Here is a 144,179-nt window from a genome sequence, read left to right as displayed (position 1 = left end):
TAATATACAAGTTTCACTTTTTGAATGGAATTAGTGAAATAAATCAACTTTTTGATGATATTCTAATTATATGACCAGCACCTGTATGTGGGGAAACAACAACAACAACACTATATAACAATTCCCTGATGGCAGTAATTGATTTGTTGAAAATAAAATTTTCAAAATTAAAAAAAAAAAAAAGTTTAAGATTATGGTGCCTAAAATGTGAGTTTAGAAACTAAGATTTCCCAGCAATGCTGTGTCTGTAGGAAACTCACTAAGTTTTAATGACGTAAAAGTTTTGAGACCATGATGCCAAAAATGCAATCTACTGAAGGCTTCTCACTGAGTCATAAGACTATAATGCTCAGAAATGTTGTTTATGTAGGAAACTCACAAGTTTTGAGACTGACACCTGAACGAAATGTAGGCAACGTCTTGATTCTATGTTCAGAAATGCTTTCTATATAGACAACTCTCCAGGTTTTAAGACTAAAAATGCTGTCTATAGGAAATTAATTGGTTTTAAGACTATCACCTATGTTATATATGTATGTACCGTAGGCAACACACTTGGTTTTGAGACTGACACCCAGAAATGTTGTTTATGTAGGCAACTTATCTAGGTTTTGAGAAAATGATACAGACGTTGTTTAGGAAACTCACTTGAAATGCCTCAGAATGTCATCTATGTAGGGAACTCACTAGGTTTTGAGTATGATGCCCAGTAATGCAGTCTGGTGCTCACCAGCTTCAGATCTGCGCTAAGTTGTTGTCAAGTGAGTGAGCGCAGTAGTCTATGTATTGACACAGACGCAGTAGCGGTTTTGAGAAAGTAAAGCAGGAAAAGAGGCGCTTCCTCCTCCCTCAGAGCGCGTTCTTCATGAACATTTCCTGTCGAGTTTGTGACTCACGTCCATCTCCGCGTTTCCTCTCAGATGAGGGAGGAGAATGAGGCTCGAGCCGATATAAGAGCATCGATCCGGGGTCAGACGCGATGGAGCATGTAATGGAGCGTTTCGGTTCTGTCGGTTTTGGATCGGTTCTTCTCGTGTATCTGGTGTCTGGTGAGTTTCCGGTTCTGTCTCGTTACTGCGACGCGACGCTCTGATTCTGACGCCGGTAAGATCAGTGAACGGGGGCGCATCAGCGAGTTGCGTCGCGTCAAACTCAGTGTTTATGGGGTGTAAATAGATTAATTATTAGTTCCTCTTTCAGTGTTTGAAACTGTCAGACAACACGAGCCTGACACACGTTTCCTCGTGTGTGTGTGTGTGTGTGTGCGCGCGCGTGTGTGGGTCTGCGCGCGCGCGTGTGTATTTGAAACTCTCCAATTCTGTCCCTGTTGTCTAATTTGTTCATTCTGTTTTTACTTACTAAATGTACTGACATTTGTCATGATTCTAAAGTCGTGTAAAATATGCTTTACAAATATCGTGTTTTGAGTTGTTACTAAATCTGTATTGCATTACTATGGTGGGATCTCGTTCAAATATTTACCACAGTTTAACTAGTGTGGTGTTACCGTGATAAAGTATTAAATATTATAATTAACTATAAGTAAAACCGTTTAAAAAAGATTTAATTGAAAATATCTGAATATTTTCAGATATTATAATAACTGAGATAGCCTAAATATAACCTATAATATTACATAAAACGGTTTTTTTTTTCCATTTAGTTTAACTTGATGTAGCCTACTAAAATAACTAAAACTAAAAATGAAATAAAAATGAAGACATAATTAATAGGCTATAGACATGTTACACAATAATAATAAAAAAAAAAAAACTAAAAAAAAAATCTGGAAATATAAAAATAAAAGCATTTCAAATTTTAATACAAGCTGATAATGCGTCTGCAGAATGGCTACCATATTTATCATGATGTCAGATAGATAGATAGATAGATAGATAGATAGATAGATAGATAGATATGCAAATTACATTATGAAAACTAGTTAGTAAGAATCTTGGTTACTTGGTTAAGTAATGCATTCTAATTGATTTCTTTTTAGATTTCTTTTTACTCAACTTATTTTAAACGTACCATTAAAGGTTCTGTATTGATATAAAAAAGCAAAGAAAAAAGAAAATATATTCCATTTTGTGATATTAACATCATAAAGTGCCTTAAACATTACATTACACCAGGGTTTCCCAAACTGAGCTTAATGTAAGAACTGCAGTGGGTTTATGCGTTGGTAAATAATTAATAATGAATTAGATCATAATACAAGTTGCATTAAATTGATAAAGACCTTTTGGAGTTTTATGTATTTAGATTAAATAAAAATGAATTCTTCTTAAATGAGGTTGCAGGCGTTTTGTCTTGTATCTTCATCACTGTCCATCACTAAAGTAAAACACAGCATCCGTCCACACAGATGTTTCTGCAGTTTAGCGTGAAACAACATAAACCTGCGGTTGCATTTAAGAGATTCTGAAGATCCAGATATAATGTTTCCCAAAGCTCCGTGTCCATTTACCACAGCTAACAGTGATGCAGCATGTGTTTGTGTTTATTTTCCTGGCAGACGCAGATACTGAAGCAACGTCCAGCTGAATGTTGAGACGATTACGTCATCAGATCCTGAGATGCTTGTTGCTTTAGAAAATGTTTTATTTATGTTTTATTTTTTTTAATGAACACGTGTTAGGGGTCTAAACGAACGTCAGTTTGCAGAATGTCTGTGAATCAGCTGGTCTTTGGGTGATTTTCAGCGGATTTATGAAGTCAGTTTTTGACCAATCATATTAATTATAAACATCATCCACTAACTAACTACAAACAAGAACATTACCTTTGGTTGATCCAAGGTTAGTTAATTAAAAAAAAAAAAAAAAAAAAAGTTACTTAAAATAAAAACATTAACTGAAATTAAATTATATATATAATATATTTCAACTATTTTATTTCTCATTTTTATATAGTTTAACTTGATCTGCTAAAATAACTAAAACAAAACAAAAAAAAAATATTAAAAACTATGAAGACATTTTAAAAAATAAATAAAAATGACAAAACATAAAATTACTAAAGCTTTAACTGAAATTAAAATAAAAACAAAAACATAAAAATTAAAATTAATGAAAGCTATAACAGTATCTCAATGCGCTTCTGATCTAGCCTCTGTTTGTGTTTCTCAGGTGCATCAGCTCTGCTTCACACAGCCAATCCACACAGTGTGTGTAAGTCATGTGACCCTCAGCCGGCGAGCTGCAAGTCGAGTCAGTGCATCGCCAACTGCAGTGTATCAAAGGTCTGCCCAAGTCCAGATGACGTCTGCGCCGCCGTCTGGTATGATGCACTCGTGAGCATGAATCATGCAGCTGCAATGGGGTCTGTTCCAACACGCTCGCAGTCGTGATGCAGCATTCTTCGCTTAAAGAAGTAGTTCACCTATAGTGAACATATGCTGAAAATGTGCTCACCCTCAGGCCATCCAAGATGTAGATGAGTTTGTTTCTTTATCAGATTTGTAGAAATGTAGCATTGCATCACTGTTTCACCAATGGATGCTCTGCAGTGAATGGGTGCCGTCGGAATGAGAGTCCAAACAGATGATAAAAACATCACAAGTAATCCACACCACTCCAATCCATCAATTAATGTCTTTGTAATTAAGCTGTGTGATTGTAAGAAACAAATCCATTATTAAGACGTTTTTAACTTTAAACTGTTGCTTCTGGCTAAAATACAAGTCCATAATCCATAATAACGCTTCCTCCAGTGTAAAAGTAATCTGGTCTGAATCAGGAGAGAAATCTGCACAGATCAAGCACCGTTTACAAGCCAAAACAGTCCAAAACAGCTTTGAATGCTTAATGCGTGGATTTTGATGTGAGAGACAACAGGAGATTGACTTATTCACTGGAGGAAGTGTTATTATGGATTATTTTAGCCTGAAGCAATGGTTTGAAGTTAAAAATGCCTTAACGATGGATTTGTTTCTTACAAACATGCAGCTTTTGTCTTCTCAAGACATTAACTGATGGACTGGAGTGGTGTGGATTATTGTGATGTTTTTATCAGCTGTTTGGACTCTTGTTCTGACGGCACCCATTCACTGCGGAGGATCCAATGGTGAGCAAGTGATGCAATGCTGCATTTCTACAAATCTTCTGAAGAAACAAACTCCTCTACATCTTGGATGGCCTGAGGGTGAGGACATTTTCAGCTAATTTTCATTTTTGGCTGAGCTATTCCTTTAACAAATGACAATAAAGCGAGCGTCTTGAAGCAAAGAAGCCTTTTTCATTATTCTTATAGTGCACCTAAAAATTGATCATTTACTCTCCCTTATTTAAATTTTTTTTGGGTGAATGATCCATCATAGTAAGTTCTTTGCAGATACACGAAGGTTCTTTAAGGCACCAGAATATAGTTGGATAAAAAGAACCAGAGAACTTTAAAAGTTTCTCCTGTGACGTTAAATGACAAAACACTTTTTCTAAACCATCTTTGATATAGCTGTAGATGTGTAATAGATGCAAACTAACCTGTACACTGCTGCATTATGGGTTTTGTAATTTGGTTTGTTGTGATTATTAGAAAATGGAAAGTGAAATAAGCTCATGTTGTGTTTTCCATGCAGCAGGAACATCAACCCAAAATACACACACACTGGTGTAAATCAGCTGACTGGACATAACTGACTTACTGTTTCTCTTACTATTACTAAACTACTGTTTACTGGACACATTACGCAACTGTTAAAAGAGTAGTATACACCGCTAACTTGATACTATGTTTTTAAATAATGTGAAAGTGAAAGCACATTTTAATGATGAACATTTCATAATTCACTGTAGCATCCATTAATCATCTTACATATAAATATTTGACATTTATAAATATTTGAACACAGTTAACACACTGGCCCCGCCCCAAGACCTGTAGCCTGCGTCATCTTATATTTTAGCATAATTGAGATACTAATTATTAAATTCATTTTATATTTGTAATTTTCATTTAAATGAAAAAAAAAAAAAATTATAATAATCATTTTGTGTTTTTGTAATTTAATTTTTAATTTTTTTTATTTTTTTTGTATCCACCTTTTTCTTCAATGTGGAAGTAAGTCTATGGGCGAGACTTCCGGGTCATTAGCCGCTGTAGGTAAATAAAGAGAATAGAATAACAATGTGCAGTAAACGATAAAACTGTTTGCACTACAAACCAGTGTGTTCATAATTAATATAATGCATTAAAATAATATGGTAAGACACACCAATTTTCAATATCAAGCAGCAAAACTAACTGTTTCGTACAGCTAAAAACAGCTGGACACAGATGAGACCAGAAGCCAGACCCATAGAATTTACAAATGGCAAATGTAACACATTTACGGCAAGGAAAAGGTGGATATTGTAAATGTCTATATAGTAGGGGTGTAGTGGTACACAGATATGATGGTTCGGTACGTACCTCGGTTTTGACGTGACGGTTTGATATGATTTCGGTACAGAAGGGGGAAAACTAAACATAATTTAATTATTTTGTAATTAAACAGTGATTTACTGGAAAAGTTGCTCTTTCTTTAAATAAATTAAATTACAATTAAAATGTATTTTTATAGGAATAAAAATCTACCTCAGCTTATACTCTAAAATAGAGAGCACTTTTACATTACTATAAGCTTACAATCAGTGTTGGGTAAGTTACTCTAAAAAAGTTCATTACTAGTTACTAATTACATCTTCAACAGTGTAATTACTGTACAAATTACTCTTTCCAAAAAGTATTTAATTACTTATTACTAATTACTTTCTAAATCCTACATCAGCCTCAACGAGTAAATGATACAAGGATAGACATGAAATGGTTCTTTTCATTATTTCAAATAAATAATAGATAACTACATAAATTATTCTGATCACACTTTAGATTGGGGTCTTATTTTCAATATTAACTATAACTTTTGCCTCAGTATACTCCTAATTACTGCTTATTAAGACTTAGTAAAGTAGTTGTTAAGTTTAAGAATTGGGTGGGACTAAGGATTTAGAATAAGGTCTTGCAAAATAAGACATTAATATGTGCTTTTTAAGTAATAATAAACAGCCCAGTAATATTCATGCTAATAACCAGCTAGTTAATAGTGGGAATTGGACACTAAAGTGTTACCTATATTCTGGTAGCACTTTATTTTACAGTCCTGTTCCTCATGTACATACTTTGTACTTATTACAGTAATTACAGTAACTAGGTAATAACAAGGTACTAACCCTGAACCTATCCCTAAATCTAACCATACCCCATGTAGTTACCGGGTATTACCAGAACTTATTAACTCACCAAAGTATTTAAAGTGAGAAGTTATAATACTGCACATTTTGACAAATGTAGTAGAGCATCAGGATATTGACTCGTGCAGAAAAGCGGCATACTGTGCAGACATAATGCACAGTGCAGAATAAGTATGATTAGTATGCTAGTGATTGCATGAACTTTATTTCTGTCTTTCAGGTGGAGGAATAATGGAGTTGTGACGGTGGAGACGAAGTGTCATGACTCGACACAGCCGCTGAACGGCGTGATGCTGGACAACTACAACAGCTCGGACTGTGTGCTGTCGGTCAGAAACATGAACGCTCCTAGCCTCCGTCTGTGCGCCTGTACGGGACGAGAGTGCAACGAACGCATGCTGCTGAACAAACCTGATGACCAGAACGTTAAATGTGAGTGCAGTTGTGGTGTGTGTGTGTGCGTGTGTGTGTGTGTGTTTGTTTGTGCGTGAGAGTATGTGTGTGGTTTCCTACTATTTGCCATATCAGCAGCACTGAATAGGTGTGTGTTTGTGGTTTTCATAGTGTTTGTTTGAGGTCTCCTTCAGATGTGTGTCTGGTTTTCAGTGCATAATTTATTTCACATATCATCAGCATTGAGCTAAATCTGAAAAATGGCATATTTGCATTCATATTGTTCTAGTTATGAATGTAAAATTGATTCATAAAGTGTCTGTAGTAATTGTGTTGGTTTTACATAAAGCAAGACAGTCAAGATAAACTTTTCTTATAACAAGTGTCATATAAAGTTGGGTTACAAACGCTCTGAACTGCCTCTAAAGAGAGAACACTCATTTGTCAACATTAGCTAATGCATTAGCTAACATGAACTGACTGTATATATATTAGAAATGATATGCGCACACACACACACACAGATATATGTAAATATAAATATATAATTATTTTGATATATATAATTAAAGATAAATGTAAAATATATAATGTAAAATACAATATGTAATGAAAATATATATAATTTATAAAAAATATAAAAATGCATAAATAAAATGAATGTAAATAAAATAATGTAGAAACTAAAAATAAAAATAATACAAATACTACACAGCATATAAAATACAAAAAATAACTTGCGATACAACTCTTTTGTGTGTTTTTTCATGTATTCATGTAACATGTATTTGTAAATGTTGAAATAAACATAAAAATACAAAAAAAATAAAATGCTAAATACGAGTAAATAATTTTTTTCCTTTGAAATGACTGTAACAGGCAGAATGAATGAATCCAGATATGTGACCCTGGAGCACAAAACCAGCCTTAAGTGGTTTTTATCCATTATTATCCATTTTTCTTTTATGCCAAAAATCATTAGGATATTTAGTAAAGATCATGTTCCATGAAGATATTTAGTGAATTTCCTACCATAAATATATCAAAACTTAATTTTTAATCAATAATATGCATAGCTAAGAACTTCATTTGGACAAATTTAAAGGAGATTTTCTCAGTATTTAGATTTTTTTGCACCCTCAGATTCCAGATTTTCAGATAGTTGTATCTCAACCAAATATTGTCCGATCCTAACAAACCCTACATCAATGGAAAGCTTATTTATAAGAAATCTCAATTTTGAAAAATTGACACTTATGACTGGTTTTGTGGTCCAGGGTCACATATTATTAATACTGTATATATTTCTCTGTTTCTCTCTGTGTGTGTATTTTTGCAGTGCCTACATCAGAAACTAATGGAGCGTTCAGACTCGCTCAGATATGTAGGTTCTGTGATATTGAATCTACGGCGTGTAACGCTACCGGCGTCTGCGAATCCTTGTGCAACCTCTCCTCCATCTGCGAGAATCCCGACGAGGTCTGCGTCAGCGCCTGGTATGTGTCACTTTTCTATGTTCTACATCTATGTTTTTGTTTACAGACTCAGTCTGCAAATCTGAATCTCATTGATTCTCAAATACCGCTGTTTAGAAGCAGAATCTGCATTTGCTCTGCATTCAGTATTACTGCTGTCTAGACATTCGTATTTCCGATATCAGTCGCAATGTCAACTCTCTGTGTTTGTTCAGTGTGAATGACCGTATGTCGACCACGACTGTGTTAATCAGGAAATGGCTTCACTGTGATACAGGAAATCCTGTCTTGACTTCCAGACAATCCCGCAGGAAATAGTTCAGTTCAGTTCGGAGATAAACTCTGACAGTGAAAACACACACAGTCAGAGTGAATGTTTAAAGGAGTAGTTCAGCCGAAAATGAACACTTGGCGAGTTTGTTTCTTCATCAGATTTGGAGAAATGTAGCATTGCATCAGTGTCTCAGCAATGGATGCTCTGCAGTGAATGGGTGCCGTCAGAATGAGAGTCCAAACAGCTGATAAAAACATCACAATAATCCACACCACTCCAGTCCATCAGTTAATGACTTGAGAAGAGAAAAGGAACAAATCCATCATTAAGATTTGCTTCAAACTATTGCTTCTGGCTAGAATACAAGCCTATAATCCATAATAATGCAAAAAGAAAATATGGAGTAACTCAATTTCCTAACATATGTTACAGAACAACATATTATTTACTGCTGTTCAACAGTTTGGGAGTTTTTAATGTATTTGAAAGTAGTCTCTTCTGCTCACCAAGGCTGCGTTTATTTGATCAAAAATACAGTAAAAATAGTGAAATATTATAGAATTTAAAATAGCTGTTTTCTAAGTGAATATATGTTCAAATGTAATTTATTTCTGTGATGCGGAGCTGAATTTTCAGCATCATACTGCAGTCTTCAGTGTCACGTGATCCTTCAGAAATCATTCTAATATGCTGATTTGCTGCTCAAGAAACATTTCTGATTATTATCAGTGTTGAAAACAGTTGTGCTGCTTCATATTTTTATGGAAACTGTGATACATTTTATTTTTCAGGATTCACAGATGAATAGAAAGTTCAAAAGAACAGCATTTAGTTGAAATAGAAATCGTTTGTAACTTTATAAATGTCTTTGCTGTCACTTTTGATCAATATAATGTGTCCTTGTTGAATTAAAATATGAATTTCTTTCAGAAAATCCCTTCTAAAACTTCTAAAGTGGTAAATATTTGGTGGATTTTTAAAGAGGACACACTTCTGGTCTTCTCAGATTGACTGAATAAAAGCAAATCAACTCATAATGTGCATGTTGTGTTTCAGGAGGAGAAATAAAGGGAACCCCATCATCGAGACGGTGTGTCACAATCCTGCGCGCCCGTTTCACGGTCAGTATCTGACGGACTACAACAACACCGTCTGTCTGATGAAGCAGGTGAAGGGGATGGAGGACAATTTCTACATCTGCTCCTGCAATGAGGAAGAGTGCAACGATCGGCTCATCTTCGCTGACGGTGAGTGAGATGTGAATGAGAGGAGCTTATTTTTGAAAGAAATTAATACTTTTATTCAGCAAGGATGCATTAAATCAATCAAAAGTGACAGTAAAGACATTTATAATGTTACAATAGATTTCTATTTCTAATAAATGCTGTTCTTTTGAATGTTCTATTCATCTGTGAATCCTGAAAATAAATATCCATCACAGTTTCCACCAAAATATGAAGCAGCACACCTGTTTTCAACATTGATAATAAGATTTATATTAAGAGTTTAATAAGAGATATTAGTTTCAATTGATGCACTAATATAACTAAAATAGAAATTAAAAAATATATATAAAAATATGTACATATTAAAAAAATAAATAAATACTAAATTACTAAAACTTAAACTAAAATTAAAATTAAAATGGAAAATCTAATAATAATTCAAAATATTAATAAAAAATATAACAGGATCTGCCTGAATACACAGAACATAAAATAATTCATATTATGTTTAGTTTCCCCTCTCGAGATTGACAGTCAATATTTTCTGAAGCTCAAGCACCTCCTTTCACTGACTAACTATGTTTACATAAACTTTTTTTTTTTTTTTAAGTTTGTACCATATTCTTCATGTAAAGGCCCAGGAAATGTAAAAGTTTGTGGTCTTTTGAAGAAAAAAAAAAAAAAAACTTTTATTGATCAAATTGATCAAATGTGCCAGTAAAGACATTTATAATGTAACAAAAGATTTCTATTTCAAATAAATGCTGTTCTTCTGAACTTTCTATACATCTGTTAATCCTGAAGAATAAAAATGTATCACAGTTTCCATAAAAATATTGGGCAGCACAACTGTCTTCAACATTGATAATAATCAGAAATGTTTCATGAGCAGTAAATCAGCATATTAGAATGATTTCTGAAGGATCATGTGACTCTGAAGACTGGCGTAATGATGCTGAAAATTCAGCTGTCCATCACAGAAATAAATTACATTTTACAATATATTCACTTAGAAAACAGCTAGTCCAAATTGTAATAATATTTCACAATTTTACAGTGTTTTTACTGTATTTTTTATTTAAATAAATGCAGGCTTGGTGAGTAGAAGAGACTTCTTTCAAAAACATAAAAAAATCTTTTAAGCTTTTAAACAGTGATGTATCAGTCAGATGTTCACTTCCTGTCTGAGTGGGCAGTTCTCGGTCAGAATAAGAATATTAAGACTCATATATCACAGTTTTGACTCTGTTACAATGTGTGTAGGTCAGTCTAAAAGCATTCTTGGGGTAAACTGCGAGCCGTTTTCTATAATGTCTCAGTGGAGCTGCTGAAGCGTTCAGACGTGTGGTTTCCTGTCTGTGTCTATAGATCATCGCATGCAGATGTTGTTTTTATATCCGTGTGTTATTTCTGTGCGTCTGCGTGTGCACGTGTGCGGTTTGTGTTTGGTTGCACATCACTATGTTTACTGTAACGTGTATCATTAGGGAGTTTTGTGCAAGGAAAGGACCACTAACGTTTATTTCTGCTTCTGACTAGAATCTAGTTTTAGATGAATTAAACAGGAAGCTGCATCATGTGATTCTAAGAGGAAACTTTTGGTGCAGAAAATGTCCGTCTGTTCAAATGTAAAAACTGCAAAGTGACGTTCAGCCTCTGTATTTTTGTCTTGTTTTCCAGTATTTAAATGTTTCTGAATTACATTTACATAAGTTTTCTGAGAAGTTGTGAAGTGTCAGAAAAAAGAAAAAAAAAAGACTGATGAATAGTATCACTTTCTGCATTCTCAAACACATGAATTCACAGACTATGCCATACAATTGCATAATATTGAGAATTAAGCAGAATGTTAATTTTTGTTTGTGAATATCTAGTTTAGTTGCTTCTAAGCAACTCAAACTAAATCCTGACTCTGTTTCAAAGGTTTAATGGCAGTAATTTGATTAGTTTAGTGATTAGTTAGCACTTTCTCAGAAGTGCTCATAAAGCTTTTATTTTGTTTCCTGTGTGCTATTACTCCAGGAAGTTGTGTCAAGTCAGACAATCAGATTGGAAATGAAGATTTCAACAGATCTTTACAGTACTGTGTGCAATAAAAATGTATGACATTTTAGATGGACAGTACATCCTTAAAAACGACCTTCTAACACTAGCTTTCTCTATTCTTTTTCTATTCGTTTGACTTGTTTTATTTTTAATTAAAAAGTCCCTCTAACACTAGTGTTCCCTATTCTTGTTCTATTCTATCTGTTCATTTATTTAAAAAAAAACCTGGGCTAGTCTAACCCTGACTTGTCATAGCACTTGAATATCGTTGCTCTTTTGTTGGTTTTGATTGCTTCTATTGTCCTCATTTTATAAGTTGATTTGAATGTGACCATGGAGCACAAAAGCAGTCTTAAGTCGCTGGGGTATGAGCAACAGTCAAAAATACATTGTGTGGGTCAAAATTATGGATTTTTCTTTTATGCCAATAATCATTATGATATTAAGCAAAGATCATGTTCCATGAAGATATTTTGTAAATTTCCTACCGTAAATATATATAAACTTAATTTTTGATTAGTGATATGCATTGATAAGAACTTAATTTGGACAACTTTAAAGGAGATTTTGTCAATATTTAGATTTTTTTTGCACCCTCAGATTCCAGATTTTCAAATAGTTGTATCTCAGCCAAATATTGTCCGATCCTAACAAACCATACATCAATGGAAAGCTTATTCTTTCAGCTTATTTGATGTATAAATCTCCATTTCAAGAAACTGACCCTTATGACTGGTTTTGTGGTCCAGGGTCACAAGCAACACAAAGAAAAGGGTGCACGTGAGTTAGACAAGATGTTTTGGCAGAATAGCAGCAATGAAAAGAAACAAACAGCATGGGGGGCTGGCGAGTGATCTGGTGCTCTTTTATCTGGGGTGGTCTTTTCGGATTGGTGATAAAGGGATGGATGATGTCAGTTGCTGATGTTGAGTGACCGGTGACAGGAACAATGACCAGTATCTAAGAGAGTGAAAGTGACAAGAAAAGCAAAGACAGAGAGAAACACAGCACTGCACATACACGTTTTCATTTTATTTATTAGTTTAATTTTTCATAATTTTATGCGCTTTCGTTGTTTTCATTAGGCTGTTTATATATTACTATTTAGGTTGAATTTTTATTTTTTATTTCAGTTTTAGTTCCTTTTTTATTTATTTATTTTAAGTTGGTAATTTAAGTACTTTAGTTTAAAGGGGTCAACGGATGCCCATTTTCCACAAGTTGATATGATTCTTTAGGGTCTTAATGAAAAGTCTATAACATACTTTGGATACAATTTCTCAATGGTAGTAAACAACACCCATTTTAAAACAGCTCTGTTCACAGCAAGCCATTTCGTTGCATGCTCCTTTAAATGCTAATGAGCATTCAACCATCGTGGGAGGGGCCTGTGCAGAACTACATCACTCTGCCAAGAATCTGAGAACGGCTTGATCTGAGAAAGGGGTTATCATTTATCGGGATTTTAAAAAGCACTGAGTGGATTTTGATTATTATAGGGTGGTTGTGTACACACACTGCCAACAAACATTTATGTTCAAACAACAAGTAAAAGTGAATTTCAGCTAGTTGCCAAGTTCATAAGTTTTCATTTAATATTTATATTTTATTTTGGGTAACAGAAATGTTTCTAATAGTTCTGTTTTGAGTAAACTGGTAGTAATTTTCCTCTGGTGTTTCTGTGCAGTGTCAGCTCCTCCAGGAGGCGTTAAGGTCAATTTTCCGCCAGTGCTGTTGGTCAGTGTGGTTTCTGCATTGATCGCTGTCGTCGTTCTCATCTCGTCCTTGTACTGCTATCGCGTGCTTCGCCAGCAGAACCTCAAAGCGCCCAAAACCAAAGGCATCGACAGTGAAACCTGTGCGATTATCATGAGTGATGACGACCGATCCGACAGCAGCTCGGCCAACGCCAACAGCCTAAACCACAACACCGAGCTGCTGCCCATCCAGCTGGACGTTATAGTCGGGAAAGGCCGCTTCGCTGAAGTCCACAGAGCCAAACTCAAGCAGGGAGCGACAGACGAATCCTTCCAGATGGTAGCAGTCAAAATATTTCCCTACGAAGAGTACGCCTCGTGGAAAACCGAGTGGGAGATTTTCTCCGACGCCGAGCTTCGGCACGAAAACGTGCTTCATTTTCTGACTGCCGAGGACCGGAAGGCCGAGCGATGCTATTGGCTGATAACAGCCTATCACGAGCGAGGGAACCTGCAGGAGTTCCTGACGCAGCACATGATTGGCTGGGACGAGCTGTGCCGATTGGGTGGGTCTCTGGCGAGGGGTGTGGCTCATCTCCATGCCGACCAGACGTCATGCGGACGCGCTAAAGTGGCCATCGTGCACCGCGACCTGAAGAGCGTGAATGTCCTGGTGAAGTCGGACCTCAGCTGCTGCCTGTGTGACTTCGGTCTCAGTCTGAGACTCGATAACTCCATGTCTCCTGAAGAACTGGCCAACAGCGGACAGGTGAGAGTGTGGCATCATTACTGACTGAAACCCTGGGTCATTTTCAGGAAACTTCCATATCCTATCAGTTATTAATATATTATATTATTTATATGTATTATATTAATAATTAATTATTTTAATTATATGCTAATACTATAAACTAAATAATTTATTTTAAATATATGTATGTGTGTGTGTGAATAAGTATTCTATATTTAAAATAATCTATTTTTAATTAGTATATAGTATTTAATTATAATAATTAATTATGAATAAAACATTAATTAATCATATGTAATGAATGATATAATCATATGTAATAAATAATATATTAATAAAATGAATAAATTATATTAGATATATTGAGTATATTTTTATAAATAAATGCATTTACTTATTTACATATTTATTTAATATTACTATTTCATTGCATTTTTCTTTCAAACTGTTTGTCTTAAAAATCAAATATCTGTATCTATCTGTCTGTCTATCTATCTATCTATCTATCTATCTATCTATCTATCTATCTATCTATCTATCTATCTATCTATCTATCTAGTTCTTTTATAAACTGTTTTACTGTAACTGTTTTAATATTATTCTTATAAATAAATGCATTTATTTATTTAATTAATATTACTGTTTCATTGCATTTTCCTTTCAAAATGTTCATGTTTTAAAAATGACTAGTATCTATCTATCTCTCTATCTGTCCGTCTATCTATCTATCTATCTATCTATCTATCTATCTATCTATCTATCTATCTATCTATCTATCTATCTATCTATCTATCTATCTATCTATCTATCTATCTATCTATCTGTCCGTCTATCACTCTGTCTATCGTTCTATCTATCATTCTTTCGACCAGATCCATTTCATTTCTCTATCCAAATGTTCATGTTTTAAAATGGTTAAATCATAATAATTAGCAGATACCACATATTTTATACATTATTAACAATGTTTGTTTCATGCCATAGTTTTTGTTTGTTTGTTTTTTGTTAAAAAAGAATCCCTTTTTTTTTTTTTTTTGTCCGTTAACAGTTTGGTTTACAGTTGGTTAACAGAGTTATTGAGTGTGATGAGATCAATGTAAGTGTAAAAATAATGAAATAACATTAAACACTCTAAGAGAGAAAGTGACGTCTGTGTGAACTACATGCTCAAAAATAATGATGATAGAACGATAAAAGCATTGTATTTAAAGAGGAAACGGCACGGTGCAATGCTGAACTGAAAGTGTAGAACAAACACTTATGAAAATGAAAATGAAAGCATTATATAGGCACAATATTTATTTATTTATTTATTTATTTTTAAATTCTGTGTAACATCTGATATAACAGTGATATTTAGCAGGAAAACAAGCATTTCAAAATAAAGGGCTGTAGTATGTTTTATATTAAAAATGTAATCGCCTTAAACACCAGTTAAATCTGTCAGATAATGTGAGTTTAAGTTCATTATATGAGCTCACAAAAGCTCTGCTGGTCTTTCTCAGGTGGGAACGGCGAGATATATGGCCCCTGAGGTGCTGGAGTCCAGGCTGGACCTGGAGAACATCGAGTCCTTCAAACAGGCCGACGTTTACTCCATGGCTCTGGTTCTGTGGGAAATCACGTCCAGATGCAACGCTATCGGAGGTAAGAAATGTCTGTCAGTGCTTACACTCACCATATTACACACACACGCGCACGCACACACACACACTCACACGCTCTCACACACACACACACACACATGTTCATTTTTGTGAAAGGTGAGGACATCCCATAGGCGTAATGGTTTTTATAGTGTACTTACTGTATGTGCTATTGCCCTACACCAACCCTACACCTAAACCTACCCCTTACAGGAGACTGTGCATTTCAACTTTCCCCAAAAAAACCTCACTCTGTGTGATACCTTTGTCATTATACACATCTATGTCCTGACGTTTCACAAAAACGCGCGCACACACACACACACACACACACACACACTCGCTCACGCTCACACACACACACAGAAAGAGGAGAGTCCGTCTCACCTGATCCCAGTCCACAGACACAGCAGATCCTCTTCACGATCTCCAAACATAATTTGTTGTAGAAATGATGTGTAAAGACCCAGTCTGATTTAAATATAAATATGTAAAACATATATAATTAAAAATGAAGATAAATGCCCAAAAAGATGTAGTTATTTTTTAATAACAATTTGTGTTTAACTATATATATTAAATATAAAATACAAATATTATATTATATTCGAAACGCGTAGATCTACTTTTAACTATTTGTAATGATTTAAGCCCAGCACATTAAAGGCTTTTTATCTTACCACATGAGTGCCTTGGAAGTATTCCGTCTACATAATTATATTATACAGCATTAAATATAATATTTCATTATAAAATATGTTAGAAAATGTTTAGATGGATAGATGGATGGATGGATAGATAGAAAGAAAACATATGTAGTATTGATTGTTCTAAGTGTTAATTTCACCAAAAATTAAATGTAAATATTGACTATTACATTTAATACCATTTATATGTATACAATCTTTAAATAATCTTTAAATCTTTAAAAATAGACACCCCTCCCCAGTTTCATTGAAATATAAAAATATTTAAAAATGTATTGTTGAAAATAAAGATAAATACCCAAAAGATGTAGTTAAAATATTTTATATGTATTAATTATATATAAAATATATATAAAAATAGTATAAATCATTAATATATTATATTTAACAAATGTATTAAATATTAGATTTTATAAATATATTTATATATGTACATAATTGTATTACACTTATATTATATACAATATTATAACATTTAGATATTATAATATTTATATATATTTGATTGATTATTTGAAAAAAAATATAATAATACTATATATATATATATATATATATGTGTGTGTGTGTGTGTGTGTGTGCAGTGGCGTGCACAAGGGGGGGGGCTCGAGCCCCTGCCCCTTTGAGGTCCGACGGTAAAGTGCCCTTGCGGTCCGGTGCCCCTATTCTGCTAGGGGTGTTCGATATGACGATTTTTGATCGTGGACTATAAAAATGTCTCCACGATTTGCTTTTTTGAAGAAATATCGTTGTATCGTGCCACAGCACACATTCTATCAGCTGCCGTTCTGGCGCCGCCGTCTCTATGTAACGTATACTGTACAACGCCACATACATTCAGATCAGTGTTAACTCAGCGGTAGAGTTACTCTCACGGGACACTGCACTTATTCGCAGTCACCAAAAGTACATTATCTGCATCTGCATCTGCATCTGCTTCGTTTCATTCAGTGTGCTGTTCTGACGAGCGCCTTTTCTGAGCACATTCACCCAAAGCGCGTGCTCTAAAAAGCCCGTCAAACAGCGCCTGATTACTGAACTAAGCTATGTTTTGTGCTAATACTGTAAAAACACACAAGTTTTATGTATAGACTCAGTTGGTTATGTCTAAAATGAAGGTAAACAGCTGAGAGAAACGCATGCGTGCCTGTATATTAGATGCGTGCAGGTCTTAAAGGGGCAGTACTGAACATGCTGCCGACTGTAATTAAAGGGATAGTTCACCCTAAAATTGTAATTCTGCCATTATTTACTCACTCACATGTTGTCCCAAACCTGTATTAATTTCTTTCTTGTGCTGAACACAAAAGAATATATTTTGAAGAATGTGGGTAACCAAACAGTTGCTGGTTCACATTGACTTTAACAGTAGGAAAAGAAAAAAAAATACTATAGAAGTCACTGTAGACCAGCAACCGTTTGGTTTTCCACATTCTTCAAAATAGCATTTATTTTCAGCAGAAGAAACTTGTTCAGGTTTTGAGTGAGTAAATGAAGGTATAAAAATCAAACACTAGCCTATTTTAATTTTGGGGTGAATTATTCCTTTAATGTTAATAAAACACCAAACACAAAGAGAAAAATCACTCACTACTCTTGACTGAAAAACTTTAATACAGTTGCTTTAATAGGAATCAATCCATATAGTGTTTTATTTTTATATTTGTTCATTCAATTTCTTGAATGCTCCTGCTAAATACACCTATTGTAGACTACCTGAAAATAAAACACTGTTTATTTTATTTGTATATTATGGGTATTTGTAATGTGTATCTTTGCTCTCATTTTTTAATAACAAAGATAAAATAATGACAACGATTTTTATCTTCACCCACTTTGGCCTAAATATCCGCCATACTTTTTTATATTTTGTTACCTTGAAAGGCTTTGTCTTTATAATAGGGAAATTAGTTACTGCTCAGACAGCTTGCAAAATAGAAAATCCAACATGACAAAGAATTGTGATAATATTGTGAATCGTGATATTTAAATTTGTTTTTTTTTTAAATCGTAATATTTTTGCCATATCGCCCACCCCTAGCTGAGGGGGACCAAACCCATACCCCCCCCCCCCCCCATTTTGCCCCTGCCCGTCCGGAGGTCTGTGCACGCCACTGTGTGTGTGTGTAATTGTAGAAAAGCATCATTAAATCTCTGTTCTGAAGTTCCCAGGAAATGTATGTGTCAAAAACAGGAAGCATCGCTGTCGTGAACTCAGCTGTGACACGTGTCATGTCACACAGCCCACTTCCTGTCCCTGCACCATGCACTTCCTCTATGGCATTGTTGTTGTTGTTGCTATTTAAGGGTCTTTATTTCAGATTCAAGAGTATTCGTGGCAGAAAGCAGCCAGATTTGTGTCGCTTGTTGTGAATGGCTGCACTGTAAAAAAAAATCTGTTAAATTTACGAAAAAATACCGGCAGCTGTGGTTGCCAGAATTTTACCGTGAAAAAGACGGTAGCAACATTTTAGGATTTACAGAACTGTTTAAATTTACAGTGAAAAACCGTATCTCATTAACTGATACAATGTTAATACACAAACCTTTCAGTTAAGTCATTTTATTTGCAGAAATCGACTACGCTTAAATTATCCAACTGCCATTTGTTTATAAACTAATATTTATAATGTTTATGTAACGTGAGCATAAGAGTAGTGAGAACTATTTTGTTTATGTCCATGACGAAAATTTTACTGATTTATGCAAAGTCATCAATTCAACTCAAAACTCTTGCAAATAACAGCAGCACACATACATGTGTGATTAAAATTAATAAAGAGATTCTCTTTACATCAGTAACTACACAGTTACTGCTTTTAAATAAAGCAACATGAAGCATAACATCAGTGTCTCTCTGTCCGTCCTTGACTTAAGCACAGGCTCTACTCTCCAGCACAATGGTGACCCACGAAACACAACAGGAAGTTGACTGTTAGGTTTTACAGTATTTTGCTGTTTTTTTGTCTTGATTTTATGGTGAAATACCGGCAGCTGTGGTTGCCAGTAATCTACTGTTTTTTACAGTTTGTTCCGTAAATTAAATTTACGGTATATTTCTGTTAAAATTACGTTCCACAGAATGTTTTGTCATCTCACAAATTTAACCCCTTTAATCCCACAGCAAAATCCTCAGTTTTAAAGAGCACTTCTATGTGTCCACACTACAGAGTGTTGAAGTAACACTGAAGCAGTGATGAATTAATGAGAGAATTAAGTGACTAATTAAATTAGGATTGAGTTTATTGATGAACACCTGCTGTTAACAAGTAGAATCATTGAAGGAACGAGAAACAAGAGCAGAGAAACAAAACTTACAGCTAAAGCCAAGATGAAATCAACTGAAATAAAACATGAAATCTCTCAAGATTTCAGAAGAGGATGATTAAACAACTCCACAAACAGCATCTCCAGCTTCTTATTACTAACCACTTTTACTTTATTTCTGTCATGTGTACAAAAGCTCTTATTGAGATTTTAGTTGTTGTACTTTCATTTGAAGTCACCATATTGGCGATCAGTGGTTGCTTTAGTTGGGATCTTGAATCGTGACTCTTTAACATTGGTTTTTGTTTGGTTGCTTTTAATTAGCTGTGTTTATTAAGCACAGTTTTTAAAGCAAAAACACCAAATTAATCTATCATCATAGGAGACTGATGTCAAAACCATCATGATGTAGTTTAATTCACTGATTATCCCATGTTAAGTCTCTTGTTAAACATGTGATATGCACCATTAATTACTACAGTAATCAAATGTTGTGAAACAGTTCTAACCAGAATATGCACAAATAAATATATTGAACTACGGCAGAAATTAAACACACACAGACATCAACAATCAGCGTATGAATCTCAAAATTGGTGACTATCAAAAACGATATTAAAAAATTTAAAAAACGGTTCAACTCTGAACATCACAAAACAGTTTACTGAAAAGTAACAACAAAAACAACACCAAAATAAAAGCAAATAAAGAAAATATTAAGAACATTCAGCTGCATAATTTATTCATGCTGCAGTGCATGCTGGGAGTTTTGTACTGGCACCCAGCATGCTTTGCAGCATGAATTGTTTTATTATTAATAGTCACCATTGTTGAGGTTCATGTGCTGATTCCTGATGTCTGTGTGTTTCTAGGTGGTGCTGTAACTCTGAAGGTTTTGTGCATAAAAGGTGTTTAAATTCTTTCATAATGATTTGTCAGCTTAACGTATGGAGTAATATTACTACTATAGCCAATATGAAATTAATTACAAATCACCCACATTGTTTGACACGAACTGAGATCAGTGATCCAGGTCATTAGAAGATGATCACCACTTTTAAGTCTTAAACAAAACTACAAACTCTCTTGGCTTTTCTTGTCATAACTAATGTGCTCTACAAACACAGTCATAACAGCCAAAGTAAAACTAATCTTAAAGAGTCAAGGGTCAAGAGCATAACTAAAGCAACCACTGATCGCCAAAATGGTGAGATAAAACAAAACATTTGAAATAAAATATAAACCTCTGTTAATTCGTAGATATATGACAGAAATGAAGTCAAACTGGTTAGTAATAAGTGGAGCTGGTGATGCTGTTTGTGGAGTTGTTTAATCATCCTCTGCTGTTTTATTTCAGTTGATTTCATTTAAGGCTGTGGCTGTATGTCAGTTGTAGTTTTGTTTCTTGTTCTTTCCTTCAGTGATTGTGTTTTTAACAGCAGGTGTTCATCAGTGTCTGAATTCACTCATATGTTCTCAATCACTCTGTCTAGTGGACTATATAGTGCAGTAATGTAGGACTAGTGAATGAGGGTGTAGAGAGTGGTTTCAGACACAGTCTATGAATGTCGACTCTGAGGCTACTTTCTCGAAAACAAAGGTTAGATCTATTACAGTTATTCACTGTATATAGTAAGGAAACTTACTCTTAATCATTTAACAGGTTATTACTGTGGTATTTTACAGTTTTTTACTGTTAAAATCACAATCATTTTTTACAGTGTGGTTAAAACCTTGATGATGCACTTCCCACAATGCCGTTCTCCGGTGATTCCGCACAGAGCTGTCAGTCAAACTCATTCTGATGTGTGTGTGTGTGTGTGTGTGTGTGTGTGTGTGTGTGTGTGTGTGTGTGTGTGTGTGTGTGTGTGTGTGTGTGTGTGTGTGTGTGTGTGTGTGTGTGTGTGTGTGTGTGTGTGTGTGTGTGTGTGTGTGTGTGTGTGTGTGTGTGTGTGTGTGTGTGTGTGTGTGTGTGTGTGTGTGTGTGTGTGTGTGTGTGTGTGCAGAGGTGCGGAATACGAGCCTCCATTCGGGAAGCTGAAGGATCATCTGTGTGTGGAGAGCATGAAGGACGACGTCATCAGAGACCGACTGAGACCCGAGATACCGACCAGCTGGACTAACCACGCGGTAACTACCTAAACTAGTCTCACAGAGCCTGACGTTCACTAAACCAGCACCTCTTAACCGTCACAGACCCCGAGATACTTCTGGTGTTTCTGTAATGATAATGGAGCTGAAGCTGCTCATATTTCAACTTTTTTATTTATTTACAGCAGGTTTATTAGAGTTAACTAAAACTAAAATCATAACTTTTTTACTTGAAATAAAATGAATGTTAACTGAAATGACATATAAAAATCTTAAATTTATTTAATCTAGTTTTGAAGTTTGTTTTTATTTTAAACTTAAAGAAAAAAATTAAACTATAGACAAAACTCACTAAAATCAACATGAAAGCAAAAATATAAAAATTAAATCTAATTTAAAATAAAAAACTATAACATTTAACTATAATATTTAAGTATCTACTCACTATAGTACTGTGCTGGTATATGTAATGTTAATCTATTTAATTTTTTGAGAAAAATTGTATTTATTTGAATATATTTTCATTTATTTTAAGAATTTATTTTAATCAAATTTATATTGTTGATTTTGTTATTTGATATTGATTTCATTATTTATTTTAATCAAACGTTTTATTTGTTTTAATATTTTTATACTCCATTTTATACTATACTTGTAGATGTATTTACTTATTAATCTATTTAATTATTTAAATATAATTAGTGTTATTTATGTGAACCTATTGTTTTTATTTATTTTAATTATTTATTTAAATCTATTTTATTTATTTATTTATTTATTATAATCATTCATTTAAATGATTAATATATTTAATTTAATCTTATTTTTATTTACTTTTCTTTTTATTATTTAAGTCTGTTTTAACTCTTTTTTATTATGTTGTCTGTTGTTGTTATTGTGTTTTAATTATGTATTTATTTTAATATAATTTTATTTTTTAAATCTTTATTATTTAATAATTCATTTATTTATTTGAATCATGTATTTATGTATTTAGTTTAATCTTATTTATTTATTTTTTTTAGATTTTTTTTTTTCGCACTGTTTTCTCTAAACTTCCTCGTATCATCATGCGGTCTCTCTCTCTCAGGGCGTTCATCTGCTGAGCTCCACTATCGAGGAGTGCTGGGATCACGACCCCGAGGCGCGTCTGACGGCGCAGTGCGTCGTGGAGCGATTCGGTGAAATCAGCAGCGCCGTGATCTCGCCCGTCAGCGCCGACACCAAGAGCGAACAGGATTCTGGGAACGATGAGAAGGAGATCTGAATCGCAGACACCCGTCTTTCCAATCAGCTGATAAAGGCCGTTTAAGACAGACATGTGACATTCGCACTTTACAGGATCAACTAAGCACGCCAAACACACGCATGCGTACAGCACAGGTGATGTTTATTTAGCTATGAACTCATATTCCATATCCAGAGCGCGTGTATGATGCCAGTCGCTCCTTAGCAATCATTATAAGCTTCAGGGAAAATCTGCTTCGCTGACGTGAAACAGTCAAACACAGATGAACAAGAGTACTGATGCAAAGGATTCTGGGACATGTGAACTCACACCAAGAAAATCCAAGAGACCCTTGTGAACTTGCAGTATTATAAAGCCACAAGATGATTATGAGCGAAAAGTTGATTTAAGTGTTTATTAAAGAAAAATATATAAAATAACTAGTGCTGTCAAACAATTAATTGCAATTAATCGCATCCAAAATAAATGTTTTTGTTTACATAATGTGTGTGTATATTGTGTATATTTTGTGTATATATAAATACAAACACATGCATGTATATATTTAAGAAAAAAATTATGTTTATATATTAAATATATTTATATATAAGAATATAAATGTATATAAATGTAAATATTTTCAAAATATATACTGTATGTGTGTGTATTTATATATACATAATAAATATACACAGGACACACACACACATATGTATTATGTAAACAAAAACTTTTATTTTGGATGCGATTAATCGTTTGACAGCACTAAAAATTACCAAAGAGAACTGTGAGCCAAAGATGATCAGGATTCTAGAGATGAAATATGAAATCGCTGTATTTGAGACTCTCGGGTGAAGCTGTTTGTTTATTAATGTGAAAATCTAAACTTCTTTTACACATGTGCCTTACAGAGCAGAGATTCATTCAGATCAATGTTGATGATCGGTTCATGAGGATCTGATCCTTCAGCAGATGAAATATCAACATTCAGGTTCAGCATCTGAAAGCAACAGTTATAAAAGCAGAGAAAATGAGCACTTTTGCATATATGCATATATAATCATTGTGTATATTTGTTTAAAAACTTTATAAAACATCATAAAATCATTGTTTGTGAATGTTTTTTTTATTTTATGGACAGCTAAAACACTGCAGCTGAATATGGTGCTTTAAAACAACATGAAATCAAGTTTAACTCCATTTAGTCTCTTAATTCATTTTTCTGGTTTTATTGTGTATCCGTTTAAGTTGGGGAAAAGTAAAATTAGTTGCAGGCATTGTTTCATATCAATTTTTAATATTTTTTCACACAGAGTTCAACAAGCACATTCATAGGAGGTTAAATCAATCAAAGATATACTCTTCTGATTGTTTCCTTCTTTCTGGTCTTCTGATATTAAAGCGCTTTTATGCCAGCAATATAATAAAATATCTAAATAAACCACGGATTTTGTGAGGATGATTTGAGGCTCAGGTTCAGATTAAATCACATACTGCCTCCTGCTGGAGAGAGTCAATATCACACAAATACGAAATAAGATTTTGTGTTTGTTAGGAAGCTCACAGATTTTCACTGTTTTGTCTTTTTCAAATGACTTTTAGGTGGAAAAAGCAATTGTTTTACTTTTGTCTGAAACCCAGACTTTTACACGATAAAATTGTTTGTTTCACTCTTGGTTTTAGATCACCATCGTTTCAAACATGTAATAATTCATTTGTTTTATGGTGGTTTTTCATATTTTAAGTTTGAAAGTCTGGGTTTCGGACGAGAATAAAATAGTGATTTTTTTTTTCTAAAATATGAAAATATAAAAAAATACCATACAAATATGAATTATTACATGTTTGAAATGATGGTAATCTAAACTAAAGAGCCTTACACAGTGAGTCTGAAATTTTTGTATGCGTTTTTTCGTTTTTTTTTTCCCCTATTTGTCCTCCTTTTCTATCAAAATGCTAGCTACGGATGTGAAAACGCAGAAAAGTTTTTTTTATTGACGGACGAAACTTTCGGAGGCAGTGTGTAAACATTATTGACACAACATGAGGTCGTATTTATTTTTTAACGTGCGAAAATTCTCACGACTCAGTGTGCAATGACCTTCAGAGTGAAACAAACATAATTGTAATAATTATTGCATAAATATCAACATGCTATTTCAAACATTGTTGGCCCTGATATTTTTGTTTGTTTGTTTATCAGGAGAGGAGTGAAGAAAACAAAGAAAAATCAAGGTAAATGACACTTGTGAACAGAACATTTTGTGTAATTTCAAATTATTTCTAATTTTAAAAAAGAATGCAAAATGTGTAAACATATTATGTAATTATGCATATTTAGGATATAAAATGCAACCTATGAAAGTAGCATTAGTGAGAAAAATGTAGGCTATGTCTTTTAAATGGTAATTTACAGTGATAGCTTTATTTAGTTTTTCAGGATTCTTTGATGAAGAGAACGTTGAAAAGAAAAGCATTTATTAGAAAATAGAAATTGTATACATTTTTATAAGAAACATTATAAATTGCTATAAGTAAAATAAATATAAATATTTAATAAAAGAAAATATTTAATTAAAAAAATAAATAAATCTGTGGATCTATCATACTGGATCCCATATAATTTTAAATAATTTCAGGGCTCTCAAATCTCACGCAATCGGAGTGAGACTCACGCATTTCAACCAGTTCACACGCTCTCACGCCACACATTGTATTTCTCACGCTGAGAAGGGATAACTTGTCCCGCTGCAATTACTATACAATTAATATACAATTAATAGATGTGGGAATACTGAGGTAAGTTTTCTGCCGAGTTCATAGCTCTCTCGACTCTCGAGTTATAGAGTTAAATGCCACCTACCAGCCAATCAGAAATTAGGATGTTGTTGTTTCCGTTTAAATTACGCGATTCTGCCTCAAGCTGGTTCGTTACTAAGCAACATGGATGCGCGCGCACATGGAGTGTAAATTGGAAGAGAAAGATCCGATGAATGCTGTAGGTAACCCCTTCATTTATTTTTTCGATTTTAAGATTCCTCTACGAAATCACATGCCTGTGAAAAGATAGTGAGAGCTGATGATGGGGAATATAGCCAAATTCATGCTAAAGTATTATTGATGCAGTCAAACAAAAAAAAAAAAAAAAAAACTCCAACTGCTTTGCAACCAGAAGCTTTAACTTAGCTTTGGCTTCCTGAAAGGAAAGTACTAGAGATGTTATAACAGTTGGTGAATCTGAGAAAAGACAAATTCATCCACATAAAATAAATTGTTTTACATATTTAAAAAAGGATCAAAAATACAAAGAAATTTGGCCCCAAACATGCCAACTGAACAGCAGTGCTCAATCTATATACTGTACACACACAGTAGGATTACAGAACTTGTCCTGAACATGTATGTCAAGCTCTCTCTCTCTCTCTCTGTGTGTGTGAGAAAGAGAGAGAGAGAGGGAGAGAGAGAGATGTTGCTCCAGATAAACAGCAGTACTACTTAACCTATCATATAAAAATGTAAAATATCAGCTTTTGGAATATTCAGGGTTTGTGCTCTAAAACATTTGGATCAAAAAGCACAAACACAGATATTTTAAATACCATCACAAATGTTAACATCGTAATTCTAACAGAAACATGGTGTAGATCAGATGTGTCCACTCAGTGTCCTGCAAGTTACTCTGAAATCATAGTGTCCTCCTGGAAACTCAGCTCAATACATCGTGGTAGAGATTCTGGAGGTTTAGTCATTTGGATAAAACATGACCTTGCCCCTTTTACATCACCAGTACAGCAAGGCAAAAACCACATTTGGTTAAAATTGGATAAAAGCTTTGGAATTCTAGAAAAAGACCTTTTTATTTGTGGAATTTATATTCCTCCATCAGATTCCTCATACTACGACGACGAAGTGTTTTACACTTTACAGGAAGAAATTAATCAATATCAAACTCTGGGGGAAATTTTGCTATGTGGAGATCTAAATGTTCAAACTGGTTTAGAATTGGACTATATTGATAACTCGGGAGATAAACATCTGCTCACACAATTACCCCAAGATCTCTTCAGTACTCTACCTAGAAGAAACAACCAGGATACTGGAGTCAATAGGCATGGGAAAGAGGTAGCCCACCTTTGTCAAACTTTAGGTCTTTATATCCTCAATGGTAGAATCAAAGGAGATTCCTGTGGACAATTTACCTATAGCTCAAGTCTCAGCAACAGTGTTGTGGATTATGCCATATCAAATATAAGCCCCTCCCATTTCAGTGCACTTACCGTCAAAGCCCAGTCACCCCTGTCTGATCACAACCAGATCAATCTCTGCATTAAAGGTGAAAATATCAAATCAAGAGAAATTCATAAAAAGCCAATTCATCTACATAAGCTCAAAACACCATATAGATGGACTCATAATGCTGCTGAAACATTTACATTTATGCATTTAGCAGACACTTTTATCCAAAGCAACTTACATTGCATTCAAGTTACAGTTTTTTTTTTTACATTTTATCAGCTCTTGCTTTCCCTGGGAATCGAACCCATGATCTTAGCGTTGCTAGCGCCATGCTCTACTATTTGAGCTACAGGAAAGCTATCCTGTAACATATATTAAAGTATTGAAGTCTAATGAAATAGTCAATTCCATAACACTGTTTAATAATTCAGCATATGATAATAATTGGATAGGAATAAATTTAGCAATTAAACATATTAATGACATTTTTGAAAATATAGCAAAAAAAGGCTAATTTAAATAAAACTACCACATATAAACACAAAAACAGAGCTAAACAAAAACCTTCTGAAAAGTGGTTTGACCATGACTGTAAAACAATAAGACAAGAGCTACGATTAATTTCAAATCAAAAACACAAAGATCCAGTCAACTCAGAATTACGCTTAAAGCACTCAGAACTTCTGAAATACAAAAACACACTGAGACAGAAGAAACTGGATTATTATAACAACACACTTCAGAAGATTGAAAACACAATTGATCAGTTCTGGAGCACTTGGAACAGTCTAAACAATACAAAGCCACAAGAACTAGCCATACAAGATGGTCAAATTTGGAAAGATTATTTTGAGAAGCTCTATACACATCAAATTGACTCTCTGAATAATCCCAACCAGTTAAAAGTCCTTGAAAAATTGAATGCTCTTGAATCATGTATCAAAAACAACCAAAATCCACTAGATTATCCAATAACCCAACAAGAACTTAATGGAAAACTGAAATCCCTCAAATGTAAGAAATCCTGTGGCCCTGACAACATAAAAAATGAGATGCTTAAAAACAGCTCTCCTGAACTTCAGAGTTCACTACTCAAACTTTTTAACTTGACTTTGAGTTCAGGCGTTTTTCTTGAGGTCTGGAACACAGGACTCATCTGTCCTATCTTTAAAAGTGGAGACAAAACAGATCCTAATAACTACAGAGGGATATGTGTAACCAGTAATTTGGCAAAAGTATTTTGCTCTATAATCAACTCTCGGATTTCATCTTTCTTAAAGCAGCACAATTTCATCAGCAAATCTCAAATTGGCTTCCTCCCTAAACATCGAGCGACTGACCATATTCACACACTACACACATTAATAAATGAACATGTACACCAAAAGAAAGAGGGAAAAATATTTGCATGCTTCATAGATTTTAAGAAGGCTTTTGACTCCATTTGGCATAATTAATTATTTTATAAAATCCTTCAAAGTGGCATAGGGGGTAAAATATATGACTTAATTAAAAACATGTATAACCAAAATAAATGTGCAGTAAAAATTGGACAGCAAAGGACAGACTATTTTTCTCAACAGCGAGGAGTGAGACAGGGCCTCAGCCCGACTTTATTTAACATATATATCAATGAATTGGCAGATCTACTGGACCAATCAGACAGCCCGGGACTACAATTATTCAACACAGAAGTCAAATATTTACTGTATGCAGATGACTTGCTAATTCTATCTAAAACACCAGAAGGTCTCCAGAACAACCTTGACATTTTAACTAAATACTGCCACGATTGGAACTTAGAAATCAACATCCAACAAACTAAGATTATGATATTTCAGAAAAAAAACCCCAGAAATCTAGAACATAAACATATATTTACTTTAAACACCACCACACTTCAACGTGCTTTACAATATAATTATCTTGGTCTGGTTTTAACTCCCACTGGGAATTTCAATATAGCAATAAAAACATTACTTGTAAAAGCCTGCAGGACACTGCACGCCATACGAACAAAATTATTCAAAATAAACATCCCCATCAGAATCTGGACAAAGATTTTGGATAGTGTCATACTGCCTATTGCCCTGTATGGAAGCGAGATCTGGGGCCCAACGAGTAACTACAGACATAAAGACTGGCACAAACACCCTTCAGAAGCTCTGCATGTAGAGTTCTGCAGAAGCATCCTTCATGTGCACAGAAACACACCTAATAACGCCGTCTCCCTCTGAATCTAATCATTAAAACAAGAGTTTTAAACTTCTGGATCCACTTACACTCTAGTTCTGAAGACTCTCTTCATTTTAAAGCACTAAAAACACAAAAAATGAGTGCTCAAAAAAGTCATCTTTGTGTAATGGTGTCAGATCTGACTAACCAAGCACTCAATATCACTGACCCTGAAAAACCTGGAAAATCAAAGAAATGATGAATGAAGAGAAGGAGACATATATACAGCATTGGAAAGAACAAACCAAAGACCAAAGTCGTCTCCAATGTTATCTGAAACTCAACAGAGAGTACAGTCTGGCTGACTATCTGGTCTCAGTCAGGAATATAACTCACAGACATTTACTGACGAAGTACAGACTGAGTGACCACCAGCTGGCCATAGAAAGAGGACGACATAAAAAGACGTGGTCACCTAAAGAAGAGCGAATCTGTAACGAATGTAGATCAGGATCAGTTAAGACGGAGGGACACTTCCCCCTCTACTGTGACAAATACACGTCCTTAAGAGACGCACTGTACAGACAAATACAGCAGATTATTCCTGAGTTCCAGTTGCTCCATGAACATGACAAACTAGGAATATTACTTTGTGAAGGACCTATTTCCTCTTTGGTTGCACAACATATTTATAAATGCCATAAGAAGTAAAGAGTGAACACATCTGCATTAGTAGTGCCATTAATGTTTATATAAATATATATGGATGTATTTTGTTTTGTTTATTTATGGATGTATATTTGTTTTTTATTCTGTTATGTACAATGCTTTGGCAATATGTATCCAAGTATGTCATGCCAAAGCAATTTGAATTGAATTGAAATTGAGAGAGAGAGAACACATTTCAGCTTATGATTTTATTTTTCTTCTGTTGTGTTTGTTGCACATCTTGATGGCAGGGGAAGGGGCTCCCATATAAAGCACTGAGGCTTCCCCAAATTCAAATTCAGATGCAGTGTGTTTTTCATGGTGGGTTTGAACAAAACCAAAACTAGAAACAGTTTGGCTCTGGATGGAACACTATTATCATGACAGTGCTTTATGTGGGAGTCCTCTACCTGTCATCAGGCATCAAAATGTGCAACAAACATTTACAACAGAAAAAAAGAAACATAAGCTGAAATGTGTTCTCTCTCTCTCTCTCTCTCTCTCTCTCACACACACACACAGTTTGACATACATGCTCAGGGTAAGTACTGTAATGTATATGTGTACAGTATGTACATTGAGTACTTCTGTTCAGTTGGCTCGTTTGAGGCAAAATTTATTTTTATTTTTGATACATTTGTATTTTTAAATACATAAATCTTTTTATTTTATTAGAATGAATTTGTCTTTCATCAGATTTACCAAATGTTATAACTTCTATTTGTGCTGGTCAATTATGAACAATAGGTCAAATTGAACTGCTAGCAAAAACTTGGGTGCTGCAAATATTTGAGTTGCTCCTCCCCTTTGCGTGACTCCTCCCCTTACGGCAAAGATGCCTACATATAATAACAACATACAGTTAATACGGTAATATGTAATGTCTATATTTGTTACTGAGCCATGAACTGCTCAAGCTCAAAACTGCTCAAGCTCTAAGAATCGAAAGATGAACTACTTAGCAAATGTTGTTGCAAGATTGGCAGCTTTTCAGACTACCTTTTAAAAAACCACCAATTCTACCCAATGACATCAACGTCATTTAGCAGTAAATCAACCTGCCTTTGCCAGGCAAATTTGGCGGTTAATTCAGTGTGTGTGACTTCCAGTTTCATCCACCTTCAGCTATTTTTAGCTATATAGAGCAGTTTGTTTTGTTGCTTGATGTTGCAGACTGATGTTTCTTACCATAGTTCTTACCAGCCGTCTTGAATACAAATTCATCTCTGCAGCGAGACTTGCGTCAGCTTCCATTTTCTCGCATAGACGAACGGGGTTCTCATCCTAAATATTCAAGATCAAAAATGGCTGACAGACTCTCGTTTAAAACATTTTCTAAAGACAAAAGAATGGTCTTGTTCATTTTTTTGTCATATTCTTTTCTAAGCTGCGCGAGGCAAGGTAAGAACAAAGTTTATTCATTTCTGTACAGCACTTCCACACTGTAAAAAATTGTGCCGTTAAATAACAGTAATGTACTGGCAGCAGAGTTGCCAGTAATGTACTGTTAATTTACAGCCCTCTACTGTTAATTTACAGCTTTTCATTTTTACAGCCTGTTACTGTTATTCTACCATGGAAATGAACTCTGCTCCAATTGGTTCAAACAGTTCGAGTTTAAAATATTAGTATTCATATGGCGTTAGTAATGTGAACTCATATCATTTGAGTCCACTGAGAAAATATATTTCTTAGTATAAAACTGCAAACACTTTAATTAACTAAAAACATGTCTTTAACTCAAATTGTTTCAGTTCATCATCAGCTACAGCACATGCGCTGGAGCACTTAACAAAAAGATCATTGCTGCTTAAGCAAATGCACAGTTACTGTCTTTAAATAAAGCAGCAGAACATCAGTGTTTGTGGCTCATCATTGACTGAAGCACAGGCTCTACTCTCCAGCACAACGGTGACCCACAAAACTACATTAAACTAACAGATCTCTCTTGTACAAAAACACATTAATACAGTTCAGATTAATATTTACTCTCCTGATCAATTCATGACTTTGCATAACTGTTTTCTGTGGACCTTCATTAATAGTTCAGTAAAAATAACTTTTTTCGTTTGGTTAATCTGACTGTTACGTTTTACAGTAAATTGCTGTTTTTCTTTGAATTAACGGTAATCTACTGGCAGCACGGTTGCCAGTAAAGTACTGTTTTTCTACAGTTTGTTGCCGTAAATTAATTACAGTTTATTGCTGTTAAATTACATTTCATGCTGTTTTTTTCTCTTCTTACATCTTTAACCCTTTAAACCCCACAACAAAATCCTCGGTTTTAAATGAACACTTATAATGTGTGCACACTACAGAGTGTTAGAGTAACACTGAATCAGTGCTGAAGTTAATGAGATAATTCTGTGATTAATTAAGTGATGATTGAGCATTAGTGATGCACAGCTGCTGTTAACAAGCAGAATCACTGAATGAAAGAGAAACACAAGAACTACAACTGACTTCAGCCACAGCTTAGATGAAATCAGCTGAAATAAAGAAGACATTAAATCTCTCAATATCTGATTAAACAACTCCTAAAACAGCATTACTTCACACATTACTAACCAGACTGATGCTATTTCTGTCAGAAGTTCACAGAAATGCAAGTTGTTTTTTAACTACCACGATGGAGATCAGTGTTAGCTTTAGTTGGGCTCTTGAACCTTGACTTTTTAACATTAACTTTTCTTTGGTTGTTGTAAACACGTGTTTTAAAACACGTGTTATGGCACAAAAAAAAAGAAAGAAACAAAATCTGTAATATTGTTAGTTATGTTATGCTAATGACATAATCATCATTAAACGTTATGTTCATAAATATATATTCACTGACAATTTTTTTCACCAGTGTCTCCTCTGTTAACGAAGTGATGTAATAACAGTCTGCTCATTATCTTGCTCTAGTTTATGTAAGATTGTTAAAAACATTACTGACAATTTAAAAAAAAAAAAAGCTCTAAAGTGCTATGAAACACACACCTCAAGAATCAGCGTATGAATCTCAACAGTGGTGACAATCAACCAAAATAAATAAACAGATCAACATCACAAAACCCGCTACTAAAACTCAACACAAAAACAAAAGCAATAATAAAAGCAAATAGAAAGAATTAGAGAAAATAAGAGGACAATTCAGTGGCATAATTTATTCATGTCGCAATGCATGCTGGGAGTCATAGATGAGTTTTGTACTGTGCTGGTACCCAGCATGCATTGCAGCATGAAGATTTTGACTCACCATTGTTGAGATTCATATGCTGATTCTTGATGTCTGTATGTGTCTTAGTTATGCCGTAGTATTGAAGGTTTTGTGCATAAGATGTTTTACAATTTTTCATAATAGATTGCTTTGTAGTATCGTAGTACACATCAGAACATGAAACTAATTTAAAAAAAAAACCACACCACTTCATTAAAGACAGAATAGGGTCAGAGAAATATGTCGCTTCATGATGATTACAACCCAAAAACATTTACCTACAATTTTTTTTTTTGTTTTTTTTGTTTTTTGTTGTTATAACATATGCTTTTTACTAACACAACTACAACAACCAAAACAAATCTAACATTAAATGTGCAAGGGTCAAGAGCCCAAATAAAGCAAACGCTGATCGCCATAATGGTGAGGTCACACAAATCATTTTCAATAAAGCATCTAAATGTCTATTAATTCTCAAGTAATTTTATTGATATGTGGCAGAAATAAAGTCAAACTGTAATGCTGTTTGTGGAGTTGTTTAATCATCCTCTGCTGTTTTATTTCAGTTGATTTCATCTAAGGCTGTGTCTGAAGTCAGTTGTAGTTTCATTTCTCTCTTTTCTCCAGTGATTCTGCTTGTTCACAGCAGCTGTTCATCATTGGCTGAATTCACTCATTAGTGTTCATTCTCTCTGTCAGGTGGACTATATTAGTAAACTCATAGGGAATAGTGAATGAGGGTGTAGGGTGTGATTTGAAACACAGCCTCTGAGTGTCGACTCTGAGCGCTGTTACTTCACAGGCCTGCAGAAGGATACTTTCTCGAAAACAACAAATATTACCCAGAATTCATTATTTTTTTACGGAATTTTACTGTTGTAATGAAAAAACAGGATGTTACTGTCAGAATATGGCCGTTTTTTTACAGCAATTTTTTACAGTGCACCTGAACAATGACAGCTACATTGAAACTGTTATAAACAGTTTAAGTTTATATTTAAGATGTTTTTAGCAAATATAATTTCGGCAGTCATTTTACATTGTGTGTCATGTTTTTGTTCTTGTTTGTGTTTTCTGTGTTGCTGTGTTTGACTGTCACAGATTGCATGTCAGCTTACTAAATTATTAGATATCTACTTACTATACTGATTATGAGCCTTTGAATGAGCACAGAAAGCACAGAGACAAAACCAAGGTCTTTATAAATATTTGTTAGTTAATTGCATTATTATTTTCTTCTCCAGCTCCACCAGATGTTCATGTCTTTGTGCCAAAAGTGTCCGATGATCACAGTAAGCTGGTTCTGAGCTGTCTGGCCACTGGTTTCTACCCCAGAGATATTGAGATGAACATTACATTGGACGGAACCGTTCTTGGGAACCAAAGATCATCTGGAATCAGACCAAATACTGATGGATCCTTTCAGATGAGAACCAGTGTGGAGATTGATGTAAATCACAAAGGGTTTTATGACTGTCTGGTCATTCACAGCAGTCTGACTCTGACACGACCGATTTTAACAGTGTGGACCATATATCAACAAAACTTTAGTGGTGAGTGAATATTATTAGAATATCCATCATACACTAATGCTGCTTTTGCAATTATAATGTGAAGATTTAATACAAATCACTAACTGTAGAAGGAGGAGTAGTGTTGATGTTTTTAATGTAATTAAAGGGGTCATGAAATGTATTTTCAGATGTTCATATTATGTTTCTGGAGTTTAGCTTATGAAGTTTTGAACACTTTTAATAGTTTGATCTTTTGCATCGATATTCTGCTGTTTCAGAAGTATATAAACTGAAGAGACAGTTTTGAGATTTTATTGTAAAGTATGTGTAAATATCAAGGACATTTTGATTCTCCATTTCATGAGCCCTTTAAATAATGTAGTGTAATTGGCACAAACAATTAAGGTTAAACTCTGTTTTTATCATGCATTCTTTTTTCTTTTTTTTCTATTTAGTGTCTATTACAGCAGGAATAGCAGCAGCTGTAGTTATATTTCTCTCTCTAATTGGTTACTACCAATTGAAAAGGTCCAAAGGTAAGTTCTAAATATTCAATGATCATTGCTGCATTAAATCTCTTTTTAAATATATGTATGAACAGTTTGACAGTATATGATGGTAGAACTATGTGAACACGGTGAGGTGATTATGATGGTGAGATTCTGATTATTTTGATTATTTGAATTTCATTTAATGACAGACTACAAGTAAGATTTAATATTTACCAAACAAATGTGAAGTGTGGCATCATTGCAGCTTGACATAAACATAGAACATGCATGGTATTTATGCACTCAAGATAAGTTTTTATATTCTTTATAATCTTTCCCAGCTCAGATGAGACGTTACCCAAATAAGTTGAAGTGATTGTACAGATCCTCAGTCCAGCGAGTGAGAGATTCTTGAAACGTTTCAAAGCATCCAGATCACATCGGTGGCATGATCAAAAGTGCTCTTTTAAATGCATGTTAATGTCAGGTGCACGTAGAACCTAAAAGATCAATGCTACAGTGTTACATGTCAGTTTGAAAACAGACAGTAAAGGAGTTCATAACCTAACTTAGTCTAGTAATCAGGCATTTTTTTTAGTGTGTGGTCTGCACGCGCTTCATGTGTATATGCTCAGAAAAAATGCATGTCAGAACAGCATGTGAATTAAATGTTTAAGCAGATGCAAATAATGTACTTTTGTGATTGCACATAAGTGCAGTGTCCTGTGAGTGTAACGCTACTGCAGAGTTAACATCTGATGTGAATGTATGTCGCATTATACCCCTTACCAAAAAGTAGTATACTTAAGTAAAGTTCAAGTATATTTTTAAGTATACTTTATGTAGCAAGTTTACAAATACAGCTTAGCATTCAACACAATAATCCCACAACAGCTCATAAATAAACTCAACCTGCTGGGCCTTAACAATTCCCTCTGTAATTGGATCCTGGACTTTCTAACCGGAAGACCTCAGTCAGTCCGTGTCGGCCACAACACCTCGAGCACTACCACACTGAACACAGGTGCCCCACAAGGCTGTGTGCTCAGCCCGCTGCTCTTCACGCTGCTGACCCACGACTGCACTGCCAAGTCCAGCTCCAACCACATCATCAAGTTTGCTGACGACACAACAGTGGTAGGTCTCATCAGCAACAATGATGAAACACACTACAGAGAGGAAGTGGCACAGCTGGCTGAATGGTGTGGCACTAACAACCTGTCCCTCAATGTGAGTAAGACAAAGGAGCTTGTGATGGACTTCAGGAGAAACTCCGTTGATCACCCCCCACTGACCATCGACAGCTCGACTGTGGAGAGAGTCAGCAGCACTAAATTCCTGGGGGTGCACATCACAGAGGATCTCACCTGGTCCACCAACACCATGTCACTCTCCAAGAAGGCACAACAGCGCCTACACTTCCTCCGCCGGCTGAAAAGAGCAAGTCTCCCTCCACGTGATACAGGGATACTGTAACTTGCATAATCATGATCACGGTGCTTGCAATCCAAAGGTCATGAGTTTTATTTCCAGGGATCAGATATATAGATTTGAATGCAGTGTTAAGTGTTATTGATAAAAGTGTCTGACTCATGCAAAATGTACCTGCTTTGACAATGTGTTGTGTTCAGTGTGCGTTTCATATAAGAAATAAATGTCTTAAGTGTGTTAAAAAAAATAAGTGTGAGTGTGTGTTTGTGTATTGGCCATGGTGCAACAAGATGTCTGAAGGTCTGAAGATCTTCACTGATATCGGACATTTCTCTCAGCTCAACTTAATGCAGTGTCTGTAATCAGAGAAAAACAAAATATAAGTGTAAATAAAATGACAATTAAAACATTTCTCATCTAATTGTCTTGGAACAAATAGAAGTAGAGCTGAACCGTGTAGTGGAGAAGTCTTGCAAAATATATTCAGTTTCCAGAGGACAAAATTGGACTTTATTGGAGGAGAGAAAAGGCTGAGATGCCTGCTGAACATCTGGCCATCTCACTCACAGCTCACATTTTTATATAGTTTTCAACCAATGATCGTATTACAGGTGTTCTCCTCCCAACACTCCCTAACTCCTTTCCCATGGTCTTCTCATTAACTGGTTACGTTGTTCTGTCTTGTAAGTGTGGCAGACTAGCATGTGTCCAAACATAATCACAAAAGTGATTATTCAGTGTGTTTCCTCAATATTGTTTATCATAGGACCATGTTTGAAGGCCATGTGGCCTAGAAGAGCAACTTAGTATCAATACAGATGCCAACCACAAGCAACTTAAGCTAAAATCTCATTCTTTCCTGTGTGACTTCCTTCACAGTCATGTAGGACATAAGGCCTTCAAAAAATGTCTGGTGTTTATAATAATCCAACTATTTCTACAATTGTTTTATGTGGGATACATAAACTATTTCATCATTCCCCTTTGGGACTTTATCAAGTCCCACGCTTATTGCCCTTAGTGCAATCCCACAAGTCCTCCTCTCTCATCCTTCCATCTGTGGACCAAGATTGGTCCCTTTTTCTCTATGACAAATGACAGCCTAAACTAATTCCAGGTATGGGCAAAAAATTTAATTTATTATTAAGCAAAAATCTCCAGTCATCGCATTGGTGCATTTATACAAGTGCATTTATAGGCTTATTTTTTATTTTATTTTTTTTACTCTTAGTGTCACTTTCAATAAAAATAAAAAAGTCATTAAAAACATGAAAAAAAAAATAAGGTTTAATATAGACTTCATTTGTCAAAGAAACAAGTGCACAGTCATCTTTGGTTCTTGCCATTCTGACTTTTTTTTCAGAATTGTGTGATATAAACTTGTTATTCTTACATACTGAGAGTTTATATCTCACAATTATGACTGTTTTTTTCTCAGAATTGTGAGATCTAAACTCACAATTGCAAGTTATCAAGTCCAATTCTGAGGGGAAAAGGCCTATATTCTTTCAGTTGCAAGTTTAATCTCAATTCTGACTTTATAACTAGAAATTGCGAGTCTATATCACGCAATTTTGAGAAAAAAAAGTCAGAATTGCAAGTTTATATCTCACAATTGTGACTTTTTTTCTCGCAATTGCAAGTTTACATCTTGCAATTCTGACTTTTTTTTCCCAGAATTGCAAGATGTAAACTGCAGTTCTGAGAAAAAAAGTCACAATTGTTAGTTAAAGTCAAAATTACCTTGTTTTATTTTTTTATTCAGTTGTGGAAAACGGGCTTCCATAGTTAAGTCCTCCCTTAGCACCATGATATCCTAGAGCCGCCATGGTGTCGACTGCTAGTGACGTCTGAGGAAGTGCAGTCTGCTGTTGACGTACAGGGCACTCGTCTTTAATATGTCAGGTCAAAAATGTTTGATAGACTGGTTTAAAACATTTTCTATAGACATAAAAATGGTCTTGTTCATTTTTTTGTTGTCTTATACTTTTCTAAGCGATGCGAGGCAAGGTAAGAACAAAGTTCATTCATTTCCACATACATTACTTCCTTCTGATCAACAGATGACAGCTACAATGAAATTATTACAAACAGTTTAAGTTCATATTTAAGATATTTTTATCAAACATAATTTTGCCTCTCATTGTGTGTCATATTTTCGTTGTTGTTTGTGTTTTCTGTGTTCACCAGATAAACACTTCATCCGCTACAAGTTTGCAGCCTTTTGCAAAGCAAACACTCATCCTGTGTTCAAAGCTGTGTGTGTGTGTGACGACAGACAGATCGCTCAATACAGTAATGAAGAAAGAGTTTGGAAAAGATCGAGTCGGACTGAAGATGACTGGATCAATGCTCCTGAAGAACCAGAGTCTAGAGACTGGTTCCTCCATCAGTTAAACACTCTGTCAAACTGCACAGACTCACAGTGTTCTGGTGAGTTTCACACTTTACTCATCAATTATCAGATATGTTGTGAAATCGCATGCATTTGTTTATGTACTGTAAGTTTCTCATGAATGTTTTTCTGTGATTGTAGAGCTCCATGTTCTTCAGAGAACAATTGGTTGTGAGCTGGAGAAACGTCCTGATGGATCAGAGAAGAGTCTGAGAGTTTTTGATGAATATGGATTTGATGGAGAGGATTTCATTGCCTTTAATTCTGACACTCTGCAGTGGATTGATAAAAACCCCAAAGCTAAAGAAACTAAAAGGGAATGGGATCAGCAAACAGAACGAAACCAGTTCCTGCAGCATTACCTCAAGAACTGCATAAACTGGATCTCCACATTTAACAACACTAAAATGAGTATGTTTTAATAAGATCAGTTTTTCACACAATAACTTAAGGAAGTTGTTTCTAAGTCTGTCTCGATACAGAGGCAATTAATCATAATTTACTGACAAATAAATACTAATCAGTTGAAAATGTACTGATCTCCTAAAAAACTGTTTAAAAAAGATTTTTTACATGCTTGGTTTTTATCAACTTCTTAGATGTTCATCTTGATTCCATGAGTTTGACTCACATCAGCTTACTAAATTATTTGATATCTACTAATTTGATGTAATTAAAGAAGAAATTAAAAGAGCTTATACTCATTATCAGAGACCAAACCAAGGTGTTTGTAAATGTTTGTTTGTTTGTTAATTGCATTATTATTTTCTTCTCCAGCTCCACCAGATGTTCATGTCTTTGTGCCAAAAGTGTCCGATGATCACAGTAAGCTGGTTCTGAGCTGTCTGGCCACTGGTTTCTACCCCAGAGATATTGAGATGAACATTACATTGGACGGAACCGTTCTTGGGAACCAAATATCATCTGGAATCAGACCAAATACTGATGGATCCTTTCAGATGAGAACCAGTGTGGAGATTGATGTAAATCACAAAGGGTTTTATGACTGTCTGGTCATTCACAGCAGTCTGACTCTGGCACGACCGATTTTAACAGTGTGGACCATATATCAATAAAACTTTTATGCTTAAAACTTTTTTACTAACTGTAGGAGTAGTGTTGATTGTTTTTAATGTAATTAAAGTAAGTAAATTAAATATATTTTCAGATGTTCGTATTGTGTTTCTGGAGTTTAGCTTATAAAGTTTTTTTGCATCAGAAAGTTCAAACATTTGTAAAATAAATAAATAAATAAATGATCATTTTCCATCCGTAATTTCACTGTCTGTCCCAAATGCAAAATGATGAAAAAACTAGCAGTATGTTGAGAGTAATTAAGAAAAGAGTCTATTGTGAAATGAGATCAACAAACAAAACCACTGCTGTTCAGTTTTCTGGCATTTTTAATAGTTCTTTCTGATCTTTTGACTCGATGTTCTGGTGTTTCGTTACTTGAAGCTTCGCTGTGGAAACGCCTCGCAGCGGATCAAGACCTCTCTCTGCTCAGCTGACTCCGCCGCCGCTGACTTTCAGCGTCCGCAGCAGCCGAGTCTTCCGGATCCCCTGTCGCCATCTAGCGTTATCTAAAAGAGCAAATTACTCCGGCGTTGTTGTAAATGCTGTGCCGTTGCTGTCGCCGCTGATGGTCACGGCGAGTGCGTTTCATGCTTGGGCGCCGCCCACGCTGAAGCTGCACTCACCGAGACATCATGTCCTCATTGCGAGGATATGGGTCTCGCCTCTCTGCGATCTGATCTCTTTCGGTGGGAGTGAGAGTGACGCCATGGATGACAGCTTGTCTTTGGTGGCTTCAGATGCGGAGGAGCTGTTGGGCTCATCTCACAACTCACCCCCTGCCGTCTGCAGAGCCCAGCGCAGCCAGCACAGGCATGGATGCTGAATTATCCTGTCTAAAGCTGTGGAGGAGCTGGGTTTGGAGTGGTCCCCGCCTGAGAAGCCCACCCGCAGCCGCCTGGATGAGTGGTTCTTACCGGGACGCTTTTTTTAGGCCCCTCGTCAAGGAGCTTCACCATTCTTCCCCCGAGGTCCATGATGAGATCACCAGGTCACGGCGCGCCCTCTACTCGGCCCGCCTGCATGTCTCTTAAGGGGTATGACAAGGTGCCACTCCTGGATGAGTTGGTAGCTGTGCATCTCTGCCCGCCCACGGCCATCGGTTGGAAGGCAAAGGCCGCCCACCCATCTAAGCCGTGTAGGACGACTTCAGCCTTTGCTGGACGAGCCTTTTCTTCGGCTGGACAAGCGACCTCTGCGTTTCACTCCATGGCGGCCCTCCAGGTCTTCCAGACCAAACTCCTCCGCTGCATGGACAAGTCCGGCCCAGACCCCGCAGCTTTTAGGGAGCTGTGCAGTGCGACCGACCTGGCTCTACACGCCACCAAGATGACGGCTCAAGCGATTGGCAGGTCCATGGCCAGTCTAGTGGTGCTCGAGCGTCACTTGTGGCTGACCCTCACAGAGATTAAGGATGCGGATAAGGTCCCCTTCCTTGACTACCCGGTCTCCCCCACTGGCCTGTTCGGACCTGCAGTTGAGGGTTTTGCTGAGCGCTTCACTACGGCACACAAGTCGTTCCAGGCTATGCAGCACTTCCTGCCAAAGAGCTCCAGCTCGTCTGCTGCTTCCAGTCGCCCCAAGACGGCACCTACTCAGCAGCCTGCAAAGCCCGCACCTCCAGCTGCTCAATCAGCTCCTATGCCAGAGCCCCGTCATCACTCCTGCTCTGCCAGATGCTATCCATTTCCTAACTTGGGCCAGGGACCCCGGCCCAAGTTAGTGCTGGACCAGGTGCCTCAGGCGTCCTCCTGATCTGTGGAACAGGAAGAGGAGGGGGCCATGTCTCGCTGCAGCCGGACCAACCCCCAAGCGACCTCTGTTCTGCCTCCAAGCACTCCGTTCGGTTCCGGGTGCCGAGGACAATATGTTTATGGTAAGCACTATTGTAAACCCTGGGTCCTCTCACATAGTGCCCACACTACCGATCGCTAGAATAAAACACAAACATTCTCAAAAAGAGAGCAAATTTCCTCTTCCACTTATCACGAGCATCGGGTCCCCACAAGGCGGCCCGTTTCTCGAACCAATCAAACCCTTTGCCACACGGGCCAAGGCCTGGCAGGCCATCCCCGGAGTGTCAGACTGGGTTTTGGGGATAATAAAATGAGGCTATACACTTCAATTCGCTCGAAGACCCCCGCATTTCAGCAGGCTGGTCTCCACCTCGGTTCAGAGCAAGGATGCACACGTCTTAGAAACGGTTTCCCCAGCTCAGAGCGAGTCAGGCTTTTACAGCCGCTACTTCCTCGTTCCCAAGAAGGATGGCAGACTATTTATTTATTTGCAATTTTGAGGTGTTCAGTTTTGTTTTAGTTTTAGAAAATAAACCTGATTGCTCTCCTCACAAATCAGCTCCTTCTTGTTTTTGTTACATGAAATTTGTCACTTCCCGTCTCCCGTGGTGTTTGTAGTCAGTTTGTATCTTATCTTGTTAAGCTTGTTAACGCACAAAGGTACTGGCGCACACTGTAGCGTGCCCTGTATAATTTCATATCAAAGCGCGAAATAAACTACGAGCATGCAATGTTGTGGTCAGTTAAGTCATGATGTTACCAAAAAGTCGATTAAAGCTGCCTTAAAACTGTGCGTAGCTGCGTGCATGTAGCCTAATATATTTTATGAGTCACATTTAAGAACATGTCTCTAAAATGGTTTTCAAAACTTTCCTGGAGCAGCCCAGCACTGTCTCCCTCATCTAACACACCTGATTTAACTCATTAATAGAGACTTTAAGACCTGAAGTGTGTCAGAAAAGGTGATGAGAGTTGAGAGAAAATACAATGCGTGTCAGATCTGCGTCATGTTCAGCAGCGACAGCTCTTAAAGAAATGACAGCCAAAACAACCTAATAAAAAGCTACTGTGATGTCTGTTCATCAAAGGACAAAGAAAAAGAAAGAAAAAAAAAGAGGAAAAAATAACTTTTATAGCTTTAAGGATTCATCTATATTTAATTTAGTATTTAGTGTTTGATAACTTCAATTTCAATTTCTGTATATTTCTGCTGAAAGACACAGGTAAATATGACATTTATAATAATGGGTTTATGTGAAGATTGTTTTAAGTTTAAGAGTTAAGTTATTTTTTAAAAGTCTAATAAATGTAAAAAATTATATCTCTCAATTATACTGTAATGTTGAATGGCTATAGTCAATAGGTAAATATTGGGGGCAATTTTATAGAGAAATCAGTATTGGTATGGCCTTCAGTCCTAAGAAAAAAAAAAAAAAAAAGATGCCATTAAACAAATATTAAAAAATATACTGTCTTTATGTTGTTTGTACATTCATTTGAAGATTGAATGTGAAATTATTGCAATATAAAAGTATATTTAAAAACTTTAATGTTAGGGGGGATTAATTAGATTTTTTTAATCGATTGTCAGCACTAACATATATATATATATATATATATATATATATATATATTAGTGCTGTCAGAATTAGCGCGTTAACGCAGGCGATTAATTTTTTCAGTTTAACCCGTTAAAATTATTTAACGCCGTTAACCCAGGGGCGGAGCCTAGGGTTAGCCACCCCGCTCAAAACTGCTGTTTCGGTCTGTTTTTTCTTGACAAGAAGTGCATTTATTCAGTTGCAGAACGTTTTTACGATCACATCAATCAGTGACTACGTTTACATGGATATCAGTAATCTAATTATTTACCTTATTCTGAATAAGACAATATTATGATTAAGGTGTTTACATGAGTTGATTTTAGAATAATCCTTTCATGTTCCCGTTTTACATGTTATAGTACATAGATCGATTAATGGCATGCGTCATTATGTCCATCGCCATCGCCATGTGACGCCATCTGACGTCCTCTCCAGAATTTCACGCATAAACATATAGTTCATCTTTGTGATGATGCCATATATAGTTTTGGGTGTTTCATTTTTAATTTTATGAAAGCTTCAAGTGCAGTTAATTATTTGTACGCGCAGACAGACGACGGCGGTGTTGAAGCTCTTTTATTTGCCGTCAAACGGTTGATCACTGCCGTGTGTGTATCCTGTCGCAAAATGCGGTGAAAAGTCCTACATGACGGTAATAGTTTGATTAAGGTGTTTACATGTCTGTACTGCACCTCAATAATGCGACTAAAATAGGAATACTCCACATGTCTTAATTCGATTTGTGTTTACTTCGATTATGACTTTAGCCGGATTAAGGTCATCAAAAATCTCTGTTTACATGGTAGACTCTTAATCAGAGTATTGTCTTAATCGTATTAAAATCGGAGTATTGATGTCCTTGTAAACGTAGTCAGTGACCAGCTTCACTTCAGCGCCAGGTGCGAGTCAAAGAAGAGCAGAAACCGGCGCACGCTGTAGCCTGCATCAATTCATATCAAAGTGCGAAATAAACTACGTTGATGCAATGTCGTGGTCAGTTAAGGCATGAAGTTACCAAAAAGGCGATTAAAGCTGCCGGTAAACTGTGCGTGCATGTTATATCCCAGCCAACAAACGTATGTGGGGCCCAGATGGGTGGCTCCTGGGCTATCTAACTGGGCCCCAGCCAGTTTTGTCCTCGGTTTCCATGAGGGTCCCACATGGGTCAGCCCAGATGAAACAATGAAATGAACACTGCTCAGTATGCATACTACAGAGTGCTAAAAATAAGACTGAAGCAGCACTGCAGTTCATTAGATAATTAAGTGATTAAACTAGTATTGATTGAGCATTAGTGACGAACACCTGCTAAAGAAAAAAGAGACGAGCAGAAACACAACTACTATTGACTTCCAGCCACAGCCTGCAAAACAACTGCAAATAAAAGACATTAAATCTCTGAAGATCTCAGCAGAAGAGGATTAAACAACTCCACAAACAGCATTACTAGCATCATTATTACTAACCAGACTGACCTTATTTCTGTCAGACTTCTACAAAAGTTTTTGAGAATTACAGAGGTACAGATGCTGGTTTTATTGAAAAGTATATTTGTCACCATTATGGAGAATAGCGTTTGTTTTAGTTGGGTGGTTGGTCCTTAAAGTTTTAACTTCAGTTTTTCACTGGCTGCTTTAACTGTGTTTGTTATGGCAAGACAAGCAAGAGAAAACTGTGATGAAAATATAATCATCAAGTAGTGGCCTGATTCTAGAGAGTGATTGATAAGAACTTCACATTAATAACACTTGACATGTGATTGTACATGTATACATTCAACAGTACAGAAGAATATTAAACTATATTTTTCTCAAAATGTTTTGAGCTCCTGCCTCACAAACACACAGACATCAAGAATCAGTGTATGAATCTCAACAACGGTGACATGATTCATGCTGCAATGCATTCTGGGTGCAGCACACAAAAGTCAACCATGGCTCCCAGCATGCATTACAGCATGAATTGCGTCACCGTTGTTGAGATTCGTACACTGATTCTTGATGTCTGTGTGTCTGAAAGCACTGACAGTTAATAACCCAAATTCAGAATTTTAAATCTGTTTTTTTTTTCCCTCAGGGTTAGTAAAGGATTATCTATGTTCATACTGAGCAGAGTTCATTTCATTGTTTCATCTGGGCTGACCCATGTGGGGCCCTCATGGAAACTTAGGACAAAACTGGCTGGGGCCCAGTTAGAGAGCCCAGGAGCCACCCATCTGGGCCCCACATAAGTGTGCTGGCTGGGATGTTATAGAGTCATGGCTAAAAATATTGGCACCCTTGGTAAATAAGATCAAAGAAGGCTGTGAAAATTAATCTGCATTGTTAATCCTTTTGATCTTTTATTAAAAAAAAATAAAATCATAAAAATCTAACTTTCATTGGATAATAAGAATTTAAAATGAGGGGAAATATCATTATGAAATAAATGTTTTTCTCTAATACACATTGGCCACAATTAACGGCACCCTTTTATTCAATACTTTTTGAAACCTCCATTTGCCAGTTTAACAGCTCTAAATGTTCTCCTATAATGCCTGATGAGGTTAGAGACACCTGGCAAGAGATCAGAGACCATTCCTTCATCCAGAATCACTCCAGACCGTTTAGATTCACAGCTCCATGTTGCTGCTTCTTCTCTTCAGTTCACTCATCTTCTACAGGGTTCAGGTCAGAGGACTGGAATCACCAGCAGAAGCTTGGTTTTGTGCTCAGTGACCAATTTTTGTGTTGTTTTTGAGGTTTGTGTTTGGATTATTTTACGGTTGGAAGATCCAAACATGGCCCATTATAAGATTTCCAACAGAGTCAGTCACTTATTGATTTTTTATCTGTTGGTATTTGATAGAATCCATGATGTCATGTGTCTAAACAAGATGTCCAGGACCTCCAGCAGAAATATAGGCCCACAACATCAAAAATACAGCAGTATATTTCATTGTACACATGGGGTACTTTTTATCCCTGTGTTCACCAAACCCATCTTGAGTGTTTGCTGCTAAAAAGCTCATTTTTTAGTTTCATCTGACCATAGAAGCCAGTTCCATTTGAAGTTCCAGTCGTGTCTGATAACTGAATATGCTGGAGTTTGTTTTTGGGTGAGCCAAGAGAATTTTTCTTGAAACCCTCCCAAACAACATGTGGTGATTATGACAATGTGATATTGATGAAGTAGAATTAATTGTAAGTAGTGTTTAAGTTTCTCTTATATATGTGTGACCTTCTTGTTTTTATCTGACCCGGTTTGTCTCATCCTTCATCAGCACTCACACTCTGGACATGGATGATGTTAGAATTTATTTGATGCCTGCACACAGAGCAGTAGGAGACAAATTGAAAAGTTCAGTCACGTTATAGTTCCACCCACAGCAGTTCTCCATAGCTCTGCTGCACTTAATATAACAGTAAGCAGTATGGTGTTCTAAACAAAACAGACAAAATACAGGAATCTGAAATATGTAAATTTCTCCATGACAATGAAACAGACAATTTTTCAAAACAATTCAATGTTGTCTTTTCCTTCTGTCTTTCTCTTATTAAACGTATTGCTTTGTGATCGTATAAGACATTTTAAATCAAGCCGGAATAACATGAATAGAAAAACTAAATATAAAGTAATGGATAATATGAGGTACATAAATTACACAGCTTACATCATCCATTTTATGGGAACTCTGTATGTACAAGAAGTTAATGAAAATATGAAATTTCTTAGTAAAACCATGAATTAAGTGCTTTACAAAACACAGCTAGCACAAAACACTTACTTAATACAGAAAATGCACAACTGAATAAACAGAGTAAATCCGTAAACATTATATGATAAAGAAATAATTACCTGCACACAGAGCAGTAGGAGACAAATGGAAGATTTCAGTCACGTTATAGTTCCACATATTCAGAATACGTTTCACTTCATTAGCACAGGGCAAAATGGCGCACGTGGAAAAGAGTACATCAAAACGGAAATAAAAGTATCAAAATAACACATATATAAAAGAAACACACTCCACAAATCAATCAATGTCTATAATGTTCAATACTTTTCAACCAGTGTCTAACATATCACATGAAACGATATTTTAACTTTTAGTGTGGAGCTACAACAAAAACGACTCAGCCACAGCAGTTCTCCATAGCTCTGCTGCAGGCTCTTCGAACTCATTGGGCAATAGCGCCACCGGCGCAACAATAGGAAGCGCGATTAGTTTTAATGCAGGATTTACTTAAAGAACCTAGGAACTGATATTTATGTTTATATAACATTTATCTCATTACATATGTACTGCATACTGATATACCATTTGGTGAAATGAAGGGCCACCAACAGGCTATTATGTGAAGTGTAAGCGGTTCAAGAACATGCAAATTACTTTATTTTTAAAATTATGTATATTTACACTTTTACTAGTAATTGTTATATTGGAATTACTCCATGTATAAATGCCTCTTTTTTACATTTGAGCCCCGGCCCCCTATGAACTCTCTGCAAGGCCCTGCACTGTAAAGCTGCATTGAAACGATCTGTATTGTATAAAGTTCTATGGAAATAAAACTTGACATGACCATAGGAATGAAGACAAACTTGTTTTTGATTTCATCAAGCGAGTTCCAGTTTAATAGACATACAGGGTGCGCATTTGAAATATAAACAATAAGAATAATAGGGTCTGTTTTAAAACATTTTTTATAGACATAAGTGTGGGAACATATGTGTAATAGTTTTATATGCAAAGCTGAACTACCTCCTTTTAAGAACTGATAAACAATTACATGTTGCAGCTGGGAACTGGAAGTATGTCAACACTTAAGCAGGCAGAGAGGAAGATATATATATAGTTGTGATTTCTGTGTTTGTGGCCACTTCTTCTCTTCTCATGGGCCACTTCTCATCTGATTCTTGACAAGAAAGTGACATTAATAAAAGTCTCTTCATTCCTGATTCAACATAAGAATGATCTTGTTAATTTTTGTATTATTTTATCCTTTTCTAAGCGACACGAGGCAAGGTAAGAACAAGGTTTATTCATTTCCATATAGAGCTCTTCCACTGATCCACAGTTACATGAGAACTGTTCACTTTGTTTTTAGGTTATTTGTGACCCTGGAGCACAAAACCAGTCATAGGTAGCACATGTATATTTGTTTCAATAGCCAACAAATTATATATTTTTCTTTTATGCCAAAAATCATTAGTTTATTAAGTAAAGATCTTGTTACATTAAGATATTTTGTAATTTTCCTACTGTAAATATATCAAAACTTAATTTTTGATTAGTAATATGCATTGCTAAGAACTTCATTTGGACAGCTTTAAAGGCAATTTTCTTAATATTTCGATTTTTTTGCACACTCAGATTCTAGATTTTCAAATAGCTGTATCTCAGCCAAATATTGTCCGATCCTAACAAACCATACATCAATGGAAAGCTTATTTATTTATTCAGCTTTCGGATAATATATGAATCTCAATTTAAAAAAAAAAAAAGACCCTTATGACTGATTTTGTGGTCCACGGTCACATTATATGACAGGTATTACAAGGAGAAGGTGATTTATGAGAACATTTTCAGTGTCCACATAATTCAAAGGCTTATAAATCATACAGAATCATTTTTTTTAGAAAGTAAAAATGCAGAAAGTTTCCTGTAAGGGGTAGGTTTAGGTGTGGAGCGATAGAAAATACAGTTTGTACAGTATAAAAACCATTACGGCTATGGAATGTCCCAATTTACATAGCAAATTAAACCTGTGTGTGTGTGTGTGTGTGTGTGTGTGATTAATGAGAAGCCAAAATATATATAGAGAGAGAGAGACATTTTATATACAGTGGGGCAAAAAAGTATTTAGTCAGCCACCAATTGTGCAAGTTCTCCCACTTAAAAAGATGAGAGAGGCCTGTAATTTTCATCATAGGTATACCTCAACTATGAGAGACAAAATGAGAAAAAAAAAATCCAGAAAATCACATTGTAGGATTTTTAAAGAATTTATTTGCAAATTATGGTGGAAAATAAGTATTTGGTCAATAACAAAATTTAATCTCAATACTTTGTTATATACTAGAGCAGTAATGTTTTGGGGCTGTCGCTGGGCAACACGGACTTTCAACCTTTCGATGGGGTTGAGATCTGGAGACTGGCTAGGCCACTCCAGGACCTTGAAATACTTCTTACGAAGCCACTCCTTCGTTGCCCAGGCGGTGTGTTTGGGATCTGTATATATATATATATATATATATATGTTAACTTCTCAATGATGTTCTGTGATTGTAGAGCTCCATGTTCTTCAGAGAATAATTGGTTGTGAGCTGGAGAAACGTCCTGATGGATCAGTGAATCTGAGAGCATTTGATGAATATGGATTTGATGGAGAGGATATTATTGCCTTTAATTCTGACACTCTGCAGTGGATTGATAAAAACCCCAAAGCCAAAGAAACCAAAATCAAATGGAATTGTCAGACAGAACGCAACCAATTCATAAAGAAATACCTCAAGACCTGCACTGACTGGATCTCCACCTTTCACAACAGAAAAAATAGTATGATTTCAGATCAGTTTTTGATGCATTAACTCTAAGTGGTGGTTTCTAAGTCTCAGTACAGAGGCGTTTTATCATTATTCACTGAATTAATAAAAACAGTTAAATGTAAACAGAATATTATACAAACCTGCAATAATTAAATATGTTAAGTAATGTTTAATCCCATTTTAACCAATGTTTTTGCTATTGACCTACAATGATCAAATTCAACCAACTTTTAACATTAAAAAGAAAACAAGCAAGCCAAGCCCAGATTTGAAAAGTAACTCAAAGTAACGTAACACATTACTTTCCATAAAAAGTAACTAAGTAACATACATACCCAATATTTTAATGCATTACTTTTAAAAGTAACTTTCCCCAACGCTGCTAATGGGTTGAAAATGTATTGTTCAAAAGCTGTTTAAAAAGATTTCATACATGAGGTGTTCTCTACATTTACATGTTCATCTGGCTTGCAGGAGTTTGCCACACTGCATGTCAGCTTACTAAATAATCAGATATCTTCTAACTAGATATCACTAAAGAGAAAAATTAGTGGGGCAGTCGTAGAGAGTTGGACTTGTGTGTGTGCACTTGGATGGGTACCCAGTAAAAAGGCTCATGCTCATGTCTTTTGAAACCCATATGATTTGCTTTCTTCTGCTTTTTTCACAGCACAGAAACCACAGAGATGAAACTGAATTCTTTGCAAACGTTTGTTTGTTATTATTTACTGCTGCAGCTCCACCAGATGTTCGTGTCTTGGTGCCGAAAGTTTCTGATGATCGAAGTAAGCTGAATCTGACTTGTCTGGCCACTGGTTTCTACCCCAGAGATATTGAGATGTACATCAGGTGGGATGAATCTATTCTTAAGAACCAAAGATCATCTGGAATCAGACCAAATACTGATGGATCCTTTCAGATGAGAACCAGTGTGGAGATTGATGTAAATCACAAAGGGTTTTATGACTGTCTGGTCATTCACAGCAGTCTGACTCTGACACGACCGATTTTAACAGTGTGGACCATATATCAACAAAACTTTAGTGGTGAGTGAGTATGATTAGAATATCCATCATACACTAATGCTGCTTCTGCAGTTATAATGTGAAGATTTAATACAAATCACTAACTGTAGAAGGAGGAGTAGTGTTGATGTTTTTAATGTAATCATGAAATGTATTTTCAGATGTTCATATTATGTTTCTGGAGTTTAGCTTATGATGTTTTTGCATCAAAATGTTAAAACATTTTGTAAAAATGATCATTTTCCATCCTCAATTTTACTCTGTCACAAAAGCTTCAATACAATATATTTAAAAAAAAAAAAAAAAAAACTGGCAGCATGTTGAAAGATCAAATAAAACCATTGCTGTTCAATCGCTCAGGCATTTTTAATAGTTTGATCCTTTAGATCAATTTTCTGCTCTTTCAGAAGGATGTAAACTGGGGCCTTAGCTTTGAGGAATGAAACTTGCAGCATGTTTTACTGTAGCTGAACCCTTGTGTAAATATCAAGGACATGTTGATTTTCCATTTCATGAACCCTTAAGTGTAATTACGACAAACAATTTAGGATAAACTCTGTCCACAGGTTAAAAGTATTTATGATGCATTATTTTTTTCTTCAGCAGAATCTCTATGGTCTGTTATAGCAGGAATAGCAGCAGCCGTAGTTATATTTCTCCCTGTGATTGGTTGCTGCATCTACCGATAGAAAAAGTCAAAAAGTGAGTTATAAATATTCAGCATCATCATCTGCTTTAAATCTCTTTTTTTTTATATCCCTTTTTAAGTTATTTTAAATATGTATGAACAGTTTGACATTACATGGTGGTAGAACTATGTGAACATGGTGAAAGTGATTTTATGATGGTGAGTTTTTGATTGTTTACAATATTTGAATTTCATGTGTTAAAACAGACAACAAGATTATCCATAATTTGTATGGATAAACTGTGAAGTGTTGGAATCATTGCAGATTGACATAAACATATTTACAAGAACATGGTATTGATGTACTCAAGATGAAGTTTTTATATGTTGTGTAATCTGCTGTGTAATCTTTCCTACACTGTAAAAAATGATTGTGATTTTAACAGTAAAAAACTGCAAAATACCACAGTAATAACCTGTTAAATGATTAAGAGTAAGTTTCCTTACTATATACAGTGAATAACTGTAATAGATCTAACCTTTGTTTTCGAGAAAGTAGCCTCAGAGTCGACATTCATAGACTGTGTCTGAAACCACTCCCTACACCCTCATCACTAGTCCTACATTACTTCACTATATAGTCCACTAGACAGAGTGATTGAGAACATATGAGTGAATTCAGACACTGATGAACACCTGCTGTTAAAAACACAATCACTGAAGGAAAGAACAAGAAACAAAACTACGACTGACATACAGCCACAGCCTTAAATGAAATAAACTGAAATAAAACAGCAGAGGATGATTAAACAACTCCACAAACAGCATCACCAGCTCCACTCATTACTAACCAGTTTGACTTCATTTCTGTCATATATCTACAAATTAACAGAGGTTTATATTTTATTTCAAATGTTTTGTTTTATCTCACCATTTTGGCGATCAGTGGTTGCTTTTGTTATGCTCTTGACCCTTGACTCTTTAAGGTTAGTTTTTCTTTGGCTGTTATAATTGTGTTTGTAAAGCACATTAATTATGACAAGAAAAGCCAAGAGAGTTTGTAGTTTTGGTTCAAACTTAAAAGTGGTGGTCATCTTCTAATGACCTGAATCACTGATCTCAGTTAGTGTCGAACAATATGGGTGATTTGTGACTTTATGTTGTTTATGGTAGTAATATTACTTGACAAGTTAAGCTGACACCATTTTGAAAGAATTTAAAAACCTTTTATGCACAAAACCTTCAGAGTTACAGCACCATCTAGAAACACAGACATCAGGAATCAGCACATGAACCTCAACAATGGTGACTATTAATAATAAAAAACAATTCATGCTGCAAAGCATGCTGGGTCCCAGTACAAAACTCCCAGCATGCACTGCAGCATGAATAAATTATGCAGAATGTTCTTAATATTTTCTTTATTTGCTTTTATTTTGGTGTTGTTTTTGTTGTTACTTTTCAGTAAACTGTTTTGTGATGTTCAGAGTTGAACCGTTTTTTAAATTTTTTAATATCGTTTTTGATTGTCACCAATGTTGAGATTCATACGCTGATTGCTGATGTCTGTGTGTGTTTAATTTCTGCCGTAGTTCAATATATTTATTTGTGCATATTCTGGTTAGAACTGTTTCACAACATTTGATTACTGTATAAATTAATGGTGCAATTAACATATCACGTTTAACAAGAGACTTAACACAAGACAATCAGTGAATTAAACTACACCATGATGGTTTTGACATCACAAACATCAGTTATTAAAAGCAACCAAACAAAAACCAACATTAAAGAGTCATGATTCAAGATCCCAACTAAAGCACCCACTGATCGCCAATATGGTGACTTCAAATGAAAGTACAACAACTAAAATCTCAATAAGAGCTTTTGTGCACATATGACATAAATAAAGTAAAAGTGGTTAGTAATAAGATGCTGTTTGTGGAGTTGTTTAATCACCCTCTTCTGAAATCTTGAGAGATTTCATGTGTTTTATTTCAGTTGATTTCATCTTGGCTTTAGCTGTAAGTTTTGTTTCTCTGCTCTTGTTTCTCGTTCCTTCAATGATTCTACTTGTTAACAGCAGGTGTTCATCAATAAAGCTCAATCCTAATTTAATTAGTCACTTAATTCTCTCATTAATTCATCACTGCTTCAGTGTTACTTCAACACTCTGTAGTGTGGACACATAGAAGTGCTCTTTAAAACTGAGGATTTTGCTGTGGGATTAAAGGGGTTAAATTTGTGAGATGACAAAACATTCTGTGGAACGTAATTTTAACAGAAATATACCGTAAATTTAATTTACGGAACAAACTGTAAAAAACAGTAGATTACTGGCAACCACAGCTGCCGGTATTTCACCGTAAAATCAAGAAAATAAACAGCAAAATACTGTAAAGCCTAACAGTCAACTTCCTGTTGTGTTTTGTGGGTCACCATTGTGCTGGAGAGTAGAGCCTGTGCTTAAGTCAAGGATGGACAGAGAGACACTGATGTTATGCTGCATGTTGCTTTGTTGAAAGGCAGTTACTGATGTAATGAGAATGTTCTTGCTAGTTTTAATCACGCATGTGTGTGTGCTGCTGTTATTTGCAAGAGTTTTGAGTTGAATTGATGACTTTGCATAAATCAGTACAATTTTCTTCTTGGGCTTAAACAAAATAGTTCTCAGTACTCTTATGCTCACATTACATAAACATTATAAATATTAGTTTATAAACAAATGGCAGTTGGATAATTTAAGCGTAGTCGGTTTCTGCTAATAAAATGACTTAACTGAAAGGTTTGTGTATTAACATTGTATCAGTTAATGAGATACGGGTTTTCACTGTAAATTTAAACAGTTCTGTAAATCCTAAAATGTTGCTACCATCTTTTTCACGGTAAAATTCTGGCAACCACAGCTGCCGGTATTTTTCCGTAAATTGAACAGATTTTTTTTTACAGTGTAGCTCTGATGTGAAGTTACCCAATTTTGTTTGGAGTGATTGCACAGATCATGCAGAAACTAGTTAAATCTGGTTGAATCTTTATAGTGTTCATTGCTAAATCTAACAAAACTGAAACTAAAACTTTGTCATATTTTTTTACTTTGTATTCCTCATAGAGCCTCTCTTCTCTGGTTACTAGTGCAATGATATACTGTAAGTGTTGTTATTGTGATTGTATTTAAACTCGTATTAGTCATGGTTAAAAGTCCTTCCTTTCAAACTATATTTTTAAATCCTGTCTGGAGACTTTTTCTTTTAAGTTTTTGAGTCTGTGTAAAACATGCTGTCTTGTGTCCAGTAGTATTATTGATAGTTTTCTTGAGTAATGATGATCATGGTGTTGGAAATAATCCCAAATCATGGGTTTGATCAAATGTATTGACTGAATGCAATGCAAGTCTTACTAAAAGGAAGTGTCTGACTCATGCAAAACGTGTTTTGTGCAATTTTCTGATGTTGCAATATATCAGAAATAATTGTCTTGAGTGTGAGTGGGTTTATGTACATGGTGCAACATGTTTATGAAGATCTTCACTGATATCAGTCATTTCACTCAGCTCATATGAATGCAACGTGTTTTAGATGATCAGAGAAAACAAAATTTAAGGCCTTTAAAAATGATAATTAAAACATTTCTTGTCTAATTGTCTTGGAACAAAGTGAAGTAGAGCCGAACCACAGATGACAGTCTCATTATTGTGTGAATATCATTAAATGCATCACCGGTGAACAAATAATAAAACTGTAGAGTGTTTTTTCTTTTTTTTTACTATGGTGAATGCAGATAAAGTGGGTCACTTTTTGTACAACATGTAATTTAGATACCTATATGGTTTTTACTTGTCATTATTACTTTTGATAACTTTAAGGTCCAGCTACATTTCAATTTGAACACAGTTCATATAATGTGTTACTTTCAAGGTATACCAATTTTGAGACCATGCACTCCAGACACATTTATTTTCAGGTAAAGTGGGCCATCCCTGATCCCACCCCAGGTAGGCTAATATTAAGAAAATAACTGTTTTGCAAAGCATATATAATCATTGTGTAAATTAGTTTGAAACTTTATTAATCATGTCATAAAATCATTTGTGAATGTTGTGTTTTTGTATACATACTGAATAGAGTAGGCCCACCTAAAACCCATGTGAAATTAAATTGGTACTTCAATAGCCTACTTCATGTTTCTGTTGTGTGATGCATTCATCAGTGCAAGTTAATCTACGAGAAAAAAAAAACGTCTTGTTTTTCAAGAGACGCTTTTCATTTTAAGTGTGTGTATGTATATATATATATATATATATATATATATATATATATATATATATATATATATACAGTATATTTTTTTACAGTGTATCTATAACTCTACTATATATATATATATATATATATATATACAGTATATATATATATATATATATATATATAGTAGAGTTATAGATACACTGTAAAATACTATCAAATTACAGTAACTTACTGGCAATTTTGGTTGCCAGTAAGACTGTAAATTTACAAGAGTACTGTAAATCAATAATTACAATTGTACTGTAAAAATACAGCAAACTCTTGCATGCTGTAAAATTGTTATGATGGTGTGTAAACATTTGGTAAACTTATTTCATTTGATTCTACTAAGAAGAAACATTTCTTAATATAAAACTGCAAACACTTAATTTGTAATAGTAAAGTTACTAAAACATGACTAATTCAAATCGTTGCAGTTTATCATCAGCTATAGCACACATGCATGTGATAAAGCACTTAACAAAGAGATCATCACTGTATCAGCAACTCTACAGTTACTGTCTTTAAATAAAGCAGCAAAACATCAGTGTTCGTGGCTCATCATTGACTGAAGCACAGGCTCTACTCTCCACCACAATGGTGACCCACAAAACTACATTAAACTAACAGATCTCTCTTGTGCAAAATAATACAGTTCAGTTAAATATTTACTCTCCTTATAGATAACACCTGCTGTTAACAAGCAGAATCACTGAATGAAAGAGAAACAAGAACTACATCTGACTTCAGCCACAGCCTTAGATGAACTCAACTGAAATACAAGAGATCATTAAATCTCTCAAGATCTGATTAAACAACTCCACAAACAGCATTACCAGCTTCACACATTACAATTTGACTTTATTTCTGTCATATGTCTATAAAAATTATTTGAGAATTAACAGAAGTTTATTTGTTTTATTGAAAACGTTTAGTTTGACCTCACCATTGTGGCGGCCAGGGTTTGCTTTAGTTGGGCTCTTGACCATCAAACTTTAATCTTAGCTTTTTTTTGGCTGCTGTAACTGTGTTTGTAGAGCACATTTGTTATAACAAGAAAAGCCAGGAAAATTTGTGGTTACGTGCTTTTGATTGTTTATTGATAATGATATAGTCGTTATCTAGTGGCCTGATTCACATTCAGAGGCTGATCTTTAAAGACATGCAGTGGCTTTTTTATTTGTTAGTTTTGTGCTGTTTACGGCTGCTATATGACCCTGAATAAAATGACAAACTGCTACTGAAAATTTTTAAAAATGTCTTATGCACAAAACTTTTAGTACTACGGCAACAATTAGACACACACAGACATCAAGATTCAGTGTATGAATCTCAACAATGGTGACAATCAAAAGCTTAATGCTGCAATTCATGCTGGGTACCAGCACAGTACAAAACTCACTCATGAATCCCAGCATGCATTGCGGCATAAATAAATTATGCCGCTGAATTGTCCACTTATTGTCTTTAATTCTTACTATGTGCTTTTATTGTTTTTGTGTTGAGTTTTAGTAGCATGTTTTGTGATGTTCAGAGTTGATCTGTTTATTTTTTTTGTTGATTGTCACCATTGTTGAGATTCATACACTGATTCTTGATGTCTGTGTGTGTCTAGTTGCTGCCGTAGTACTAAAAGTTTTGTGCATAAGACATTTTTAAAATTTTTCAGTAGCGGTTTGTCATCTCATTCAGGGTCATATTGCAATTATAAACACACACAAAAAAAGATATCCATGTCTTTAAAGATCAGCCTCTGAATGAGATCAATGAATCAGGTCACTAGATAATAATTACATCATTATCAATAATCAATCAAAAGCACGTAATCACACATTTTTCTGGGTCTTCATGCTATAACAAATGTGTTTTACAAACACAGTTACAGCAGCCAGAAAAAAGCTAAGATTAAAATTTGATGGTCAAGAGCCCAATTAAAGCAAACCCTGACCGCCACAATGGTGAGGTCAAACGAAACGTTTTCAATTCTGTTAATTCTCAAATAATTTTTATAGACACATGACAGAAATAAAGTCAAATTGTAATGTGTGAAGCTGGTAATGCTGTTTGTGGAGTTGTTTAATCAGATCTTGAGAGATTTAATGATGTCTTGTATTTCAGTTGAGTTCATCTAAGGCTGTGGCTGAAGTCAGATGTAGTTCTTGTTTCTCTTTCATTCAGTGATTCTGCTTGTTAACAGCAGGTGTTATCTATAAGGAGAGTAAATATTTAACTGAACTGTATTATTTTGCACAAGAGAGATCTGTTAGTTTAATTTAGTTTTGTGGATCACCGTTGTGGTGGAGAGTAGAGCCTGTGCTTCAGTCAATGATGAGCCACAAACACTGATGTTCTGCTGCTTTATTTAAAGACAGTAACTGTAGAGTTGCTGATACAGTGATGATCTCTTTGTTAAGTGCTTTATCACATGCATGTGTGCTATAGCTGATAATAAATTGCAATGATTTGAGTTAAAGTCATGTTTTTAGTAACTTTACTATTACAAATTAAGTGTTTGCAGTTTTATATTAAGAAATGTTCCTTCTTAGTAGAATCAAATGAAATAAGTTTACCAAATGTTTACACACCATCATAACAATTTTACAGCATGCAAGAGTTTGCTGTATTTTTACAGTACAATTGTAATTATTGATTTACAGTACTCTTGTAAATTTACAGTCTTACTGGCAACCAAAATTGCCAGTAAGTTACTGTAAATTTTACAGCAATTTTTTGCAGTGTACATATAACTGGTGAGAGAATGATGTGTTTGTTTTAGGAGTGTGTTTTAAGAGATACTGTTGACAATGAATTTAAATGATGAAACGAACCTCTCAAACAAGTATTTCGAGTCATTTAATGTAGACATAGCCGGCTGCTGAAATATAAAGGACAAAAGTGGTTCATATGCTCTCCTTTAAACATGTTTTATGTAGACATAAGAATGGTTTTGCCTGTTTTTTTGTTGTTTTCCTCTGTTTTAAGCGATGCACAGCAAGGTAAGCACAGTTCATTAGTTTCATAGCCTAACTTCTGATCGACAGATAGCCTATAAGCCTATAGTACAGACAAATGTAGACAATGCGGAGCACCTAAGAAAAGAGGTAACACTACACATTAAGGTTCCATTAATGTTATTTAATGTATTAACTAACATGAATGAACAATACATTTATTACACACTGTAAAACCCAACAGTTAGGGTAACTCAAACCGTTTGAGTAAACCGATTGCCTTAAAAACCTGACAAGTTAGGTTAACTCAAACCGTTTGAGGAAACTTATTGTCTTAAAATATTTAAGTTTTTTAAAACTAATAGTTATGAGTACTCTGAACTTATTTCAGCTGAGTTCACTAAATAAGATATATGCCCAACAAGTCACGGTAACTCAAACCGTTTGAGTAAACCAATTGCCTTAAAAACCCAAGTTAGGGTAACTCAAACCATTTGATGAAACTTATTGTCTTAAAACTTTTAAGTTTTTAAATCTAACAATTATGAGTGCACTGAACTTATTTCAGTTGAGTTCACTAAAATAAGATAAACATTGCAGTTAAGTAATTAAGTGATTAATTAAGTGCTGATTGAGCATTAGTGATGAACACCTGCTGTTAACAAACACAATCACTGAAGAAAAGAGAAACACAAGAACAACAACAACTGACTTTAGACACATGCTTAGATGAAATCAACTGAAATAAAATACATTAAATCTCAAGATCTGATTAAACAACCCCACAAACAGCATCACCAGCACCACTTATTAATAACAAGACTGACATCTACAGAAGATCTTATTGAGAATTAACTAAGGTTTAGATGTTGATTTATTGTTTCATTTGAAGTAACCATGTTAGAGATCAGTGTCTGCTTTAGTTGGGCTCTTGACCCTTGACTTCTGTGTTAGATGTTCTGTTTTCTCTTTTTCTCTGGCTGTTTTAACCATGTGTTCTTCGAACATGTTTGTTATAACCGAAAAGCCCAGAGAAAATTATCAGTAGCTGGTTGTTATATATTTATAATGACGATCATCTATTAGTGAGCTGATCTCATAGAGATTTAACATAGACTCACTGTGTCTAATTTCTGGTTGAATGAACATATTGATTATAATAAAAGCAATTCTAAGAGCCTATGTTTCTGTGATAGTCAATTAATATAAAGGACTTTCCAAACAGTTTGTCCACAAAAAGTTTTAATCTATGGTAGCAATTAGACTCACACAGACATCAAGAACCAGCTTATGAACCTCAACAATGGTGACCATTAAAAAATAAATTTAAAAAAATCATGCAGCAATGCATGCTGGGAGCCATGGATGAGTTTTGTACTATGCTATTACCCAGCATGCATTGCAAAATTATTATTATATTTTTTTAATGGTCACCATTGTTGAGGTTCACAAACTGATTCTTGATGTCTGTGTGAGTCTAGTTGCTTACGTAAATTAAAACTTTATGGGGACAAACTGTTTAGAAAGTCCTTTATATTAACTGACTGTCACAGAACCAGTGGCACTTAGAATCGCTTTTACTGTAATCAATACATTCATTTAACCAGAGGTTAGACACACAATGAGTTGTGTTTATTCTCAATGAGATCAACTCACTAATAGATGATTGTCATTATAAACATAACCAACTACTGATCACTTCCTCTGGGCTTTTGAGTTATAGCAAACATGTTCGAAGAATACATGATTACAACAACCAGAGAAAAAGAGAAAACAAAACAACTAACACAGAAGTCAAGGGTCAAGAGCCCAACTAAAGCAGACACTGATCTCTAACATGGTTACTTCAATTGAAACAATAAATCAACATCTAAACCTTAGTTAATTCTCAATAAGATCTTCTGTAGATGTCTGACAGAAATAAAGTCAGTCTGGTTATTAATAAGTGGAGCTGGTGACGCTGTTTGTGGGGTTGTTTAATCAGATTTTGAGATTTAATGTATTTTATTTCAGTTGATTTCATCTAAGCATGTGTCTAAAGTCAGTTGTTGTTGTTCTTGTGTTTCTCTTTCTGTCAGTGATTGTGTTTGTTAACAGCAGGTGTTCATCACTAATGCTCAATCAGCACTTAATTAATCACTTAATTACTTAACTGCAATGTATATCTTATTTTAGTGAACTCAACTGAAATAAGTTCAGAGTACTCATCACTATTAGTTTAAAAAAACTTAAATGTTTTAAGGCAATCAGTTTCCTCAAACTTTTGAGTTATCCTAACTTGTTGGGTTTTACAGTGCAGTATTCTTTTTTTGTTAATTTTAGTTAATGAAAACAGTTGTTCACTGTTAGTGCATGTTCATTAACAGTGCATTAACTAATGTTAACAAGCACAACTTCTGATTTTAATGAATTAGTAAATGTTGAAATTAACTAAGATTAATAAATGCTGTAGAAGTATTGTTCATTCTTAGTTCATGTTAACGAAAGCAGTTGACTATAGGCCTAATGTTAACTAATGAGCCTTACTGTAAAGTGTTTGAAAATAAGATGAGACAGAAAATTATATTTCAGTGCGTTTGACTTCGCTCTGAAAGGTTTTGCGTTCTTCCGAGAAATTTTTCGAGAAAATCCAAAAACATTGAAATAATTTTTTCTCCCTTCTCGCATTTTCACATGCGGTGCTCCATGCTTTTCATATTTGGCAGTTCAATCATGGTCGCATGTTGTTGTGTCTACTAAGACATTGTATTTTTTTTTTTTTTTTTTTAATGGACATCTAGTAGCCTAATTTTATGGACATAACACAATGAAGTGAAAAATTCAAAGTACAGGTAAAAAAAAAATCCCTCATATTAACACAAAAAGAGTCTCATGCCGTTGCTATTCCTTCTCAGAGAAGCACTGCCTCCACTACATGTTTACTATCATGATAAAAGCAGACACTCTGCCAGTGTTCAGTGCTGTGGGTGAATCTGACGACATACAGATCTCTCACTACAGCATTGAAGAGCAAGTCTGGATAAGAGAGAACCTGACTGAAGATGACTGGAGCGAAGCTCCTGAAGGACCTCCTGAAACTACAGACTGGTATCTAGATCTGATCAAGATCCTGTCAAACTGCACTGAGTCTTCTGGTGAGTTCAATGCTTTCTCCTCTTCATTATCAGACATGTTATGAAACTTTACTGGACTTTTTCACAATCTAAAAAGGTGTAATTTCACTGAGCAGCCACAGTGTGTCTTACTCACACCAATATAAATACTTCATCATTGCTGTTCTGTGGTTGTAGAGCTCCGTGTTCTTCAGAGAATAATTGGCTGTGAACTGGAGAAACTTCCTGATGGATCAGTGAATCTGACACCGGTTGATGAATTTAGATTTGATGGAGAGGATTGCGTTGTTGATACAAGCACAAATGCCAAAGAAACCAAAATCAAGTGGGACAGTCAAATAAAACTTCAAGCATTCATCAATACCTGCCTGGACTGGATCACCACATTTAACAACACAAAAAAGAGTAAGTTGTGATCAGAATACTTTAATGAGCTCCTATCTTTGTGTGATTGTGACAACTTCAGGAGGCTTTTTATATTTTGATACAGAGGTGATGTATTCAATGACAAGCCAAGAGAAATGAAGAGTTGCAAATGTAAAACTGTAAAGGACAGGTTTGGCAGCATTATTCTCATTAGAGTCATTGAAATGTTCTCATTTGAACATGGTTTACGTTTAGTTTTCTGGGTTTGGGTTATTCATCAGCAGTTAAAACCCTTAATTTGTTTAAATTCTAAAAATATATGAAAGTGTTTGGTCACAAGGAGTTATATTAGATGTGTGTGGACTTCAGGAAATCTGACTTCGTGCCAGTAGAAGTTAAGACTGTCACAATGGATCACACACACATTGAGAGAGAATTCTTGTTAAATGTTTATTTGTTGATTGCATTATTATTTTCTTCTCCAGATTCACCAGATGTTCATGTGTTTGCGAGGAAAGCTTCCGATGATCACAGTAAGCTGGTTCTGAGCTGTCTGGCCACTGGTTTCTACTCCAGAGATATTGAGATGAACATCAGATTGGACAGAATTAACATTGTGAACCAAATATCATCTGGAATCAGACCAAATAATGATGAAACCTTTCAGATGAGAACCAGTGTGGAGATCGACAGAAATCACAAAGGATCTTATGACACAGCAGCCTGACAGAACCAGCTTCAGTAAAATGGGGTAAATATCACCAGAAATACAGGTGTATGATGAGGATTATGATTTTGTACATCAAGGTTATTTACATTACCACATCACATGCAGCATATTTGCTATAGCCATTCTAAAGTATTGTGCATTAATAAATATAAAATACAATTTTGGTTATTGTTAATATAAAAATGTTTTGTTTATTTGTTGTTCGATCATGTTTATTCTTAATGACGCTACATCTCTATTTTGCTATAAAGAATTAGTATGCTATATGAAGAAATTTAAGCAAAGATTTAAAAACTATAGTTCAGTTTTAGTTCATGTTAATATTGTGTAATGTTGACGTATACACAACCTTATTGCAGTTTTATAGATACATTAAATAAAAAGCTTCCATGAATAGACTACCATAAAATATCTTTGAATTTCACTACTAACCCTAAACTAATGCTTCTCCACTGATTAGTAAAAACTCCCCTTGTGTTTTCTTATGGTTAATGGTTTCTTAATTCACACAAGTGTATTCTTCATAATAAATATATTATATATCTTATCATTAACGCAAGTATGCCCGGTTGTGTTGCATACTGGTGTAAAGTATGTTTCTGGCTTAAAGAAGGAAAACTTTACTATTCAAATATTCAACTGTGCACATGCACATACATGTTCTTGCTTCATCCAAACAATAAATGCATGTCTTTTGATTAAATGACAATTAGTGTTAAAGTGCTTATTATTATTGCTAATTTAATGATTTTGTTTTTATTTGTTATTTTTTCCTTCTGCAGATGGCAGATGTTCTGACTGTGAAACAGAATCTCAGTGGCCTGTTACAGTAGGAATAGTAATATCAGCTGTAGTTTTAGTTGTAGTCCTTACTGTGTTTCATCGCTGCATCAACAAAAGAAAGAAGCAACATGGCGAGTATTAAATATTCAACATTATCATTGTTGCTTTAAATCTCATTTGGAAATGACCATTTTAAAATATATGAACTAGAAAAGGAGAGTTTGACAGTATATGACAGTAAAAGTATGCAAACATGGTGATAGAGATTTTGATGATGAGATGTTTATTAAACAAATGAAGTGTGACATCTGTTCAGCTTGGCATAAACACACTGTATGTCCTTAAGATGAGGTTTTTCTGCTGTATCTTTGACAGGTCTGATGAGAAGTTATGGTTATTATGGTGGAGTGACAGAGCAGCTTCAGATCCTCAGTCCAGCGTTTGATGAAGCGTCTGATCAAGAGCTCAATACAGACTAGACTGAGATGAGAACAAGTTCACAGGTACTAAATGAAACATTTTCACATTAGACACTAATTTTCCAGCTGTGCTATGAAAAAAATAGTGTATTGTTTTTTTTTGTTTTTTTTTTCTTCAATATTTTAAAATCGTGTCAGTTCTACTTTATTAGGAAAAAATAGTTAAGGAGTTATTATAAGAAGTTATTATTATCAAGAAATTATTATAAGAACTAATAGGACTTATCATAAATTGTAAAAACAAAAGCATTGATTTATCTCATTACTTGAACGAAGTAAATCATATGTGGGGAAAATCAAATTAGGAACTCTTATTGCTATCAGATGTAATATTATTTCAGCTAAAATACTATTTATGTCCATTACATCCCCAACTAACAGGGAACGTCCTGGCAAGGTTCTCTTAAAGGTACAAACAACCGTTCTTCCAGTAACAACTGAACATTCCTTCAAATTAATGTGATTTTTAATGTTCTCAAAATGTCAACACAAAAACATTATCATTCATGGAATGCTTTTCTAAAATGTTTTAGTTGGACATTCATAGTTTTTGTCATGCCAATAAAGCACCCTTGAATTGAATTGAATTGAATTTTTTATCTCATATTGTGAAAATTATTCATAAATGCTTTTTCACTCAAAAAATGAGGTGCCTACTCTCAGCTACATGAGGCCTGCGATTAATCAGATGCACATAGAAACACAGAACCAGTCCTAAATGAAAGAAAACAAGTTGGCAAAAAGATTGAATCCAATATTTGGTGATAATATAGCATAATGAGAGATTATAAGCAATTGTTTGGAGTCCGGTCATTTTTGACCGGGAACACCACCCCACACAGCGACTGTCATCTGGCCCAGCTCTGGGCAAACACGCAGTTACACTCGGCCCACATGCAGCAAAGAATTATGGCCCTTGTGTGGCCCAGATCTGGAATACAGTCAAGAGCCACACATGAGCCATAACTGAACCAAATCGCCAAATAGTAACTTATAATCAGCCCTGAACTGGGCCAGAACAAGTTTTAATAGTGCTACCCAATCTCAGCCTTCAGTAAACCACATAGAGACCAGTCTTTAAACAGAAACCCCAAAACTGAGACATAAAAAAGCCAAAAAAAACAAAAAACAACTCAGCCACGGATCCATCAATAGGCAGTAAAACACACAGCTACACCTTTACGCAATTAAGCATCTTTCATACTTCTTTAGATTGTGAGGGAAAGACTTCCTGGCTCAGCAGGGACTCGAACCAGAGATGATCTTGCTGTGAAGAGTCAGCAGTTCCCACTGAGCCACTTATGCTGTGCTTAGCCACAGACATGAAATACAGGTACAGACATTCACAGGTACAGAACTCTGTTTGGATAGATGCTGAAATGTACAACATACACAGCAAAATCCTCAGTGAACACTGCACACAATGTTAAAGGAAACACTAAAGTAGTGTTGAAGTTCACAAGATGAATTATCTAATTAAATGATCATATAACTGATGACGAAGCATTTGGTAAAATCAGCTGCAAGTCAAACACATTAAATCTCTGAAGATCTCAGCAGAGGATGATTAAACAACTCCACAAACAGCATCACCAGCTTCACTCATTACTAACCAGACTGACTTTATTTCTCTCTGATGTCTACAGAAGCTCGAATTTATAATTAATTGAGGTTTAGATGTTGGTTTATTTCATTTGAAGTCACCATTGTGCTGGGCAGTGTTTGGTTTAGTTGGGATCTTGGTCCTCATACTTATTGCGTTAGCTTTTTTTTTTTTTTAGGCTGCTGTAACTGTGTGTTTGTAAAACACAGTTGTTGTGGCAAAGAAAGCCAAGCTAGAATGAGATCAGGTACTAACTCATTTTTATGGTAATAATGAAGTCATACAAAATAAGCATCGAATAAATTTAAGATTTCATCAGTAGTTGCAATTGTGTTTTGTTTTTAATTTTGTTTATCTTTGACATTTATAGCCACCAACCTTCTTAAACTGCAGTATCAGCATTAAAGTAATCACACATCCTGAAGACAGACATCAAGATTTTGCATATGAATCACAACAACGGTGACATTCAAAACAAAAAAGCTTCATGTTGCGCAATGCATGATGGGTGGCTTCATAGTACAAAACTCGCTTCTTCCTTAATTCCACATCCTGGATTCCTAAACTTTTTTTGGTTTTGATGGTAACCACTGTGGTGATGCATATGCAAAATCTTGATGTCTGCGTGTGATCTCAAATGAGCATTTTGTGTAAAATTGTGAAATTTTAAAGTTATTAGATGCTTATTTTGTTATGACTTTATCATCACCGTCAAGATAGTACCTGGGTCCTGTGCCATGATGGTGGCTGAACAAACTCAGGGTTACAGGATTAGTTTTGAGTTGACAAAACCAAACCACTCCAATCCGGCTTTGTTGGTGCCATGAAGCTGATCATCAACTTTCTCTGTCAACTCAGGCTTGATCCTGAGTTAATGGAGCGTGTGTACATGAAAGTGTGACATCAGTAATGAGCAGCCAATCACATGTCTTAAAACTATGATTCACTTCTTGTGAGAGTCAGTGCTAAGATTAAAAGATTGAACAATATGAAGAATTTAAACACATTTAATATAAGATAAGCATTTAGATTTTGATATTAAATATAATGCCAAAAAGAGTAATATTATGATTGTTAGGAGTAGGGAGGACAGGAAACTGACATTTCCTGACTTCTCCTTGTCTGGGAATGTCCTTAAAGTTTGTAATGAGGCTAAATACTTAGGGCATTATATAACTGATGACCTGTCTGACGATAGGGATATGTATAGACAGTGTTGTACACTGTATGCCCAGGCCAATATGTTGATTCGCAAATTTGGTATGTGCTCAGAATCTGTGAAGACAACACTTTTTAAAGCATACTGTACCCCTATGTATACTGCCCATTTATGGCGGCATCATAGAAAGCACAGCATGCAGAGACTTAATGTAGCTTATAATGATGGTATGCGATTGCTGCTTAAGGTGCCACGATGGAGAAGTGCAAGCCAAATGTTTGTTAGTGCTGGTGTGCCTACCTGCACTGCTGTGATGCGTAATCTCATGTACAGATGTATGTGTAGATTATCAGAATCTGTCAGTAGTATAATTTTAATATTGACGAAATTGGCACTAAGTTCAGTCAGGTTTTTTTCAAATATGTGGAATCATTGGCGTTTTAGTACACATGCAAATATGTGATATTTTGGATACTGTCCTTGTGTACGGTGGCCGAGAGAGCTCAACGCGCTGCAACTTCAGAAAACACATGCAAATAGAAAAAGCACCAGCAAATCAAGAAAACATCATCTTCAGTTTGACAGCAGGTAGTGCCAATTCTCACAACACAACCAAATAAAGAATTTTATTTGCAGCACGTTTCTTTGTTTGGTTGTGTTGTGAGTATTTGCAGCGCGCGTATCGTCAAATTGATTAAGTTGTTTTCTTAACTTGCAGGTGTTTTTTCTATTTGCAGCGCGTTGAGCTCTCTCGGCCACCATACTTGTGTGTGTATTTGTATGTTGTGTCTTTGTCTGGACCAAGTGTGTCCTTAATAAAGTTTTGATTGATTGATTGATTGATTGAATGTACTGCATATATACCGTTTGGTGAAACTATCATTTATCAACCCATTTATTGGTTAATAAAAGCCACCAAAAGGCTATTATGTGAAGTGTAGCAGTTCAAGAACATGCAAATGACTTTTTTTTTATAATTCTTTTTTTATAAGCCTCTTTTTTTTTTTTTTACATTTGAGCCCTGCCCCCAGGAACTCTCTGCACGGCTCTGCACTGTAAAGCTGCATTGAAACAATCTGTATTGTATAAAGCAAGTAATGACTTGACTTGAATTTTTGATTTCATCAAGCGAATTACATTTAGAAGACATACAGGGTGCTTGTTTGAAATGTAATAATATACAATAATATGCTCTGTTTTAAAAGATTTTCTATAGACATAAGTGTGGGAACAGACAGTATGTGTAACATAGTTTTATATGCAAGGCTGAACTACCTAAGAACTGATAAACAAGTACATGTTGCAACTAGCAACTGTAAGTATGTCAACACTTAAGCAGGCAGAGAGGAAGATATATATATAGTTGTGATTTCTGTGTTTGTGGCCACTTCTTCTCTTCTCATGGGCCACTTCTCATCTGACTCTTGACTAGAAAGTGACATTAATAAAAGTCTCTTCATCTCCATCCCGGACTCCCTGTCTCTTCATTCCTGATTCAACATAAGAATGATCTTGTTCATTTTTTTATTTTATCCTTTTCTAAGCGATGCGAGGCAAGGTAAGAACAAGGTTTATTCATTTCCATATATAGCTCTTTCACTGATCAACGGATGACAGTTACTGTTCACTGTTTTTAGGTTATTTAAACTGTTTTTAAGCAAACATAATTTTGCCTATAGTTTTGCATATTGTGTAGCGTGATTTTATTGTTGTTCGTGTTTTCTGTCTTTCTCAGAGAAACACTTCCTGCATTACACGTTTACGGTCATGACAAAAGAAGATCCATTTCCTGTGTTCAGTGCTGTGGTTGTGTCTGATGACATACAGATCAAACACTACAGTAATGAAGAAAGACTCTGGATAAGATCGAGTTTGCCTATAGATAAATGGATCAATGCTCCTCCAGAACCACCTGAAAGTAGAGACTGGTTCCTACATCAGTTAAACACTCTGTCAAACCGCACAGACTCACAGTGTTCTGGTGAGTTTCATGCTTAACTCATAAAGCATAATGATTAGATATATTATGAAATTGCATATTTTATATTATATTTTATTATATATATATATATATATATATATATATATATATAGGTTGTTGACGTGACATGGCATTTTCACTGTCCCACAGGATAGAAATAAATATAATTAAAATTGTCCTTGTTTAAAATGCAGTAAATCGTTAAACATTTCTTCGTCCTACATGGAACTGTTGTTAAAAAAGCTGCAGTGTTATTTCGATTTTTTTAATTTTTGAGCCAAATGTCAAAATTGTCCTATGGTGTGACTGTCCCAAGCATGGTTCAGTAAATTACAACTTTTATAAATTAAAAAGAAAAGCATAAAAATGTTAATAAATACACACGGCATAATTGTACAAGTGTCTGTTTTAGTAAATGCCAATCATTTTGTTCATCTATATATTTCTGAAAGTGTAGGAACTTAATACATTTTGTCTCTGAAAACCATGTCCTATGGTGTGACACCATATCCTGATTTTAAATCAGCCAATTCCAGAGAAAACTTTAATTAGTTGAAGGGCCCCATGGTTGTGTTACTGAAGCCCCCTGTGAAGCCCATGACATCTGCACATGGTCAAATTTTGTCTCAGAATTGTTCAAATATTTAACTTTTATGTAACCGCTACATAAGTGTTACGTTTTGTTGTTCTTTGGTGTGACACCGCTAAATTATATTTTTTAATTTAAAAAAAATGCACGTTAAACTACAAAATCATGGAAAATGATGCAGATGTGTCTTGCAAACCACTAATGACAGGTTATCTCAGAATAGCAAGGTCACTAATTGACAGAAAAAGGCTGAAACCGGCCTATGGTGTGACAGAAAACATCCTCCAGTGTGACGCCTGTACTGTCACACCACAGAACAAAGATGTCACACCAGAGGACAAGGTCTCTTTAAAAAGCACTTTAAATAATTAAATCAGATTTATTTAACTCCTTTTTATTCTTTTTTGACCATTTTCAGTGCTCTTAAATGCATTAATTACATTAATTAAACTATTTTCTGATGTTTTTACAGAAAACTTGTACTGTTATAAAGTGTCGTGAAAATAAGTATAAAATGTGATACTGTGTTTTTGAAATAGAAAGAATTGAGGGAGAGAAATTAGTGGAAGAGAGAGGACACGGAAATATATAGAGAAAATAAACAGGGATCCACGTAGAAGGGAGGAGATAAGAGAACAATGCAGAAAGTAAATAGAACAAAAATGATGCCTTGAAATGAGCTATATAGTTTTAAAAAATTAATTCACATCTTAATGAATATAGTTTGAATATCAATCATATTTAGCTGTGCTGCACATGCAGCGGGGGGCAAGAAGAGTTTTAGTAACATACTGATTGAAAGAGACTGAATTTTGTTGATGAAAATTATTTTGTTCTGTTTAATAAACATGTTGAAATTGTTTATATCAAAATTAAACTTTATTTCTCCTTTGACATGTTCAAAGTTAAAAAGAAATACTTTAATAACTACCATTTCTGTCCTTTAGTGTGACGTAATGTCCTGTGGTGTGACACACATAAAAGAACCACAGATTTGTTTTTATCTCAAAATATCTTTAAAAAAAACAGTTGAGTATTGCAATAGGGGAGTTACAAATATCACTCAACTTAAAATGGTATAATTTTCAGCAGTTTTGAATGGATGACAGCAAAGTTTATCTTGCAATCTGTAATGTGTATCTTGTCTTGAAATTGTCCAACAAATCATGGGGAAAAAATGATGTTAATTATAATTTCATATTAAGTAGATAACTCTATACACTCAAAAAAATGATTCGGTCTAAATTGACATTTTATGTAATTGAATTGCATAACAATTTTCCATCCATTTAGATTACATAGTTTTAACATAAATAAATCAATAAACTTAATATGATTCATATCCATCAGTCATACGTGAATGAAACAGGTAAGATTTATGTAATAATTCACAGCAAAGTCCCCACACTGCTCAGTGTTCATGTGTTTCCACACTACAGAGTGTTCAAGTAGAATTGAAGCAGTGCTGGAGTTAAGAAGATAATTATGTGATGATTGATCTTTAATGATGAACAGCTGCTGTTATCAAGAAGAATCACCGAAGGAAAGAGAAACACAAGAACTACAACTGACTTCAGCCACAGACGAAGATGAAATCAACTGACATAAAAGAAGATATAAAATCTCTCAAGATCTGATTAAACAGCATCAGACTGACCAGATTGACTTTATTTCTTTCAGACTTCTAGAGAAGCTCTTATTGAGAATTAACAGAGGTTTAGATGCTTTATTGTTTTGTTTGAAATCACCATCAAAGAGACCAGTGTTTCTTTTTGTTGGGCTATTGACCCTTGATATTTTGATGTTAATATTATGCTGGTTGCTTTAATTGTGTGCTCATTTAAAACACACTTAGCTTAACCAGCGAAGCCAAGTGAAAAAGAGTTGTGGATAGATGGTCCACTGACCTCTTTTCAAGTCCAATTTCTGATTATACAGACATTATACTGCGTTAGATTTTTTCATAGCTTCATATCTTGCATTATTGTAAATATCAGATAATTTGAATAATTTACAAATCACTTTGTGCACATAAAGTTTTCATCTGTAGCAATACAAAGACCACAGACATCAAGAATCAGTGTATGAATCTCAACAATGGTGACAGTCAAGAAAATATTCAGATAAAACTCTGAACATCACAAAACAAGCTACTAAAAGTCACAACTATAACAGCATACGTAAAATAAAATAGTAAGAATAAAAGAAAATAATCAGACAATTCAGCTGCGTTGTTTATTCATGCTGCAATGCATGCTGGGATACATGGGAGAGTCTTGTACTATGCTGGTACCCAGCATGCATTGCAACATGAAGCATTTTGTTGACTGTCACCATTGTTGAGATTCATACACTGATTCTTGATGTCTGTGGTCTTTGTATTGCTACAGATGAAAACTTTATCTGCACAAAGTGATTTGTAAATTATTTAAATTATCTGATTTTACAAGACTACTAGATCTGAAGCTGTATAAAACTTGGACTTGAAATGAGATCGGTGGATCATTTGCCCACAACTTTTTTTTTTTTTTTTTTTAGTTTCACTGGCTAAGCTAAGTGTGTTTTATATAAACACACAGTTAAAGCAACCAGTGTAATATTAACACCAACGCGTCAAGGGTCAAGAGCCCAACAAAAGGAAACACTGGTCTCTTTGATGGTGATTTCAAACAAAACAATAAAGCATCTAAACCTCTGTTAATTCTCAATAAGAGCTTCTCTAGAAGTCTGACAGAAATAAAGTCAATATGATGCTGTTTGTGAAGCTATTTAATCAGATCTTGAGAGATTTAATGTCTTCTTTTATTTCAGTTGATTTGATCTTCGTCTGTGTCTGAAGTCAGTTGTAGTTCTTGTGTTTGTCTTTCCTTTGGTGATTCTGCTTAATAACAACAGCTGTTCATCATTAAAGATCAATCATCACATAATTATCTTCTTAACTCCAGCACTGCTTCAATTCTACTTGAACACTCTGTAGTGTGGAAACACATGAACACTGAGCAGTGTGGGGATTTTACTGTGAATTATTACATAAATCTTACCTGTTTCATTCACGTATGACTGATGGATATGAATCATATTAAGTTTATTGATTTGTTTATGTTAAAACTATGTAATCTAAATGGATGGAAAATTGTTATGCAATTCAATTACATAAAATGTCAATTTAGACCGAATCATTTTTTTGAGTGTATAGTTCAGTAAAAATGTTTTAAAAAACAATGAAAGAATTGACGAAGTTAGTGACCCTTTATATTTTCTCAAAGATCAGACTTTACACTACATAAATATATGCATTTCTTCTTAAAAAATGGTCTTTTACAAAAAAAAGCATTTTTTACTGGCTATTTGTGAACTACCTACCTATTATTATTATTATTATTATTATTTATTTATTTATTTAACAGTGTGGACCATATATCAGCAAAACTATGTATATATAAACTTCTCAATGATGTTCTGTGATTGTAGAGCTCCATGTTCTTCAGAGAATAATTGGTTGTGAGCTGGAGAAACGTCCTGATGGATCAGTGAATCTGAGAGCATTTGATGAATATGGATTTGATGGAGAGGAATTTATTGCCTTTAATTCTGACACTCTGCAGTGGATTGATAAAAACCCCAAAGCCAAAGAAACCAAAATTAAATGGAATCGTCAAACAGAACGAAACCAATTAATAAAGAAATATCTCAAGACCTGCACTGACTGGATCTCCACCTTTCACAGCTGTAAAATGAGTATGTATCAGATCAGTATTTGACACAATAACTCTAGGCAGAGGCGATTTATCATCATTCACTGATGGGTTGAAAATGTATCATTTGAAAAGACTTCATACATGCAGGGGTTTTCTCTACACTTAAATGTTCATCTGGTTTACAGGAGTTATGAACAATGCCGCTCAGTTTGTTGCCCCCTCACAAGTAAACCTATAGTCCAAATAGTTGTTCCCTCTGCACTAATTTCTGACATTCTTTTGCAATTGCATGGCGCCCCAGCTTCTGCCCATTTCTCTTCGGAGCGTGTGTGGGAACGGGCAAGACAATTTTGTTACTGGCCTTCCATGTACAGGGACATCAAGGACTGGTGTGAGCAGTGCAAGGTGTGTCAGACACGCTGCAGTCCTGTTCCAGCCCACCGTGCGCCGATGGGTGGATCCCAGTCAGTGTGGCCATTTGAAAGAGTGGCTATGGACATCTTAGAGCTGCCTGTGACTTCAAAAGGAAACCGGTATGTGCTGGTTGTCGAGGACTACTTCACTAAATTTGTCAATTTGTATCCCTTGTCTAATCAGTCAGCACAGACAGTTGCACACTGTCTGTTGGAGTACTATGTTCTACTTCATGGCGTTCCAGAGACTTTGCATTTGGACCAGGGTCGTCAGTTTGAGGCGGAGGTGGTTCAGACTCTCTGCCGTCTTCTGAACATTATGTGAAGCATGTGGCATTTGCTTAGAATACAACGACTCACTCCAGCACTTGTTTCACGCCTTTTGTTCTTGACCCACGGTCAGGAAGCATGTGTTCCCGCTGATGTACTGTTACCCACTCATGCTCTTGACTCTCAGATATCAGTATCACATGCTGAGTTTGTTTCCTCATTGCTGACAAAACTGAAGTTTGCCTTCAGCAGTGAATGGATGCATAGTGAGGCAGCTCACGACCGTCAAAAACTGTACCATGATGTTGGCTTGCGTCACCGGCCTTGTGATGTAGGTGCCATGGTGTGGCTCCACAACCTGGTGGAGAGCCGCATGAAGCTGGCTCCCTATGGGAAGAGACCTTATAAAATTGTGCAAATCATGGACTCATGTGGTGAACTGGGACTGACTTATAGGATTGTAAGTCCTTTTGACGCTGGTGAGAGGGCACAGGTAGTGCATTATAACAGGGTGCAGCCATACACCTTACCTGTTTCTTCCATGTCACAAAACCGGACACTGTCCAATGTTCCAGACTTGCAGCCAGAGTCAATTCTCCTGGGTTCTGAAGTTTCTGGTGGAGCAAAGTTGGTTTCTCCCCAGAAAGGTCTGAGTACTTTGTCTGACTCGCAATGTTCAGTTAAGGAGTCTGAGCCAAGTGTTAGTAAGACTGGGAAAGTTCGTAGACCTCCTGGTCATTTAAAGGATTTTGTTCTGTATTGAAATAACTCTGCGTATGGGAGAGGGTTAGTAAGAATTTGTTCTATTGCTGAGCCTGTTGTTTCTATGCAAAAAGTGTTGCCTCCTATGCGTTGGCACACGGCACCTTTACACAAACTTGACACAAACCGCCTAGACAAGGCTTACTTCTGTATAGTCATAGATTCTCTATGTCAAACATTAGGTGTTCATTTCAGATGTACCTTGCATCTGCACCCACATTACCGGTTAGTCCAGTGGATTTTAAACTTTTTAAGACCTTTTTTTTTTTTTTTTTTTTAATTGATGTGATTTCATAATTTCATTATGATGATGTTTCTTTGTGCTCCAGGTTCACCAAACATTCGTGTCTTTGCGAAGGACGCTCCTGATGATCAACACAAGCAGGTTCTAACCTGTGTGGCCACTGGTTTCTACCCCAGAGATATTGAGATGAACATCAGATTGAATCAAACTATTCTTAAGGATCAAATATATACTGAAATCAGACCAAATGATGATGGAACCTTTCAGATGAGAACCAGTGTGGAGACTGACAGAAACCACAAAGGATATTATGACTGTCTGGTCAATCACAGCAGCCTGACAAAACCAGTTTTAGCAAAATGGGGTAAAGGCCCAATTAATTTTTGAGTGAATATGTGCAGAATGGCCTTTATACGTAACACTGCTTTTGCATGTATAACAAATGAACATTAATACAAGTCTGTGCTGTTAATATTGCTTGCCACAACAATTACAGTTAAAGTGCCTCAATTCACTTCAACAAGTTAAATGCATTTATGACATTCTTTTTTTTATCATTCAGCAGATGGGGCATATTTTGACACTGAAACAGAATCTCAGTGGCCTGTTATAGTAGGAGTAGCAGCCGTTGTGGTTGCAGGTCTAGGGTTATTGTGTTGGTTTTGTTTAAAATTCCAAAAGGTGAGTTCTAATTCAACATCCTTGTTTAAAAGAAATTTTAAAATGTATGAAACAGGGATGGACAGAGTGATAGTACTATATGAAAGTAGAAATATCTGTTTTTCTCTAAAATATCTGAAATTTTAATATGCTTTATCTTCTGTTTTTCTAGGCTTTAATTCATAATGCTGTAGCATCATTGTCTTCAGTCCCTAATTCTGACACTGAACAAGCTGCGAATAGTCTGTTCAACTATGAGAGCGGAGTCACACTACTGACTGGGATATGAAAGTCTCAGACGTTACGTCCGTTGGCTAAACGTTGGTCTCAGACGTTCAGGTTACAAGCCCAACTCCCTAACCATTAGGCCACTACTACCCCAATTCTACATTTGCCATTTCCTACACTAGTTTTAATATGTAAAGTAAATACATTTTTAATGCTTTATAGGATTCAAAATTAAAATATCCCAGCAGAAACTGTTGCAAAAGTATCATTTAAATTCTATTTTTCCTGAATGCACTTAGACTTGATTGCACTTTCATCATAATACCGCATGATAATTGTTGCAAAAAGCAGTGTGAATTTCAAAATGCATTCTGAGCCAAAGATGTAGACTTGAAATATTTCAAAGGATCAAGGATGTGGACGTTGGGAATTGTGTAATGGTGTGTTATGACAGGTATAAATGGCAGTGTAACAGCCTCTCCATCTGTCTGTAAATGTGTGAACAAAATAGGACAGTTTTCATTAGGAAGTTCCAGCAGGAAGGAAATAATGTGGAAAATGAATGGTGAAAGTTCCGTCAATGGAATTTGCGTCTAATTGCTCTTGGGAAACGCAGCTCTGGTCTGATATTTACGGTGACGATAGGCTACATTCTACAATAAATCAATCAGATCTTCTGTTTAACTTTTTAGCAAATAGTTTTTTGTTTGTTTGTTTTTCCGGACGTAAATTTTAGATGTTGTCATTGAGGAATTGAGGTTTAGAATTGTATTTATACCGATGGAATACACGGCTGGAAAACGAAAGTGTAATGTCATGAAGCAGCCAGTGAGGGACATCAATGCGATGAATAACACTTCAAGAGAAGAAATAAACTTCCACTCTAATGCAGATCTGTTCAGAGCGCGCGTCTGACATAAAAAGGACAAGAATACTTGATGCGCAGTCGTTTAAAAAGTTTTCTGTGTAGACAAGAATGTCTTGGCTAATTGTATTATTTATTTTTCTTTTCATTTCTCCTCAAAGCAATGCGAAACAAGGTAAGCACAAAGTTTTAAAATTTGGGACTTGCACAGTTACCTAATAATTGTAGGCGACGTACTGGTTGGAATAAAATAGAAGACTGACTGAACTGCATCATAGCCTGAGCTCTTGTTTTACCTGACAGACTAAAGTCATTTATGTTGACAAGTACAATGCTGACATTTACATATTAAGAGAGAGAACATTATGTGAATAAATTACTTTGTTAGCTCTCTTTAACGAGAACCCGAGCTAAACAGCGCTCATCTGATTGCATAGCAAAATCAATCATTTAAAAAAACTGCAGATAAATAGGCCCTGTCAGTATTTATTTGTTGATCCTTATTTAATCCAAATGCATTTGAATTTGATTTGCATATGAATGTTATTTGCAGATTTAAAAAATAAATAAATAATAAAAACGATAATGTTGTGCGATGTTTCCGTTGTAAGTTTCCGGTGTGTAGCTTGATTCTGCGGTTGCTTTGCTCATTCGCGGTAGAACTCTGTGCGGACGCGGCTTGCGCTAGACAAACCTGCACGCGGAAAGTCAAGTTTGCCCCACTGTCTGGGTAGGTTGTAACACATTGGGTAAATTGTAACAATTACACAGAAGAAACAAAAACAGCGGCCACATCATGCAATATGCTTCAAAAATGGTCTATTGAAACAATCTAGAAGGACAATACAAGACAATGTCTCTCTTTCTGTGATTGACCTCAACTCAATCCACGTGTGTGTGAGTGTGTGTGTGTGTGTGTGTGTTTGTTTTTGTGTGTGTAAATTAGTCTACTAGAACAAACTTTCTTAAAGGTATATGCTTAATGAGCACTTAATAAAAGGCTACACCTGTGTAACGAACATGTACAGCTAACAAAAACACTGTCAATGTTTGTGTATGATATCAGTGTGTGAATATTCTCAATCAGAGTCACAATGGTGGCAAATCACTCTTTTTTTGTGTGTTTTTCAACCGAGTGCAGGCTTGGTGGGCCCAGAGACTACATAGGGCACATCTAACCCACACTTTCTTTGGTTTTGAGCTGCCAAATGGCTTTATATAGACAACATAAAAGTTCTCATCACCTGAGGTTTCATCATTCTCACTACTGGCTTACAACTATTTTCTTTGCAACCGATCTGACTAACAAGTCCTTCTCTGAAACCTCATGAAACCCTTTGGTTGTTGTACACTCTCAAAATAAACGGTACAAAAGCAGTCACTGGCTCGGTACTCTTTCAAATGTACCAAATTGGGTTTTTAGGTACTAATATGCTCCTTTAGGGACAAATAAAGAACAAAGGTGTAGTTTTTGAAAAGGTAAGGCCCCAGTGACAGCATTTGTACCGTTTTTCTGAGAGTGTAGCTAGCGTCTGCCTTATAACGAATGGTGCAGCTGAATAAAGTACAAAGTTATTTTCAAACTAACCTATGTAGTTACTCTAGTGCAGATTTTATGTTTCAGTTTAAGAAAGAACTTACGAATGGCTGGTGCGACCTACATTATTTTTCATTCTATCTGGCAGGAGAAAAGCTTTCTGCAGCTTCCTTTCATTGTGGTTTCTGCTTTTTAACTTCCTCAGAGAAACACTTCCTCCACTACAAGCATACAGTCCTGACCAAAGCAGACACACTGCCAGTGTTCAGCGCTGTGGGTGAGTCTGATGACAGACAGATCACTCACTACAGTATTAAAGAACAAGTCTGGATAAGGGAGAATCTGACTGTGGATGACTGGAATGAAGCTCCGGAGCCGCCAGAAACTAGAGACTGGTTCTTAAATTATCTGTATGATCTGTCAGAGTGCAAAAACCATGCAGAGTGTTCTGGTGAGTAAAGAGCTTTTCACACTGCACTTAACCCCGGGTTATTGTCGTTCTAAACACCGCTTTTAACCCCGGGTAAAGACACGTTTCACACCTGTAATTTGAAAGCGGTGTTAGCACCGTATTTTACCCGGGATTATGAAACCCTGCTCCGGAGCAGGGTTAGCACCGCATTTGTGGTGTTAACCCTGCATTGCGGTGCTAAGTTTGTTCAGTGTTAAACTGAGCGGTGCTTGCTTGTTGCTGCTGGACGCTTGGCAACAGACAGCCAATCAGAAATTGAGCAGCGAGGCTCATGTCACATCAGTAACAGGAAACGTGCGTTGTGTAAACTGCAGCCGGTGAGAAGATAATATCAAAAGACAGAAATCTTGTTAACTGGAGTAAATAGGAGACAGTATTATTCTTACTGTACAAGTAAACTATAACGTTAGTCTCTCTACACTTAAAAGAAATTAAAATAAATATTCACATACTTTGTTTTCTTTCTTTTGTACTTTTGTCTTTGTTTTCTAAAAACCCAAGTTAGGGTAACTCAAACCATTTGATGAAACTTATTGTCTTAAAACTTTTAAGTTTTTAAATATAACAATTAGGAGTGCACTGAACTTATTTCAGTTGAGTTCACTAAAATAAGATATACATTGCAGTTAAGTAATTAAGTGATTAATTAAGTGCTGATTGAGCATTAGTGATGAACACCTGCTGTTAACAAACACAATCACTGACAGAAAGAGAAACACAAGAACAACAACAACTGACTTTAGACACATGCTTAGATGAAATCAACTGAAATAAAATACATTAAATCTCAAGATCTGATTAAACAACCCCACAAACAGCGTCACCAGCTCCACTTATTAATAACCAGACTGACTTTATTTCTGTCAGACATCTACAGAAGATCTTATTGAGAATTAACTAAGGTTTAGATGTTGATTTATTGTTTCATTTGAAGTAACCATGTTAGGGCTCTTGACCCTTGACTTCCGTGTTAGTCATTCTGTTTCTTCTTTTTCTCTGGTTACATTTACATTTACATTTATGCATTTAGCATCCAAGTTACTGTTTAAGTTACAGTTTTTTTTTATCAGCTCTTGCTTTTCCCTGGGAATTGAACCCATGATCTTGGCGTTGCTAGCGCCATGCTCTACTATTTGAGCTACAGGAAAGTCCTTTCTATTAACTGACTGTCACAGAACCAGTGGCTCTTAGAATCGCTTTTACTATAATCAATATGTTCATTCAATCAGAAATGAAACACGATGAGACCAGCTCACTAATAGATGATTGTCATTATAAATATATAACAACCAACTACTGACCATTTCCTCTGGGCTTTTGAGTTATAACAAACATGTTCGAAGAACACATGGTTACAACAACCTCAACAATGGTGACCATTAAAAAATAAATTAAAAATAAATCATGCAGCAATGCATGCTGGGAGCCATGGATGAGTTTTGTACTATGCTAGCACCCAGCATGCATTGCAAAATTATTATTATTATATTTTTTTAATGGTCACCATTGTTGAGGTTCACAAGCTGATTCTTGATGTCTGTGTGAGTCTGATTGCTTCCGTAAATTAAAACTTTTTGTGGACAAACTGTTTAGAAAGTCCTTTATATTAACTGACTGTCACAGACCCAGTGGCTTTTAGAATCGCTTTTACTGGAATCAATACATTCATTTAACCAGAGGTTAGACACACAATGAGTTGTGTTTATTCTCAATGAGATCAGCTCACTAATAGATGATTGTCATTATAAACATATAACAACCAACTACTGATCACTTCCTCTGGGCTTTTGAGCTGTAACAAATATGTTTGAAAAACACATGGTTACAACAACAAGAGAAAAAGAGAAAAAAAAAAAAAAAACTACCAACACAGAAGTCAAGGGTCAAGAGCCCAACTAAAGCAGACACTGATCTCTAACATGGTTACTTCAAATGAAACAATAAATCAACATCTAAACCTTAGTTAATTCTCAATAAGATCTTCTGTAGATGTCTGACAGAAATAAAGTCAGTCTGGTTATTAATAAGTGGAGCTGGTGATGCTGTTTGTGGGGTTGTTTAATCAGATCTTGAGATTTAATGTATTTTATTTCAGTTGATTTCATCTAAGCATGTGTCTAAAGTCAGTTGTTGTTGTTCTTGTGTTTCTCTTTTCTTCAGTGATTGTGTTTGTTAACAGCAGGTGTTCATCACTAATGCTCAATCAGCACTTAATTAATCACTTAATTACTTAACTGCAATGTATATCTTATTTTAGTGAACTCAACTGAAATAAGTTCAGAGTACTCATCACTATTAGTTTAAAAAAACTTAAATGTTTTAAGGCAATCAGTTTCCTCAAACTTTTGAGTTACCCTAACTTGTTGGGTTTTACAGTGCAGGATTAACAGTTAACCCCAGGCATAGTATGAGCAGTGTGAAACGTGATTACAGATAACCCAGGATTCCACTTATCTGGGGTTTAGGATGACCCAGGGTTAACAATTTCAAGTGTGAAAAGCCCTTAAGTGTTTTTTCTCTTATCAACATCTAATCAACTTATGAGCTCAGAAATGAAAACAAAGGTGTAATTTCAATAAGTAGCCACTTTGAGCATCCCTATACTCTACCCACTCAAAAGTCACCCGCTCTCAAGGGTACACAAAAGCATCATTATTTACGTTTTTCTGTGATTGTAGAGCTCCATGTACTCCAGAGAATAAGTGGCTGTGAGCTGGAAAAACTTTCTAATGGAACAGTAAAGAGTCTGAAGGCCTTTGATGAGTTTGCATACGATGGAAAGGATTTTATTACTTGTAAGTATGACCTTCTTCCATGGCTGGATAAAGTCATAGAAACCAAAATGGATCATCAAACTGGACGAATGGATTTCCTCATAAACTGCACTAAGTGGATCTCCACATTTAACAACACATATAAGAGTAAGTTCTGATCGCAATTAGCTCTTGTGTGTGTTTGTGTTTTTGACTCTTTCTAATTTTGTAGAAAGGTTGTTTATCATCATTATCATCACCACTGAAGACACTTTTAGCAATGTTTAAATATTCAAACTTGTATGAATTTCACTGTAAAAAAAAATCCACCTCAACTTAAAAACTTCAGGGCATTTGTTGCCTTAAATTTTTAAGTTTAAACAAATTGTCTGTCGATTGTCATTTCTCGACTCATTTGTAAAATGTATCTACTTCAATCTCATATACCTTAAAAAATGAAACTGAAATTGGTTAAATTCTTTTGAGGAGTTATTCATATGTTGCATGACTTATTGATTGTGATTTTGTTTTATGAATGTGATTTTGTTTTTAGGGAATGAACAATACAATTTTTGACAGCATAGAAAGCAATTACATAAAGTGTAATGTTTGTTTGTTAATTGCGTTGTTATTTTCTGCTCCAGGTCGACCAGAAGTTTACGTCTTTGCGAGAACATTTCCTGATGATCAGAGCAAGCTGGTTCTGACCTGTCTGACCACTGGTTTCTACCCCAAAAATGTTGAGATGAACATTAGATTGGACAGAACTGTCCTTGAAAAACAAATATTTTCTGAAATCAGACCAAATGCTGATGGATCCTTTCAGATCAGATCCAGCGTGAAGATCGACACAAACCATAAAGGATCTTATGACTGTTTTGTCATTCACAGCAGTCTGACAGAACCAGCTTCAGTAGAATGGGGTAAATATCACCAGAAATACAGTCACTCACATATTTGTAAATTGTAGCAGGAGAACATGATAATGATGAAATAGATTGTTGCTCGCCACAAACAATTACGTTTAAAGTGCCTTAATGCATTTCAATAGTTTATAATGTTTATTAAGAAACAGTAGTTGTAAAATGTGTTTTTATTTATTATTTCTATTTTCATTCTGCAGATGGAAACTGTTCTAACTGTGAAACAGAATCTTCGCAGTCTGTTACAGCAGGAGTAGCAGTAGCAGTAGCGGCATTTCTAGTCTTTCTCATTGTGATTGTTTGCTGCATATACAAAAGGAGAAGATCAAATGGTGAGTTATAAATATTCAGCATGATCATTGTTGCATTAAACCTCTAAATATCCTTGTTTTAAAGTCATTTTAAATATGTATGAAGAAGGGATGGATAGAATAACAGTATATATGACAGTAAAAATGTGTGAACAAATAGAGATTTTGATCATTTTCATTTTTTTAATTTTATTTGATGGACATTAGATTATACGATCATAACAAATGAATGAGAAGTGTGACAGTGCAGCTTGACATAAACTTTTATGAGGACATGATATCTGTATGTGCTGTAGATGAAGTTTTGATAATATGCTCTATCTTTTCTAGGTCTGTGAAGTTACCAGTAGGATATATAAGATGAGTAGTTATGATTTTACATTTACATTTAGTCATTTACCCAAAGCAGCTTTCAGTAGGACAATAGAAGCAATCAAACTGACAAAGGAGCAATGATATGTAAGTGTTTTGACAAGTCCCAGTCAGTCCAATGCATTACGCAAGGTTTTTTTAAAATAATAAATACAAATAAAAAAAGAAGATATAATAGAAAAATAAAAGGGAACGCTAGAGGGTCTTTTTTTATAATAAATGAAAAGAAAACAAGTAGATACTGTAGAATAGAAAAAGAAGACCCTCTAGTGTAATCTTAATAGAGATTATTATTATTATTATGATGACATTGAAATGTGACGTTTCATTTTTCCACATTTAAGATTTTCTCTAAACATTTCAAAGGATAAAGAATACATCAAATGTGTAACATGAAATGTAGTTCTCCATTCTCAGGTAAACTGACAGGAACACTCCACTTATCTGTCACCGTTTGGACAAATACCTGTAGTCTCACCCCCAAACTCATGCCATTGGTTGAGTCACACGTTGACTCAAACAGATCAATATTTGTTACAAAATCAAACTACTAGTGACTTCTAGTGTACTGCATACTAAAATAAGTGAAATTATCTCTTATATAGGCCTGTTTATTTTGTCTTTGCTACTTGAGTGATGTGAGCATTTTTTTAATAAACAAATTATACATTTTTAATACATTTTTTTTTAATACTTTCATAAAATCAGTTCCATTTTATTTTATATTTTGATTTCCAGTCTGTAAACATATAAACCACATTGGTAAAACATTGAATCTATGACTCATTTCTAATCAGAGCTTGATGACTCGATCTTAAATGACAGTATGGACAGCTTAACTGAAATTACTGACACTGAAATCATTTTTAACTACTATTTGTAATCAAATTGTCATATACTTTTTATATGACAAATATGACTTTTATATGCAGTAAAAGACTGTAATAGAAGTTTTGAAAAAAAATCAGGAATATTTCTAGAGCAAATGTTACAGTGCAAATACAACCTGCAACTTTTGATTGGAGTCAAACCACAAAATATAAAGATAAATATATGTTATTTATAACAAAATTCACCAAATTTTCAGAGCAAATTTTATATCAATTATGTTATATAACTATTTCATATTTTGCAGACTTCTTGGCTTGCAGGATTCTAATAAGAGGTAATTGCAAACCAAAATATTTTATTTATCTAATGTGAATGGGGAAAACAAATAATAGAGAATTAAGCACACATATTGTTGATTATCACAGTACTAAGCTAAAATGTGATGTATGGCCATCAGGCAATGACATACATCTGTTATCAGTACAATTATATTTTATGATAAATTCCTATCAAGAAAATTCATGTAAGATAATAAAAATGTTTTCTTAAAGATATTTCTTAGGGTGAAGATGGGCAGCATTTGTAATAGTGTTTCACTAATAACTGCTGTAGTATTTCAGTGTTTCAAGCCTCACAGCAGCCGTGTTTAAGGCCAAATTTATGTGATATATCTATAGCCTTTCATTTAATATATCTATATTTATGCTGTTGACATGAAGGCCCTTCCTTTCAAATGATGTTTTTAAATCCTATCTGGAGACTTATTTCTTTTTATCTTTTAAGTCTGTGAACCCCTGTTGTCTTTGGTTTTGGCAGCTGATTTGTCTTTGTGTGTCTTTATTCATTGTAATTTGTAATGTATGATGTTGCATTGATTATCTGTGTCTCTATAATGTTCCTCTAGCAGTTAATCATGATCACAGTGTTAGCAATGCCATTGTCATTTAATTCCCAGAGAAAATATGTATTGATCAAATTTATAAGCTTGAATGCATTTTACAGTAAGTCTCTTTGATAAGTTTCTGACAAATGCATAAATGTGCCTGTTTGGACGATGTGTTGTGTTCAGTGTGCAATATCAGAAATAAATGTCTTCACCGATTTCCAACTCATATGAATGCACTGAAAACATCTACAAAAAAACCCCCGCAAAACAATCTAATGTACAATTAATAACAGAAAGAAAAAAAAATGATCACAAAGAAGATACGTTTTGTATAAGTGCTAAGTTTTGTATTCTGCATTGTTGTTTATGTTCTTAAATGAAGTGTGCGATTTCAAGCAATGAATTCTTGTTGACTGTGAAAATGAATGTACAAGAATGTATGTATATATATATATATATATATATATATATATATATATATATATGTATATAATAGATTTATAGCTTTTGTAGATTTGTAGGCTACTTGAATGAAATATGTTTCATGTCAGTTCATGACATAGGCCTACAGTAATGCATCTTGTGTGTTTTAGCTTACTATTCTAGACAGTGTTTCAAACTTTATATTATATGCACTTCTTGTGTTTATTGCCTCAAGACAAATCACTTGTATTTCTCTCTTTTGACAGTGAAATGAAATGGACTACGTTGTTACGATTTCACTTTTCCCACAACATAATGTGTCATAGGAATGAAGACAAAGTGCAATTTCATCGAGCAGCCAATGGGGAGCAGCAATGCGCTAGAGAGAACGAAGTCTTACATTTTACCACAGAAAGTGTCAGCTGGGTGAAATATGTGAGGTGCTTTATATTAAATTTTCGCTTCCTTTTAATCTGTACAGTAGGCCAATAGTATAACGGCCCGCCTTGAACCTTTACCAGTTAAAGACTTTTAGGCACTTTGACGCGCAGTGACCCACACTTGCATAAATAAAGCGCTCGAGACGCGTTCAGCGCGCGCGTCTAAAATGGCAAAATGGCTCTCACGCTCTTTTCTTTATAGGCGTAGTAACTGTTTGGTTTATTTCTCACCCTTGTCTAAGCCATGCGCATCAAGATAAACTAGGTAAGTGTTTACTTATAATCTGCAACTGAGAAGAAATTATATATATTTAAAATACACATGCTCAAATGCTCTGTCTCTGGCGGTCCGCCGCAGTTTCATAATAAACCGAAAATAGGTCTATGTTTACAGTTTTCGTAATAACGTAACAGGTCTCTAATGTTTGGCTCCATTGCTTTGGCAAAGCGTGTCAAACGAACTAAAATCGAAGGGCTTTTCCGGTGTTTTCTGCGTTTCTGTTCACAGTGAAGGCAGCGAAGTCAATCTCTGCACGTGCAGTGAGTTTGGGAGCACAGCGGACACCAGTTACGCATTTTCACATTCGCATAATTTCAAAACAAAAAAATGTGGACAGATAAGTAGGCTATTATGGAGGCATATGGATGGCAAAATTCATTTTCAAATGTAATATGCAAAATGAGAATGCAATATGTAAAATGGCAATGTATTTCTGCCTTTAGATTTACATTTTCCCATATCATATGTGCAACATTTAGTGCAAAATGAAAATTCAGTTATATATTTTACATTTGCCATTACACTAGTTTCAATATGTAAATTAAAAACATTTTGTTTTATAAGTTGCTAAATTAAAATGAAATGGTATTATCCAAATTGATTAGATATGTTTAACATGTCCAAGCAAAAACTGTAGCAAAATTATCATTTAAATGTAATTTTTTCCTAAAGATTTACGGATTTACGGGTAGGACACATGGAATTGCATTTTCATCGTGATATCGCGTGACGAATGAATGAATGAATGAATGAACGAATGAATTGCTATAATAAGAATAATCCCCATCCACTTGATTGGCTCTATGACACTCTCTCCTCTCCACCTGTAGCTGGTATGTGGCGAGCGCACTTGTGCCGTTGTACTGTGGCTGTATCGCATCACCCAAGTGGATGCTGCACACTGGTGCCGGTTGAGGAGAGACCCTCGGTAAAGTTGTTGAAATGAATAAAATTATTATTATTATTTTTTTTTTGTAATGTACAATGAAACTATTTAAGTTACATAAACAAAATATTACATTATTGTATAATTATGATAGAACATATAATTAATCAGTTTATATCACCTTCAATTAAATAAAAACAGAAAAAAGAAAAAACACTGATGCACATTCTTCATTCATCTTTTTGTAGATGTAGAGTTTAAAAAATAAAAACATTGTTCCATTTTATGTAGAAAAGTTAAATCGCCATCTTGTTCCGACAAAAGTGACTTGAACGCACCCGACGTCGTAATAACGACTTGTCAACTACGAACGTCCCAGGAGGACTTGAACGCAGCAACAGAACATGCCGCCACCAAAGTGAGATAAATTAATATTAAAAATCACGGGGATCTGGCTGTAAAAAGTGAGAGCTCTTGTGGCAGGCGCGTGAAGGTTAGGTGCCAGGGAACATGCGCCATGTTGTGGATTAAAAGAGAGGAATAAAATATAATGTAAGGTGGTAAATAAGTGTAGAATTTGCTTACTTGCATGACTCAGCGTGCAGAGTGAGATGTGTGACGCACCTGCAACGCTTAGGTGCTTGGGGACACACACACTGTAAAAAAATGAAATGTAAAAAAACAGTGAAATGCTTTGCAGCACAGGGTGCTAAACGTTTACCATTAATGGAAATAACGGTTAAAGAACGTTTAAAAAAAAAAAACAGTCAATGAATGACAAAAGCAGCTGCCAAACAAAAACTGTAAAATTAAGATACAACATCCTATTTTTTTTCTTATTTCTTTTTCACTTTACAGGTATTGTCTGGATTATACTTGTGAAACATTCTCTGTGAAGCTTTTTTTTTGCAGTTAATCATCATCGAACAACAGCATACATGCAGAAACTAATAACTATCACTACATCAACAACTCCACAGTTACTGCTTTTAAATAAAACTACATTCAGCATAACATCTGGTTTCTTGGTCTTCTCCTGGACTGAAGCACAGACTCTACTCTTCAACACAATGGTGACCCACAAAACACAGACAACAGAAACCCTTTAAATCCCAAAAGAACATTAAACACTAACAGATCTCTCTAGATCTCAGCATCTTCACTTATTACAAACCAGTCTGACTTTATTTATTTCATACAAAACTTCTTATTGAGAATTAACAGAGGTTTAGATGTCAATGTTTTATTGAAAATAATAAAGTTTTAAGTCACCATTGTGGAGATAAGTTTTTGCTTTAGTTGGGCTTCTGACCCTTCACTTATTAACAATATTTTTTTCTCTGGCTGCTGTAACTGTGTGTTTCTGAAGCACATTTGTTACAGTAAAATCTGCAAGAAAAATTCTGATCAGATAAAGTGGTTGACGTCCTGATGATGATCTTGTCATCGTATAGTGGCTTAACTCACTAACTTCATCACAAATATCTGAACATGTTAAATTTATGAATTTCATTTTGTTAGTAGTGTTACAATTTGTATTGCTTGAAATGGTCCTTGCTTTGATATTTTAAAGGTTTGTAAGGTTTTTTGAAGAGATTATTTAGATGAGAGCACATAGAGTCACAGACATCAATAATCAGCAAATGAACCTCAACAATGGTAACAATCTGCAAAATATTCAGATCAGCTCTGATCATCACAAAACAAGCTTTTTGTTGATTGTCACCATTGTTGAGATTCATGTGCTGATTCTTGATGTTTCTGTGAATCAAGAAGCTGCCATTCAGTACACTTTCTATATAATGATAAAAAATGAATCTCTGGCTGTCATAACATCACAAGAACACTGCATAAAAAAAGAAATGCTAATACAAATGAGACAATACTCATGATGTGATCAAGCTACTATATGATGATTAAGTCATCATCAATAAGTAACCAGGTTTATATGATCAGAGTTTTCGCTAGTAATTTTTCGCTAGCAAAGTCACAGCAGCCAGAAAAAAGCTGATATTGTAAAGTGAAGAGTCAGAAGCCCAACTAAAGCAAACACTTATCTACACAATGGTGACTTCAAACTTTTATTATTTTCATAAAACATCAACATCTAAACCTCTGTTAATTCTCAATAAGAAGTTTTGTATGAAATAAATAAAGTCAGGCTGGTTTGTAATAAGTGAAGATGCTGAGATCTAGAGAGATCTGTTAGTGTTTATTGTTCTGTTGCTGCCAGTCATGTGACGTTTAATTAATTATTTAATTAGTTAATTTTACAGTGAAGGTGTTTGCTTGTAATAATTCGTTAAATTCCTGTAAATTAACAGTGTTGTCAGCTTGTTTAAATAAGGAGATTTTACTTTAATTTTAAGGTTTTAGTTTGGCATCCTGTGCTGCCAGTCATTTGACCGTTTTTTGTCTTTTGTTTTTCAGTGAAGGTGTTTGATCATAAAAATTCAGGAAATACCTGTAAAATAACAGTGTTTGTCAGATTATTTAAATAAGGAGATTTTACTTTAATTTTATGGTTTTTGTTTGGCAGCTGTTGCTGCCAGTCATTTGACCATTTTATCATCTAATGGTTTTGTTATTTTATTAATTACAGATTATTTTTGTAATTTTACATACATTTGTTTGTAATGTAAGAAAACAGAGAATGTACTGTATAAAAATACAGTAGTTTTTCTGTATTAAAAACGCGAATTATTGCAATTTGTCATTAATGTCATAATCCTTAAAATAACAGCCAAGTAGTTAATTCAGAGATAATTTTACAGAGTTTTGACTGCAATTCAAAATAAAAGAAAACAACCTGAAAAAATCAGTTATTTTCCACAAATTACGTTTTTGTTTTTTACAGTGCACAATCCATTAGGAGAAGAATAAAGTATGGTAGCAAATAGGTAAAAGTGTAGTCTGTTTGCTTATTTGCATCAATCGGAGTGTAAAACAGTGAGAGATGTTCAGGCAGGTGAAAATCGTTTGGTTAATGGGGAATATTGACTTATTGTACATCTTTTTGCCGAGCCCCGCCTTGATATAATGATTGACAGGTTGGGGGCTTAATTGGCTCGGAATGCATTTTCCACATTGTCATATATATCAAAACCAACAAAAGAGCAACAATATGCAAGCGCTATGACAAGTCTTGGTTAGCCCTATGCAGTACACGTAGTAAGGTTTTTTATTTTATTTTTTTAAAGAAAACAAGTAGAATAGGGGGAAAAAGAAAGCTAGTGTTTGAGCGTCAGAGATACAAAGAAGACTAATAGATATGAAGCAGACAGATAGTTCAAATAGAATAGAGAGTGCTAGAGTTAGAGGGTAAAATAAAGATGGAAGAGATGTGTTTTTAGCCGTTTCTTGAAGATAGCTAAGGACTCAGTTGCTGGGATTGAGTTGTGCTGGAGGGAACAGTTAATGTCAAAGTCTGTGAAAGTGATTGTGTGCCTCTTCGGGATGAACAATAAAGCAAAGTTCACAGCACGCAAGCTTCTAGAGGCACATAAGTCTGAAGTAATGAATTTAGGTAAAGGGGTGCAGAGCCAGTGGTGGTTTTGTAGGCAAACATTAATGCCTTGGATTTTATGCGAGCAGCTATTGGTAGCCAGTGCAAATTAATAAACAGAGGCGTTGCATGCATTCTTTTCAGCTCATTAAAGATTAATCTTGCAGCGGCATTTTGGATTAATTGTAGAGGTTTGGTGGAACTGGGTGGAAGACCTGCCAAGAGCATTGCAATAGTCCAGTCTGGACAGAACAAGAGCTTGAACAAGGAGTTGTGTTGCATGTTCCCAAAGAGAGGGCCTGATCTTCCTAATGTTGTATAAAGCAAATCTGCAGGACCAGGCAGTTTTAGTAATGTGGTCTGAGAAATTCAGCTTATCATCAATCACAACTCCAAGGTTTCTGGCTGTTTTTGAATGAGTTATGGTTGATGTGCCTTACTGGATGGTGAAACTGTGATGAAATGGTGGGTTTGTTGAAACCACTAGCAGTTCTGTCTTAGCCAGGTTGAGTTGAAGGTGATGGTCCTTCATCCAGCAAGAAATATCTGTTAGACATGCTGAGATGCGAGCAGCGGAATCTATTGTCATTATCGTCATTATCTATCGGAAGCTATCATCATTATCGTGGGGTATTTAATGGAACGCAATTGCAATTGAAACATCTTAAGTGTAAGTGTCAATACATTTAAGAAAAATAAAAGATATTTAAATCACCATTTTGCTACCCTTTTGCTGCACATTTGACTCAGAATGCATTTTTAAATTCACACTGTATTTTGCTACAGTTATCACGCGCTATCACGTTGAAAATGCAATCTCAATCTCCTTACCCGTAAGTCTAAATGCATTTAGGAAAAATGTAATTTAAATGATAATTTTGCTACCGTTTTTGTTTGAACATGTTAAACATATGTAATCAATTTGGGTAATACAATTTCATTTTAATTTTGCGACTTTTAAAGCGTAAAAATATGTATTTAATTTACATATTAAAACTAGTGTAGAAAATGGAAAATGTAAATTATATAATTGAATTTTAATTTTAATTTTGCACTAAATGTTGCACATATGTGTGGGAAAATGTCAATTTAAATACAGAAATACATTGCCATTTTACATATTACATTGTCATTTTGCATATTACATTTCAAAATGAATGTTGCTACCCATATGCTTCCATAGGCTGCAGCGTTTCACTATTTAATGAGATGCACCACACAATTTCTGTGACTTGAGTGCAAACAGGTTTAATTCAGGTTAATTGGGACTTTTCCCCCAGAGGCAAAAGTGTCCAAATTTACTTGAATTGACCACATCTGTTAGAAGTATGAAGTCATCTGAACAGAGATTATAGGTCTGAAACCAATAGCTTGACACTTGACAAAACTGGAATAGTCTTCTAGTTTCTCTCAAAGTAGTTTCATCTGAACTTGATTTAAATTTAAGATAATGAATCTAAACTCTTCTGAAAAGTGAATCAAACTTAGCTTAAGACAAGAACAAAATTCTACAAGTGGTGTTTAAGTTTATTAAGTTTCAAGATTGTTTTTATCACCACATTGATATCTGTTCGTTTTAAGCTTAAACTCACTTAAATTTGATTCATTTTTCAGAAACTAATATCTTAAGTCATTTTTATTCTCAAGTAAATGCATCTTGATTTTAGGATGTGTAGATATTTGTACTGGAAATCAAGACAGAAATACTGAGGAAGATTATAATTTTTTGCAGCGTAACAGCTTTTAGTCCGAGTTAGAATCTCTTAGAATTGTTATGATGTCTTTTTTTCCCATTGCATTGCAGTCTAGGCTTGTAGTTTTTAAACACTTTCCTGTGTTTATTTTTGTATGGTTGTACAGCACAGTGGTCAACTACTGATGTTTCTACTGTGCTTTAAAAATAAAATCTGTTTTGAAATCATGTCAAACTATATTTATAGAGCCCATCTGTGGTTGACCCAAAGTGCTTTACAATAAGAAATATAGTGGAACAGAAAACACTTTTTCACGCCTGCTGGTCACATGCATACTGCAGTGCCACCCATCCCTTGAATTGGCTGATTTTAATGACTGTAGATTACTTAGTAAAATTACAGATAACATGATTGAAATGTGAAGGGGTCTATCATCTAAACCTAATCAAAATGCAATAACCAACTAACAGAAGGAACTAATCAAACAAAAACCAACAAGAACATGACACATAAAGCACATGATGATCAAATGAGGGAAGAGGAACTTGAAACTTTTTTCAAGTTCAAATTAAGTGTTTGTTTGGTTCTGTTTATGTTGTGTTTGTTCACATTTTGTTTGATAGACATGAAAACAAGAACCGTGACATGAAAATAGACGTGACAATGTCACTTGACACTTAAACCACAGTTTTACTTACACACGTGAGCGTAGATCACACAGGGGACGTGTCCCCCACACTTTTAATATGACGTAAATTCATCCCCCGCACTTTTACAGGCAAGTGTGTTCACATAGAGGTTTTCAAGAGCCGGTGTAAATAAATATAGATTTAATTTCAAAGAGACAGGATAGTCTGTGCATGACCTGATGTTTTATTCGTACCCAGAAGGCGAGATGAGCATCACGGAGCGCTAAACAATCTCATGCAATGTTTCATTAATACTCAAAGCCGGAGGGCTGCGCTCTCATGCAGAGGCATCCAGCTATCGCTGTATAAAAACTGTTGTTTTCACAGAAAAGCAGAAACGTTTGGAATCATGAAGAAATTAAAGACACGATTGTGACAGTATATGGTTTATTTGTGTTTTTCAAGTCATCTTCATAGATAAAGTATATGAAAAATGCAGTGCTAATTGACATAGCATTTATTACCGTATCCTACTGAAACTATTCTTCCCTTTCGAGGGAACTTTGAACTGCGTCCTCTAGGGGTCGCTATGGGGAACGCCGTCAGCGTGACCCATGTCTGAAGCATATATACAAAAACACCACATGTTGGCCGGCGACAGCCTATGATGTCACTACCGGCATGACCACAGTATAAAGGGTCGCCGGGAAAATACGTCATTCTCTTCTTCGTCTTCAGTGACTGTTTTGTTTGAAGCGTGTATTCTACAGGTAAGAAACGATTTTCTACTATGGCGAGCACTAGCAAGGCGTTTAAGAGATGTGTGCATCCGTGTCCTCGTTATTTGACACCTGATGACACACACGATCTTTGCGTCTTTTGTTTGGGCGAGGAGCACGCACGTGATGTTCTTGAGGGGGCAATCTGCGTGCACTGTGAGCTTTTTTCTATGAGAAAGCTCCGCTCTCGTCTGTCTCTCTTTTCGAGGAAGGAGGGACAGCCGTCTGCTTCCCGCGGCTCGAGAACCACTGCTGCTGAGGCACGGAGGAGGATGGGCTCGCAGGCGGAGCTGGCTCATGAGTTAGAGAGGGGCTTTCCTTCTCGCTCGTCGGCAGCGAACGAGAGTGAGTCGCTGGATGATGATGCGATCTCTCTGACATCATCTGATCCAGCGGCTAGTGCTCTGCTGGGTTATGCCCAGGAAGAGCAGGAGATGTCTGAGGCGAAGAAGTTGAGACTGAGCCTCTCAATCCTCCTGCCCTGCGATGACGAACTGTTGGAGGTTATGGAACGTGCCACGGCGAGGCTTGACTTGCCGTGGAAGCGGCCAAGATGGTGGCGCCGCGGGTCGCCTCGATGAGCGTTATCTTTCTGGCCATAGCCCCCAGCTCGAGTGAGCCTTCCATTTCTTCCTGATCTCCATGCGGAGGTTGAGAGGGAATGGAAAAAGCCGTTTTCCTCTTGCATTCATAGGTTTCAGCATACCAGTTATGCTGACATTGAGGGGATACGTGAAAACGGCTATGAGGGGATGCCCCTTGTGGAAGAGACGCTGGCCAGCTATCTCTCTGTGGGCGAGACATCCTCTCTCAAGACTCCCTCCTTGCCATCTAAGCCCCTTCAGGAAACATCTCGCTTAAATGGCAGGGCATACGCAGCAGCAGGTCAGGCTGTCGCTTTGTTGCACACGATGGCGGTGCTTCAGGCTTACCAGGCTGATCTGCTGAAGGACCTGGATAAGGGTCAGGGCTTGTCACCTGATGAAGTAGCTGAGCTGCGCCGCACCACGGATTTGGCTCTCCGTGCCACTAAGCAGGCCGCCACCGATATGGGCAGGTCTATGGCGGCCATGGTGGTAAAGGAAAGACTTTACCCACAGAACCCACAGAACAGAGACGCATTCTTCAAAACGCTGTCCAACATGGGTATCCTGCCAGCGCTGGAAGTTATTCTTGGCATGGATGATGTTCAGGTGCGTGGAGCAGCCACTGATATCTTCTCTTACCTGGTGGAATACAACCCCTCCATGGTGCGAGAGTTTGTTATGCAGGAGTCTCAGCAGAATGACGATGATATTCTGTTGATAAATCTGATCATTGAGCATATGATCTGTGACACGGATCCAGAGTTGGGTGGAGCTGTACAGCTAATGGGGTTGCTCAGGACACTAGTGGACCCAGAAAACATGCTGGCAACTGCTAATAAAACCGAGAAGACCGAGTTCTTGAGTTTCTTCTATAAGCATTGCATGCATGTGCTCTCTGCTCCACTTCTTGCCAACACCACAGAAGAAAAACCCAGCAAAGATGATTTCCAGACGTGTCAGCTGCTGGCTCTGATCGTAGAGCTGCTCACTTTCTGCGTGGAGCATCACACGTATCACATAAAGAACTACATCATCAACAAAGACATCCTCCGCAGAGTGCTGGTGCTCACTGCATCTCAACACGCTTTCTTAGCCTTATGTGCTTTGCGTTTCATGAGGAAAATCATTGGGCTGAAGGACGAGTTTTATAACAGATATATAATGAGGAACTTCCTGTTTGAGCCAGTGGTCAAAGCTTTCCTCAACAATGGATCCAGATACAACCTCATCAACTCAGCCATTATAGAGATGTTTGAGTATGTCAGAGTGGAGGATGTGAAGTCCCTGACGGCTCATATCATAGAGAACTACTGGAAGGCCCTGGAGGACGTAGACTATGTTCAGACGTTTAAGGGACTGAAGCTTCGATATGAACAGCAGAGAGAAAGACAGGACAACCCTAAACTTGACAGTATGCGGTCGATTCTGAGAAATCACCGTTTTCACCGGGATGCGCGGACGCTGGAAGATGAAGAGGAGATGTGGTTTAACACAGATGAGGAAGACTTGGAGGATGGTGAAGCTGTGGTGCCGCCCTCAGATAAGATGAAGAGTGACGAGGACCTGATGGATCCTATCAGCAAGTTTATGGAGAGGAAGAAATTGAAAGACTCGGAAGAGAAGGAGGTGCTGACAGGGAAGGCGAGCCTCTCAGGACGGCAGAGCCCCAGTTTTAAACTCTCCTTCTCCAGCTCCCCAAAGCCCAGTCTGTCCTCTCCCCCAACCGCATCCCTCCACCCCGGTTCACCTGGTTCTCCAAGTTCTCCCGGGACAGGAGCCCGGAGCTCCCCCCCTACGGCAGCTGTCACCACTAAGGGAGGTCTGGTGGGGTTGGTGGACTACCCCGACGATGACGAAGAGGACGAGGATGAGGAAGACGCAGACAGTAAAGAAGAAAGTCCTCCACTGTCCAAGAAGTCCAAGCTGAGCTCCTAAAGCACTCCCTCGTCAATCAGCACAGTCATGCTCAAAGGGAGCTTCATCCAGAGACTATTGCAGCGCTCAGCCTAGAACTCAAAACTGAAACAAAATGAATGAATACACAAATGAATGGAAAAATGAACGAATGCAGCCCCCCGCAGGAGTCCAAGGGGCGCCATGTGAGGAACGGAGAAAGGGAGAGCAAGAGAGGGAGAAGATACGGTCACAGAGCGAAAAGGTGAATGTCTCCATGTGGAGTTTGTCCAAGTGCCAATCTGCAAGAAAGAGAGAGAGAGACTCGTGAAACGGACGGAGAGATCGAAGACGAGATGAAACTGTGGTCTGGACAAAGAATAATAAAAAAGGATTTAATAAGACATGAATTTCGACAAAGCTAAAAGTACTGGGGGGTAAAAAAAAAGACCTCACACACAGTCAGTCAGTCAGTCACTCGCAGACACTCAAACTGTTGCCCCACAGAGCGTCCCAGGCTTGGACCAGGACACACTGCCCCCCCTCTCAGGGAAGGACCTCACATGACCCGAACTGGGCCAGCCAATCCACAACCACCACTCACCTTTGCTGACTCCATCTCCATTTCTTTCTCTCCTTTCTCTCAACCCTTTTTTTCTGTTGCTCTTTTTTCCCTCTCAATTACCCTATTCATCTGTGGGTGAATCTGGCAGATGTTGGGAAGAAAGAGAAGGGCTTTATTCTCGATGCTCCAGTCTCGCCTTCTGAGCTTTTCGGTACCTCCGTCGAGACGGTGGTCGAGAAGTTTAGGGAGGCGAAGGCGCGCTCAGCGGCCTTCAAAACCTTCATTCCAAGAAGGTCCAGGTCTGAGCCCGAACAACGTAGGGGTCCTGGCCCATCTCCATCTAGGGATCAGAGATGGGGACAGAAGGCTAGTGTCGCGACTCGTGCCCCTCCCCCGCCTGCGGGTAGGGCTAGAGGGAGGCGCGGGTCAAAGAGAGGTAGGCAAGACCTGAGGGAGGTGATCCAGACGAAGCGTTCTCAACGCTCTCGTCCAGACCAGAGTAAGAATTGAAACATCTACTCCCTTTCCTCGGGGGGCCTGTCATCTGCCCTTATCTTCCCCTCTCTAATTCCCCTGCAACCACCGTTTTTATTCCACCTGACCGAGGTTGGGTGGGGACCAAGATAGAAACCTGCGCTTTAAAATCATTGCAGTCTCTATGCTGGACTTATGATGTTTTGGTGAAGTTCTATGTTTCATAGAAACTACCTTACTGATGGTCCGGACCCGATGGATTTCGCCTCCGGGACTGATCCTCATGCGCAGGAACCATGGATGGGTGAGTACGATCCAGTTCTACTGTTTACTGCACTGTAAAACCCAACAGTTAGGGTAACTCAAACCATTTGAGTAAACCGATTGCATTAAAAACCTGAAAAGTTAGGTTAACTCAAACCGTTTGATGAAACTTATTGTCTTAAAATATTTAAGTTTTTTAAAACTAATAGTTATGAGTACTCTGAACTTATTTCAGCTGAGTTCACTAAATAAGATATATGCCCAACAAGTCACGGTAACTCAAACCGTTTGAGTAAACCGATTGCCTTAAAAACCCAAGTTAGGATAACTCAAACAATTTGATGAAACTTATTGCCTTAAAACATTTAAGTTTTTAAATCTAACAATTATGAGTGCACTGAACTTATTTCAGTTGAGTTCAGTTAAGTGATTAATTAAGTGCTGATTGAGCATTAGTGATGAACACCTGCTGTTAACAAACAGAATCACTGAAGAAAAGAGAAACACAAGAACAACAACTGACTTCAGCCATTGCTTTAGATGAAATCAACTGAAATAAAATACATTAAATCTCAAGATCTGATTAAACAACCCCACAAACAGCATCACCAGCTCCACTTATTAATAACCAGACTGACTTTATTTCTGTCAGACATCTACAGAAGATCTTATTGAGAATTAACTAAGGTTTAGATGTTGATTGGTTCATTTGAAGTAACCATGTTAGAGATCAGTGTCTGCTTTAGTTGGGTTCTTGACCCTTGACTTTTGTGTTACTAGTTTTTTTTTCTGGCTGTTGTAGTCATGTGTTCCTCGAACATATTTGTTGCAACTCAGAAGTCCAGAAAAAATTATTGGTAGTTGGTTGTTATATGTTTATCATCTGTAAGTGAGCTGATCTAATTGAGAGTGAAGATAGGCTCATTGTGTGTCTAGTCTCTGATTAAATGGATGTTGTATTAATTATAGTAAAAGCGATTCTAAGAACCACCAGCTCTGTGACAGTCAGTTAATATAAAGGACTTTCTAAACAGTTTGTCCAGAAAAAGTTTTAATCTATGGTAGAAACTAGACTCACACAGACATCAAGAATCAGCTTATGAACCTCAACAATGGTGACCATTAAAAAAAATAATAAATCATGATGCAATGCATGCTGGGTACTATCATAGTACAAAACTCATCCATGGCTTCCAGCATGCATTGCAGCATTAATTTTTTTTTAATGGTCACCATTGTTGAGGTTCATAAGCTGATTCTTGATGTCTGTGTGAGTCTAGTTTCTACCATAGATTCAAACTTTTTGTCGACAAACTGTTTAGAAAGTCCTTTATATTAACTTACTGTCAGAGAACCACAGGCTCTTAAAATCGCTTTTACTATAATCAATACAACATCCATTTAACCAGAGACTAGACACACAATGAGCCTATCTTCACTCTCAATTAGATCAGCTCAGTTACAGGTGATCGTCATTACAAATATACAACAACCAACTACTGATCACTTTCTCTGGGTTTTTGAGTTGTAACAAATATGTTTGAAGAACACATGATTACAACAACCAGAGAAAAAAAAAACAACAACTAACACAGAAGTCAAGGGTCAAGAGCCCAACTAAAGCAGACACTGATCTCTAACATGGTTACTTCAATTGAAACAAATCAACATCTAAACGTGAGTTAATTCTCAATAAGATCTTCTGTAGATGTCTGACAGAAATAAAGTCAATCTGGTTATTAATAAGTGGAGCTGGTGATGCTGTTTGTGGGGTTGTTTAATCAGGTTTTGAGAGATTTCATGTATTTTATTTCAGTTGATTTCATCTAAGGCTGTGGCTGAAGTCAGTTGTAGTTCTTGTGTTTCTCTTTCTGTCAGTGATTGTGTTTGTTAACAGCAGGTGTTCATCACTAATGCTCAATCAGCACTTAATTAATCACTTAACTGAACTCAACTGAAATATGTTCAGAGCACTCATTATTGTTAGTTTTAAAAACTTAAATGTTTTAAGGCAATCGGTTTACTCAAACGGTTTGAGTTACCCTAACTTGTCGGGTTTTACAGTGTGGTATTTATGTGTTCCACACTGGCAACACTGCAGTTCCAGGACCTGCGGGTCTTTTTACTTCAGTTTCTTTGGTTTGAGAAGGTGCATGGCTATCTGAGGATATCTATGTACTAGCTTAGGGACTGCTCCCCTTCCGAGGGTTTTAAGTAGCAATCTCCTGAGCCCTTGCCTAGAGTGTGTGTCTCCTGCTAGGGTTTTAAGTACGAGCTGGCATTGCTCCCCTCACCATTGAGGGTCACCTATGAGCATGCTGCTCCCATCTGAGCGTCTGAGATTCCTCTCATGCTGAGAGTTGAGTTCTCCGCCTCCAGAGCTATGTTGTTGGTCGAGCTAGCATCGCTCCCCTCACCATTGAGGGTCACCTATGAGCATGCCGCTCCCATCTGAGCGTCTGAGATTCCTCTCATGCTGAGAGTTGAGTTCTCCGCCTCCAGAGCTATGTTGTTGGTCGAGCTAGCATCGCCCCTCACCATTGAGGGTCACCTATGATTATGCTGCTCCCATCTGAGCTGCCTGAGATTCCTCTCATGCTGAGAGTTGAGTTCTCCGCTCTCCAAAGCTCTGTCATCAGCAGCCTCAGGTTGTTAGGTCTCTATGCCTCCCTGTTGCTCTCCTTGTTGGTAGAGTTAGCATTGCTCCCCTCATCATAGAGTGTCACCTATGAGCATGCCGCCCCTTCTGAGCGCCTGAGTTCCCTCTCATGCTGAGAGTTGGGTTCTCCGCTCCCCAGAGCTCTGTGTCCCATATGCCTCCTTGTGGGTCGAGCTGGCGTTGCTCCCCTCACCATGAGGGTCACCTATGAGCATGCCGCCTCCCTTCTGAGCTGCCTGAGTTCCCTCTCATGCTGAGAGTTGGGTTCTCCGCCTCCAGAGCTATGTTGTTGGTCGAGCTAGCATTGCTCCCCTCACCTTAGAGGGTCACCTATGAGCATGCCGCTCCCTTCTGAGTGTCTGAGTTCCCTCTCATGATGAGAGTTGGGTTCTCCGCTCCCCTAGAGCTCTGTGTCCCATATGCTCTCCTTGTGGGTCGAGCTGGCATTGCTCCCTTCACCATGAGAGTCACCTATGAGCATGCCGCCTCCCTTCTGAGCTGCCTGAGTTTCCTCTCATGCTGAGAGTTGGGTTCTCCGCCTCCAGAGCTATGTTGTTGGTCGAGCTAGCATTGCTCCCCTTACCATAAGGGTCACCTATGAGCATGCCGCTCCCTTCTGAGCTGCCTGAGTTCCCTCTCATGCTGAGAGTTGCCTCCGCCTCCAGAGCTATGTTGTTGGTCGAGCTAGCATTGCTCCCCTCACCTTAAGGGGTCACCTATGAGCATGCCGCTCCCTTCTGAGCGTCTGAGTTCCCTCTCATGATGAGAGTTGGGTTCTCCGCTCCCCAGAGCTCTGTGTCCCATATGCTCTCCTTGTGGGTCGAGCTGGCATTGCTCCCCTCACCATGAGGGTCACCTATGAGCATGCCACTCCCTTCTGAGCGTCTGAGTTCCCTGTCATGCTGAGAGTTGGGTTCTCCGCCTCCAGAGCTATGTTGTTGGTCGAGCTAGCATTGCTCCCCTCACCTTAGAGGGTCACCTATGAGCATGCTGCTCCCTTCTGAGCGTCGGAGTTCCCTCTCATGATGAGAGTTGGGTTCTCCGCCTCCAGAACGGTGTTTCAAATCCATGTTATGGTAAGTGCGCACGCTAGTCTCTGTGCACTTTCTGAAAGCCACGTTGTGGTAAGATCGCACACCAAGTGTTTTGCGATCTTTCTAAAATCCTGTATGGTATGGGTTACGCGCTGCTTCGTGCCCTTTTCTTTGAGTCGGTCAGGTCCCGGTTTTCACCTTGGGCCCCACTCTACCTATGTATCCCCAGTGATACTGACTTGAACAGGGTGTTGCTACCAAGGATCTGTTGAGACAATTCCTTCAGCGAGCTCATGCAGAGCAAGCAGTAGCCCCTGGGTGACAGGCCAAGGCCTACACTGTAAAAAAAAATCTGTTAAATTTACGGAAAAATACCGGCAGCTGTGGTTGCCAGAATTTTACCGTGAAAAATACGGTAGCTAAATTTTAGGATTTACAGAACTGTTTAAATTTACAGTGAAAACCGTATCTCATTAACTGATACAATGTTAATACACAAACCTTTTAGTTAACTCATTTTATTTGCAGAAACCGACTATGCTTAAATTATCCAACTGCCATTTGTTTATAGACTAATATTTATAATGTTTATGTAATGTGAGTATGAGAGTATTGAGAACTATTTTGTTTAAGTCCATGAAGAAAATCTTACTGATTTATGCAAAGTCATCAATTCAAATCTCTTGCAAATAACAGCAGCACACATACATGATCAAAACTAGCAAAACGTTCTCATTACATCAGTAACTACACAGTTACTGCCTTTAAATAAAGCAACATGCAGCATAACATCAGTGTCTCTCTGTCCGTCCTTGACTTAAGCACAGGCTCTACTCTCCAGCACAATGGTGACCCACAAAACACAACAGGAAGTTGACTGTTAGGTTTTACAGTATTTTGCTGTTTTTTGTCTTGATTTTACGGTGAAATACCGGCAGCTGTGGTTGCCAGTAATCTACTGTTTTTTTCAGTTTGCTTCCGTAAATTAAATTCATGGTATATTTCTGTTAAAATTACGTTTCACAGTATGTTTTGTCATCTCACACATTTAACCCCTTTAATCCCACAGCAAAATCCTCAGTTTTAAAGAGCACTTCTATGTGTCCACACTACAGAGTGTTGAAGTAACACTGAAGCAGTGATGAATTAATGAGAGAATTAAGTGACTAATTAAATTAGGATTGAGCTTTATTGATGAACACCTGCTGTTAACAAGTAGAATCATTGAAGGAATGAGAAACAAGAGCAGAGAAACAAAACTTACAGCTAAAGCCAAGATGAAATCAACTGAAATAAAACACATGAAATCTCTCAAGATTTCAGAAGAGGGTGATTAAACAACTCCACACCAGCATCTTATTACTAACCACTTTTACTTTATTTATGTCATATGTGTACAAAAGCTCTTATTGAGATTTTAGTTGTTGTACTTTCATTTGAAGTCACCATATTGGCGATCAGTGGGTGCTTTAGTTGGGATCTTGAATCGTGACTCTTTAACATTGGTTTTTGTTTGCTTGCTTTTAATTAGCTGTGTTTATTAAGCACAGTTTTTAAAGCAAAAACACCAAACAAATCTATCATCATCTGGAGACTGATTTTTGTGATGTCAACACCAACATGATCTAGTTTAATTAATTGATTATCCCGTGTTAAGTCTCTTATTAAACATGTAATATGTTAATTGCTCCACTGATACTACAGCAATCAAATGTTGTGAAACAGCTCTAACCAGAATATGCACAAATGAATGTACTGAACTATGGCAGAACTTAAACACACACAGACATCAGCAATCGGCATATGAATCTCAAAATTGGTGACAATCAAAAATGATATAAAATTTTTTTAAAAACGGTTCAACTCTGAACATCACAAATCAGTCTACTGAAAAGTAACAACAAAAACAACACCAAAATAAAAGCAAATAAAGAAAATATTAAGAACATTCAGCTGCATAATTTATTCATGCTGCAGTGCATGCTGGGAGTTTTGTACTGGCACCCAGCATGCTTTGCTGCATGAATTGTTTTTTTTATTATTAATAGTCACCATTGTTGAGGTTCATGTGCTGATTCCTGATGTCTGTGTTTCTAAATGGTGCTGTAACTCTGAAGGTTTTGTGAATAAAAGGTTTTTAAATTTTTTTCATGGTTTGTCAGCTTAATTTGTAGAGTAATATTACTACCATAAACAATGTGAAAATAATTACAAATCACCCATATTGCTTGACACTAACTGACGATGACCACCGCGTTTAAGTTTTAACCAAAACTACTTAACTACAATTTCTCTTGGCTTTTCTTGTCATAATAAATGTGCAACAGCCAAAAAAACAGCCAAAAAAAAACTAATTTTAAAGAGTCAAGGGTCAAGAGCATAACTAAAGCAAACACCGATCACCAAGATGGTGAGGTCAAACAAAACATTTGAAATAAAATATAAACCTCTGTTAATTCATAGATATATGACAGAAATGAAGTCAAACTGGTTAGTAATAAGTGGAGCTGGTGATGCTGTTTGTGGAGTTGTTTAATCATCCTCTGCTGTTTTATTTCAGTTGATTTCATTTAAGGCTGTGGCTGTATGTCAGTTGTAGTTTTGTTTCTTGTTCTTTCCTTCAGTGATTGTGTTTGTTAACAGCAGGTGTTCATCAGTGTCTGAATTCACTCATATGTTCTCAATCACTCTGTCTAGTGGACTATATAGTGAAGTAATGTAGGACTAGTGAATGAGGGTGTAGGGTGTGGTTTCAGACACAGTCTGTGAGTGTCGACTCTGAGGCTACTTTCTCGAAAACAAAGGTTAGATCTATTACAGTTATTCACTGTATATAGTAAGGAAACTTACTCTTAATCATTTAACAGGTTATTACTGTGGTATTTTACAGTTTTTTACTGTTAAAATCACAATCATTTTTTACAGTGTAGTTACTATCCTAGGCGCTTGGTCGTATCCCCTTAAAGGAATCTCTATTATATCTGATTCCAAGCCTTTGAGCTCTACCCTGGGTCCAGGAGGCCCAGCCCCTAACAGGTAAGTTCTGGGGTATGCAGCTCAGGTTTTTGGTCAAGGATAATGTCACTGACAGCCGCCGAACTGTCCCAGGGGCAACTCCTTAGCCGGGTAGAGTTGATACTTAGTGCTCGCCTTTTGTGCTGGCTTGCACCCCTCAGCATGGTGGCGTAGGTATTCTGTTCCCCATAGCGACCCCTAGAGGACGCAGTTCGAAGTTCCTCGAAAGGGAACGTCTCAGGTTACATATGTAACCATGGTTCCCTGAGTAGGGAACGAGACACCGCGCCCTCTAGGCTCGGTGCCATGCTTCGGACGCAAGCTTCAGATGAAGAAGTGAATGACGTATTTTCCCGGCGCCCCTTTATACTGTGGTCGTGCCGGTAGTGACGTCATAGGCTGTCGCCAGCCACCATGTGGTGTTTTTGTATATATGCTTCAGACACGGGTCACGCTGACGGCGTTCCCCATAGCGACCCCTAGAGGACGCAGTGTCTCGTTCCCTACTCAGGGAACCATGGTTACATATGTAACCTGAGACGTTCCTTATTATGTGATAAAAAATAAAAATAAAAGTGTTTGTAGTATATAAACAAAGCATTATTATTGGTTATTGTCCAGCAATGTATCTGATTTTTAGCCAATTAAAAGCTAGAAATAAGAGAAACATTAAAGTTGCCTATATGTACACACTACCAGTCATGAACAGTAAGATTTTTAATGGGTTTTTTTTTTTATAAAGAAGTCTCTTCTGCTCACCAAGCCTTTCATTTATTTGATCCAAACTACAGCAAAAACAGTACAATTTTGAAATAGTTTTAATATTTAACCCCTTAACTGTCACTCACAGTTTTGAACAGAGACATTATAGTGCACTATCCAAACTTACATTTTTATAATTCATGAATGAAAATATTTAGTAACATGATTTTAATGTACCATTTCCATGGTAATGCAATGTCTGATTTTAAAATGGGCTTCAAAGGATGAATTTTGAGATTTTAAGTTTTCAACTGATATATAATTTCTTATGATTTCTGAAGCGTGTTAGAGGAAAAGGCAACTAAGAAGACTTTCTGTGACAAAGGTCAGAACTCCTGCTATGATGTAGATTTTTTTTCAGGTGCACTCTTGTCATAAATTAATCTATTACTTTTCCTACATAATTTTGTAACAGAAAAAGTGGTAAAATACCTATTTAGGAGTCTTAGACTTTTCCAACGATATATAGTTTGTCATAATTAGATTAGGATTTAATTGTAAAATAGTGAAGTAAACTTAGGCGTCCTGTATACGGGACGGTGACAGTTAAGTTTTCTATTTGAATATGTTTTAAAATGTAGCCTAATTTATTCCTGTGATTTCAAAGCTGAATTTTCAGCATCATTTGTCCAGTGTCACATGATCCTTCAGAAATCATTCTAATATGCTGCTCAAAAAAACATCTATTTGCTGCTCAAAAACATCCATTATTATTATTTATTATTATTATTATGTTGAAAACAGCTGAGTAGAATTTTTTTTCAGGTTTATTTGATGAATAGAAATTTCAAAAGAACCCCCAAAAAAAAAAATGTATAGTGTATAATGTTACAAAAGCTTTTTATTTCAGATAAATGCTGATCTTTGGATCTTTATATTCATCAAAAATGAAATTCATGAAAATATGTACTCAACTGTTTTAAATATTGATGATAATAATAATAATAATAATAAATTTTTCTTGAACAGCAAATCAGCATATTGGAAAACTGGAGTAATGATGCTGAAAATTTTGCTTTGATCACAGGCATAAATTACATTTTACAATTTATTTAAATAGAAAATAAATGCAGGCTTGGTGAGCAGAAGAGATTTCTTTAAAAAAAACTCAAAAAATCTTACTGTTCTAAAACTTTTGACTGCTAGTGTATATATACACTTCTCCTAATAACATAAAATACGTGTAACGTTGTGTTTTGCACCACTGATTTGCCGCAAACTAGAACCGAATCACAATATTGTTTAGTGTGCTTATCCAATCACAAAAGGTTAAGTAATTATATTCAATATATGTTTCTCCCTATATGACAAGATTTTTGTCCCATTAAAATTTTTTTTTATTATTTGTGTTGTTTATGTTCCTCAGAGAGGCATTACCTGCACTACACCCAGAGTTCACTGCTGTGGGTGTGGTTGATGACAGACGGATCTCAGACTACAGTACTGAAGTTCCAGACTGGATAAGACTGATTCTGACTGAAGATGATGGGATTGACACTCTTGTACAACCATATGACTCTAGAGACTGGTACATAAATCAGCTACACGTTCTATCAAACTGCACACAGTGACATTGAGTTCAATGCTTTTTTCTTATTAATTATCAGACATGTTATGAAATTGTGTGTATGTCTTACTGTAAGCTTCTCAAGTCAAGTCAAGTCAAGTTAAGTTGAGCTTTATTGTCATTCCGCTACATGCGGGGGCATACAGTGGAACGAAATGTCGTGCCTCACAGGACCACGGTGCTACATAAATACAGGCATACAACAATGGAGTAAGACAATATAAACCTATACCCAACTATCCTACTGATAGATTTTGACTATAAATATACTATCTATAAAAAGTACCTATACAAACTAAAAAATACAAACTATACAAACTATACGAATGCTTCAGATAAATACTGTACATGTGCAAGGAGAAACATTGAGTTCAAGCAGCTGGCTAGGGAACAGTGCAGGAGGATTTGTAGTGCATGAGCATGTAAACATACATATATTACTGAGTTCTTTTTGTGGGATTTGTGTACACACAGCAGTGTGTGTGAAAGTGACTAGTGCGCATGGAGGAGGAGAGTGTGCTACTACAGGTGGTTTGTACAGGCCCACTCACCTGTGTGTAGCACACTTCGAATTGCACGTTACATGTTACAGGAGGTAGGGGTTTGTATGGGGGTTCAGAGAGGGGCGGGGTGATTTGAGTTCAGGGCTCTCACAGCCTGGGGAAAAAGCTGTTGAGCAGTCTGGCAGAGCGGGCTCTGATGCTCCGCACCGCCTTCCTGATGGTAGGAGCTGGAAGAGACTGTGGGAGGGTGTGTGGAGTCCTTCACGATACTATTGGCTTTGCTGGAGCATCGTGTGAGGAAAATATCCAGGATGGAGGGAGGGGCACCGATGATCCTTGCAGCGGTGTTCACTGTCATCATTGTTATTCTGTGATTGTAGCGCACCATACATTTCAGAGAATAATTGGCTGTGAAGTGGAGAAATTCGCTAATGGAACAGTGATGAGTCTGAGATTCTTTGATGAATATGGATCTGATGGAGAGGATTTTATGACTTTTAATTTTGACACTCTGCAGTGGATTGTTAAAAGTCCCAAAGCCAAAGAAACCAAAAAGAATTGGGACCTTCAGACAGGACGAAACCAGTTCATCAAGGATTATGTTGGGAAATGCATGGAATGGATCTCCACATTTAACAACAAATATAAGAGTATGTTTTAATCAGACCACTTTATTTAGACTCTGTGTGTGTTGTTCAAGTATAATGTATGTTATAGGGACAAGATGTTGGCAATTTCTGAAATCATGAGGAAAACGGCTTATAAATCCTATAGAATGAAGTTTCTTGTGAGGGGTAGGTTTAGGGTTAGAGGATAGTAAATACAGTTTGTACAGTAGAAAAATCATTATATCTATGAAATGAACCCATAAAACATGGAAACTCAACATGTGCGTGTGATGTTGACAAAATAACTCCAGGAGGTTTCTATACAGAGGCAGTTCAGTAACGATTAAATACCAGTGATTTAAATGTACAATTTGAGGACAGGTTCAGAATATTCTCATTCAAGTCTTTTATTTAACTTAATGACTTTGCATCTAAAACTGGCACCGTTCACAGCAAAAGCAGATTTTGGAATTGGAAAATGTTCAAGGTTTGTGTTGCAGTTGCACAAGGAACAGGAGAGGTGTGGATCTAATCACACCAGATTGTTTGAAATGCAAGTGAAAATAATCCAAACATAAAACAAAGACAAAGTCCAAACAAGAAACACAAAACCAAACAGCAATGACAATGAAAAAAATGAGACAGCTTTACAAAAGAGATGCAAAGACAATTATCAACAAATGAAGATTGAAACACAGGCTAACAAAGAACAGGTGTGGGTAATGAGTTACTATGGTGACTAACAAAGATATTTAAGGAAACAAAGGCAAACAGAACCTAAACCACAGGAAATGAAGACCAGAAAGAGCAAGACAACAGAATATCAAAATAAGTGTCCTTGAACACAAAACATGGGAAGTCGTGACAGTTTGCTTCATACATGCAGGTAGTAATGGGAGAAACGAACCTTTTCGAAGCTTTGAATCAATTGAACCAATTGCTTCACAAAATGATTCACTTTTTTGAGGCGCTCGAAACACCACACACTGCTGACGCCTGCTGGTCAAAAGTGTGTAAATGCAACAAAAACTCAGGCTAAAACATGCATAAAAACAGCATTTAAAAACCCATTGCAAATATTTTATTGAAAGTATAATACATTAAATGCAATAAAAATAATAAAATATGAAGTGTCTGTATAATATGTGTTTTTTTTTTTAAATATTTTATATTGTAAAATATTATATAAATATTTATATATTATTAAAAATATATTATAAATATAGTTTGCCCCCGAATGGCAAACTATTGAAATTTCAAAATGTTTCAAAACAGTTATGACATAATGAAGCTTTTACAGAAATCAAATGACTTTGGCAGTTTGATAGGCGCTCTGAACCACTCTTTCGAATCAGTTGATTCACAGAAGTTTCGGAGCTTCACGAAGCAGTGCTTTGAAAGCGCCCATCACTACATGCAGGAATTTTCTCCACACTTTTTAGATGTGTTTGCATCAGGAAATTCTGACGCTTCATGCAAATCAAAGAATGTTCTGGGTTACAGGGGTTTGACTCATTGGATTGTCAGATTGCATGCCATTTTATCAAATATCTAGTTACTAGTTATAGGAGATACCATTAAAGAAAGAATTATAAAGGCAAAAATGCATACTCATGTCTTTCAAAATGCATTTGAAGTGCAATCTTCTGTGGAATATAACTGGATTTTTTTCACTGCACGAAAAGCAGAATAATTTTTGGAGAGTGTTTGTTTGTTTGTTAATTACATTACCTTCTTCACCAGATTCACCAGATGTTTACATCTCTGCGAGGAGAGATCCTGACGATCACAGTAAGCTGGTCCTCACCTGTCTGGCCACTGGCTTCTACCCCAGAGATATTGAGATGAACATCAGATTGAACGAATATATTCTTGACAACCAAATGTGTTCTGGAATCAGACCAAATGATGATGAAACATTTCAGATGAGAACCAGTGTGAAGATCGAAAGAAACTTCAAAGGATCTTATGACTGTTTTGTCATTCACAGCAGCCTGACAGAACCAGCTTCAGTAGAATGGGGTAAATATCACAATACAGTCACTCATATATATGTAGCAGGAGAATATAATGATGCTGAAATAGATTAATGTTGCTGGTCACAAACAAGTAAAGTGCCTCAACTCAGTTTAACAGTTTATGGTGATGATATACAGTGGAGAAAAAAAATATTCGATCCCCTGCTTATTTTGTATGTTTGCCCACTGACAAAGAAATTATCAGTCTATAATTTTAATGGTAGGTTTATTTGAACAATGAGAGACAGAATAAAAAAATAAAAATAAATAAAAAAAAATCCAGAAAAATGCATTTAAAAAAAGTTATAAATTGATTTGCATTTTATTGAGTCAAATAAGAATTTGACCCCTTCGCAAAACATGACTTGGTACTTGGCAAAATCCTTGTTGGCAATCACAGAGGTCAGACGTTTCTTGTAGTTGGTCACCAGGTTTGCACACATCTCAGGAGGGATTCTGTCCCACTCCTCTTTGCAGATCCTCTCCAAGTCATTAAGGTTTCGAGGCTGACCTTTTGGCAACTCAAACCTTCAGCTCCCTCCACAGATTTTCTATGGGATTAATGTCTGGAGGAGGCTGACTAGGCCACTCCAGGACCTTAATGTGCTTCTTCTTGAGCCGCTCTTTTGTTGCCTTGGCCGTGTGTTTTGGGTCATTGTCATGCTGGAATACCCATCCACGACCCATTTTCAATGCCCTGGCTGGCTTCAGTGCCCTGGCCCTGACGGTACATGGCCCCGTCCATCGTCCCTTTGATGCGGTGCAGTTGTCCTGTTCCCTTAGCAGAAAAACACCCCCAAAGCATAATGTTTCCACCTCCATGTTTGACGGTGGGGATGGTGTTCTTGAGGTCATAGGCAGCATTTCTCCTCCTCCAAACACGGCGAGTTGAGTTGATGCCAAAGAGCTGGATTTTGGTCTCATCTATTCAATTCAATTCAAGGTTCTTTGTATAGCGCTTTTTACGATACAATCGTTGCAAAGCAGCTTTACAGGAAGTTAAGTTTCTACTATACACTGTAAAAAATTGCTGTAAAATTTACAGTAAGTTACTGGCAATTTTGGTTGCCAGTAAGACTGTAAATTTACAAGAGTACTGTAAATCAATAATTACAATTGTACTGTAAAAATACAGCAAACTCTTGCATGCTGTAAAATTGTTGTGATGGTGTGTAAACATTTGGTAAACTTATTTCATTTGATTCTACTAAGAAGGAACATTTCTTAATATAAAACTGCAAACACTTAATTTATAATAGTAAAGTTACTAAAAACATGACTTTAACTCAAATCGTTGCAGTTTATCATCAGCTATAGCACACACGCACGTGGTAAAGCACTTAACCATGTGCGTGTGTGCTATACCACGTGCGTGTGTGCTATAGCTGATGATAAACTGCAACGATTTGAGTTAAAGTCATGTTTTTAGTAACTTTACTACTATAAATTAAGTGTTTGCAGTTTTATATTAAGAAATGTTTATCATCAGCTATAGCACACACGCGGTAAAGCACTTAACAAAGAGATCATCACTGTATCAGCAACTCTACAGTTACTGTCTTTAAATAAAGCAGCAGAACATCAGTGTTTGTGGCTCATCATTGACTGAAGCACAGGGTCTACTCTCCAGCACAATGGTGACCCACAAAACTAAATTAAACTAACAGATCTCTCTTGTGCAAAATAATACAGTTCAGTTAAATATTTACTCTCCTTATAGATAACACCTGCTATTAACAAGCAGAATCATTGAATGAAAGAGAAACAAGAACTACATCTGACTTCAGCCACAGCCTTAGATGAACTCAACTGAAATACAAGACATCATTAAATCTCTCAAGATCTGATTAAACAACTCCACAAACAGCATTACCAGCTTCACACATTACAATTTGACTTTATTTCTGTCATATGTCTATAAAAATTATTTGAGAATTAACAGAAGTTTATTTGTTTTATTGAAAACGTTTAGTTTGACCTCACCATTGTGGCGGTCAGGGTTTGCTTTAGTTGGGCTCTTGACCATCAAATTTTAATCTTAGTTTTTTTCTGACTGTTGTAATTGTGTTTGTGGAACACATTTGTTATAGCAAGAAAACCTAGAAAGATTTGTGTTTACATGCTTTTGATTGATTATATAATCATTATCTAGTGGCCTGATTCACTGATCTCACTCAGAGACTGATCTTTAAAGACATGGTGTGGATATCTTTTTTGTGTGTGTGTTGTTTACAGCTGCTATATGACCCTGAATGAGACGACAAACTGCTACTGAAAAATTAAAAAAAAAAATGTCTTATGCACAAAACTTTTAGTACTACGGCAGCAACTAGACACACACAGACATCAAGAATCAGCGTATGAATCTCAACAATGGTGACAATCAACAAAATAAATAAACAGATCAGCTCTGAACATCACAAAACATGCTACTAAAATTCAATACAAAAAAATTAAAAATAAAAGCACATAGTAAGAATTAAAGACGATAAGTGGACAATTCAGCAGCATAATTTATTCATGCCGCAATGCATGCTGGGATTCATGGGTGAGTTTTGTACTGTGCTGGTACCCAGCATGCATTGCAGCATTAAGCTTTTGATCGTCACTGTTGTTGAGATTCATACACTGATTCTTGATGTCTGTGTGTGTCTAGTTGCTGCCGTAGTACTAAAAGTTTTGTGCATAAGACATTTATAAAATTTTTCAGTAGCAGTTTGTCATTTTATTCAGGGTCATATAGCAGCTGTAAACAACACCAAACTAACAAACAAAAAAATCCACACCATATCTTTAAAGATCAGCCTCTGAATGAGATCAGTGAATCAAGCCACTAGATAATGACTACATCATTATCAATAGACAATCAACATAATCACACATTTTTCTGGGTCTTCATGCTATAACAAGTGTGCTTAACAAACACAGTTACAGCAGCCAGAAAAAAGCTAAGATTAAAATTTGATGGTCAAGAGCCCAACTAAAGCAAACCCTGACCGCCACAATGGTGAGGTCAAACTAAACGTTTTCAATAAAACAAATAAACTTCTGTTAATTCTCAAATAATTTTTATAGACATATGACAGAAATAAAGTCAAATTGTAATGTGTGAAGCTGGTAATGCTGTTTGTGGAGTTGTTTAATCAGATCTTGAGAGATTTAATGATGTCTTGTATTTCAGTTGAGTTCATCTAAGGCTGTGGCTGAAGTCAGTTGTAGTTCTTGTTTCTCTTTCATTCAGTGATTCTGCTTGTTAACAGCAGGTGTTATCTATAAGGAGAGTAAATATTTAACTGAACTGTATTATTTTGCACAAGAGAGATCTGTTAGTTTAATGTAGTTTTGTGGGTCACCATTGTGGTGGAGAGTAGAGCCTGTGCTTCAGTCAATGATGAGCCACAAACACTGATGTTCTGCTGCTTTATTTAAAGACAGTAACTGTAGAGTTGCTGATACAGTGATGATCTCTTTGTTAAGTGCTTTACCACATGCATGTGTGCTATAGCTGATGATAAACTGCAACGATTTGAGTTAAAGTCATGTTTTTAGTAACTTTACTATTATAAATTTAATGTTTGCAGTTTTATATTAAGAAATGTTCCTTCTTAGTAGAATCAAATGAAATAAGTTTACCAAATGTTTACACACCATCACAACAATTTTACAGCATGCATGAGTTTGCTGTATTTTTACAGTACAATTGTAATTATTGATTTACAGTACTCTTGTAAATTTACAGTCTTACTGGCAACCAAAATTGCCAGTAACTTACTGTAAATTTTACAGCAATTTTTTTACAGTGTATATATGCATACACATACGCACACATGCACATATATATGCATACATATACACATACACACAGAAGAAACCCAATATATTTAAGTTATGACAGACTTAACTTGGTAATGTGTTGTCTGAGGGTTGGCATCCTCCATGGTCCTCTGAGGTGTTGCCATCATCTGACCACAAAACTTTCACCCAGTTCTCCTCTGAATCATTGGCAAACTTCAGACAGGCTGTACATGTGCTTTCTTGAGCAGGGGGACCTTGCGGGCACTGCAGGATTCCAGTCCTTCATGGCGTAGTGTGTTACTAATTGTTTTCTTGGAGACTATGGTCCCAGCTGCCTTGAGATCATTGACAAGAGATTTTGCATGGAGCCCCAGTCCGAGGGAGACTGACAGTTATTTTGTGTTACTTCCATTTGCGAATAATTGCACCAACTGTTGTCACCTTCTCACCGAGCTGCTTGGCGATGGTCTTGTAGCCCATTCCAGCCTTGTGTAGGTCTACAACAGACCTGGGCATTGTACGGCCCCCGGTACAGCTGCCTCACAGACGTGAAATACCCTATATCTATAGAAAGTTTAAAATGTCTGCTTTTAAATGAACTAATTCAAAAACAAATATTTCCTGATTATTGTAATCTGTATGAAGGTTGCATTTCTCTCTAAAGGCGCGTCCACTCTGGAGATGAGAGAGAATTAATAAATAATTAAAATATCTCTTTTTTTCCAACACATTCATAATCAATAGGCGACTTATGCCTGTGCTTGTTGGCAAACTTTATAGGCTACATGTGATTGAGCACGGAATATATTGAAGCTCATTGGATTATTAGCTTTAATATAAACATGCGATTAGTTAATAATGACTTAAATGAACGACTAGTTAAGTTGTTGGGGGCAGCCCTGTTAAATACTACCTAGACGTCTCTGTTTTTAAAGCATATTAGCAACGCATTTCTGTTGTCGGATAAATTCCGCTTTCAGAACTGTCACGTCCGCAACATTGATTTTTCCTCTGAAACACAAAAACAAATTTATTTAAATAAAAAAATAGCCTATGCTATATTTTATGTTGTGACTAGCCAACCCTTTCCATCCGGCAGAGATTGTTGCTTCTGGGCTGTGCATTGTAAATCACAGAAGGTTTACAAATAGGCCTACGTTGTCTCCCAAAAACTCGGGTCTTTTTTTTGTCACATCCGTAGGGCATGTGTATCCTGCTTTCCTCATCATTTATAGACTGATACTTTACTGATGTCTGCACTCTATTTTCAGTGGTTTAGAAAAATATAAAGAGATGGTCCAATATAGCTATTGGTAATGAATACATTCTATGAGAATATGTGTTTCAGGTATTGACTGCGAATGTCACATCCATAATCTTTGAATTTTTTTGTTCAAAATTGTGATGGTAGTTTTTGAAACACTGCAAAAAATGCACATTTTCAAAACTGTTTTTGTGAATGTTCATTAGCTACTGGTATAATTGTGTGCTCCACATTTTCATTGTATGATTGTAATGTTCCATTTATAGACAGATATAAAATATATTGGGCAGAACTGAATTAAGTGTATTGGTCCGGCCCTCTGCAACCATTTCTTTGTCAGTGGGCAAACGTACAAAATCAGCAGGTAATCAAATCATTTTTTTTCCCACTGTATATAATGTGTATTTATTATATTTATTTTCATTCTACAGATGGAAAATGTTCCCAGCAGTCTTCTATAAGAGTAATAATTTCAGTTTCAGTTTTAGTTCTAGTTGTTCCTGTCATTGTGATTCTTTGCTGGTACAGCAAAGAAAAGAAAGGATCAAATGGTGAGTTATTCAGCATGATCATTGTAGCTTTAAAGTGATTGTTTTTAAATATCCTGGTTTAAAGACATTTTAAAATGTATGGGCAGTGTATGATTTCAGAAATATGTAAACATGGTGATAGACATTTTGATAATGGTAAGATTTTTTTTTCATTATTGTGATTTGATTTGGTTATTCATAATATTTATCAAACAAATGTGAAGTGTGAATAAATATATGTAAATTTAAACCCATTTACAATAACATATCTGTTTTTAAACTGTATAATCTTTCCTAGCTCTGATGAGAAATCATCGTTGTGGTTATGGTGCAGTGAGTGAGCAGATATCGATGACCGGTGCAGCATGTGCTGATACGTCTGATGAAGAGCTCAGTGCTGATGGATCTACAGACTAGACTGGGGTGTGAACAGGTTTTTCATCTCTGTTCATTCTGAATGGACACTGTATTCTAATTATCCAGCTCTGTTCAGAAAAAAAAGGCTGTTTGTTTTCTGGGTTTTTTCTGTCAGCATTTTCTAATCTGAGTCAGCTCTTACGACAGTTCCTGTTCATGATGTTGTTTACGCTCACTTGAAGTATGACACTGCTTTTCACATTTGAGAGATTCTTGAAACATTTCAGAGGGTCAAGATTGAAACATGAAACTCAGTTCTCTACTTGTTTCAATCGAATGGACATTGGTGAATTGTGGTGTTTAGCAGTAAATTATGCTATTATATATGATAGTATGCTAAACGATGTAATTTTTATCACTGGATAGTCTTTGCTGCGAAATCTAGTAAAGATGACCTTTTATTGTCATTTTTATTTTGTTTCCTTCTTAGAAAATCTCTTCTCAGGTTACTGTATAGTGCAATACATGAATTGAAGTAGGAATCAGGGTCCTTTCTTTTCAAATGTTTTTAAATGTTAAATGTTTCGGTTTTTTGTTTGTTTTCAAGTAAAATGTGTTGTCTAAACATGTGTTGATCATATGTACAGTATGCACTATATGAATATTGCCCAGATTTTTGCTCCAGAAAGTCTGGAGAAGTCGACACTAGTTGTCTAAAGTCAGATCCAGTTTGCAGATTTGAGATTCCATAGAAAATCACGTAGTGTGATGGTCACAGCCCAGCCAACAATCTTATGTCGGGCCCAGATGGGTGGCTCCTGGGCTATCTAACTGGGCCCCAGCCAGTTTTGTCCGCGGTTTCCATGAGGGCCCCACATGGGTCAGCCCAGATGAAACAATGAAATGAACACTGCTCAGTATGCATACTACAGAGTGCTAAAAATAAGACTGAATCAGCACTGCAGTTCATTAGATAATTAAGTAATTAATCTAGTACTGATTGAGCATTAGTGACGAATTACAGAGGTACAGATGTTGGTTTATTGAAAAGTATATTTGTCACCATTATGGAGAATAGCGTTTGTTTTAGTTGGGTGAATGGCCCTTAAAGTTTTCACTTTAGCTTTTCTCTGGCTGCTTTAACTGTGTTTGTTATGGCAAGACAAGCAAGAAAAAACGACCTGATTCTAGAGACTGATTTCTAATGGCACAGATGATGTGATAATAACTCCACATTAATAACACTTAACATGTGAGTGTACACGTATACTTTCAACAGCGCAGAAGAATATTAAAATATAATTTTCACAAAATGCTTTGAGCTTCTGCCTCACAAACACACAGACATCAAGAATCAGTGTATGAATCTCAACGGTGACATGATTCATGCTGCAATGCATTCTGGGTGCAGCACACAAAAGTCAACCATGGCTCCCAGCATGCATTACAGCATGAATTGCGTCACTGTTGTTGAGATTCATACACTGATTCTTGATGTCTGTGTGTCTGAAAGAGCTGACAGTTAAAAACCCAAATTCAATTTTTTGTTCTCTCAGGGTTAGTAATGTGAAAACTTAATTTGCTGATTCTAACAGGCCACTTTCAAACAGTGATGAGCTCTATGAGAAAGACTGCTTTATAACATTAAAAGTTACAAAATCATCAATGAACGACCATTATCAGCTGATAATCTTTGAGTCTGTCTTTGCACACAACATGTTTTCTAAATACATTGTGGCAAAGAAAACAAGCATACAGAGTAACATAAGAGTCAAGAGCTCTATTAAAGCAAACGTTATTCACTATAATGGTAGACAAACTCTACTTTCAATAAAACATCAACATCTGAACCTCTGTATTTCTCAATAAGAGCTTCTCCAGACAATCTGACAGAAATAAGGTCAGTCTGGTTAGTAATAATGATGCTAGTAATGCTGTTTGTGGAGTTGTTTAATCCTCCTCTGCTGAGATCTTCAGAGATTTAATGTCTTTTATTTGCAGTTCTTTTGCAGGCTGTGGCTGGAAGTCAATAGTAGTTGTTGTGTTTCTGCGCGTCTCTTTTTTCTTTAGCAGGTGTTCGTCACTAGATAATTAAGTGATTAATCTAGTACTGATTGAGCATTAATGAACTGCAGTGCTGCTTCAGTCTTATTTTTAGCACTCTGTAGAATGCATACTGAGCAGAGTTAATTTCATTGTTTCATCTGGGCTGACCCATGTGGGGCCCTCATGGAAACCGAGGACAAAACTGGCTGGGGCCCAGTTAGAGAGCCCAGGTGCCACCCATCTGGGCCCCACATAAGTGTGCTGGCTGGGAGACTGATTTTTTAGCTTCAGACTCTGATTCCATCCAATCGAAAGAGATAAAATATGTTTGATATTTTCAGCCAATTTTAGAACACACATTGTTTTCACGTTTCTGAGTGAGTTAGTTGTGTTCGAAACAACTTTAAAGTTATGAAAGTGTATGATGGCCAGTTTTAACTCTGTGACTGTTTGTAAGTGTGTGAAGACTATAGCATTTTAAAATCTGTTCAGATTTGTACTGACAGATGTATACTGTAAATGCCTATTTAAACAACATGTTAAATGTGCAGTATTAGGAAATAAATGAGTCTTGACTAAGTGTGAGTGTTTGTTTGTAATGGACGTTTGGAAACATCTTCACTGATATCAGACACTTCTCTCAGCTCATACAGCAACACAGTTTTGAGAGTCAGAGAGTAGCTAGGAAATTCAATAGATTTTGATATTATGCCTCAGGATGTCTGTGCATGCCACTGCTTTCACCCTCAATACCACGACTGAGGTAAGACCCTTGAGCAAGAACCGAACCCCAAACTGCTCCCCGGCACAGCAGTAAAAAAATGGCTATCCACTGCTGTGTGTGTGTGTGTGTGTGTGTGTGTGTGCGTGTGTGTGTGTGTGTGCGCGTGCGTGCGTGCGTGCGTGCGTGCGTGTGTGTTTGTGTGTGTACACTTGGGTAAATGCAGAGCACAAATTCCGAGTATGGGTCACCATACTTGCTTATATGTCACATCATAAATGAATGAATGAATAAGACATTTACACTAGATTCACTAATGTGAAAAGTCCATCTGAAGACTTCTACACAGGTGCTTTATAGAGCAGAGACTGATGTGCATCGCTTTATTGATCCTCTTTTAGCTTTCACTTATTTAACTTTGTTAAAGAGTAGGAAGGATCTATAGTTTTTTTGTTTGTTTGTTTGTTTGTTTTTTCTTCTTCTCTATATTTGCACACCAAAATATACAAGTTTATGCATCTGAAAGCAAAATTTACAAAAGAAAAAAAAATAATAATATGGACAACAATTTATGTAGTAGTAATTATTTATTAATTTGCTTACTGGTTGATTGTCCTGTTTGGACCTTGATAGATGCAGTCAAACTAATGTTTTGTTGTATGTTCACAGTTTATGTTCTCAAAATATATGAAAACTGAGTTTAAATAGTACTGTTAACGAGGAATTTAAATAATTTTACCGCTGTACTTTTCCTCAAAGACCTCAGAAATGAAAGTGAAAGTGTGATCTCATAAATCCGCCAGTGATGGGCAGCAATGCGCTCCATACAACCCGGAAGAGACGAAAAACACTTTCACTTTAAATTAGATCCGGTCACGGCGCTTTTCGAAAATGTAAATGAAAAAATAAATAAAATTGATAGGTTATAATTTTTTTTTACATTTTCTTTGTAGAATGTTTTGGTGTTTTGTGTTTATTATTTTATTGTTTCACTCTTTTCTTAGCGATGCGCTGCGAGGTAAGAACACGTTTACTTTCAGGAGACAAAAAATGGCGACCTACAAACTGCATTCACTAATAAACCTACTATGAATAATTATATACTATTTAAAAATTACTATAAGGAATAGTGCAAAACTGTATTTTACATGCAGAGTTTATTTTTGTGTTTTGTTTGTTTTATCCACATTTTGTCAATTTTGTGATTGTATGTGTTTTATGTTCCTCAGAGAAACATTACCTCCACTTCAAGTTTACAGCATTTTCTAAATCAAACACATTCCCAGAGTTCAGTGCTGAGGCTGTTGCTGACGGCAGACGGATCGTTCACTACAATAATAAAGATAAATTCCAGGTAAGAGAGAGTCTGACTGAAGATGACTCTGAATCTCTTGCTCTACCACCTGAGTCTAGAGACTGGTTCCTACATCAGATGAAGACTCTGTCAAACTGTGCAGACTCACAGTGTTCTGGTGAGTTTCATGTTTTTCTCATCAATTATCAGACATGTTGTGAAACTGGATATTCCTGCATTCATTTATTTATTTGAGATTTTTGCACAGTACTGTATACAGTATATAGTCATGAGTGTTGTTCTGTGATTGTAGAGCTCCATGTTCTCCAGAGAATAACTGGTTGTGAGCTGGAGAAATGTCCTGATGGATCAGTGAATCTGACGGTCTTTGATGAATATGGATTTGATGGAGAAGATTTTATTGCCTTTAATTCTGACATACTGCAGTGGATTGATAAAAACCCCAAAGCTAAAGAAACCAAAATCAAATGGGATCAGCAAACAGAACGCAATGAACTCCTGCAGCATCACCTCAAGAAATGCATAAACTGGATCTCCACATTTAACAACACGAAAAAGAGTAAGTTCTGATCAAATCACTTTAATGAGCTGTAACAAGTCATTGTGAACATGAAATAAATTCAGGAGGTTGTGTCTAATTCTCTCATTGTACACTGTAAAACCCAACAGTTAGGATAACTCAAACCGTTTGAGGAAACTGATTGCCTTAAAACATTTAAGTTTTTAAAACTAACAATTATGAGTGAACTTATTTCAGTTGAGTTCACTAAAATAAGATATACATTGCAGTTAAGTAATTAAGTGATTAATTAAGTGCTGATTGAGCATTAGTGATGAACACCTGCTGTTAACAAACACAATCACTGACAGAAAGAGAAACACAAGAACAACTGACTTCAGCCACAGCCTTAGATGAAATCAACTGAAATAAAATACATTAAATCCCTCAAAATCTGATTAAACAACCCCACAAACAGCGTCACCAGCTCCACTTATTAATCACCAGACTGACTTTATTTCTGTCAGACATCTACAGAAGATCTTATTGAGAATTAACTAAGGTTTAGATGTTGATTTGTTTCATTTGAAGTAACCATGTTAGAGATCAGTGTCTGCTTTAGTTGGGCTCTTGACCCTTGTTGGTTTTTTCGTTTTTCTCTGGTTGTTGTAATCATGTGTTCCTCAAACATATTTGTTACAATTCAAAAGCCCAGAGAAAGTGATCAGTAGTTGGCTGTTTTATGTTCATAGTGACAATCATCTGTAAATGAACTGATCTCATTGAGAGTGAACATAGACTCATTGTGTGTCTAATTTCTGATTAAGTGGATGTTGTACTGATTACAGTAAAAATGATTATAAGAGCCACTAGTTCTGTGACAATCAGGTAATAGAAATAACTTTCTAAACAATTTGTCCACAAATTTTTAGAAGCAATTAGACTCACACAGACATCAGGAATCAGCTTATGAACCTCAACAATGGTGACCATTAAAAAAATAAAAAAAATTCTGCAATGCATGCTGGGTACTAGCATAGTACAAAACTCATCCATGGCTCCCAGCAGAGGCGGACAATCCAGGGGTCAGAAAGTAAAAGTCCTGCCATATTTTTGTTCCACCCATGAACTCTGCAGCTGATTTCACCAGAGGAGGAACCAAGTCATTCCTTTCAAGTCACAAGCAAGTCTCAAGTCAAATCCCAAGTCCTCAAAGAGTTAAAGTTAATGAGATAATTAAGTGTCTAATTAAATTATGATTGCGCATTAGTGATGAACACCTGCTGTTAATGACAATTACAGAGGATCAGATATTAATGTTTTAATGGTTAAAATGATGCCACCATCACAGAGATCAGTGTGTGCTTTAGTTGTGCTCTTGGCCTTTGACTCCTGTGTCAGATCTCTCTTGCAGCATTACATGTGTTGCTGTAAAGTAAAGAGATCAGGGCTGCACAATGAGAAACCATGCTTTTACAGCTGTACTGATTGTTTGTTTTTTTCTTCTTTGTGTTATATGTTTAGGTTTTGAAAAAACAACCTTGTGAAATAGCGTGCAAGGAACTTGTTGTTCTAATAGTTATGAATTCATTTGAAATCGACTGTATTTAATGCATATAAACACTTAAACTCTTCTGGTATTTAGACGCGCAGACATAATGAACCAGTATATGAATCTCAACAATGGTGACAACCAACAAAATTCTTCATGCATGCTGGGTAAGACCATAGTAAAAACTCCCATCATGCACTGCAGTATGAATTATTATTGTCACCACCGTTGAGGATCATATGATAAGTGTTCATGTCTAAAAGCCTGAGCTGATGCAGTTCTTCCTCTTAATATGTAATCACTACAGTAGCATTTGTTTGGTAGGACTTTTTTTTCCTGACATTCAGTAATAGCAGAATATCACTCAATAAACCAAAGCGAGACACCTTCATGATGCTCATTCAAATGATTTAAAAGCAGAAAGCGTAAGCTAATCTGCTACATCAAGTTCTTGATTCAGCAATGCACAAATGTTTGCTGTGAAACAATATTGCACTTGCTTAAAAGCAAATTACTTTGATTTACTAAAAGGGTCAAGAGCCCAACTAAAGCAAACACTGATCTCCATGATGGTGGCATCATTTTAACCAATAAAACATCAACATCTGATCCTCTGTAATTCTCAATAACAGCAGGTGTTCATCACTAATGCACAATCATCATTTAATTAGACACTTAATTATCTCATTAACTTTAACTCTTTGAGGACTTGGGATTTGACTTGAGACTTGCTTGTGACTTGAAAGGAATGACTTGGTTCCTCCTCTGGTGAAATCAGCTGCAGAGTTCATGGGTGGAACAAAAATATGGCAGGACTTTTACTTTCTGACCCCTGGATTGTCCACCTCTGGCTCCCAGCATGCATTGCTGCATGATTTTTTTAAATAAATTTTTTAATGGTCACCATTGTTGAGGTTCATAAGCTGATTCGTGATGTCTGTGTGAGTCTTGGTACTACCATAGAGGAGAACTTTTGTAGATCAACTGTTTGGAAAGTTTTTTATTTTTTATTTTTTTATTATTATATTAACTTATTGTCACAGAACCAGTGGCTTTTAGAATCACTTTTACTATAATCAATACATTCATTTAACCAGAAATTAGACACACAATGAGTCTATGTTCACTCTCAACGAGATCAATTCAGTTACAGATGATTGTCATTATAAACGTATAACAACCAACTACTGATCATTTTCTCTTGGCTTTTGAGTTGCAACAAACATGTTGGAGAAAACAGAAGTCAAGGGTCAAGAGCCCAACTAAAGCAGACACTGATCTCTAACATGGTTACTTCAAATGAAACAATAAATCAACATCTAAACCTTAGTTAATTCTCAATAAGATCTTCTGTAGATGTCTGACAGAAATAAAATCAGTCTGGTTATTAATAAGTGGAGCTGGTGATGCTGTTTGTGGGGTTGTTTAATCAGATTTTGAGAGATTTAATGTATTTTATTTCAGCTGATTTCATCTAAGGTTATGGCTGAAGTCAGTTGTAGTAGTTCTTGTGTTTCTCTTTTCTTCAGTGATTCTGTTTGTTAACAGCAGGTGTTCATCACTAATGCTCAATCAGCACTTAATTAATCACTTAATTACTTAACTGCAAGTTTTAAAACTTACATGGTTTAAGCCAAGGGGAATTGATTTACTCAAACGGTTTGAGTTACCCTACACTGCAAAAAATTGCTGTAAAATTTACAGTAACTTACTGGCAATTTTGGTTGCCAGTAAGACTGTAAATTTACAAGAGTACTGTAAATCAATAATTACAATTGTACTGTAAAAATACAGCAAACTCTTGCATGCTGTAAAATTGTTGTGATCCACAAAACTACATTAAACTAACAGATCTCTCTTGTGCAATATAATACAGTTCAGTTAAATATTTACTCTCCTTATAGATAACACCTGCTGTTAACAAGCATAATCACTGAATGAAAGAGAAACAAGAACTACATCTGACTTCAGCCACAGCCTTACACTCAAAAAAATTATTTGGTCTAATTTGCGCCAGTGTTCATGTGTTTCCACACTACAGAGTGTTCAAGTAGAATTGAAGCAGTGCTGGAGTTAAGGAGATAATTATGTGATGATTGATCATTAATGATGAACACCTGCTGTTATCAAGAAGAATCACCGAAGGAAAGAGAAACACAAGAACTACAACTGACTTCAGCCACAGCTGAAGATGAAATCAACTGAAAAAAAAGAAGACATTAAATCTCTCAAGATCTGATTAAACAGCATCAGACTGACCAGATTGACTTTATTTCTGTCAGACTTCTAGAGAAGCTCTTATTGAGAATTAACAGAGGTTTAGATGCTTTATTGTTTTGTTTGAAATCACCATCAAAGAGACCAGTGTTTCCTTTTGTTGGGCTCTGGGCTCTTGACCCTTGACATGTTGGTGTTAATATTACACTGGTTGCTTTAATTGTGTGTTTATATAGAACACACTTCATTTAGCCAGCAAAGCTAAGAAAAAAAAAAAAAAAAAAAAGAGTTGTGGGCAGATGATCCACCGATCTCATTTCAAGTTTCATTTTTTTATATAGCTTCAGATGTAGTAGTCTTGTAAAATCAGATAATTTAAATAATTTACAAATCACTTTGTGCTCAAAAACATTTAATCTGTAACAATGCAAAGATCACAGACATCAAGAATCAGCGTATGAATCTCAACAATGGTGACAGTCAACAAAATGCTTCATGTTGCAATGCATGCTGGGCAACACCATAGTACAAGACTCTCCCATGTATCCCAGCATGCATTGCAGCATGAATAAACAACGCAGCTGAATTGTCTGATTATTTTCTTTTATTCTTACTATTTTATTTTATGTATGCTGTTATAGTTGTGACTTTTAGTAGCATGTTTTGTGATGTTCAGAGTTTTATCTGAATATTTTCTTGACTGTCACCATTGTTGAGATTCATACACTGATTCTTGATGTCTGTGGTCTTTGTATTTATACAGACGAAAACTTTATGTGCACAAGGTGATTTGTAAATTATTCAAATTATCTGATATTTACAATACTGCAAGATATGAAGCTACGAAAAAATCTAAAACAGTATAATGTCTATATAATCAGAAATTGGACTTGAAATGAGGTCAGGGACCAGTGACAAGATCTACCCACAACTCTTTTTCACTTGGCTTCGCTGGTTAAGCTAAGTGTGTTTTAAATGATCATACAATTAAAGCAACCAGTGTAATATTAACACCAACATGTCAAGGGTCAAGAGCCCAACAAAAGGAAACACTGGTCTCTTTGATGGTGATTTCAAACAAAACAATAAAGCATCTAAACCTCTGTTAATTCTCAATAAGAGCTTCTCTAGAAGTCTGACAGAAATAAAGTCAATCTGGTCAGTCTGATGCTGTTAAATCAGATCTTGAGAGATTTAATGTCTTCTTTTTTTTCAGTTGATTTCATCTTCAGCTGTGGCTGAAGTCAGTTGTAGTTCTTGTGTTTCTCTTTCCTTCGGTGATTCTTCTTGATAACAGCAGGTGTTCATCATTAATGATCAATCATCACATAATTATCTCCTTAACTCCAGCACTGCTTCAATTCTACTTGAACACTCTGTAGTGTGGAAACACATGAACACTGGTGCAAATTAGACCAAATCATTTTTTTGAGTGTAGATGAACTCAACTGAAATACAAGACATCATTAAATCTCTCAAGATCTGATTAAACAACTCCACAAACAGCATTACCAGCTTCACACATTACAATTTGACTTTATTTCTGTCATATGTCTATAAAAATTATTTGAGAATTAACAGAATTGAAAATGTTTCGTTTGACCTCACCATTGTGGCGGTCAGGGTTTGCTTTAATTGGGCTCTTGACCATCAAATTTTAATCTTAGCTTTTTTCTGGCTGTTGTAACTGTGTTTGTAAAAGACGTTTGTTATAGCATGAAAACCCAGAAAAATGTGTGATTACGTGCTTTTGATTGATTATTGATAATGATGTAATCATTATCTAGTGACCTGATTCACTGATCTCATTCAGAGGCTGATCTTTAAAGACATGGATATCTTTTTTGTGTGTGTGTTTATAATTGCAATATGACCCTGAATGAGATAACAAACTGCTACTGAAAAATTTTAAAAATGTCTTATGCACGAAACTTGTAGTGCTACGGCAGCAACTAGACACACACAGACATCAAGAATCAGTGTATGAATCTCAACAATGGTGACAATCAACAAAAAAAATAAACAGATCAACTCTGAACATCACAAAACATGCTACTAAAACTCAACACAAAAACAATAAAAGCACATAGTAAGAATTAAAGACAATAAGTGGACAATTCAGCGGCATAATTTATTTATGCCGCAATGCATGCTGGGATTCATGAGTGAGTTTTGTACTGTGCTGGTACCCAGCATGAATTGCAGCATTAAGCTTTTGATTGTCACCATTGTTGAGATTCATACACTGAATCTTGATGTCTGTGTGTGTCTTATTGTTGCCGTAGTACTAAAAGTTTTGTGCATAAGACATTTTTAAAATTTTTCAGTAGCAGTTTGTCATTTTATTCCAGGTCATATAGCAGCCGTAAACAGCACAAAACTAACAAATAAAAAAAAAGCCACTCCATGTCTTTAAAGATCAGCCTCTGAATGAGATCAGTGAATCAGGCCACTAGATAATGATTATATCATTATCAATAAGCAATCTAAAGCATGTAACCACAAATTTTCCTGGCTTTTCTTGTTATAACAAATGTGCTCTACAAACACAGTTACAACGGCCAGAAAAAAGCTAAGATTAAAGTTTGATGGTCAAGAGCCCAACTAAAGCAAACCCTGACCGCCACAATGGTGAGGTCAAACTAAACGTTTTCAATGAAACAACTTAACTTCTGTTAATTCTCAAATAATTTTTATAGACATATGACAGAAATAAAGTCAAATTGTAATGTGTGAAGCTGGTAATGCTGTTTGTGGAGTTGTTTAATCAGATCTTGAGAGATTTAATGATGTCTTGTATTTCAGTTGAGTTCATCTAAGGCTGTGGCTGAAGTCAGTTGTAGTTCTTGTTTCTCTTTCATTCAGTGATTCTGCTTGTTAACAGCAGGTGTTATCTATAAGGAGAGTAAATATTTAACTGAACTGTATTATTTTGCACAAGAGAGATCTGTTAGTTTAATTTAGTTTTGTGGGTCACCATTGTGGTGGAGAGTAGAGCCTGTGCTTCAGTCAATGATGAGCTACAAACACTGATATTCTGCTGCTTTATTTAAAGACAGTAACTGTAGAGTTGCTGATACAGTGATGATCTCTTTGTTAAGTGCTTTACCACATGCATGTGTGCTTTAGCTGATGATAAACTGCAATGATTTGAGTTAAAGTCATGTTTTTAGTGACTTTACTATTACAAATTAAGTGTTTGCAGTTTTATATTAAGAAATGTTCCTTCTTAGTAGAATCAAATTAAATAAGTCTACCAAATGTTTACACACCATCATAACAATACAAGAGTTTGCTGTATTTTTACAGTACAATTGTAATTATTGATTTACAGTACTCTTGTAATTTACAGTCTTACTGGCAAAATTGCCAGTAAGGTACTGTAAATTTTACAGCAATTTTTTACAGTGTGCCAATAAGACTGTAAATTTACAAGAGTACTGTAATTCAATAATTACAATTGTACTGTAAAAATACAGCAAACTCTTGCATGCTGTGAAATTGTTGTGATGGTGTAAACATTTGGTTAACTTATTTCGTTTGAGTCTACTAAGAAGAAATATTTCTTAATATAAAACTGCAAACACTTAATTTGTAATAATAAAGTCACTAAAAACATTACTTTAATTCAAATCGTTGCAGTTTATCATCAGCTACAGCACACATCTATGTGCCAAAGCAATTAACAAACAGATTTTCACTGTATCAGCAACTCTACAGTTACTGTCCTTTAATAAAGCAGCAAAACATCAGTGTTTGTGGCTCATCATTGACTGAAGTACAGACGCTATTCTCCACCACAATGGTGACCCGCATATGACCCACTATATGATGCCGCATGAGCAGACAAACTGCTACTGGAATATTTTTTATTAAACATATTGTGCACTACGGAAAATTTTAGACATCAAGAATCAGCATATGAATCTCAACAATGGTGACAATCAACAAAATAAATAAACAGATCAACTCTGAACATCACAAAACCCTCTACTAAAACTCAACACAAAAAAAGCAAAAATAAAAGCACATAGTAAGAATTAAAGACAATAAGTGGACAATTCAGTGGCATAATTCATTCATGCCGCAATGCATGCTGGGAGTCATGGGTGAGCTTTGTGCTGTGCTGGTACCCAGCATGCACTGCAGCTATAAGCTTTTGATTGTCACCATTGTTGAGATTCATACGCTGATTCTTGATGTCTGTGTGTGTCTAATTGTTTCCGTGGTACTAAGGGTCATATAGTGACTATAAACAACACCAAACTAACAAAAAAAAAAAAAGTTACATATCCATTCAGTCTCTGAGTGAGATCAGTGAACCAAGCCATTAGATAATGATTATAACACTGTCAACAATCAAAGAAAAACACACATTTTCTTAGCTTTTTATGCTACAACAAATATGCTTTACAAAGACAGTTACAGCAGCCAAGAAAAAACTAAAATTAACAATCAAGGGTCAAGAGCCCAACTAAAGCAAACCCTGACCGCCACAATGGTGAGGTCAAACTAAACATTTTCAATAAAACAACAAAATTTCTTTTAATTCTCAAATATTTTTTATAGACATATGACAGAAATAAAGTCAAATTGTAATGTGTGAAGCTGGTAATGCTGTTTGTGGAGTTGTTTAATCAGATCTTGAGAGATTTAATGATGTCTTGTATTTCAGTTGAGTTCATCTAAGGCTGTGGCTGAAGTCAGTTGTAGTTCTTGTTTCTCTTTCATTCAGTGATTCTGCTTGTTAACAGCAGGTGGTATCTATAAGGAGAGTAAATATTTAACTGAACTGTATTATTTTGCACAAGAGAGATCTGTTAGTTTAATGTAGTTTTGTGGGTCACCATTGTGGTGGAGAGTAGAGCCTGTGCTTCAGTCAATGATGAGCCACAAACACTGATGTTCTGCTGCTTTATTTAAAGACAGTAACTGTAGAGTTGCTGATACAGTGATGATCTCTTTGTTAAGTGCTTTACCACATGCATGTGTGCTGTAGCTGATGATAAACTGCAACGATTTGAATTAAAGTCATGTATTTAGTGACTTTACTATTACAAATTAAGTGTTTTCGGTTTTATATTAAGAAATGTTCCTTCTTAGTAGAATCAAATGAAATAAGTTTACCAAATGTTTACACCATCACAATAATTTTACAGCATACAAGAGTTTGCTGTATTTTTACAGTACAATTGTAATTAATGATTTACAGTACTTTTGTAAATTTACAGTCTTACTGGCAACCAAAATTGCCAGTAAGTTACTGTAAATTTTACAGCATTTTTTTACAGTGTAGATTTATCACCATTTATTACAAAATAAATACTGATCAGTTCAAAATGTTAAAATATCCTTGCATGAGTGTTTGATTTAACTTTCTGGGGTTGTATCTGCAATGATACACTATGAAATACTATTGATTTAATCTAAATTGTAAAAATATAGGAAATTCTTTCAAGACTGTGTATACTTCTATAGGTGTAATTGTGATCATTTATTCACAAAAAGTGTGTGTATATCATTATTATTATTATTATTATTATCATTATTCTTATTTTATTTATGTATTTTATTTATTTTGCACACAGAACCAAATTCTTTGTAAATGTTTGTTTGTTAATTGCATTATTATTTTTTGCTCAGCTCCACCAGATGTTCATGTGTTTGCGAGAAAATTTCCTGATGATCACAGTAAGCTGGTTCTGAGCTGTCTGGCCACTGGTTTCTACCCCAGAGATATTGAGATGAACATCAGATTGTACAGAATCATAGTTAAGGACCAAACATCATCTGAAATCAGACCAAATGGTGACGGATCCTTTCAGATGAGATCCAGTGTGGAGATCGACACAAACCACAAAGAGTTGTATGACTGTTCTGTCATTCACAGCAGTTTGACAGAACCAACTGTAGTAGAATGGGGTAAATATCACCAGAAATACATCTTTGATTGAAAGCATGAAGAATGGCTTTTATACACTAACGGTGCTTCTGTGTGAATAACAGATGAAACTTAATACAAGTCACTCAGTATGTAGAAAGAGAACATAACGTTGATGTTGCTGGTCACAAACAATTACAGTTAAAGTGCCTTGACTCAGTTCAACATTTTACACACGTGTCTTACAGAGCAGATGCTTATGTGTATCTCTCTATTAATCCTTTTAGATTTAGATTTCACTTATTTATTAAGAAAAGCAACATTTACGAAAGAAAATAAACTTCATGTGGACTACATTTTAAGGAGTAGCAATGCAGCATTGACAGCTGCAATCACTAATGTTTTGTTGTATGTTCACAGTTTATGCTCTAAAGCTATTGTGTGAAAACTGTGTTTGAAGAGAGTTTAAAAATAATAATACTGTTAATGATGCATTGTAATAATTTTACTGGACCTTTCCTCAAGGACCTCAGAAATGAATGCAAAAATGTGCCAGTGAGGGGCAGCAATGCGCTCAATACAAACGAAATTGCATGTAAAATACAATTTTACAGTATTCCTTATAGTAGAGTTTGTTTTAATGTTAGTTTTATCACAGTCCCTTTAAGGCAAGTCATGTCACTCTGCAGCCATCTTTGAAACGCCTCTCAGGCATGCAAGTGCAGCTCCTATCTCTTTGAATGGGGCAACATCAAATTCTCCAAGACCGTTCACAAGCTTACGATTAAATGTCATATTTGAGATCACCAATGAATTCTGACAACAATAAATGTTGTTTCTTTTGCTTAAAAAGTGTTAAAAAACGCATTTTTCAGGCTAGACCAGCGAGTGCGCATGCGCAGTCCTAGGCGCACGTCTCAGAATGCTGACTGTTTCTATAGCAACCGGGACTTCTAACGGCAGCTGCAGTGATGCAATGACTTTACCGATTAGGGATTGGCTCTTTTGCTCAGAATACGAGGCTTCCTTCAATAGAGCGGCCATATTAAACATTGCATTTCTCCCCATTCAAAACTATACGAGTGAAATGTCTTTGGTATTCTATAGTCTTTGGTTTTATCCACATTTTGTCAGTTTTGTCATTGCATGTGTTTTATTCTGTTTGTTCCTCAGAGAAACATTACCTGCACTTCAAGTTCACAGCCCTTTCTAAAGAAAACACACTCCCAGAGTTCAGTGCTGAGGCTGTTGCTGACGGCAGACGGATCGTTCACTACAATAATAAAGATAAATCCTGGGTAAGAGAGAGTCTGACTGAAGATGACTGGACCAAATCTCCTGCTCTACCACCTGTGTCTAGAGACTGGTTCCTACATCAGATGAAAACTCTGTCAAACTGCACAGACTCACAGTGTTCTGGTGAGTTTCATGCTCTTCTCATCAATTACCAGACATGTTGTGAAACTGCATATTCCTGCATAAAACTTTATTATTTATTTATTTTATTTTTTTGAGACTTTTGCACAGTGCTCTATACAGTATGTGTGTCACGAGTGTTGTTCTGTGATTGTAGAGCTGCATGTTCTCCAGAGAAAATCTGGTTGTGAACTGAAGAAATTTAATGGAACAGTGACAAGTCTGAGAGCATTTGATGAATATGGATTTGATGGAGAGGATTTTATAGTCTTTAATTCTGACACACTGCAGTGGATTGATAAAAACCCCAAAGCCAAAGAAACCAAAATTAAATGGGATCAGCAAACAGAACGCAATGAACACCTGCAGCATCACCTCAAGACCTGCATGGACTGGATCTCCATATTTAATAACACGAAAAAGAGTAAGTTCTGATCAAATCACTTTAATGAGCTGTAACTCTTTGTAAGCAGGAAATAAGTTCAGGAGGTTGTGTCCATAGACTGTAAAAAATGATGGATGATGGACCTTCACTCTCTTCCACTGAAGAAAAGTGAAGCCGACGTGTCTCAGGGCGTGGACATATTGCGCTGATTTGGGACCCGAGTCTGTGCAATAGTGAGCGAATCAAAAAGTAGAGTCAATCACTCTTGTTTTTATAGCATCACATAACTAACTAAAACTAAACTTATTTTAAAAAATGAACACTTGAATTCACATCAGCGTGATAAAAAATTATATAAAATGACAAAAAACATCTTTGGAAAAAAATTATTTGAAGTGAAATTTAATTATTTAGTTTGTCTCACTTCCCATTAGATTACATGGAGAGAGCGGGGTTTATGACCTATACTGGGACCAGAGACCAGGGGGCGATCGATACGCTTTTCAAGACTTGTGTGGCACACTTGGTTTGTGTCTAAAAAATACTGATGAGTTTAAAATGTTAAAACATCCTTGTCTGAGTGTTTTGTATCTGAAATGACACACTAACACTATTAATTTAATCTAAATGATAAAACTAGGAAAATCTTTCAAGGTTGTGTTTACTTAGGTGTAATTGTGATCATTTTACTCACAAATGGGGTTGTGTGTGTTCCTGGTAATCCTTACATTATGGGGACAAAATGACCCTACAAAGATGACGATATTCGAAATCCTTGTCATTTTTTCATCCCCATGAGGAAACAAGCTTATAAATCATACAGAGTGAAGAATATATCTAAAAAAAAAAGTCTCCTATAAGGGTAGGTTTAGGGCAATAGAACAGGCTATACAGGATATATAGTATAAAAACTATTATGCCTATGGAAATGTCCCCATAAAACATGGAAACCCAATGTGTGTGTGTAAATTTATGTATTTATTTATTTTGCACACAGAATCAAATTGTTTGTAAATGTTTGTTAATTGCATTATTATTTTTTGCTCAGCTCCACCAGATGTTCATGTGTTTGTGAGGAAAGCTCCTGATGATCAAAATAAGCTGGTTCTGAGCTGTCTGGCCACTGGTTTCTACCCCAGAGATATCGAGATGAACATCAGATTGTACAGAATTATAGTTAAGAACCAAACATCTTCTGGAATCAGACCAAATGGTGACGGATCCTTTCAGATGAGATCCAGTGTGGAGATCAACACAAACCACAAAGAGTTTTATGACTGTTTTGTCATCCACAGCAGTCTGACAGAACCAATTTTAATAGAATGGGGTAAATATAATCTTTAATAATAAATAAATTCATAAATAAATAAATAAAATCATCTTTGATTGAAAGCGTGAAGAATGGCTTTTATACACTAATGGTGCTTCTGTGTGAATAACAGATGAAACTCGATACAAGAGAACATAACATTGATGTTGCTAGTCACACAATTACAGTTAAAGTGCCTTGACTCAGTTCAACAGTTGAAATGCATTTTCAATATTTGTATATTTATTTATCTTTTTTTTTTTTTTTTTTTGCAGATGGAAATGGTGGTGACTGTGAAAAAGAATCTCAGTGGGCTTTAAAAGCAGTATTAATAATATTTTCAATTCTAGTTCTCATTGTGATTTGTTACTGCATCTACCGAAGGAAAAGGTCAAACGGTGAGTTATAAATATTCAACACTTTTGCTTTTTAATGTTTTGTTTTTAAATAGCATTGTTTTAGACCTTTTTTAAAAAAGTATGTTTGACAGTATATACTTTGACGTTACAAATATTTAACTTGATGATCACAAATTACAAGGAACACAGCAAATGAGAAATGCAAAATTGTTGTATATATTCAAGCTAAAGCTTTTTTATAATCTATTTTTTTTTTTTCTAGGTCCGACGAGCGGTTATGGTGATCAGGTTGGAAGGGAGATGAGAACCGAGCATCATCCTTCAAACAAAGGTAGGGCTGCCCCCCTAATAGTCGACTAAACATGAGTCGACGAGAAGAGGCTAGAGTCCAGGGCTCCTCAAATCTGGACCTCGAGATCCACTTTCCTGCAGAGTTTAGCTGTAACCCTAATCAAACATACCTGAACATGCTAATCAGTGTCTTCAGGATCATTAGAAAATCACAGACAGGTGAGTTTGATCAGGGTTGGACCTAAACTCTGCAGTGGATTGGACCTCCAGGGTAAGATTTGAGGAACCCTGGCTAGTCGACTAAAATTTTTAGTCTGTTAACTGCAGAAAAAAAGACAGCAGCTATTTGCACTGGGTGAAAATAGCCTTATTGAGACAATAAAGCCCTCTCTACACCTACCCCTAACTCTAAACCTACCCAGTAAACACCTTTGAGGCACTTTATTTTAAACGTTTCAATTCTTTGCCTTTTGATATGTGATGTGAAAAGGGTGAAGAATGAGTTCGGCAAAAGGTCGTAACACTGTGTAACAATGTGCCCGCTACTGTTAGCCCTGTCCTATTCTATGACATTAGCGATGCAATTTGCATTAATTACATCAACAAATTTTAATGAGAAGCCATGAGAAATTGGTGAATAAAGACAGTCAATGTTTAATGTTTAGTAATTATTATTTCAAGAAATGTAAAGCATTTTGTCTCCTGTTGTGTGTTTTTCAGAATGTCTGAATGTGCTTCCTTTTCTTATTATCTGCTGTATATTTTCTAGGTCAGATGAGCAGTTATGACGATGACAACGGAGTGAAGATGACACTTCAGTCTGACAGAGGACAGACGTCCAGTCCTGGAAGCGAAAGAAGAGAATGGTGGAATAAGAACAGATCATCTCCACACACAGACATCTCCGTATCACAGCCTGGACAGAGATGCGAACAGCTTGTGTTTTGCAGGTCCTGATTAGAAATTATGTTTGGCACATTTTAATGTAACAGTATTGTTTTCTGTGGTCATTTCAGGGAAGCGAAAATGGTGAAATAGCAACTGACAAATTACTGTGAGGCGTTAGAGGGTTTAAAATGCTTCTGGCCAAACTGAGTACTGTAAAATTACACATTGAGGTTTATGTGAAGTATTTCGCATTGACATCATTAATGAACCATTTTTACATTTCACTTTTGTATTTTCATTTGCTCCAGCAGCAAAAGTAATAATGACTTTCCTAATTAAAACAAACAAACAAATAAGGAGAAACTGATTACAGCATTCAGAAGAGAAAGATTTCATATTGACATCATTTTCTCAGCCGTTGCATTAGATAAGCTCATAAAAGTGTGTATATTATGGTGTACATTGGATTTTTAAAAATGTTTATTTAAAAAACGTGAAGTTTATTGGTGTTTTGATGTTTACAATGTTACTGACCATGAAAAACAAATCATCACAGTTTCTGAAAAGGACTTATGAAAACAACAATTGCACTGAATTTTGTGTTGCTGCTGATAAGTGTGCTGTTTCACCAATAAACGTTTATTATTGAATAGATAGTTTTGTTACTGTTACTTGAATGAAATGTGTTTCCAATAAATCACCTTCTCTTCAGGTCTATTTCTGTTCATAGCATGCAGTAATGGATTTCATGTGTGCTAGAGAAGTAACTACTTTTTTTAAATATTTTTTTTAGATAATATCCTTTATCCATTTATGAGAAATAGTTAAACAGTATGCAGGAAATATCTTGTTTTCTGTATGAGAATTCTGCCAAAAATAGATATAACTCTTAGCCACGTTTAAAATACCCCCCCCTTTTGTACCAAACTTTTGTACCAGTTGTAGCTACCCGTGTCAGGTGAAGTTGAAATGTTTATCTTTAATGCTTTAAAATAGCCTTAAAAAAACATTTTTAAATGTTAAAATGTCTTATACTACGGGACCATTGAATGCTTGAATCTGATTGGCTGACGAATGTTCTAATGTGTAATTATTTTCAGGGAAACGCACGGCGAACGTAGTTCCAGGCAGCTCTTGACCGCATTACATGACCATATCACTTCGCCAAATGATTTCAGGGCCATTCCACCGAATGGGTGCCATTTGCTTTCAAAACTCTTAAAAAATATATTTCATTTTCTATCTTTTTTAAAGACTGAATCTAGTAATACACATATTTAACTATTCAAAATATGTATTGATCCATCTTGGGTAACTTTATTACATTTTTTACACAATTTGTAAGTGGAAGATGGATGCGTTTTTCTCAGTCCTGTTACCAAAACTCTAATGTCTTTTAAAAAGCATGTTTAAAAATATGTCAACAAATTCCTTCATTTTCTCCTCAGGCAGGTGTTTATTTTAAAGAAATGATTAGTTTAAAAATATATATATATATTTTATCATAAAAAAAGGTGAATTTCTTTATTTAAGTACACAAACCCATTATTTCCATTTTAAAGGTGATTCAAACCTCAAACTTATCAATTTTCTATGATGCAATTTACTAAACAATGGGATAAATTACGGACCAAATTTAATTAAAAAAATAGTGGTTTAACTTTACTTTTTAAAGAAAAAACTATTTACAGGAATGAAACTGGGTAACAGGAATGAGTATCCATTATTATACAGGTTTGACTACACATGTGAGGTGTTAATGCCCGCACTGATATAGTGAAAATGTTGAACATCGACTAGTGAGCTGATCTCACTGCTAAAAAAAAAAGGCCAAATCATGTTTCTATTTAAATCTAGTGGTCTGCAGAGGTTTTTGTTAGGGTTATGTTTAGGGGTAGGGAATGGATAATGAGATAAGATATAAATAACAAAAAAATAATAAATTAAATATCAAATTAAAATTATTTTCAGTTTTTCTGTGGATATTATTTTCTTATAGCGCAGCTCACACTCGAACGCCATTCCATATATGAGTCTAATACATAATTGCCACAGGACAGAAATTTCAAGTACATTTTCTGTCATACTTGCAGGAATGTAATATAAAACAACAATGCAGGAACAACCATAGACTTTCTCAGGGTAAAAGCATTGTCTCAGTGTGGATTGAAGGCCAAAACGTTGAGAAAAAGATGCATTTTCAAATTTATCTAGATTAATATGGATGTAGCCTATAATATTTACATTAATAAATCTGATGACACTACTCACTCCTGTTACTTTTACTCAGTTACTATATATAAGTATAGGATAAATGAGTACATGCTTAAAAATGCAACAACAAAGTGCGTCACGATGCCATAGAAGAACCTTTTTGGCTAAATGGTTCCATAAAGAACCTTTACATCTGAAGAACCTTCCTGTTTCACAAAAGGTTCTTTGTGGCGAAAGAAGGTTCTTCAGATTATAAAAAAGTAAGAAAGAGAAGGTTCTTTAAAGATTGAATGGTTCTTTGTGGATCCAAACATGGTTCTTCTATGGCATCGCTGTGAAGAACCTTTTGAAGCACCTTTATTTTTAAGAGTGTATATGAGTAACAGGACTGAAAGTAACAGGATTGAGATTTTAGGATAAAATTAGTAAATACATATGATCTAGCCACGTGGAATACAGTACATGCTAATATTATGAGAATACTCAGCAAATGATAGTGATTCACCAAAGATTTGTATTTTCAAAATAAACAAGTAACATCTAAGAAATAATTTAGGTAACAGAACTGTATACTTATAATGGCGCTCCCAGCCACCGTTACGATATCATCAAATATACAGAAAAGAAAATAAAACCACATGCTTTCGGTCATTTCATTGCCTTCAGAAGATCTAGATGTTGCAATATTATGTTGAAAATGTGTCTTGTGGAATTTTCTTTTTTGGGGGGGGGGGTTAGGGTAACAGGACTGAGTGAAAACCTGGGGACACGACTAAAATGTGTATTTTATCCAAAATATTATACATTTATTTTGAAATACAGTGGGTGGGGGGTGGAGTTATTTGATTACCTGCTGATTTTGTACGTTTGCCCACTGACAAAGAAATGATCAGTCAATGATTTTCATTCATTAAAATAGGTTTATTTGAACAGTGAGAGACAGAATAACAACAAAAAAGTCCAGAAAAACGCATTTCAAGAAAAGTTATAAATTAATTTGCATTTTAATGAGTGAAATAAATATTTGATCCCCTACCAGTCAGCAAGATTTCTGGCTCCCAGGTGTCTTACAGGTGAGGAGCTGAGATTAGGAGCACTCTTATAAAGGGAGTCTCAGCTTGTTACCTATATAACTCTCCACCATGGCCAAGACCAAAGAGCTGTCCAAGGATGTCAGGAACAAGATTGTAGACCTACACAAGGCTGGAATGGACTACAAGACCATCACCAAGCAGATCGGTGAGAAGGTGACAACAGTTGGTGCGATTATTCGCGAAGAAACACAAAATAACTGTCAATCTTCCTCAGACCGGGGCTCCATGCAAGATCTCACCTCGTGGAGTTTCAATGATCATGAGAATGGTACAAGTATTTCAACCTAATTCTCGTTAGATACCACTACCTTGAGTTCCTTCTCACATTTTAACTTAATATAATGTGTGTTGTCTTTCTTCATGTCCTCTAGAGCTTTGTATATACAGTTAATTGGTCTAAGGATCTGTTACCATTCTGAACGTTAATCAACAAAGTCTCAATTGCTGATGGGGTAGTTTTTAACATTTTCCAATTCGGATGTTTCAAAAAGAAAACTTCGAATTTGGAGATACCTATAAAAATCAGTCCTAGGGAGAGCAATAGAAGATTGCTCAAATGACAGAGTATGTTTTAAAAGAGATACTGTTGACAGTGAATTTAAATGAGGAAATGAATCAGTCATTCATAAATTACACGTGATCGTTTAGTTTTCTAATGTTTTTTTTAATTGTGAGAGGACCACAACCTTAAAACTTTAAAAAACAAAAAACAAAAAAAACATTAATTTTATCCAGAATCGTGCAGCTCTATTTTGCACACAGCTCTTAATGGAGCCCAGTTTTTATGTAGCCTCTTAAGTGTTGTTCATTGTATTCAGCTGCAACTAAATGTTTTGCAAAAAGAGACAAAGAATAAATATGTTTGATATCTAAATGCTTTACTTCATTCTTTTAACCACATTGGAATCGAAACTGGTAATCGATAAGAATCGGAATCGATAAGGAGAATCGGAATCGGAATTGATCAAATTTGAATGATACCCAACCCTACTCCAGTCCTCTACCAGTCCAATCCTTATGGTTTTTGGAAACCTCAGCCTGGCTCTTCTTTGCTTCCCATTGATTAAGGGCTTTTTTCTAGCTTTGACTTGCACCAAGGAGCGTGCACCTTACACCTTTTGAAGCGTCCTCGCCATGCACTTCACCCCAGCTGCCGTTTGCCATTCTTTTTGTAGGTCACTAGATTTAATCCTATGGTTGTTGAGTGACATTCAAATGAGTTGCCGGTCATCCTGGTCATTGGAGAGTTGTTTTCGCTGAATGGGAAATACAGTTAAGACCTGTAGACCAGGTATGATGAATAAAGGCTAGGAGTCAGAGATGCAATCAATCGAGGAAAAAAATACTGAAGAAATTAGTTCCCAGTTTCTTTAGCAGAAGTCAGCTTCAATACTCAGCAAGGAGTTTGTAGGCCGCTCTGCTCATCCATTAAATAAAGCAGCAGTTATACTCTAACAGAAATCAGTAAGCTACGTCATTACATCATGTTTCAGGATTCTGATTGGCTAAAGCATAGATAAACTTGGAACATCTTCAAATAATAGCAGTCAGCAGTATATCTTCATTGATTATCAGCATGACATAAGGGGGTTCAAGGTTTAGGTACAACGTGACCCTCCTAGGTCACAGAAAAGCATCTTGATCAGTCTGGTTGTCTTAATATGGTCATTCAAATAACCTATATGCTAAATGTTCACCTTACGGGAACCATCTCTTCCTGAGACATACACACACACACACACACACACACACACATACGCGCATACACTCTCATACACACACACATCGATGTATCTTATAAGTGTTGTTCTGTGATTGTAGAGATTCATGTTCTTCAGAGAATAATTGGCTGTGAACTGGAGAAATTTCCTAATGGATCAGTGAATCTGAGAGCCTCTTATGAATATGGATTTGATGGAGAGGATTTTATTGCCTTTAAATCTGACACTATGCAGTGGATTGATAAAAACCCCAAAGCTAAATAAACCAAAATGAAATGGGATCAGCAAACAGGACGCAACAAACTCCTCAAGCACTACCTCAAGACCTGCATGAACTGGATCTCCACACTTAATTGTTCAAAAAGCAGTAAGTTCTGATCGGATCATTTTAATGAATAAATGGAGTTTCTAATTTGGGTCTTTATTGATGCAGAGATGATTTATCATCATTCAATAACAATTAAATACTGGTGAATTATAAATGTTCCCATTTGATTGTTGGGATGTTGGTTTGAGTTCTTCTTCCTATCCTTTTTGTTGTAAGCGTTTTGAATGAGTGGGGTTTTTTTTGGCTCTCCATGTGCAGTTCAGTCTTTCTCTGCTTGGGTTGGACTCTGCTCTTTAGATTTGTCTTGTCATTGGTGTGCTTAGCTTGGTTTTAACTTTTGGATTGGTATAAGGATCTGCTCCTGCCCCTGTTGTTTATGGTTGCTTCCTCAGATGGATCTCCTGGTTCAGACTCTTCACTGCCGCTCTGCCAATCGGGACTCTGCTTTGCCAGCTGGCGACCTTCTTTACTCTTAATTGCTCTCCCTTGACATTGGGAAACACTTTCAGTTTGATCTAAGTTCTGAAAACCTTTTAAGATTTTGTCCATATAGGCAATGGTTTTCTCTACAGTTATAAGATTTGTGTGTTTGCATCAGGGAATTTGACTCTTGATATATGATAGCAATGATAGATGTGGGGAGTAACCTGTTTCTCAGTTAACTTGTAGTGATTTGTCTCACACTGGGTCAACTAATGAAGTTAGATAATGGATTATGCATAAAACGTTTGGTTAAAGTGCAAGCACATGCAGAGGACTTTGGGGGCTAAAGCCCTTTTTCCCAAAATTAAATGCCTCTCTGGCAACAGTTATCAACAGTATTGGGGCACAGTAAAACCTCCAGTGTTAAATCAACACTCCCAGTGTATATATAATCCACACTCAGAGTGTTAAAAAAGAAACACTGAGTCAGTGTTAAAGTTAATGAGAAAATTAGTGTAGTAATTGAGTGATGATTGAGCATTAATGAAGAACACCTGCTGTTAACAAACTGAATCACTGAAAGAAAGAGAAAGAAGAACAGAAAAAAAGAGACGAGATGAGCAGAAATACAAGAACTACAACTGACTTCAGCCACAGCCTCAGATGAAATCAACACTAGATAAAAGAAGACATTAAATCTCTCAAGATCTCAGCAGAGGATGATTAAACAACTCCATAAACATCATCACCAGCTTCACACGTTAGATTGACTTTAGATGTTGATGTTTTAGTTTTGTTTGAATTACCATTATCGAGGTCAGTGTTTGCTTTAGTTGGGCTCTTGACCCTTGACTTAAAACATTACAATTACTTTGGCTGCCATAACCGCGTGTTTGTTTAGACATGATAGCTATGGCGAAAAGAAAAAAAGCCAAGCGAAAGTGTGATCAGGAGTTGGTTATGTTACTAAAGATCCATGTTGCAGTGCATTCTGGGAGCACCAATCAAAACTCATCCATGGCTCCCAGCATGCAATGCGACATGAATAAATTATGCAGCTGTCTTAGTATTTTCTTTTATTCTTACTATTTCCTTTTGTTTTGCTATTTTGTTGTGACTTTTAGTAGCGTGTTTTGTGATGTTCACAGATCTTTTTATCTGAATTTGTTGATTATCACCATTGTTGAGATTCATACACTGAGTCTTGATGTCTGTATGATAATGCAGTCTTAACCTTTTAGTGCCGATTTGCTTTTAAAAGTCTTTCAAATTAATCTTAAAACTGATGGATCAAGCTTTATATTTTATGCAATCAAAATAAAAACAAAAGTAATCAATCGACGACATGCTTTGAATGAAGTCAGTTACAGAAATCACTAAATGCTGGTGATTTCTTTATAGAAGTCTAACCATCAACACCCGAATGCCATAACTAACATGTCTAAACAAACATGCAGTTATAGCAGCCAAAGAAACTATAATGTTTTAAGTCAAGGGTCGAGAGCCCAACTAAAGCAAACACTAACCTCGATAATGGTAATTTAAACAAAACTAAAGCATCAACATCTAAAGTCAATCTGGTTAGTAACGTGTGAAGCTGGTGATGCTGTTTATGTTATTCTTGAGAGATTTAATGTCTTCTTTTATCTTGTGTTGATTTCATCTGAGGCTGTGGCTGAAGTCAGTTGTAGTTCTTGTATTTCTGCTCATCTCGTCTCTTTTTTTCTGTTCTTCTTTCTCTTTCTTTCAGTGATTCAGTTTGTTAACAGCAGGTGTTCTTCACTAATGCTCAATCATCACTCAATTACTAAACTAATTATCTCATTAACTTTAACACTGCTTCAGTGTTACTTTTTTAACACTCTGAGTGTGGATTATATATACACTGGGAGTGTTGATTTAACACTGGAGGTTTTACTGTGTAGGACAAAATGGACCTTTGCATCTTGCAATCTCAGTGAAAATGAGGGTTTGTCAGATAATTAAGGAAATTAGCACCAATAACTTGTACACTGTAAAAAAAAAGTTGAGCCAACTTAAAATTTTAAGGCAACCAGCTTCAGCAGATTTTTGAGTTTGCTCAGCTTATTTTTTTTTGGGAGATTCTCTAATTTTTGTTGTATAAACTTAAAATGACAAGTTGAGAAAACTCACAAATCTGCTGAAGCTGGTTGCCTTAAAATTTTAAGTTGGCTCAACTTTTTTCTTTTTTTTTTTTTTTTTTACAGTGTAGGTATCTGAAAGTGTTCTCTAATATTGATCAGGGTTATTTTTTTCAAATATCTCATTTAAGTTTATTATACTGTGCTGCAAAATACAATTAATTTATTAAATATGCTTAAAAACTGGCCTTCACATCCTGCTAGGATAAATGCAAATAGGAGTGGGCATCTACACTGAAATTCAGGAAATTGTAGGTTGTTCTCTAATTTTGATCTCCACTGTACTTTCGTGATGTTTTAGTTCATTAACAACAAATCAATGTTAGTTCGATAACCCTGTCTCCACCCATGTAGGCTTTCATCAACATTTTATGAATTGTCAACCTCAATAAAGATGATGGTTTGGATGAAAACTCAAAAATGTCACCTTGCTGCATTTACCCAATTTCTTGTTGCTACAATTCTGTAAGACCTATTTTTCTTTTGTACAACACAAAAAAGTGTTGTTGTTTAAATAATATGAACACCTTTTCTTCACAACAGACATAACCAAATCGTTTTGAAATATTTATTTGTTAATTTCATTATGATTCCATGCTTCTTTCTTCTCCAGATTCACCAGATGTAAATGTCTTTATGAGGAAAGCTTCCGATGATCACAGTAAGCTGGTTCTGAGCTGTCTGGCCACTGGTTTCTACCCCAGAGATATTGAGATGAACATCAGATTGGATGGAAGTAAACTTGAGGGAAAAATATCATCTGAAATCAGACCAAATAATGATGAAACCTTTCAGATGAGAACCACTGTGGAGATTGACAGAAATCACAAAGGATCTTATGACTGTTTTGTCATTCACAGCAATCTGACAGAACCAGTTTCAGTAGAATGGGGTAAATAAGTTGTAATGAGAACATACTGATTGAGGGAGTTTTTTTTTTTTTATCACACAATTATATTGGTGCCTCTCAATTCATTTCAAGAGTTCATAAAATGTATTTAAAAATACATTTATAATGATTTAGTTTTTATATATTTTTATTTTTATTCTGCAGATGGAAAATGTTTTGACTGTAAAATGGAATATACATGGATTGTTAAAGCAGTAGCAGCAGCAACAGCACTAGGTCTAGTTCTAGTCCTCATTTTGATTGGTTACTGCACCAGCAAATGGAAAAAGCCAAATGGTGAGTTCTAAATATGCAACGATCTTTCTTTAAATATCTTTTTATTTTTGTAAATATCCTTGTTTTAAAGACATTTTAACAGTATGAACCAGGGATGGGCAGTTTTGGCTTTATATACCATGTGGCAGTAGAAATATTTAATTTATAGAGAATTTGATCATGAGATTTGATGAATACTTTTTAATCAAATATGCATGCAGTTATGCAGTTAAATAAGAAATTTTGAGATTTAATGCATTTAATTTACAAAACAGGATATAGCTCATTAGAATCTGCTTTATCTTTTCTAGCTTGGAGGGCAATGACACCAGAGAACGCTATTATGATGAAAGAAACATATAATTATTTTCTCCACACACAGGTATCTCACATTTATTGTGTTTCTCTGTGCCGAGAATCTTAATTCAGTCCAAAGCAACATACAGTAAACCCTGCAGATACCAGTTGATAGATAAATGATGAAATGTGAAAAGTGTGATTTCTAGACCTGGAAAAATCATGGAAATTAAAATTTAAAATATTTTGGAAAACTCTT

At 35.9% G+C, this 144,179-nt stretch overlaps 10 protein-coding genes across 24 annotated transcripts in view; all 10 read left to right on the top strand.

Moving 5' to 3' along the window:
* Positions 1 to 750: 750 nt before the first annotated feature.
* tgfbr2a (transforming growth factor beta receptor 2a) lies at positions 751 to 24,141 on the top strand. Of its 2 annotated transcripts, XM_058753905.1 has the most exons (10): positions 751 to 1,049; positions 3,132 to 3,282; positions 6,454 to 6,665; positions 7,966 to 8,122; positions 9,432 to 9,622; positions 13,335 to 14,113; positions 15,601 to 15,742; positions 15,958 to 15,960; positions 21,724 to 21,845; positions 22,897 to 24,141. In XM_058753905.1, the coding sequence occupies exons 1-10, from the start codon at positions 980 to 982 to the stop codon at positions 23,071 to 23,073; spliced, it is 2,004 nt and encodes a 667-aa protein (XP_058609888.1). In that variant the 5' UTR covers positions 751 to 979; the 3' UTR covers positions 23,074 to 24,141. The 2 variants fall into 2 exon arrangements, 1 of the variants encoding a protein (XP_058609888.1); XR_009267315.1 differs by lacking the exon at positions 15,958 to 15,960 and having other exon boundaries at positions 752 to 1,049; positions 21,722 to 21,845.
* Positions 24,142 to 25,683: 1,542 nt separating this feature from the next.
* LOC131526016 (H-2 class I histocompatibility antigen, K-B alpha chain-like) lies at positions 25,684 to 40,302 on the top strand. The gene is made up of 6 exons (XM_058754074.1): positions 25,684 to 26,036; positions 34,600 to 34,908; positions 35,325 to 35,405; positions 38,982 to 39,224; positions 39,328 to 39,597; positions 39,964 to 40,302. Exons 1-6 carry the CDS (start codon positions 25,982 to 25,984, stop codon positions 40,260 to 40,262), a joined length of 1,257 nt encoding a protein of 418 aa, XP_058610057.1. The 5' UTR covers positions 25,684 to 25,981; the 3' UTR covers positions 40,263 to 40,302.
* Positions 40,303 to 48,535: 8,233 nt separating this feature from the next.
* On the top strand, positions 48,536 to 52,315 carry LOC131525886 (major histocompatibility complex class I-related gene protein-like). Its single transcript, XM_058753873.1, has 4 exons — positions 48,536 to 48,668; positions 49,935 to 50,201; positions 50,929 to 51,237; positions 51,820 to 52,315. Exons 1-4 carry the CDS (start codon positions 48,614 to 48,616, stop codon positions 51,903 to 51,905), a joined length of 717 nt encoding a protein of 238 aa, XP_058609856.1. The 5' UTR covers positions 48,536 to 48,613; the 3' UTR covers positions 51,906 to 52,315.
* Positions 52,316 to 59,068: 6,753 nt separating this feature from the next.
* LOC131525182 (uncharacterized) lies at positions 59,069 to 64,186 on the top strand. The gene is made up of 5 exons (XM_058752551.1): positions 59,069 to 59,123; positions 61,973 to 62,212; positions 62,369 to 62,596; positions 63,043 to 63,308; positions 64,070 to 64,186. The coding sequence occupies exons 1-4, from the start codon at positions 59,069 to 59,071 to the stop codon at positions 63,282 to 63,284; spliced, it is 765 nt and encodes a 254-aa protein (XP_058608534.1). The 3' UTR covers positions 63,285 to 63,308; positions 64,070 to 64,186.
* Positions 64,187 to 68,094: 3,908 nt separating this feature from the next.
* Positions 68,095 to 77,196, top strand: LOC131525442 (H-2 class I histocompatibility antigen, K-B alpha chain-like). Of its 4 annotated transcripts, none has more exons than XM_058753058.1 (6): positions 68,095 to 68,869; positions 69,047 to 69,292; positions 73,353 to 73,619; positions 75,354 to 75,632; positions 75,834 to 75,949; positions 76,101 to 77,196. In XM_058753058.1, exons 1-6 carry the CDS (start codon positions 68,818 to 68,820, stop codon positions 76,215 to 76,217), a joined length of 1,077 nt encoding a protein of 358 aa, XP_058609041.1. In that variant the 5' UTR covers positions 68,095 to 68,817; the 3' UTR covers positions 76,218 to 77,196. The 4 variants fall into 4 exon arrangements, with proteins under 4 accessions (XP_058609041.1, XP_058609040.1, XP_058609039.1 ...); XM_058753057.1 differs by having other exon boundaries at positions 75,831 to 75,949; XM_058753056.1 differs by having other exon boundaries at positions 75,834 to 77,196.
* On the top strand, positions 76,993 to 116,122 carry LOC131525443 (H-2 class I histocompatibility antigen, K-B alpha chain-like). Of its 11 annotated transcripts, none has more exons than XR_009267228.1 (9): positions 76,993 to 77,196; positions 78,764 to 79,009; positions 81,709 to 81,951; positions 82,428 to 82,706; positions 82,907 to 83,038; positions 83,348 to 84,554; positions 85,856 to 85,969; positions 86,172 to 86,234; positions 106,362 to 106,409. XR_009267228.1 is itself a non-coding variant. In XM_058753059.1 (6 exons), exons 1-6 carry the CDS (start codon positions 77,133 to 77,135, stop codon positions 83,353 to 83,355), a joined length of 972 nt encoding a protein of 323 aa, XP_058609042.1. In that variant the 5' UTR covers positions 76,993 to 77,132; the 3' UTR covers positions 83,356 to 85,332. The 11 variants fall into 11 exon arrangements, 2 of the variants coding, with proteins under 2 accessions (XP_058609042.1, XP_058609044.1); XR_009267224.1 differs by having other exon boundaries at positions 85,796 to 85,969; positions 106,362 to 106,406; XR_009267222.1 differs by lacking the exon at positions 86,172 to 86,234 and having other exon boundaries at positions 85,796 to 85,964; positions 106,362 to 106,401.
* Positions 94,351 to 96,275, top strand: LOC131525441 (serine/threonine-protein phosphatase 4 regulatory subunit 3-like). Its single transcript, XM_058753054.1, has one exon. The coding sequence runs from the start codon at positions 94,495 to 94,497 to the stop codon at positions 96,262 to 96,264; it is 1,770 nt and encodes a 589-aa protein (XP_058609037.1). The 5' UTR covers positions 94,351 to 94,494; the 3' UTR covers positions 96,265 to 96,275.
* A 3,136-nt stretch (positions 116,123 to 119,258) lies between the features above and the next one.
* Positions 119,259 to 135,166, top strand: LOC131525844 (uncharacterized). Its single transcript, XM_058753805.1, has 10 exons — positions 119,259 to 119,422; positions 119,634 to 119,876; positions 120,012 to 120,278; positions 129,631 to 129,909; positions 131,042 to 131,287; positions 131,442 to 131,708; positions 132,718 to 132,996; positions 133,254 to 133,376; positions 133,600 to 133,668; positions 134,398 to 135,166. Exons 1-10 carry the CDS (start codon positions 119,359 to 119,361, stop codon positions 134,583 to 134,585), a joined length of 2,025 nt encoding a protein of 674 aa, XP_058609788.1. The 5' UTR covers positions 119,259 to 119,358; the 3' UTR covers positions 134,586 to 135,166.
* A 2,772-nt stretch (positions 135,167 to 137,938) lies between these two features.
* Positions 137,939 to 143,358, top strand: LOC131525181 (beta-2-microglobulin-like). Its single transcript, XM_058752550.1, is given in 3 exon segments — positions 137,939 to 137,969; positions 139,646 to 139,912; positions 143,072 to 143,358. Coding segments are annotated over 3 exon segments (585 nt in total).
* Positions 143,359 to 143,535: 177 nt separating this feature from the next.
* The window catches only part of LOC131525179 (major histocompatibility complex class I-related gene protein-like), a 2,824-nt gene continuing 2,180 nt past the window's right edge, over positions 143,536 to 144,179 (top strand). Inside the window, exon 1 of the mRNA XM_058752549.1 lies at positions 143,536 to 143,644. Coding sequence (XP_058608532.1) covers positions 143,536 to 143,644 — 109 coding nt within the window. The remainder of the gene's footprint in view (positions 143,645 to 144,179) is intronic.

This window comes from Onychostoma macrolepis, chromosome 19 (genome assembly GCF_012432095.1).
Source record: "Onychostoma macrolepis isolate SWU-2019 chromosome 19, ASM1243209v1, whole genome shotgun sequence".
Lineage (NCBI taxonomy): Eukaryota > Metazoa > Chordata > Actinopteri > Cypriniformes > Cyprinidae > Onychostoma > Onychostoma macrolepis.
This window is presented reverse-complemented; position numbering and strand designations above follow the sequence as displayed.

Coding starts and splice junctions, on each gene's coding strand:
- tgfbr2a (XM_058753905.1), top strand. CDS start 980: ATGGAGCATGTAATGGAGCGTTTCGGTTCTGTCGGTTTTGGATCGGTT. Junction 6,666..7,965: donor TGATGACCAGAACGTTAAAT/GTGAGTGCAGTT, acceptor GTATTTTTGCAG/TGCCTACATCAGAAACTAAT. Junction 8,123..9,431: donor GAGGTCTGCGTCAGCGCCTG/GTATGTGTCACT, acceptor GTTGTGTTTCAG/GAGGAGAAATAAAGGGAACC.
- LOC131526016 (XM_058754074.1), top strand. CDS start 25,982: ATGCGCGCGCACATGGAGTGTAAATTGGAAGAGAAAGATCCGATGAAT. Junction 26,037..34,599: donor AGATCCGATGAATGCTGTAG/GTAACCCCTTCA, acceptor TTTCTTCTCCAG/CTCCACCAGATGTTCATGTC. Junction 35,406..38,981: donor CCAATTGAAAAGGTCCAAAG/GTAAGTTCTAAA, acceptor TGTGTTCACCAG/ATAAACACTTCATCCGCTAC.
- LOC131525886 (XM_058753873.1), top strand. CDS start 48,614: ATGATCTTGTTAATTTTTGTATTATTTTATCCTTTTCTAAGCGACACG. Junction 48,669..49,934: donor TCTAAGCGACACGAGGCAAG/GTAAGAACAAGG, acceptor CTGTGATTGTAG/AGCTCCATGTTCTTCAGAGA. Junction 50,202..50,928: donor CTTTCACAACAGAAAAAATA/GTATGATTTCAG, acceptor TTACTGCTGCAG/CTCCACCAGATGTTCGTGTC.
- LOC131525182 (XM_058752551.1), top strand. CDS start 59,069: ATGGTTTTGCCTGTTTTTTTGTTGTTTTCCTCTGTTTTAAGCGATGCA. Junction 59,124..61,972: donor TTTAAGCGATGCACAGCAAG/GTAAGCACAGTT, acceptor ATTCCTTCTCAG/AGAAGCACTGCCTCCACTAC. Junction 62,597..63,042: donor ATTTAACAACACAAAAAAGA/GTAAGTTGTGAT, acceptor TTTCTTCTCCAG/ATTCACCAGATGTTCATGTG.
- LOC131525442 (XM_058753055.1), top strand. CDS start 68,818: ATGATCTTGTTCATTTTTTTATTTTATCCTTTTCTAAGCGATGCGAGG. Junction 69,293..73,352: donor CACAGACTCACAGTGTTCTG/GTGAGTTTCATG, acceptor CTGTGATTGTAG/AGCTCCATGTTCTTCAGAGA. Junction 73,620..75,353: donor CTTTCACAGCTGTAAAATGA/GTATGTATCAGA, acceptor TTTGTGCTCCAG/GTTCACCAAACATTCGTGTC.
- LOC131525443 (XM_058753059.1), top strand. CDS start 77,133: ATGTCTTGGCTAATTGTATTATTTATTTTTCTTTTCATTTCTCCTCAA. Junction 81,952..82,427: donor ATTTAACAACACATATAAGA/GTAAGTTCTGAT, acceptor TTTCTGCTCCAG/GTCGACCAGAAGTTTACGTC. Junction 82,707..82,906: donor ACCAGCTTCAGTAGAATGGG/GTAAATATCACC, acceptor TTCATTCTGCAG/ATGGAAACTGTTCTAACTGT.
- LOC131525441 (XM_058753054.1), top strand. CDS start 94,495: ATGCCCCTTGTGGAAGAGACGCTGGCCAGCTATCTCTCTGTGGGCGAG.
- LOC131525844 (XM_058753805.1), top strand. CDS start 119,359: ATGTTTTGGTGTTTTGTGTTTATTATTTTATTGTTTCACTCTTTTCTT. Junction 131,288..131,441: donor CACAGACTCACAGTGTTCTG/GTGAGTTTCATG, acceptor CTGTGATTGTAG/AGCTGCATGTTCTCCAGAGA. Junction 132,997..133,253: donor ACCAATTTTAATAGAATGGG/GTAAATATAATC, acceptor TTTTTTTTGCAG/ATGGAAATGGTGGTGACTGT.